The sequence below is a fragment of the Eublepharis macularius genome, chromosome 9, assembly GCF_028583425.1.
Source record: "Eublepharis macularius isolate TG4126 chromosome 9, MPM_Emac_v1.0, whole genome shotgun sequence".
Classification (NCBI taxonomy): domain Eukaryota; kingdom Metazoa; phylum Chordata; class Lepidosauria; order Squamata; family Eublepharidae; genus Eublepharis; species Eublepharis macularius.
In genome coordinates, this window is record NC_072798.1 from 29,243,344 (window position 1) to 29,359,266 (window position 115,923).

The 115,923-nt window shown below is 44.6% G+C and overlaps 3 protein-coding genes and 1 pseudogene across 5 annotated transcripts; 2 read left to right on the plus strand and 2 right to left on the minus strand.

Moving 5' to 3' along the window:
- Positions 1-884: 884 nt before the first annotated feature.
- Positions 885-27,066, plus strand: CHPT1 (choline phosphotransferase 1). 2 transcript variants are annotated; one of them, XM_054988200.1, is made up of 9 exons: positions 885-1,316; positions 9,133-9,280; positions 11,834-11,975; positions 14,429-14,513; positions 17,918-18,049; positions 18,315-18,473; positions 20,153-20,278; positions 21,652-21,795; positions 25,408-27,066. In XM_054988200.1, exons 1-8 carry the CDS (start codon positions 1,074-1,076, stop codon positions 21,781-21,783), a joined length of 1,167 nt encoding a protein of 388 aa, XP_054844175.1. In that variant the 5' UTR covers positions 885-1,073; the 3' UTR covers positions 21,784-21,795; positions 25,408-27,066. The 2 variants fall into 2 exon arrangements, with proteins under 2 accessions (XP_054844175.1, XP_054844174.1); XM_054988199.1 differs by having other exon boundaries at positions 21,652-21,762.
- SYCP3 (synaptonemal complex protein 3) lies at positions 25,207-35,078 on the minus strand. Its single transcript, XM_054988201.1, has 8 exons — positions 34,946-35,078; positions 33,983-34,061; positions 32,391-32,425; positions 30,142-30,259; positions 28,461-28,560; positions 26,872-26,970; positions 25,642-25,746; positions 25,207-25,487 (listed from the first exon to the last, which is right to left on the minus strand). Exons 1-8 carry the CDS (start codon positions 35,076-35,078, stop codon positions 25,434-25,436), a joined length of 723 nt encoding a protein of 240 aa, XP_054844176.1. The 3' UTR covers positions 25,207-25,433.
- Positions 35,079-39,972: 4,894 nt separating this feature from the next.
- On the minus strand, positions 39,973-107,619 carry GNPTAB (N-acetylglucosamine-1-phosphate transferase subunits alpha and beta). Of its 2 annotated transcripts, XM_054988348.1 has the most exons (21): positions 107,390-107,619; positions 100,704-100,789; positions 91,015-91,134; positions 88,710-88,751; positions 87,076-87,281; positions 85,639-85,703; positions 85,119-85,253; positions 80,139-80,300; positions 65,537-65,716; positions 58,238-58,408; positions 56,501-56,624; positions 53,711-53,914; positions 51,745-52,874; positions 50,463-50,662; positions 49,330-49,549; positions 47,339-47,452; positions 45,923-46,008; positions 44,308-44,406; positions 42,941-43,108; positions 42,237-42,327; positions 39,973-41,661 (listed from the first exon to the last, which is right to left on the minus strand). In XM_054988348.1, exons 1-21 carry the CDS (start codon positions 107,504-107,506, stop codon positions 41,584-41,586), a joined length of 3,798 nt encoding a protein of 1,265 aa, XP_054844323.1. In that variant the 5' UTR covers positions 107,507-107,619; the 3' UTR covers positions 39,973-41,583. The 2 variants fall into 2 exon arrangements, with proteins under 2 accessions (XP_054844323.1, XP_054844324.1); XM_054988349.1 differs by lacking the exon at positions 91,015-91,134.
- On the plus strand, positions 101,103-101,218 carry LOC129336383 (U2 spliceosomal RNA; annotated as a pseudogene).
- Positions 107,620-115,923: the final 8,304 nt, after the last annotated feature.

Consider the following 115,923-nt stretch of genomic DNA (forward strand, 5'->3'; position numbering starts at 1 on the left):
GCCCAGCTCTAACATGCCCTCATTCCAGTTTTTCTCCAGGAGCTCAGGAGCAGGGGAAGGGCATGTTAGAGCAGCAGCAGATATTTCCGCTGTAGCTGTGGCTGGAGCTTCACTGACACGGTGGCTTTCTCCAGAGCAGCTTCCTGGAAGCAAGACGCCCAGGGAGAAAGTAGCAGCTGCCTGCCCCCAAACAGAGAGCCCTCTTATCCAGCAGGCTTGTGACTGGAGGAACGGTTTGCAAAAGTTGCTGCTGCTGCCAGCTTTCTCTGGCTCTTCAGGCAGCAATTCTAACAGAGAGGGGAAGGACACTCGGACTTCAATTCCCAGGAAAACTTGTGAAAACAATCAAGTGTTGTCCCTGAAAAAAGTCACTTGTAGTTTGGCTCTAAAGTCAGGTACAGGGCCACAGGCTGCCTCTTCTTGCTGAGACCTAATGGCAGAAGACTAGACTGGTTCACACAGCCACGTTCCTCATCTGCCATCACGCCGGCTTCCACAAAGGCGAGCCCTTGTAATTCAGAAGAGCTTTGGCTTGGAGTCCAGTGGCGCCTCACAGACCCACGAGACTTTCAGGGTTCCCCACTACAGCCTGAAAAGCCTGTGGGTCTCTAAGGTGCCAGTGGACTCGAATCCTGCTGTTCTACTGCAGACCAACCCGGCTGCCCACCCAAAACTACTCACATACATGTTGAAAAACATCCAGTAGTGGCCACCATTCTTTTCAAGCCGGCTTTTCCTTTGGAAGCGGCTTCGGAGCACCGCGGGAGGGAGGGAGGGAAGGGGGCGGCCCTGGGCTCTCAGCCTGTCACAGGCGGCCAGAGGAGACTGCTTAAAAAGCCGGGGCCGCGCACGCCGCTCCCCGTGCCTGGGCTGGGCTGGGCTGGACAGGACAGGACAGCCCGCCACCGCCTCCTCACGGCCGCCAACTTCCTGCTCGCCTCCCCCTGGAACAGCTGCCCCTGCGGTGGCCCGCAAGCCCGTCCCTCTTCGCCTGCCCCGCCGCGCTCGGCCTCTCCCGCCGCCGCGCTTGCGGACTGCAGAGCAGGCGAGGCGGCGCCGGCCGGAGGGGCGTCATGATGTGGCGGTGGGTGCTGCCCGAGCCCCTGAGCGCGGCGCAGCTGAGGCGCCTGGAGCAGCACCGCTATAGCGCGTCCGGGCGCTCGCTGCTGGAGCCGCCGCTGCAGCTGTACTGGGCCTGGCTGGTGGAGCGCGTCCCCACTTGGCTGGCCCCCAACGCCATCACCCTTGGCGGCTTCGTCGCCAACGTCCTCCCGCTCCTCCTGCTCATCTTCTACTGCCCCAGCGCCACCGAGGAGGTAGGCAGGCACCCGCGGGCCCGCTGGGGTGGTGGGGAAGGGAGCGCCGCGCCCTTGAAGAGGGAGCCGGCCCCGACCTCCGCCCGGTGGGAAGGCGGGGGTCCTGGCTGGACCGGGGCGGGGCAGCGCGGCTTTTGGCAGGACTGCTTGAGAGGAGAAAGTCCTTTTTAAAACAAACACATCTGGGCAGGCCGGTTCGACGCAGGGCTGGAGTTGGGCCGTAGGGCAGAAGAGCTGACGAGCAAACAGGTTGGTCAGGCTGTGCGTAAAAATTAGACGGCTGCAGTCCTGCACCTGGAAAATCGGTTTGCCCGGGGTGACAGTGCGGGGCGTGTACACCAGGATTAGAGAACCTGTGATAAACCAGCTCTCGCCAAATTTACCAGAAGCAAGTCGTGCTGAGGCCAGGAGGACTCACTCCCTAGAAAATGTGCTTAGAGTTGCAGGCAAGGAGGCCTGCAGTGGAGCTGAAGCCGTATGGACAGCTTAAAAAGAAAGAAAAGGCTGTTGTGTTTCCTGTTCAGGGAGGTTTTCTCTCACAGTCAGTGCCGGGAGGTGTTGCAAAGAAGCGCGTTTTCCGAGTACCCCCCTCTGTGGTTGGGGAGAAGAGGCAATTTTTGCGCTTAAACAGCGGAAGGCTGACATTTGCATTGGAAACTTTGTCTTTGGGACGCCCCAGACTCCAGTTTCGCTTTGTTGCTCTGACGATGTGTTGGAATGTAGTTACACCAGTGTCGCAAAGGGATCTGTCGGAGAGTGCCTGCTGCGGTGAGGAGAGGAGACAACGTGCTTTGCCAGAGCTCTCCTAGAGTTTCGTAGTGCTTTTAAGCTCTAGTAGAGCTTTTGGCTGATAATCCGGTTCAATACTTGCCTGCGTTGACCTACTTTGAGACTGAAGTGCCTGTGATATAAGAAAAGGCAAGTGACGCCTCCTCTCTCGTGCTTGCGCTGTTGGGAAGGAGGAAAGAATTTCTGCATGACAGCGTTTTGTAGTCCTTTCATTTTCTAAATATTGTGGGAGCCCTTCCCTGCTGCATTTCTTTCCCATCCCAAATGATCTTCTAGTGGCTGACTCTGATGTGGAAGGCTTACTCTGGGCTGCTTAATCTAGCTCACCTGGTGGATCAAAAATTACCTGACTATGGGGAGGGGTGAGGAAGACAAAAATTACTGTTAACAGTGCTGTGTGACTTTTAATGAATCTGTTTAGATTAAGCAGAACACAGTCATGGCTAAATTAAACAGAAGTCTAGTGGTACCATAAAGACTATTAAAATTTAAAGTTAAAATTTATCCTAGTATAGCCTTTTGTGAGCTGGAGCTCACTTCATCACATCCACCATCTTTCAAGACATACTGTTGCTGTTCTAAAGGGCATTTTGCTGTTATGGGGCGGGGCGGGGGGGGGGGGCGTTCCAAGAGGAAACACTTGTGTGAAATTAGGATTCATCATTCTCTCCCCCCCTGGCTTGGGTTTCCTCACTCACTACAGGTGGTAATAAGCTGAGTGTCACCCACGAGATGTTCATTAGCTCTGCTTATTATACCTCACATTGCACATTCCTTGATTAGATCTGGTTTTATGTTACTCGTACTCTTCCCATTTTAGGGAGTTTTCCTAACAGAGTGATCTTTGCCAGGAAAGTGACAGACAGAGTATCCCGTTTCGTTCTCCTGGACCTTTCTGTGGTGTTTAGTACCATCAACCACCGTGTCTTTCTGGAGAAGTTGGTTCAGTTGGGAGTGGGGGGAATGTACTTTGGTGGTTCCACTTGAAGCCAGCTAGGTGACCTTGGGTCAGTCACAGCTCTTCCAGAGCTCTCTCAGCCTCACCCACCTCACAGGGTGATTGTTGTGGGGATAATAATGACATACTTTGTAAACCGCTCTGAGTGGACATTAAGTTGTCCTGAAGGGCAGTATTTAAATCAAATGTTATTGTTGTTGACCAACTGGTTCCAGAAGGTTGTGCTCGAGGATTGCTGCTCAGCCCCACGTCATTTATCTTATGGAGTCCTGTGGGTATACCTTTTCTGAAATGCAAAGTTAACTAATGAATGCAATCATTCTAAAAGGTGCAGCCCTCCGCTAACCTCCGCTCCCACAAAGTGGCCCCCGAGCCAAAACAACTGCCCACCCCTGGTCTAGGTGAAACTGCTGGGAGAAGTCATCTGGGGATTTGGAGTGAGGTGCCACCAATATGTGGATGATACCCAGCAATACTTCTCCTTAACAGCTTAGTCAGGTGGGTCCACAGAAGTCCTGAACAGGTGCCTGGTGATGGCAGTGGGTTGGATGAGGGCTAATAAACTGGAAGTCTAGAAATGAATTACTTGCTGCTGCTCAGTGACAAAACTGCTCGAGGTTTCACTTCCCCTGAAGAAACAGGTTTGTAGTTTGGGGCTACTTCTGGATTCTGACCTACAGTTGGAGGCGCAGATCTCCTCTATCCCATGTTGCACCTTTTATCAGCCATTTCTCAAAGCATGATCTGGCCATGTTGATCCATACTCTTCTTGTAGCCAGATTAGATTAGATTATTGTAGTCTGCTTTTTGTGGGGCTACCTTTGAAAACGGTTCAGAAACTTCAGTGCATCCAAAATCAGTAGCTAGGCTATTTTCAGGGGCAGGGTACAGGGATCCACCTAGTGCTGAAAGATCTGCACTGGCTGCCCATTTGTTTTCAGGCATAATTCAGAGGTGTTGGATCTTGCCTTTAAAGCCCTGAATTGCTTGGGAACAGAGTTCTTGAAGGACTAACTCCTCCCATATCGTCCAGCCTGCTAGTTAAGATCTCCGTCACAAGCCCTGCTCTCTGTGCCCCTGCCTTCAGAAGTGAGCCAGGAAGCAACCGGAGACAGGGCTTTTTCAGTAGTGGCACCTCACTTACAGAATGCCCATCCCCTAGAGGCTTGCCTGGGGCCTGTGTTGCTTTCTTTTAGGTGCTGGGTCAAAATGTTTTTGTTTGCCCAGGCTTTTGATTAACCTTTTAATATTATTTTAGTCTGGAAACTGTTATTTTAAGCCATCAGTGGTCTGCATGTATGCTCTGTTTTTTATGTTGGGTTGGGTTTTTAATGCTGACATTTAATATCTTTGAATGTTTTGTTTTTATTATTTTTATTTCATAATCTGCCTCAGGCATGTTCCTGAGAGCTGGCAGAAACATTTCTAAATAAATTTCTAAATCCTTTCTAAATGGATTAGTTGATTATTGTATGCCTTTTTAAAAAACAGCAAGTCTCATTATGTTCCAAATGCCACAATGATCTGAGTTTAGAGAGATCACCAAAATGCTGGAGGTGGTGGTAGCCTTTGATGCTTGTTTTGATTAGTGCCTCTGACACATGCTGTGAAAACCAGCAGATTTTTACAACGCAAAAGTCCTGTAGGCCTTTGTTCTTCTACTCATGAAGCAGTTTTACTGGCAGGAAGCTTGTGGTGCACAGGAAGTACCCAAATGCATCCCAGAATACATGGTGCCTATAATTCATGTTACAGCTTAGTGAAGTGTTGGTAAAAGTACTAACATGCTAATACAAATTAAAATGGTTTTTCAAGATAGCCAGAGTTAAATATCTCCAAAGAGCAAAGGACTGTAGCATGAGGAATGTAATTCTACATCTGCGTACCCAGAAGCAAGCCCATTGCCTTCCAGAAAAGACTTCTGTGGTGTACTGAACTCCCTGAACTGGGATGTGCTTCTACATAAATACTCTTTAAGATTTTTTCCATTGACTTCAATGGAAGAGGACTGTGTGCCCTGTTCTTTCCCAGTGAAACAAGTGAGACTTAAAATGCTTCCCTTTGGCTGAATTGTCCCTTTGGCTGAATTACACCTTCCAATATTTAGCATGTGCTGCTGATGTAGTCTCATAATGGTTTCACTTCTTGTTTCCATTTGCTTTCACGTCCATGCTTTCCTGCATAGAACAAGTTCTAGACAATTCAGAGAAGCTTTCAGCAGTATTTGCATTCTGACTTCAGAGGCTTGCAACTGGGTTGGCCAAATCTTAACATGTTCCCTTTAAAAAACCTAAAGTCATGCCCCCCCCCTCCCAGATGCAGAAATGTTAAGTGATGCAAGCAAACCCTGTTCCGTGAATCTGCTATCTTAGCATGGTTTCACTTCACTATTTCTGTCTGTATCCCTGCTCTTCCTCTCCTCCCAAGTCTGCGGTGTGAAGTTCATCCCTCTTCTTCTAGTCCAAGTAAATTCTCTTCCAACTTCAGAGTTTAGTTGCAGTGTGAGTTTCTACACATGCGTCCATATTTCTTTTTACACATCACTTTGTAGTTGCTGTAAATAAGAAAGTGTGAGGCCTTGAAGCTCTTACCCCGTACATGTAAGTGTGTTAGTTTTGCACATACCAGTGGAGACTCTTGCAGCATTTGTTGCAACTTGCATATATTGGGCTAACTGCCAGTTGGCAGCCACCTCTGTTATTTGAAGAGGTACGACTCATTAGAGGAAGTGAATGTATCAGCTTTTCATGTTTATAAAAGGTGCGTATCGGTGGTGTGGCTTGAGGATATTAAAACTCATAGCAACTCTATCAAATCCAACCTAGTGGAAGCAAAAGATCTGAACAGACTTTCTCTTTCTCAATGGCCCTGTTTACTCTGCCAGAGCTCTTAAGTTATTTAATCAGTGTTTTCCTTGTATAGATATGGAAGTGGCTGTCAGAACATGTGTGCCCTGAATCAGTTTTGTTTTACTGGGAACTGGATCATTGATATTCAAGGTTTGGACTTTCCAAAATGTGGGTTCCAACTCTACAGGAATTGTTCCAAAGAGATGCCATGTCCCCGGCTGCATCTGCCCACTCTGGGCTTTCCTCAAACTGTCCCAAATGGTATTATTCAGGAGGACTTTCTTACACAGGTGCTGTAAGGAAATGGTCCAAGAAGCTAGGAACTATACTACTACTGTGCACTGTCTGTTACTGTCATTAATTATCTCAGATTGGCTGAAACAATGTTGAAAAAAACATAGGCAATTTATGTTTTCAAATTTCTGCAATCTGTACCCTATTGTATTGTTTATTGAATTCCCCAGTTGATTGTACTGAATGACACTGTGTAATCTGTGTTAAATCTTAGTGAGAAAGGTGGACTATAAATAACATAAATAAATCTTCAAGTAGAGCAGTGAGTGTCATCAGGGGATTATAATAGTTATACAATATAAGAAAGGAGGGTGCCATTTGAGAAACAGCATTAGAATACTTCTTCTCAGAGTACTTTGGAAAACACAAGCTCTTGGAATGTTTTCCTTGTTTGGACTGTCCATTGTTCTCAATTATACTTGGTAACCAACTAAGCGCCAAGTTACAGCGAAGAATATGTCGAAGATCCACATGTAATTAGCCAGATAGCTGGTAGTGATGACCTTTGGCCCTTCCTTTTAGTTGTGACTGAGGAAGTGATCTAGGTAGCAGATGCTTTTTATTTTGTTTCCAGTGTCCCATGTCATTCATGGGGCCACATATTACGAAGGTTTTGGTGCAGGCTATTTATATTGCTTTAGTTGGACCTAATAAAAAGTATTACATAGACTGTGCTTTATGTCCTCTTTGGTCAGTTAAACATAGAGAAGGGGGGACTGTTTCAGAATTGGATTACATCTGTGTAGGATTATATTTCTACCATGCCTTGAAGATTAAAGTACTGGAACTTAATGTGCATCTTCTTCAGAAGCTCCAGAAGGTGCTGTAGAATAGTGGTTAGGTTACAAATAAGCACTCTGCTGGTTTGAATTCCACTATTGCCATGAGCCCAGAAGGCGGCCTTGGGTAAGCCGCTTCTCTCAGCCCCAGCTGTATCGTGTGGGATAATAACAGCGACTTTGTTTACTGCTCTGAGTAGGGCACAAATCTGTCTAGAAGAGCACTATACAAGTGCAGTTATTGGTACTTCTCACATTGGGACTTTAAATTGTTTCAGAACCATTTCTGCTTCCCATGTTTGCACGACTGTCACACTTGAAAGGTAGTCATGGGATGCAGAATCGAACATTGTCCGCGGTATTCCTGATTTTCCCCCCCTGCACACATACCACGAGTTTATTTTGAAGCTGCAGGCAAGTCGCAACTGACGTGAACAATGTCAGTGTGAACGTTTATTCTCCCGTTCTGCTTCTCTTCTTCCCCCCTCTCCTTTACCCCGGGAGCTGATTAGTCCATGCAGAACTAACCACACCCACCCTCCACAGCTCCTGGGCTGCTTTTTCCACCGTTTGTTTTGGTTTTTGAAAGGACAGCAGCGTTGCCGCATTGCAATGTTAGAAGGTGATTTTAAATTATCCCATTTTCTAAGAAGACAGAAGTAAATGGTGGGACTCCAGCAGGTTTGTTTGCAGTCATTACTGAATCTTATTTTTTTTAAAATGTGCAGGGAGGAAGCAATGCTGAAGCGTTACTGTAGTGGGAGGAAAAGCTTTTGCGGAGGCTCCCCAATGTTTTCTCTTTTCCATGGGGAGTGCTTCCTACACATATGCTTACTGCTGGACGCTTCCTGTTTCCAGTGAAGGAATTATTGGCATTGGGGGGCAGGATCCTGTAAGGCAGACGAGGTAGAAACATCACACTGTTACAGTGCCTGCGCAAAGTTAAAAAAAAAAAAGATGACATGCACCTCGGGGAAGCTGTGCAGTACCTATTTATTGCACTGGCATCTTTCCCACCAAAGATTTACAGCCAATCTTCGCTGTTTCAATTTTGGTGGGATTCTTTCAGTCCAATGAAGGACTGATTGGCATGGGGGGGGGATCCTGTCGGGCAGACGAGGTAGCAATGTCACAACATTACAACGCATGCACAAAGTTTAAAAAAAAAAAGTGATGTGCACCTCGAAGCCCCCAAAAGCCGAAACTGAACCGAGGCTTCAAATCGTGTCTCATATGCAAAATCGAGGCTGATACAGACAAGTGTGAAATGAACAGGTGCAATGCCGAGGCTACTGCGATGGGGGCAAATCCTCATAAACATCAGTTTAAAACGTGAGAAAAGTACCGTTATTATATTATAGGCCGTCTTGGTTACCTGATTGGAATGTGGAGTGCTATAAGTAGCTCGCAACAGTTGAGAGTTTTCTTGCAAACAAGAGGACTTGTTAGCTAAAAAAGCCACTGTGATATAATGAGTCTTTCGTTAGAAAGAAATATCAATCTAACAGGAAGCTTTGTGTGAAAATGCACCTTGACTGATGGTTGAGTCATTCTGATTAGTGGCCTAAATCTTTTGGAGCTAGATAGGTTCATACCTCTGGGTTCTAATTGTGCTTCCATTGAATTATATAGTCTCACAACCCTCCCCTCCCTTGCAAGTTTCTTACCTTTTATATTATTAATAATGACCTGGAACTGGGTTTTGTGGACCACATTTGAATGGAAAGTGGGTGGGGTTGGATTCTGGGGTATGGTTTGAGAGCACTTAATATACAACTGGTTTTGATCCGGTCTGAATGGCAGACCTTCTAGGAATCCTATGTAAACTGCCTTGAATTCCATGATGGAAGACAGGATATCCCCAAGCACTATCCCCAAGCACTATCAAAATGACTTGCATTATGTTGCAGGTAGAAAAATCAATAGAGTTCAGAGCATACTGCCTTTCTGGATGGTGACTGTGATTATCATTATTGCTCAACTGAAAATTGCTGGCAACCTTGCAGGTTTGCTTAACCTGTGGCTCAACAAATTCTGTTGTGTGAGCTTTTTAAAAGGGCTGCATATACATCTAGCCAAACATAGTAAACATTTCAGCAATTGGCTTAATAGTGCCTGAATGGATTCTCTTTTTATATTTTTTTCAGGCTCCTTCTTGGGTATTTATTTTATGTGCATTAGGACTCTTTATCTACCAGTCACTGGATGCTATTGATGGGAAGCAAGCCAGAAGAACCAATAGCAGCTCTCCTTTGGGTGAACTCTTTGACCATGGCTGTGACTCTGTTTGCGCAGGTAACTTCTGAAGAGCTTTTTTTTCTATTAAAATAGAAGAATACAGAAAGTGCACATTTGCAAATACCACAAATGTCATGAAAATATTTTAGTATGTTTTTTCAGGATGTCAGTTAGCTCAATGTTCTGTGTGTGTGTGAGAGAGAGACACACACACACAGAGAGACAGACACACACGGGTGTAGAATAGATTCAGTTTAGTAAATTTAATCTTCAAGTATACTTCCGTACAGCTACTTATTCCCTTGTCTCCTTTTTCAGCAAAATGATACATTTGCTTCTTCCAAGTTAACCGTCAAATCACACACAGACCCTTGTTTTTCTCAGATTATCTGAAGTTGCTGTTTGTCACCTTTTGCTCTTGAGAGCCATTTCCGTGGCTGAGCAATGTACTGCCACCCCAGGGCTGCCAACCTCCAGGTGTTGCCTACAGATCCACTGTAATGTAATCTTGACAACATAGGTGGAGAAAATGGCTGCTTTGGAGGGTGGACTCTATTGCTTTATACCCTGCTGAGGTCCCTCCCCAAACCCTGCTCTCCTCGGGCTTTATTCCTAAATCTTCAGGAATCTCCCCATCTAGAGGTGGTGACCCTATGCCATCCCCATATGCCCTTGGGAATAGAGATGGAAAATTTTGGGATGTTTTGGGAGTTATTGAGTGAGGTTTAGGAAAAAATGAAATTGGGTAGGGCATTAAAATATATATAATATTTTCTTATTAAACCTAAACATTGCTTTAATTGCATGAAATGCACAACTTATAACTTAATGTATGAATTGAACATTTGGCATATTTATGGAAATGCTGTACTTGTTCTGTAAGCAAGACTGGTACTATACCTAATAGAGAGCTGTATCCTATACTACCTTGGTGTATTTCTTTGCTGAGAGGAAGCGAATAAAAGTTGAAAATAAAAAAGATGACAAAAACAGTATTATCTGGACAGAAACAGTCTCATGCTGTCATGGTAGGACTACCAGCTTAATATCATGTGAATCTTTAGAGCATTGAAAACATTGAATTCTTACATAAAAATCTTCATACCATAGATTTGGCTGAGTAAACTCTTGTTTTAAAAAATAATTCCAAATGAGAAAAAATGTCATACAAGTTTTTTCAGTGCTCCCCCAATTTCCAGGGTTTCCTATTTGAGAAAATTGGTGGGGGGAATTCCATAGAAAAATTTCCCTCGTGATTTCCCCCCACTCCCAGCCTTCCCGTTATGCCTAGGTAATTCATGTATCTTAAAGTGGGATATTAGCTTTTAGCTGACCTTGGCTGTGCTTAATGGTAGGAAGATAAGCTGATCTTTCTCACAAATGGGCATGGTGTAGAGACCATAGGAAAGTGGCAACAAGGAAAGGGGATGTTGACCTATGGGTGTATAGTACACTTGTTAGATGCACTGACTCTCAACTCACAGAGTAATTGCATATCAAAGCCCTTTCAGATGTTACAACCCCTGCATGGCATGTTTGCCAGACAAAAGCATTTCCAACAGATTCTTTATACTTCTGTATAGGGCTGTGCTATTCGGGTTTTGCTTTGGGTAAAGTTACCCGAAGCAGACCCGATTCAGCAAGCCTCGGCATTCCCGAAGTGGGAATGCTGAAGCTAAGCTTACTGAAGCGATTCAGGTTGCTTCGGTAAGCTTTGGGGCTTGTTTAAAGGGCACCACCGCTGCTTGCAAGCAGCGGCGGGGCCCTTTAAACATCAACCCCCCACCTCCCCCCCACCTACCTTGTGGTGGCTCCGGGCCAGCTCCTCTGCCGCCGCCACCCAAGCCTGCGGGGTGGTGGGGAAGGCTAGATCCGCTTCCTCCGGCCATTCCTAGAGCGCTGCGGCAATAATTTGAGGTGCAGGAAGGGACGGAGGAGGCAGAGAAAGCTCTTCCTGCCCCTCAAATGGCTGCCGTAGCACTGGTGCGCCATGGCCATTTGAGGGGCAGGAAGGGCCGGTGGAGGCAGCTCCAGCCTTCCCCACCACCCCACAGGCTCGGGCGGCGGTGTGTGGCGGCAGAGGAGCCAGCTGGCTCCAGGCTGTGTTGCCTTGTGTTGCCGCTGCCCAGCTGATAACCCTCCGCCAGGTAAGTGGGTGGGGGTTGGAGGGGTTTCCCCAGGGTTGAGTGGGGGGTGGAGGGGTCTCCCCAGGAGGGGTGAGGGGTAGAGGGGTTGCCCCAGTGAGAGTGATGGGTGGTGGTGGGGAGTCCCCCCCCCTCGCTTCAGTATGCTCTGAATCTTCACGGAGCATACCGAAGTGTTTCCCGAAACCCGAATCCGAAGCAGGAATACTGAATCTCCCCATCCATGCATAGCCCTACTGCTGTATAATGTATAGGTTCAATTTGGTAATTCAACAGGAGTGGTTAAAGAATTCATTAAGTGTGGGCTGGGTTCTTCTGGCAAGAGGGTTGCATGATTACCTTGCCATGAGAGTAGCTTTCATTTCAGTCCATTTATTGCATCATCATAAATTAGTCTTTGTTTACATGCACTGTAAAAGTTTGGATATTTAGATATAACTAACTAAAACCACTTGGATTTTTTCAGTTTTCATTGGTATTGGAACCTGCTTAGCAGTTCGGCTAGGAACAAGTCCAGACTGGCTGTTTTTCTGTACCTTTATTGCAAGTTTCCTGTTTTATTGTGCTCACTGGCAAACCTATGTATCGGGCATGCTAAAGTTTGGGAAGTAAGTGGATCTTTGCATGATTGGTTTGTGGCTGAAGCCTGAAAGTGATTTGGCCCTGATCCTTAAGTACTGGATTTAATACTGATCCAATCAGACACAAGGGAATATATATATTTGTCAACTAAAACCCAAAGTAGGCATGGTACTTGAAACTGAGAGAGAGATTGCTAGGCAGTATTAGTAGAGAAAAAGGATAAGTTGCCACAATAGCTTTTGAACATCTAAGATGGACTAAACCAGGGATCCCCAAATTTTAAATGTGTGTGTGAGTGTGATGTTTAAACAAATAATAATAATAAACTACATAAAAAACAAAAAAATGTGTAACATGGTTGAGTAAGAACCAGGCTTTTTAACAGCTTTTATAGAATGTTAAGTTTGAAACTTTGGTTCTGGCTTCTGTTGCTGCAGACTTTTCACTTGGCCTGTTTGGTGGAAAGTCCCTACTAGCCTTGTTAATTGGATGCACCTGTGGGTTACTTTGTTCCTGTGAGAAAGTGTCCTTGAGCAAGCTGGAGCCTGGTGTTGAGCTTGGCTCCTAATCAGCGCTCCCCATATCTTTGCGTGCTGTAATGCCAATTAAGTAGCTGAGCCTGATTGGTTCTCCAGCTGGTGGGCCATCCCCAGATCATTACCTCTAAGCAAAATCCCAGCCTTTGCCTTTTAGCCCCCCTTGCTAACCATCTGGAATGTGAGAGAGTGCTTCTCCGTTCCATGCCACTCTACTAGGATGCCTAGAGTTGGCTGGCATGGATGGACTCTTTGCTAAGCCTTTGGTAAGATTAACCTGCCTTGGAACTAAGTCAGAGAACGCAGGCTAACTTAGACAGTTAGCCTGCATCTTGAGTTGTTTTTAAAACACTAGTCCATTCACATGCCACATGGTGTATTACTTTTGAAATGGAAGGAAGTTTATAAAGCAATTTGTAATATGGTATGGGGGTCACTGATTTAGAAGGAAAAAATCACATTCTAAGAAGCTAGTGCAATCCCTTTGGATTTCAATTATATAATTATATTTTTCTATGCCATACCTCATGGCACTAGCATTAAATATAGTTTAAATATAGTGTACTAGATAACTAGCAGCCATCCCTACAGAAGATTAATGTTTCATAAATTTTGGCAAGATTAAATCTATCCACAATAGAGGAATTAATAATGTCCGGGGTCTACAGCCCAGCCCCCGGACTTACCTGGAGGAAAGGATGGGAGACCCCCGGGAGACAGCAGCCCAGGTGCCTCAGCAGGCAGCCAGGCCCAGTACCAGCCAGCCACAGGGGGAAGGGAAGCGACACCCAAGCCCCAGCCGGCCACAGGGGGAAGGGAAGAGACACCTAGGCCCCAGCCAGCCACAGGGGGAAGGGATGAGACACCCAAGCCTCAGAGGGTTAGAAGAGGCAGGTGGAGACCAGCCAGCCCCACCCTCCAGTGGGAGTCCAGGGAGCCAGCAGGGGGCCAAGCTGAAGCCTTACCAGCCAGGGAGGAGAAGCTGCCTCAGCAGCTCAGAGCCACGCCCCAGCCTGCAGCCCTGCTGGAAAGCATTAACCTAGCACAGGGGATGCTAAGAGCTAAGCAGCTTCAGGTAGAGCTGCCTGAGGCATTCTGTGGGAAGAGATGGACAGCCGGCCAGGGAGGCTCAGCTGTGCCTGCCTTCAGCCATCAGATCAGCCAGGGAGGCTGGACAGCTAGCCAACGAGGCACAGGTGGACCGTCTCAGTGCTTCCAGCCAAACGAGCCCAGGTGCAGCTGCCTAGGCCAGCTAGGGCCCTGGGTGGAAGGCAGCAGGAGGGCGTGGTTAGCAGGCAGAGCCTGGCTAGGGTGAAGGGATAAAAGGGAAGCACGCCTACAGGGTGGGGTGGGTTTTGAGTAGGAGTAATGGAGTGGAGTTGGAGCAGAGCCAAGCAAGAGCAAAGGCAAGGAGGAGAGTGGATGAAGGAGGAGGAGATGGCAGAGACCAAGGGGAGTGAGTGGCACAGGTTGAGCAGGCCAGCGAGTGGAGTGAGAGGGAGTCTGGGTGATGTATACCGCCCCTCCATCCACAGAGCAGGGTCCCGCAGAATCCCTGGCCCCCCCTTTGACATCAGGAGCAGACCGCCCAGCACCCCGCCCAGTGGCGGCCGTGGCAAGCCCTGACAAATAACTTGCTTTGGAGGGGGGGGGCATTGCTGATTTCTTCCTTTTTGATATCTCAGCTAATAGTCATCCTGTTCTTTTAAATAAAGTCTTTAAAATGCCGTTTTCAGAAACCTTTTCAGAAAATGTATACTGATATTTAATTACTACAGAATTTCCCAGAAACCTGATTTATATCCAAGGCAGCATAACTCTTGTTGCCTGATGTTTTTTTATGCTTGTTTTGAGTATGCTTTTGATGTATCTAATGAACCCCTATACAAACAGGGCACTTACAATTATTGATGTGGACCAATTTTATCTCTTTTTCACTCTAGATTTGATGTATCTGAAGTACAGATAGCAGTAATTATACTCTTTTTGTTATCTGCGTTTGGTGGAACAACAATGTGGGACAACCAGGTAACTCAATAGCAATCAGGCTTTAAATATTGTACCTCATTACCTCCTATGCAGAAATATTGCTGTTTAGTAGTTCCTTCCAATCACTTGTATTTAGCACATGTTTTCCATGTAGCAAGTCCGGCACCTGCATTTATTGTAGGATGCCTTTCCCTGTGTAGTTCTAGTCCTCTTTCCTCAGTGTTCTGATCTGATGTGCTATCCTGTGCATGAGTTTAGAACTCCACAAAGGAAAAAGACCCCATCTGCCTCAAGCTGTCTTTGTCTTGAATCGCTCAGATCTTAACATACCACAATGCTATGCCACAGATACTTTAATTTCATAATATTCTAAATTCTGTACTTGAATATTTTATCACACAAATGTTGCCTCAACTGCAATAAAGTTGTATTCTGTAGTCATATTGTAGCCTTAAAAGTTGTGTTTTTCATCAGCCCACAAAATACCTGGCTCTTAATTTAACAAAATCTCAATTTATTTATACAGCCTGTGCCTTTGAGGCCTCACTGCTTTATCCTTGTCCTGTAGACCGGAGTTGCACTGTAGCAGTTGCAGTGGGTGGCTGCCTGTTGGCTCAGACGATGTGATTTAGTGTTGCCTCTCCTCTGCAGCTGATAAGATATCCAGAAAACTGGAGGGATGAGACTCTTAAATTGGAGGCTACAATCCACTTCTCATCTGTTTATTGGCAACTTATTTGTATATCTTTATTGCACTTACAGTGTTGTTCACAGTTGCCTACAGTCATCCTTTGAGTTAAATTGAAACAAGCAGTGGGCTTATAAGAACTTGCAGGGGGCATCTCATTTACCCCTCCCTCACTATTTCCTCCTTTCCTTCCCTGAAAGGCACCATAGCCTCTCCCCTTTTCTGGCCTCCTTTTCTCCTTCCCTTCCACCCACCAGCATATCTTTATCTTCTCCTGCCCCGCCCAATCTTCAGTTTTCCCTCCTTCCCTACCCCTGGTAGCGTCTCCATGGGAAAAGTCTGTCCAGGTTGCATAGCGCTGGCACTTAAGTCAGCCTCGGTTGTGTGGTAGGGAACCCACAAGGACTTGTGGGGGGCACCTCATTTCCCCCAGCTCCCCTTCTCCAAGGTATTTCCTCTTTCCCTCTCATAGTAGCCCCCATATCTTCACATTTCTCTGCTCTTTCTCAGTAGGATTGCCAGGTACCCCCGTGCACATGGCCTGGAGTTGGCGTGATGATGTCACTTCCAGAAGTGATGTCACCATGCCAGCTGTGCAAGCGCTCCTGTGCTCTGCACAGGGCTGATTCGGCTCATTTGGGGCTCAAATCAGCCCCCAAATGAAGCACGGAAGTGCTCTCGTGGCCGGCACGATGACGTCACTTCCAGAAGTGACAACACTGCACCAGTTGGGAGTATGTGCGTGGCACACACTTCTGAGGTGCCTGCCGGTGTCAGGCAATCTCCAAGAGTGTCCCCTCCCGCCGATCGCTGGGTGATCGGCAGACGAGGGGGCAAATCACTGGGAGTTTGCCTGCCACTGGCAGGCACCTGGGAAGCCTACTTCTCACCCATCAACAAACTTACATATTATCTTTCCCCATCTTCTACTATATTTATTATTTACTTTATGTATTCCCTACCTTCGTCATTCTTCTCCATTCCATTTTATCCTTACAACAACCCTGTGAGGTAACAGGCTGAGAATTGTGTGACTTTCCCAAGGTCTCTCAATGAACATCATGGCATAATGGGGTTCAGACATAGGTATCCCACAGCCTAATCTGAAACTCTAACCACTACACCACCATGGCTTTCATTGGGTGGCTGTTGAACAGTAGCAAGCAGGCCTGAGTAAGTCATGCAAGTTGCATTGTGTCAAGTTTTCCAGTGGTTGCTGCCAGGCATGGCACTGATAAGTCCTCCCTCATAGGCCAAAACAGCCCTGGAAAGGGCCCTTCTCCTCCCCCACCTTTTACTGACAGAAACCAAGACTGGCAATACTGTTGCATAGCAACAGCCAATGAGGGCATGTATGTATCCCTCCCCCCCCCCATATATAGAGCTTTCAGATTTTTTTCTGCAAACCTGGGGCTTTTATGTCTCACCTAGTCATGGCTCCAATCTCCAGATTTAAGTACCCACAGATTTGTCTACATTGAGAGTTAGATACATTGATATTCTGGCATGCTAGTATTGTATACTTGACATTAAAATACACTGAAATTATTCCAGAAGATATCACTTAAAGGATAAAAGGAAGAGAGTTTTTGGATGTGCAGGTGTCCTCTGTTAACAGTGTGCACTTTGTATGAACAAGATGTGTGCAACTGTCTTGCATGCTTAGGAGTCATGGCTAGTATCAGAATTGCTTATTTGGATTTCCTTATTTGGATTTATGCAGCCTGATCTGACCACTCACTTCAGCTGCACTGAAGCAAGCAGAAGCTTGAAATGTTGTAGTTATATTGGTGTGCTCTGGCAAAGCTTCTCTGCTTCTTTTGTATTAATGCCCCATCACCAGGTCCCTTAAGCAGACTGTGGCCTATTCACCACCTTATCCCACCTCCAGCTTCTTATATGGTACCACTGTACCAGACAGGAACACTCTTGGAACACTCAAGCACTAATGCCTATTATCCAACCATATGAGACACTTATAGTATTAAGCAAGAGGACAAAGTGTCCCCTTTTTGCTGTCTTTGGGCCTTGAGACCTATCGATCAGAAACTCTGTAGAAGGAAAGTATCTCTTGAATTATAAGCTATTCTTGCAGTGTTTGTGTCCCGTTTTGGAACTACTGTAGTCAGGTGAAAACTCTGCATTCTAAAAACCCATCGACCTTCCAAAGCTGTATTATGTTGTGCAATTAACTTCTGGGTTGTTTGAAACAGTAGTTTCAGTAAACAGATTTTGGGCAACTCTTGTTTTCTAAAACATAACCTGATGGGTTACAGCCAATTCATGTTTTTACTCTTCTTTTTAATCCTCTGCTGCCTCTTGGAAGTTTCCTTGAAACTGCAATTGAGTTATAAAGGTAAATACTTTTGCTGAAGGTCCATTAGCTGGATGATATGAATAATGCCGTTTCATAGCATGATGTAATCTAAATCAAGCAGGCAGATGGTGTTTGCATTTCCTGTCGTGCTACTGATGTGTTGACCAGTGAATGTGGAGGAACTATCCATTTTTAAGAGTTACAACTGATTGAAAATAAATCTGAAATTAAAATTGTTTAGAGATACTTGACACAGAATTTTAAATACAGTAAGCTTTTGTGCTCTATCAGAATTAAATTATAATTGCAATGGCATGACTGTAAGCTGTATTTTATCCAAGTCTAGTAAAAAAAATGGATAGTTCAAATAAATTTAAAAATCTTTCAGTAATGTATATTAATGAGTATCAATAACTTTAAATGTTTCCCATCCCAAAGATTCCTGTGCTGGACGTAAGATTGAAGATGATTCCTGTGGCTGGGATAGTGTTTGGAGCAATAAATTCCAGTTACAATTATTTCAGAGTAATCTTTGGAGGAGGAGTTGGGAAGAATGGATCCACAATAGCAGTAAGCTATAGATCCCTTATCTTATATGTTTAGCTATGACATTGGTTTAAATAAGTATTTTGCTTATACGCCAGATGTTTTCAGCATATTCCATCTTTTTGTTATGCTTAAACCTGAGTTGTAATAATACCTTTAAGAAACTGCTGTTTCAAAGTTTCAAGGATCAGATGTTAAATTAAATAGCACAGTTATGTAGAAATTGCTAAGGGCATTCAAACATATAGTATATTAAAGTTTTGCTGAATATTTTCTGTATGCCTTTCAGGGAACAAGTGTTTTGTCACCTGGCCTCCATATAGGATTAATTATTACTTTGGCAATAATGATCTACAAGAAGTCCACAACACAACTTTTTGAAAAACATCCTTGCCTCTATGCCTTAACATTTGGATTTGTGAGTGCCAAGATCACACAAAAACTGGTGGTAAGGAGCTCTCAGCATTTAATATGTACTGAATAAATTATTGTTGTATCAAGATATAATGTACATTAAACATTCCAAGAGTCATACAATTGCTAAGTTATTTGGTACTTGATAAAGATCTTCGTGGGTGCTGAGCTAAGGGCTGCTTCCACACACGTTGGATAATCCACTTTCAATACTCTTTAGTGAACATTTGAAACTGATTTTCCATGTGTGGAACAAAAAATCCACTTCTAAAGGATTGTGAAAGTGCATTGAAAGTGCATTATTCAACGTGTGTGGAAATGGCCAAGGTGTCTTCTCTTTTTATGCAAGAGTCCAGCAGCACCCACAAGACCGACAGCTCTTTTCTGCTGCTGCAGACAGACTGGCACAGCTGCCCATCTTGATCTTATTTTTTTATGTGACTCAAGAGCTAGTGTTTACTTCAAGATTGGGTACTGACAAAGGTGAACACTGTGAACAGTTTCAGACTATACTTTTGCTGGTGCTATTTTCAGTACTAGCAAAAGGTGTACGTATGAAGCCTCAGACTAAAAACCTAATATGATGCCTCCCCTGTGTATTCACCTTTTGATTTCAGCACATTAATAACCAGGGCTCATTTGGACAGAACACCATTCCGGTAGTTCCCCCAACAGTCAGGTGGCCCCACCTGCCTGACTTTGAAAAATTTTGGGCTGTTTAGGCCTCGATTGGGGCTGAAACAGGCCAAAATGGCCGGGTTTGGCCATTTGGGGCTCGTTTTGGCGCGGATAGGGGCCCAAACCATCCGGATCATGTCGGTACTGGGAGGGGGAAGCCGTTCCCGCCTGGCACCGACCCAGTCCCAGCTGTTTAGGCCCTGATCCAGGCTGAAACGGGCCCCAAAATGGCCATTTTGGGCTGGTTTGGGCCAATTTCACCCTGGATTGGGCAAAACCGTCCTGATCGGGTCTGTGCCAGGCAGAGGAAGTCTGCCCCACCCGGCACCAACCCGTTTCCGGCCACTGCAGCCCCGATCCAGGCCCAAAATAGCCATTTTTGGCCATTTGACCCCCTTTTCCACTAGGACCGGGACCGGAACAGCTGGGATCAGGTCGGTGCCGGGTGAGGGAACCCTCCCCTGAGTGGCACTAACTTGGTCCTGGCTGTTTCAGCTCTGATCCAGGCGCAAATGGGCCCCAAATTGCCATTTTTGGCCATTTGGGGCCCATTTTGCCTGGGATCAGGGCCAAAACCACCAGGATTGGGTCGGTGCCATTTTGAGACCCTTTCAGCCTTGATTGGAGCCAAAATGGCCCTGATCAGGCCACTGCCAGGTGGGGGAACACTCCCCCCTCTGGCAGCAGCCAAATCCCAGCCATTTTGGCCTGGTAAGGGGGCGTGCCATATGCTAATGAGTTATGCTAATGAGTTCCTACAGCTTCTTCTACGAAATGACTCCTGTTAATAACCAACCATACGAGTGCTTCTGAAACCACACTACTTGTTAGTAAACTTAAAGTGGTTAATAATAAAATAGCTCTCATCCGTCCAGAACAGAAACTTCAAAGTGAGATTTCTTTGAATAAATATCTTGTCATGGACATAAATATTGACTATTATAGTGGTGATGGAACGCTAGATTCCATTTTAACTCTGTTACTTGTAATTTAAAACAATTTCTTTGATGCTTAATCTGATAATTTGTTTTACAGATAGCACATATGACAAAAAGTGAAATCTTCTTACAAGACACTGCATTTATTGGACCAGGCCTCCTATTTCTAGACCAGTATTTCAACAGTTTTATTGATGAATATATAATTCTGTGGATAGCAATGGTGAGCCATTTTCAGTTATATCTTTGTATTTTATATTGGCTATATCGAGTAAGGGGACTGTACTCTACTGAGACTTTTAAAATTTGAATCAGTCTCCTCTGCTTTATGCTCCCGTCTCTAGAGTAATGCCACAATTTTCAGCAGAGGACGAGCAGCATTTAACTCACTGGTTTGCTTTTGACATCATGGTAAAACCATGGTTTGACTGCTGAATGTGTTTCAGGCTTGCATTCTGTTTCCTGTTTTACTACTTATATAGTAACTGTAGTTTGCCATAATGTTGGAATCAGAAAAACTATGGTTACTGTGAATCAGAAAATGCAACAGGGAATTGAGAGGATAGAGGAAGGTATGTGAGGGGGCACATGTTCAGAACTATTAGATTGTGCCATCATGAATATACTGACATAACCTAGGTGCTAACATAACCTCAGTATTTACCCTGTGCCTCCTTGCACACCACAGAAGAGATCCAGGAGATGCTAGGTCATGTGTATTTTTAAAAAGATTCTAATGTGTTAATTGGTTTTTGAAATACATGTTGCCTTGAAATACATATTTTTACCCTGATTTCTACCAAGTGTCAAAACTGATGAGCTATGAATTTGTGAGTCTGGTTGAATGGAAAAGATACTGTTAAATTCAGGCAACTTTTATCTCTTTACATGTGAGCTCAGTGTGAGTTTCATTAGAGAGAAACCAGTGCACACCTGTCCAGAATCTGCATGTATCATGCCTGGGGAGATGTGTGGAACAGGCAGAAAGGCAAACAGCACCCCCCCACACACACACCCTTCTCTGCTAGTTAAAGAATGTGTGTCCTGAAAGGCTGATTCTCCCCCCCCCCCCCTGCTGTTTTAAAGCTAAGCTTCAGTTCACACATTAAAGACAAGCTGAGTTGAGGTATCCCCCAATCAAACTCTCGTTTAACACACATGTAAAGATCCCCTCAATGGGGAAGAAGCATAACTTTACTGCTGTTAGGGTTGCCAGAAAGCAAATCAGCTATTCTTCCTGTACTTAAATTCTCCACTGAAGTAGTTGTGCTTTCCCATCCATTTCCTATCCATCTCCCCTCAGCCTGCAATGAGTACACTTAGAATGCCACTCACAGTAGGAGTGACAAGTAGACAAAAGAAATGGGGGAAGGAGTGTAAGTTTTCACCTAATTCATCAGTTAATAAAAAGGTACAGGAGGGATCTCTGAGTTGAAATCAGGCAACCTATCTTCAGTATTGATTTTTAAAGGCTACAGTAAGGTTTTTTTATTGTAATTTTATCTAACCAAGTATAAGGTAGAATTTAAGCACATCAGAATATATTTGTACAATGCTGATCTTAATTTCTCAACTTTTTCCCCCCACTGTCTTTAGTTCATATCTTTGCTTGATTTGCTGAGATATTCCATTGGGGTATGCATACAGATTGCTGCACACCTTCGCATACAGGTCTTCAAAATCCCATCTCATCAAGCTCCTGAACAGGTTCAAAACCATAATGAGTGACTTGTAGCTGAGGTGAAGAGGAGGAGCAGTTAGGGAGAAATGTTGAATTGTGGAAAGTACTTTTATTCAGGAATACAGATGTGAAAATTAAGTGCATGAGAGAGGTTGTTAAATTTGCTTCCTCAGACAAAGAGATTTCATATCTGCACAATGCAACTGTCCTGTGGGGACTCAAAATAATTGTTACTTTGAGAGGGAATTCTGGCACCAAGTAGCAATTAGCAGATTTCTTAGGTCACCTGAAGATTCAAGTGCTTAAGAATCTAATGTAGGCAGCTAATAGAAATTAAGACACAGGTCCTTAGACAACTGTGAGTTTCTTAGAGGGTAACTTGACGCCATTCATTATAGATGCAATAATTGCACAAAATACTGCTCTAACAATCCATTCCATAGCTTATTGTTCTTAGCAAAATATGGTTAGTGAAGCTTAATGTCTCATCCTTTTCTGGCACTTTAATTTTTTGGGCTTGTGTACTTTTCTATTCTTCTAAGAAAATAAAATGCAGAGTATTTTGTAATGGCTGTTGTACAGATTACACCTCATCTTTCTACAATGTTCCATTAACAAAATGTAGATGTTTGAATCTGTAGCAGAATACCAGTGTGGGAAAGGGCAGGGGGGATGACTTTACCCTTTCACTTATGGTAGCTTTAGCATTTTAAAAATGTCTGTCTCCTTCCCACCATAGAGGAAAAATATGTGTAGAAAACCACCAACAGGGAAAGAGATTATGAAATTCCTGCTGAGAGTCTTCTGCTGCAGCTAGCAGCCTTTATGGATGCATTTTTGTGTAAAAGTATCAAGGGAAATCTACATGCAGTTGTCATGTAATATGGCTCTTAAGTTTAAAAAACCAGTAATCATAAGAACACCCATTGAGATAGGTCTATCGGGGGATTTCCACAGACATAATTTGAGGAGATTGATCTTTGTTGAATTCTCTTTCCTACTGCAGAACACTGTCTCCCCCTTTTATGCTGTTCCTGGGTGTCCCCTCTATCCTCCCAGGAGCAGCAGTTCAGGGGCCTTTTGAGCTGCAGCAGGAAGAAGGAAGCAGGCAAATTGTGCTCTGTAGACAGAAATCCCTTCTGTCTCCTGAAGTCTTCCAGTGGGTTCCACCTATTATTCATGGGGCGGGGGGAACGCTTGCAAAGTTTTTTAACATACTAGAATGTGAAGTCACTTAAAATTTTTAAAAAATGAAGTAGAACTGAGTCTTTCACACATTTCAAGTAGTGGAAAATTCTCTGCTTTCATTTGCAAGAATGTATTTGTAATGTAGAGATTTTATTGCAGTTGTTTTTGTATGGTATTTTGAGATTGTGTCCAGAAAACAGTTTGTTTAACATGCAGCGTTTGCACAGTAATGGCCTTTGGCGAGGGATCAGTATTCTTCCTTCATTTCCACGCACTGCCCCCTTAGATCTTGCAGGATTTCATCAACCCAGAAAGACCCCCCCCCACACACACACACACACAATTCCTTACTACCAATTAATTTGCATCATTAGTTGATTTCACATTCTCCTTATGTTTAGGGAAGAATTTGTCAACCCTTATTGTAGTCCAACTGTAAATAGATTGGCTCGTGGTTTCATACGTGATCATGCTTAATGTTTACATTTAGGTTTTTTGTTTAAGCATGTTAAACGTAAATGGATAGATACAATGACTGAGCTGACTTCATTATACAAGAAATTAACTTTCAATATTTTTGAACAGATCAGAACAGTTTAAACCAAATTGAACTGCAGGGCCTGGTTGAACACTTCGGTCTTTATGTAATTAACTATTTGTAGGTACAACCATCTGATAAGCTGGGTTGCCTACTCTCAAAGTAATGAGAGATTGCATTGTGTCTTCTGAACACAAAATATTTTCCCTACGCAAGTAAACCTTTGTGGGCACCTCGTGAATGAAGGCAGCATCAGTTTCCCATGACAATGGCGGATGGGAAGAAAGTGCTGAAATGAACTTGAATTTGACAACTCTGTCTTAGCCCAGTTTATGCTTAATTATTTGTACATGTTGATTGGTGCCAAAGGCTGCCTTGGCTAAAACTGCTTTTGTCCATGAAATGTACCTGAAAAATGAACTTTATTTGTTTAAGGTTGATAGTCACCAAAGATTCATATGGTTTGACAACTTGGCATTCTGACATATAAGTCCAGTACTAACACAATGACTTTAACCCTAGCTCAGTATTGGCTATCTTTCCAGAAGTTCTGTGTCAGGAACATGCCAAGCTTTCTCCATTAAATAGGAGATCACTTAATATTTTAGTCATTTCCCTCTGATCTCAGTTTTTAGTAGGTGACCAAGAACTACTTTATTCATGTGTATTAGCCAGAAATGTTGTAACAATACAAAGCTAAAAATGATACCCTTCAGAATGCAATTCAGTCAGAAAAATGTGGACTTCTGCATCATGTAGTTGCATACTAAGATAAATGCTGATTAAAGGCAAAACCTATGCAGAGTATCTTCTTTAACCGTCTTTAGGATAGTTAATGGCTGCAAACTACACTGAATATAATTTTGCATCTCTCAAAAGCATTTCTAGAAAAACTAAAAGGAAAATAGCATTAATCTCTGGGTTTGGTTTGAGCAGTTAAAAATTATTTTTAAAGCACATAACTGAACTTTAAAAATCTTAAAGGGATGGATGCCAGGATTTAATGACCAAATGAATTTTTCTGTTGCCTTTCACAGTTAAATACTTCAGCAATCATAGGATGCTGTTACTGAGATGTGATGTTTCATAAACATGAAAATATTATTGCATTTGTAATGTTTGAATTTATTTGTATTAAATATATGAATACTTAAAGCATTTTTTTTAAATCTACCCAACCAAGGGATCGCCAATTGACCCTTTATTTTGGAAAAATAAAGTCTAATGTTCCGGTTACAGTTTTTGGAAATAGGTCCTTGCCTAGTATTCAATCATCGTAACAGATGGCATTTTAATTAAGGGCCTTTTAATTCAATTACACAACATGTGTCATGAAAGTTACATTTCCTTGGTAATATACTGTTTGTAACTTCCGATTTACTGGTATGCCGAGAATGCGGAACATACTTCTTAAGAAAAGACTCTTAAATTACAAATCTTTATAGTGGCTTGCAATAAAAGAAATATTATGCCAGCAAAATGTACACTGTAAAGTATGGCAGTAAGGAAATGCCCTCTCAGATGAAGACATATTCTCCTGTGGTAGGTACAAAAGCGAGAGTGTTTCTACTTAATAGCTAAAAATCTGAAACTTATAAAAGTGCTATTGAAGATAAGCATTTTGGTGTGTTCTGCAATCGCAGTTCTTACAGCAGAATATTGTAAGTTACTGAGTCAGTACACTAGCTCATATTAATCTGCGCTTAAATGGTCACCATTGTGAAGGAATGTTTCTGAGCCCCAGAATACAGATGCTTAATTTTAAGAAGTGAGGGAGGATAGGTACAGATGTGCTAATGCTAAAATCTGATAATTAACTAGTTGTAGTTGCTTTGGAGCAATGGCTCCAAAGCAATGTTACTGAGTATTCAAACAATGCATGTAACTTTTAATATGGAGTTTTAAACACTGGCTCTTTTTCTCATGGCTAATGTATCTATCATAGGTTCAAGTTGTTTCTCCATTGAGCCATCAGAATAACATGGACTGAAGAGACTTGCGAACAGTTGCCATCTCTTGCTGTTGCTGTCATAAGAAAAGGAAAAATAGTGATTAAGTGTAATATTCTGTAACATAGTTTTAATTCACTGAACAAAATGATGAATATTTAATTTTCTATTTAAATGCTCTATTTTAAAATGTGTAATTGAATTCTTCATAAATCAGTGTTAACACTTACAGTGTCCATCATAATTTTCTTTTGCAACATAGCCATTTCTTTGCGAAGTTCATTTTGTGCACCTGTTAAAAGGTTTTCATGAGTCTTCTCCATGTCTTCCATACTCTAAAAGCAGATATCAACTTCAATTTATCATTTGTTTATACTGAGAAATTCACTTGTCTTTAAGTCAAGTGGGACACCTAAATCAGCATAGCAACAACCAAGAATTTCTATGTTAGCAAGTAATAGTCTTAACATGTGCCAGAACTTCAGATGTATCTTTCTGTGGCCTATTACACTGATAGTATGACATTCTAATAGAACTGGTAAGTTACTTCAGGATGTGACAGCCAGAAGAATGACAGTCTACAGCAGTAGAGCATTCAACAGACAGAAAACAGTGGACGTTATGCCAACATTTTATAATTACAAGTCAAAAAATACAGTAGTAGCTTGTAACTGAAAGGGAAGATGTGCCAGACTAGATGCTACTGGATATGGCAGTACATGCCATGCATATCTTCAGCATCAGGTTGTTTGACCTTACTGCTGTCCTTCCAGGGCTGAACTCTTTATCAGAAGATGTACACATTAAACTGACAATAATAGTGTGTTCTTAAGGATGGACATAATCAGGGCTCATTTGGAGGGGGAACACCCCGGAACGGCATTCCAGAAAAGAGATCATGTGGGTTTTGGCCCCGTCCACATGATTCCTTTTCCTCCCCACTGCCCATGTCTTTAGCAGCAGGCAGCACCACCACCACTACCACTCCGCATCACCGCCTCCTGGATTCTCTGGTAGGAACCCGGGGCAGGGCGGGGCGGTGTCCGCGCAGCCCGTCCTCCAGGCCTGCAAGCGGTGAGGGCTTTCCAAAGCAGGATAAGCTGCTTTCAGTTCATTCTGCTTTATTTTCATTTGTGACTTGTGAGTGCAAGCTGGGCTGCAGGGGCTGACCCTCCGGAGGAGGGAAAGCTGCTTTGATTTCATTCTGCTTTATTTTCAGGAAATACCTGGAGATTTTTGGGGAAAGGGGCCTGAGGGGTGGGTGTTGCCTTCTGACACACTTCCGGTGACATATGCAAATCAGTTATGCCAATGACACACTTCTGGTGATGACAAGGGGCGTGACATATGCTAATGAGTTCCTGCAGTTCTTTTTTTACGAAATGATCCCTGGACATAATGAAGCTGATTGTGTTACAGTACCATTTGGTGTTAAAACAAAATGCATATATTTTATTGACCTTTAAGAATTGTTCATACAGCTGTTTAATAGTCTTCAGTCTTTGACTCTGAACTATTCTTGCTTGTTGGAATACCTTTTGTTGTTGCCGAAACACATTCTAAAGCAAAAAAAAAAACCCATTGTGTAATATAGTCACTTATACTGTTGACAACTGTAAACCTTGTCTAATTAAAGATCAAAACTACTTTTAGAACTTGTAAACTACATGTAATTTGTATATTCAGATAAATGTCTAACTTTGCCTTGGTAACGATGTGGGCTCCAATGCAGCCTTTTAAAATGAAGCTCAGTCTTTCCTGGGTAGAACAAGAAGCCGGGATACTCTCAGACCTCAAACTACTATAAACGGGAAAGATTTGAGGATTTAGATGTCCTTTAAATGTTGACGGATACTTTATACATTGAACTAAAATGTAACTCTAATTTTAGACAGCATTATGATCTTGCTGTAAGCTTTTCAAAGCCAACTGGAAGCGACCCCTTAAGAATTACTGTTTAATCCTTGGAACAACTCTGGTCAAGGTACAGGACTAATTTAAAATGTCTGTGTTGAAATGCATCACTGCCTCTAAACCTAGCCTTTGAGAAAAGGCTTTCACAGATGTGGCATGACTAAGCAAAGCCGGGCAATTGTAAGAAAATGGTGGGTGCTTCTCATAAGACAAAGGTTCACTTGCTGAAATGTTTCAATACTTCTACAAAACCTGTTGCAGTATAAAATTTCCTAAAATTATTAGTACTGTAAATTTGTCTAGGTCTGATGATTTTGAGAAGCTGAAACATCACAGCTGTATTTATTGCTATATCTCATGATCTAAGAAGTTAATGGAACTTAATTTTTGAACAGAATGTCTCTGCTGACTTTTATAATAAATAATACTTGTTTTATATACCACCCTTCAGGAAAACTTAACACCCACTTAGAGCAGTTTATAAAGTATGTTGTTATTATCCCCACAACTATCAGCCTATGAGGTGGGTGGGGGTGAGAGAGCTCTGGAGACCTGTGACCAGGGATTTTTTTCTGGGAAAAGAGGTGGAGGAACTCTCAAGAGGGAAATGAGGGAGAAACACACGGGATTCTTTGAAATATTGTTTTCACGTGCTATTGCTGAGTATTTTTAAAAGGTGCCGGAACTCCGTTCCACCACGTTCCCGCTGAAAAAAAGCCCTGCCTGTAACTGACCCAAGGTCACCCAGCTGGCTACAAGTGTAGGAGTGGGGAATTAAACCCAGCTCTAGAGATTAGAGTTCTGCTGCACTTAACCACTACACCAAACTGGCTCTCCAGTTCACCTGGAGTTCTAGTCTTTCACCCACAGATTGATTTGTATTATTTTGAACTTTAAAAGAAGACATTGGAGCATTATTGCTGAGGCAAATTTTGAAGTAAATCTGAATATAAAGCACAATCAAGCTAAGGCAAGGACAGAATTGTACACGAGTGAACATAATTTTCTCACCTCTTGGGTTTGCCAATGATCAATAGTTTATCGCACTCCAAAAGGAGAATTGTATGGGAAGATAGTGTTAATATCAGCCCCAAGTTCTTAATCGGATTGAAAAATGAATGCAAGAGAAACAAACCGCTAGTTTTTCTTCCTGTTCTTCTGCTTTTTGTAGGTCAGCATCCCACTGTTGAAATGCATGTAGGAATTGTTGGGAGTACTCATGGTTGATCTTCTGCCTAAGAAGGAAAAAGTTCATATCCTAATATAGAAAGCATTTGTGAATGTAACAGAAAATGCTTTATAAAGTATCAGTAATTTAGGACCTAGAAGGAGATGAAAGGTGGTCACCTGTAGTTTTTAGACAACCCTGAAAAATAACATGTAAAAGTGTATCATGGGAGTATCAGAATTGTGACAGTTGTTCTGAAGATACACATTTTATTAATTTTATTTAACCATTGTTTAAATATGGCACTTTTCTTACCAAGAAAGCTTTTAAGGATAGACTAATTTTTGATGTATTGTCGAAGGCTTTCATGGCCTGAGAATGATGGTTGTTGTGGGTTTTCCGGGCTGTATTGCCGTGGTCTTGGCATTGTAGTTCCTGACGTTTCGCCAGCAGCTGTGGTTGGCATCTTCAGAGGTGTAGCACCAAAAGACAAAGATCTCTCAGTGTCACAGTGTGGAAAAGATGTAGGTTATTTGTATCTACTCAGGAGGGGTGGGGTTGAGCTGAGTCATCCTGTAAGAGTTTCCCAGGGTGTGGAATGCTAATGGCGGGAGGCTTCACTGTATGCAAAAGAACCTCCTCAGGATACAGTGAAGCCTCCCGCCATTAGCATTCCACACCCTGGGAAACTCTTACAGGATGACTCAGCTCAACCCCACCCCTCCTGAGTAGATATAAATGACCTGCCAACATCTTTTCCACACTGTGACACTGAGAGATCTTTGTCTTTTGGTGCTACACCTCTGAAGATGGCAACCACAGCTGCTGGCGAAACGTCAGGAACTACAGTGCCAAGACCACGGCAATACAGCCCAGAAAACCCACAACAACTATCAGACTAATTTTTGATGAGTTGTATTTTAATTATTTGGAAAATGTACAGTTCAGAGAAACTGTCTGAGCTAGCTTACAATTACAATTCAGTTGAAACAACCAACTTAAATAAGCCACTCAGCAAAAGCCTCTTGACTCTGCAGCCATAAAATCAATAGTACAGGTACAACATTGAGTAGTTTAAAAACAGGCAAAAGCCTGCAAAAACAAAGTAGAATATAAGCCATAAGAATCATAGAAGATACTAAAAACAACCAATTATGGTGCAAATAGGAGTTATTTGGCCTACTAGTTAACAAATCAGGAACCGGGTGAATGAGGAGGAACACATTCCAAAGACAGTGCTGCCACTGAGAAAGCGCTAGCCTTCTCTGCCTCATCTCTGTGGGTACAGAGAGCGGAGCTGTAGATTTTAGCTGATGAGCAGGAAAGTACAAGAGGAGACTCTCCTTCAGCTGTGTAGGACTTTAAAGGTAAGCAGAGCACAAAGCCTGTGTTGTGTAGTGATTAGTGTCAGACTAGGATCTGAGAGACCCAGGTTGGAATCCCTAGTCTATCAGGAAGCTTGCTGGGTGACCTTGGGCTTGCACACTGTCTAACCTACCTCATAGGGTTATTGTGAGGATAAAATGGAGGAGTGGAGAATGATGTAAGTTGCTTTGGATCCCCATTGGGAAGAAATGCAGAATATAAACATTGTAACTTTAAAAAGCCTGCGCTGATTTCCTTGGGAAATGCAAAATACAAGTCTTACCTTTGTTCTTGTTGTGTTTTCCAAACAAATTCTATTTTCTGGTTACTTGTTTTGAGAGAGGCTTTTGTGTACAATTCTAATCTTTTCCTCTTAGCTAGAAGTGCTTTGTTAATATCCGCTATATGAAGACAAGACCAGGCATTGTTATATATTTCAACAGACATAACTTTTATTTTAAAATAATGCAGAGTTTTCTTTTCAAGGGAAGTTCACATAATAGCTCATATAAGATTTTTTAGGTTTACTATCTTACATGTTTGGAAAGATGTGTTAATCTTACATTGGAATATTCAAAGAATGTATTCAACTATACCTTTTCAACTATGTTTTAATACCACAAACTTCAGGTTACAACTTCAGATACAGGCATGCCAATATATATTTGATATTATATATTATTTGATATAATGCTATCAAATGAAAACCTCAAATCATTGTATTCCTGTAAAAGCCTAATTGTTGATTATCAGTCAGGTAAAAGCCACTTGTAGCTCTTCTGAGCATCAGTCCCTAGTTTGGTACCCACTTTGTTTCAGAAAACTGTGTAAGACCCTTGCTTAGTGGAGTTATAGTTGGCAGCTGGTTTGTACCTTGAAACAGGTACTGCTGGAAGCTATAAGTCTTACTGAGGTGCAGCCCTCACATTAGGGATGGAAGTAAATGTGTATCTTTTGGTTGATAGTAAGCGTGATTGTGACTCTCCCCACACCCCCAGTGAGAACCCTTGGCCTAAACAATAAACTCCTACTTGAATAAAAACTATTCGTACATTAACTAAAAAACACCTCTAAACACAGGTGGGTTTCTTTTTTGAAGAAATTCCACAGTTGTGGGGACCGTACCTTTTTTAAATATTCTTTTAAAAATTCTGTATTAATGTTTTCATGGGAGCAAATGAGTCCACGCCTGTAAGGTGTTCTAATGGGCTGCTAAGGACTATTCCATAACTTCCACCAACAAGTTGTTAAACTTACTGTAAAATGAATACAACTCAGGTGGGAGGGCTGCTTTAAGACTTGAATCAATTTGTCTTGTAGGGATTTGAGTTTCTTTTGGTATGCAGGTCATTTTCAAGAGCATGTTTGAGACACATTATTTCATAAATATGCAAAATTTAATATCCTTAACCAAAACTTTTATTAAATTACCATTATTTATTATAGATAATCGCTTGACAGAAATTTAGTTACTGGGTTATATCTCTGAGATGGTATGACCAGTCCCTTCTATCATATTTCTGAGTACTTAAAGTTGACTAGGTACTGGGTGGTGGTGGTGGGGAGAACTGTTCTTGGTAATAAACAAGGAAGACTGTTGCCTTTCTAAAATAAGTAATGTCAAGCTGCTCAATATGTTGTTAATTGCAAAGACATTTCAGAGGAACTCCCATCTTATGTCCTTGCAGATTTTACTTCATAAGTAAGTGGAACCCTAAGCTTTCTGCTTTTTTTATAGATGACTGGCATGCTGATCTTAATGCTTACAGTGGCAATGCCCTTGCAAAGTTACTACACCATAACATAACATATATAACATTCGATTTATATACCGCCCTTCAGGACAACTTAATGCCCACTCAGAGCGGTTTACAAAGTATGTCATTAATTATCCCCACAACAAAACACCCTGTGAGGTGGATGGGGCTGAGAGAGCTCCAGAGAACTGTGACTAGCCCAAGGTCACCCAGCTGGCTTCAAGTGGAGGAGTGGGGAATCAAACCCAGCTCTCCAGATTAGAGTCCCGCGCTCTTAACCACTACACCAAACTGGCTCTCAACACACCTACAGTATCATATTTTATAAAACACAACACCACAATCCCATGGTGAAGCCATTCTTAACACTCAACTGTAAATAGAAAAAATGTTCCTATGAATCTAAATAGAAATGTCATTTACCTCCAAAACACTGGCTAGTTATGCTATATAGCCACTGTGTTGTCTATGTAGTGTTGCTGTGTAGCATAGTATAGGTCACTGTATAATAGTATAATCTACTATACTAGAAATCGTAGAAATATGAAAAACGAAACATTTAATTGACGTCTACATATATTTTCACATAAAAAGTGATATTTCTGTGCAGTTGTTGGTTGAGAAATCTGATCAAGATTCTTTTCCTTCCACACTTGCTAGATTATTTCTCAGTAATTCTGACATTTACAATTTAGGTTAAGTTTATGTATTGCATTTCATACTTGTGTTACAAGAGTTTTTAACTGACAGTACATGGACATTTTTAAATACATACCTCCAAATCGTTCCAACATATTCTGTACTTCTCCCCTATATTTTAAGACAATTTTATATTATTTGTAAATGATAACAAGCATCAATATACAAAGCAGATATAAAATAATACCAGTATGAATTGGTTGATACAAACAAACAGAAAAATGCAGGAAAAAAACTGGATACATTAATGAATGTCATGATTTGGGTCCAGTAGCACTTTAAAGTTCAACTAGATTTCCAGGGTATGAGCTTTCAAGAGTCAATGATCCCTTTGTTGTATCTGATGAAGGGAGCTCTGACTCTGAAAAGCCATACCTTGGAAATCTAGTTGGTCTTTATGGTGCCACTAGACCCAATCTTGCACTTCTACTGCAGACCAACACAGCTACCCACCAGAATTTAATTACAGAATATTTTGTCCATTGTGCAGAACAATATACTATATTCAAGATAATATCTTGTATTCAGAAGAATATTGAAATAAATGTAACACAGAATAAAAAGATACTTAAAATAATCCAAGGCATAGCCTGTCAAATATATATCTGTTGGGATTATATTCAAGATATATGTGCTGAATTCGTTTCACTAGTTTCAGTGGAGTTTCAGAGAAAATTTGAGAAAATAATTGTAATACAGAATGTTGACAAATATGATGCAGTTAGGGCAGGGATTGAACCTGGGAGCTCTTGTATGTGAAACTAGTACTTACACTAAGCTACAGTACTGTATAGTAACTGTATACATCTGATATAATCCCATGCATGGCATTGGCGCAACATGTGTTTGTGCTTCCCTTGCCAAAGACCTCAAAAGTCCAGTCATGTTATTGTGTGGGTGGGAGATGTGGTATCTATTCAGATTAAAGGTAAAGGTAGTCCCCTGTGCAAGCACCGAGTCATTACTGACTCATGAGGGGATGTTGCATCACGAAGTTTTCTTGGCAGACTTTTTGTTATGGTGTGGTTTGCCATTGTCTTCCGCAGTCATCTACAGGGTACTCATTTTACCGACCTAGGAAGGATGGAAGGCTGATTCAACCTTGGGCTGGCTACCTGAACCTGGCTTCCTCCAGGATCGAACTGAGGTTGTGAGCAGAGCTTGGACTGCAGTGCTTCATCTTACCACTCTGCGCCATGGGGCTCTTTTTTATCTATTCAGATGACATCACTCTTTTCCCCATCAAAATATTGTTGCCATCCAGATTCCAAAGACATTTGCAGAGACTGGATTATTGTCTCCCATGGTGGGGTTCAACTTGCTCTAGTTCTCAGTCCCTTTGTAGAATTGTCTTACACTGTCCTGATGACCCATTGAGTGGTGTAATGTAGATTAATGTGAGGACCATGCTTTTCAGTCAAGAACTGGACTTAGTTGATTTAATCTTCCTTATATCCCTGTGATTGCTTCAGCAAAGCTGGGCAATAAGTGATCTACCATTAATTTCAGTATCTGCAAATAATCGTCTTATTTATGTTCCTATCTAGAACAAACAAACAAAAATACTTTCAAGTCTTTAAAATCGCACAGCAAATGAACTGATAGATCATCAATAATTCAATAAGATGTATATCAGACTTTTAAAAATATAAACATTAAGCAATTTACCCAACATCATCTTCAATTACAGCATGAGGAGTTGATGATGATCTTTTTTTCCCATGTTTATCAATGACTGGTGTTTCATCTTCGTTATTTGGGGGGAAAACACAAAGCAGAGATGACAAACTATTTGGTTATTTATAACACTTTCATTCTACACTTCTTCCAAGGAGTTCACAGCAGTGAATTACATGAGTGGTATCTTTAGCTTCTGAGACTTTGGAAATAATCCAGCCTTTGCCCACAAGACAAGCATAAATCTGCATGGAAGAGAGCGCTAACAGATCATAGATGGACATCTATGGGAAAGGGGAGAACTTGTTGGAAGGTCATGGAAAGGGGAGGCTAGACTGGCACACAATATTGCAGAAACAACTTCACAATATTCCTAATGTTGTCATAATGACTATGCTAGCCTCCTCGGTTACTGATGGGGCCCGACGGTATCCCACCACACACACAGATCTGTTCAGATAAGTATATATAAACATATGTTTATATGATCCATCTAGCCCAGTACTTTCTAATTTTTAATCTGACTGGCAGCAGCTCTTCAAGGTCTCAAGCAGTCTTTCCCTGCTCTTCTGCCCCCCAAAATGTTTTTTTAAATGGAGATGCTGAAGCTGCCTCTCAGTCTTGTTATATATTAAGGAATGGAAGGGAAGAACAGGAAGAGGAAGAGTAGCTACTGTTCACTGACATCCCATTAGGTCCAGCCGGAGGAATAGAACAGGCAGATGGGAGCATGAGCAAACTGATTATAATTACTCTTAATTTGCCTTAACACTGCTGTCATATGGTAGGCTCAATGTGAAGGAGAGCTTGCAATGCTAGCAGCAAGGAAGACTGGTAATTGACACAACTCGGCAGCAATATTGTGGTAGTTGCTTTATGTTTACCCTGACACCAGGCCTTGTCTTACTCAAAGAGAAGCACCAGGGAAAATAGTCAGGTATCAACTGACTGCACCTTCTCTAATATCCTCTTCTGAGCCACTCAGATGTTTCTTCTGATTTTCTTCAAAGTTGTAAGCATGTACAACCGGATCCTCCTGTGATGGTTTGGCTGTTTTCCCGGCAAGTTTTCTTCCTGATGGTGCCATAGTTGGAGTTCTTCTAAGTGGTAAAAAAAATAATATAGTAATAAATATTTTATATAATTTGCCATGCAAACGTGTAGGTATTGTCCACTCTTGTATATGTTTTTGTGAACGGAGTGTTTATAGCATATACCTCTCGCCTGCAGAATTACTACAAGGCTTCCTATCATTTAGTTACAAAGCCATGTAGTCTGTAGTTATGTGTGTGGCATGTATTCTTAATTAAAGTCACTTATTACACAACATGACTGTTAAGTTTGAAGAGGCAAAAATTAATAGCCAACTGAACTTGAATTTATTCTCCTGTTCCGAGGCCTTGACTAGTGTATAATGTCTCCTGAGTTCTGCTGGGATAGACTGCAAAAAGTATATTGTTTCAGCACTGCCTTCTTATTGTACAATTAAATATGCATGTTAGACTTATACAATTCTAAAGAGATTGGGGCTGCACCATGATCTCCATCTGTGTTGCATCATAATCTTTGATCAAACAAGATATTATCCATATTCTGTGATCAGACAAATTGCATTTAGGATGAAATGCATGGTTTCTAGAATTTTGGGGGGGTTATTACCTATCATGCAGTTATGGGAATTCTACCCTTTAGAAACTTGCAGAAGCCTGAAAAGTTGTCTTCACTGGATATGGAAGATGGTTGGCTGGTAGATACTTGTTTAATACACTGCAAGCTTTTGACAGCTGGTGACTACCAGCAAGTAACTGCTTGCTTAGAAAGTTTGCTAATCTGACTTGTTGCTGTCAGGGAAGCACCTTTGGGCAAAAGCCTATTGTTTAAACGAGCAGCATTTAGGTGTTTGCCTGGTCTGCAGTTCTCAAGATGTATATTTATATAGTCAAACTTGTGTTTGCAGTACACTTTTATTCAGAAAAGGACTGACAGTGTGAAAAGCTGCCCCTGAAACTTCCTAGTGCTTGGGAAAGCGGGGAGAGTAAAACCATTTTTATTTGTGATTAAGTAAAATTTCATTTCACTTTTTTAAAAAAAACTGCAAGACTCCTTGAGACATAGGGTATAAACATTTAAATAAATATTGTAAAACCTTTGTATTCGAGCTGGATTTGTAATGGAATTACGGTAATTTTAAATTGAACATTTTAAAAAAAACGTTTGCCTACACTGGGATGATCTTATCATTCAAAAGTAAAAATACCAAAGTAATTAATGCAGTTATTACACGGTATGTACACGTTTATTTTGTCACTAAAAAATCTCTCTCACACACGCACACACAGTAGTACCCTAAAAAGAATTTCTACACAACTGGAGGCGTGGGCTTTTGCCTCAGAGTTTCCCTGTCTTGCGAGCCCAGTCGCCTTTCCTTTCTCTCAAATTTGTCACAGCCGCCCCAGTCAAGACCAGCCTTCTATCAGTTGTTCACGGTAACCTAGCGTAGTATTTATATATATTTATATAAAATATTTCCCTCAGGCCTAAATTACCTCAGACTGCAACCGGCAGCCTCCACCCTCCCACTTTTATTGTCAGCTTTCACCCCCCTCCACCCCACTGGTTCTTTTACTGGTTCCTCGCTCCAATTCCATCGTTAACTTCGGTGTCGTCGTCCCCCCCCCCACCCCCTTCCACAAAATCAGTTGCAGGGATCTGAATGATTTCGGGACTGAGCCTGAACCCGGGAGATCGAAACGCCCTCGCACCGCCTGCACTTTCTCCCTCAGCAGCTCCTTAAACTGAAACAGCTGTTTACGTCTGCGAGTGAAGCACTTCGATCACTTCCATTCATTTCCCGCCTAAATTTACCTCGGATTTTAAACTCGCAACCCCTTGGTTTGCGGGCTGCTCACGCTCCCTTCCAGTCTCCCCCCCCCCAGTCCTACACTCCACTCTAATTTCCCCCCTTTGATAGATTCCGTGCGAAAGATCCCAGCATCCCAGCAGATTAAGCTTCCCCGGCAGATTCCCGCCTAGACAGCAGGCACACATTCACGGCCAGCGCCTCATGCGCAGAGAGGGGGTGTCAGAGGACGGCAACGTCCCCTAAACAGCCCTGTACTTTAGGCTGCTAATCCTCAAACGATTATGAATATGAACCTCTTAGCATCCCCTTTGAAGGAAGTGTTACAGACAGTTTAACCCCATCCTGGGGCATAAAGGGTATTGGCCACTGTTGTAGACATCTCCAAGTGCAGATTGCCTCTGTGTATACTAAGTTAAAAGCCCAGTGACTCTCAAAGGACAAATAGTTATTTGATAGCAGGATTTGAATCCAGTAGCACCTTAGAGACCAACAAGTTTTCAGATTTTAAGCTTTTGAGAGTCAGAGCTCCCCTCTTCAAATAGGGTCAAAGACAGAGTAAGGATACAGGATGACCTTGACAGGCTGGGAAACAGTTAAAACAAAATGAATTTCAACAGAGATAAATGCAAAGTTCTGCATTTAGGAAGGAAAAATCAAAAGCATAATTATAGGATGGGGGAGACTTGTCTTGGCAGATCCTTTGTGTGAAAAGGATCTAGGGGTCTTAGTAGACCATTACATTGAACATGAGTCAGCAGTGTGATGTGGTAGCTAAAAAGGCAAATGCGGTTTTGAGCCAAATCAACAGAACCACAGTATCCAGATCCTTAGTCATGGTATCGCTCTACTCTGGTTAGACCTTACCTAGAGTATTGTGTTCAGTTTCAGACACCACAGATGGTGCAGAGTTGTTTTCCGCTGTCCCAGAAGCTTGGACCAGAACCAGCAGCTTGAAATTAAATCAAAAGAGCTTTCAGCTAAACATTAGGAAGAACTTCCTAACAGTTAGACCCGTCCCTCAGTGGAAGAGGCTTCCTCAGTAGGTGGTGGGCTCTCCTTCTTTAGAGGTTTTTAAGCAGAGGCTAGATGGCCATGACAGCAATACTGATTCTGTAAACCTGGGCAGATCATAAGGAGAAGAACAGAAGGGGTTGCATCAGTGCTTGGTTTTCATGGCCCTTCTTACATGCTCAGGGTAATACTGATTGCCACCTTGGGGTTCAGTAGCAATTTTCCACAGGCCAGTTTGGCTAAGGATCCTGAAGAAGTTTTGCCATCTTCTGGGCATGGAGTAGGGGTCACTGGGGCAGTTGTGGGGGGGGGGTAGTTGTGACGTTACTTCATTGTGCAGGGGGTTGGAACTAGATGACCCTGGATGTCCCTTCCAACCCTATGATTCTGATTTTTCAGATACAAACTTTTGTGAGTTCAGCTTACCTTCAGATATTTGGGTGTTTCACATCCTGTAACTGTAGTGCTATAGAATCACTAAAGCCCTTCATTGCGAACTACGTAATGGTGAATGGGGTGTGCTTTTTAGATAGAAAGGGGGAGTGAATTTCATAATGCTGTCTTCCCTCCACTACTCACCAGAGAGATAATCACTAGCTCAGATAGTAGCCATTAGTCCACAGTAGAAGAGCAAGATGTAGGTCCAACCACCTTAAAGACAAACTAGATTCCCAGGGTATGACCTTTCAAGAGTCAAAGCCCCTTGTTTATATTTTCACCACTTCCTTATTCAAAGCCATGTCTAATACAGGGTGCTTGGAGGCAGGCCACATTCGAGGCCTTAGGTCCAGAACCAGAGACTGGATCAGCACCAGCACATGTCCTCTTGTAGGGGACAGTCTCAGGAGTTCAGGGGTGTGTGATTTGGAGTGATCCAAAGATTGTTTTGGGTTTCAGAGGACTTATAGTTCCCCAGTTCCTTATTCACAGCAATGCCCAATGCAAGTTTTTTCCAGGCAGGCCACATAGGAGGCCTTAGGTCCAGAACCAGACTGGATCAGCACCAGCATGTCCTCTTGTAGGGGACAATCTCTGGAGTTCAGATCTGTGTGATTTGGGGTGATCCAAAGTTTTTTTCTGCTGCAGCTGCCGCCCCTTTCTTATTGTTCTGGGGGCATCCTATTTTGAAGCTGTTTACTCAAGATCTGGGTTTTGTAGGATGACCCAGTATAGATCCACTTAGAGTGCTGAGTCTTCCGAATATGGAGGTGTATAATATGTGCCCCTGCAAACTTCATTTTGGAGTTTAGAGCTTTTCAGTTTTCCCACAATATTTTTCTTTGGCTTTGCGAATAACGAATAAGGAATAAGGAACTGCAAATAAGGAACTGGGAACCAACTTCAGCTTCGTATGAAGCATAGTTTTATCCAGCCAGAAAATGGGAGGGATATTTAAAGTAACAATGTAGTACTATAATTAGCTAGATAGGGTTGGGTTGTGAAAAGCAGAAAACCAACATTTGTAGTGAGAGAAGAATCCAGTGTCCCTATTAAGCCCCAGGAAGCAGATGTCAATTATTCTGCATCTGCAAATAAACTCCAACAATCTCACCTTGCAGTTTTTCTTTGGAATGTCTCTGCTTGAGAACTTCAGCTCTTAGGTCAGTAATGGATCATCCTGGAAGGTTAAAATGTTTTCCTACTGGTTTTTGAATACTGTGATTTTTGATACCAGATGTATTTCCATTTATTCTTTTGTGGTAGCTCAATCCACTTGCTGATATTTTGGGTTTCTTCTTGCAGCAAACTATTTAAATGTAATGGAGCATTTGAATTTGTGTTCCTTCCCCCTACTGGTAGTGGCACAATTGCTCTCATTCAGACAAGGCAGGCTTTAGTATCAATGGTTGGCTTCATTCAGAGGAGGGAGGGGGAGAGAGAGAAGTCGAAAACTAGCCAGGGAAAATTGAGGAGTCAGTAAAAGTGCATATTCCTGATGACCAAGTTATAGTATGGCAACCATACTTGATAGCTTCCCCTTGTAGCATATTTATTAATGCATGTAAGTTTTAAAAAATAAGACAGGATTTCATGTTCCACTGAACTGACACAGAATATAACTAGTTGCTTTATGAAAATTTGTTTTTAAAATAGGCAAAAACAAATGGTGTTTTAAAACAAGTTTAACTAAATTTATTTAATTTAGAAGTAGATGGATGCGCTGAATAATAAAGAATAAGGTGCCATTTGCTTCCTATTTAAAAATATTTAGCTTCTCAGAGCGTTCAACTACAGCTGACCATTTTTCTTTCGCACAGACAAAATAAGCCGCAATTTTAAAATCATGGACATTATTAAACAAAAATGTACAGTTTACAGCACATACACACTGAAAATCTCATGTCTTCTTTATAAAATAATTGATGATATCTTTAGAAGACTGTTAATATGATTGAAAGCAAAAAAAATCTGCTTGCAGTTCTCGTTTATATTTATTTTGACAAATATTGGGCAGAACACCAGAATGCATCTAAATTTTAGAATATTAATGCTTGACATGAGAAATTACTGCATATCATGCTAATCTATCAGTACCATTAAAACAATACAATGTATTGACAAGTGGATATGGTGAGGCACTTTTGCTGCTCAATATACCATGTTTGTAAAAACCATAGTTGCATCCCAATCTCTTTACTTGATTATAAACCTGTCTTTTAATTAGGCAGTCAAGTAGGAAACTGCAATTTTCTGTCCAAGACCACTGGGTCATTGGAATGAGATCAAATTTCTCTAAATATCATTTTTCATTATTAAGGAGCGGAACAATAGGGCATTAAGATTCCAGTTCTTCAGAAGACTCTCCGCCGTAACAATCCTTTCTATGTTTAAATTATATATTTAATTTTATGTAGGTAGTACTCATGTGGACGAAAAAAACATAATTAGAATCACGTCCGTTGTGCTCAAAGAATAGGGTACACAGCTGCTCTCATAGAGATACCTTAGGACTATCTGCTGCCCAGTTAAATTGTTGCTGTTATGTCAGATGTGCCTCAATGTGCAACAGCAGATTTTCCAGTGCTTACCTAGAAGCTGATTCCCCTTTAGATCTTTCATGCATGATTTTCTTATTCCTGGCTACAATCTGTAGGCCAGGGATCCAAGGAAAAATGAGCTGCCAGCAGGCAAGCTGGGAAAAATCTCTTGGTAAGATGACTAGACTGGCTGCCATGGGAAGCACATGATACAGCAATGATGCCTTCTGAACAGCAGTGACATGATAGGAGGGGAAAATTACAATGGACCTTCATAACCATTCTGAACTCTGCTCTCATAGACGTGTTATTGTTCTTCTAACACTGGGAGGAGGCAAGATATTGATTTGAATAGGCAATAACTTACAGAATGTCTTGGGATGCAATATCAGGGACAGACCTACCAGAGGATCCAAAGTTATACTGAGTTTGCAATGTGTACTGCAATAAATGCAGCTACGTTTCTTTCAGTAACCCTTTTTATAAAAAGGATAATGCACTCAGGAGATAATGTTTGAGAATTACAGCCATTTGAGAGCTGGCAACACACCCTATTCCACATTTTCCTCACATTCTCTGTAAGTTCAGTAGCATGGGTGTCATACACAATGTTACAAAGGCTATAAAGACATGGGCAGTTTTGTTCATGCCCAGGACACTACTATGAAGACATTTCTGAAACAAAACATTTCACATGCTCATCACATGTTGAGGTAGACTGATTCATGACTGAAATTCTTCTACACCTTCATTCGTTCATGACAAACTTCTTTTTGAATCCTCCTCCTTGGAAAAATTTTTCGTTTGAGGGCTATAAGCTGAAAAATTTAAAGAAAAAGTAAATCAGATTTCCAACTATTCCTTATCCAACCTTGTTTGTGCCAAACTCTGGTGTAAACTGGACTGGAGCAAGATAGTGCAAGAATGCCATCTTAATAATGTTTACTGTATGCCTTTCTTCATGTGACTAAAGTCTCAGTGCCCCCCATGTCATCATCACAGCCATTACTTTATCACTTTTGCTGAGTTGATTTCAGTGATTTCTTCATATTCCAGCAGTCATGCATCCACTTGATGAAACAATCTTAGCTTTATATTGAGCTATGGCTGGGATCCAGCACAACATTTCTGTTGTTGCAAGGACTCCTGTCTGTAAAGTGAGATTTCTTGGTTGATCTCCACTATGTCCCATGGCGGTTTGAAAAGCCCCCTGAATCCTGTTCCTCCAGGAACAGAACTGGGGAGGGGGGAGCATTTGGGGTTACCATGTGGCGGGGGGGGGGAGAGCTATGGAAGTCCTTGTGCCTGCAAAAATGCTGCACTGGATCCAACACATTATTTTAGTAACTGATATCCAACAAAAGTTTTACATTTAGAAAGTCAGAGATTTTACCTGCTCTGCAAAAAACGAGGTGACTGTGAATACAATCAGTGTCACTAGAACACAATGTGTCCAAAATTTCAGCTTGTCTCTGTAAGCCCTCCTAAATACAGCAGGACAGAAACACATAAAATGAATTTTGTGGAATATCTATTTATATTTACAAACTGCAGAAGCACTCATAATCCAGAAATGAATGCGAGTGCATACACTGTTAAGCCTTGCAACGAAATGGATTTTTTCATGTTAGTAAAAACCAAGAACTTAAGGTACACAGAATGTATTTATAATTAATCCAAAAGGTAGTCATATTATTTTGAATTTTTGAATCATTTCTTTTTTCTTTTAAATATGTTTATTTTTAAACAATGAGTGGTTGTTGTGGATTTTCCGGGCTGTATAGCCGTGGTCTTGGTTATACAGGCTATACACGACTATACAGCCCGGAAAATCCACAACGACCATCGTTCTCCGGCCGTGAAAGCCTTCAACAATGAGTGAAATACTTAAAAAACGAACAGCGTACATATAAAATACAATTTTAAAATAATTTTCCACAACAATTCCATCCAGTTTTTAGTTTTGGTGCATTCACTGCACACTTTTAAAACTAAATCCTGATAGCGGAAGGGAAACTGGTGTTCTGCTCAGAAATCTTTACTCCAGATGCTGATACAAGCCAACATTCCAAGCCAAACCTCAAAGGAATCACTTACCATTCCTGAAGTTCATGCACATGAAGAAAGCGGTTCCGATACTCTCTTGGAAGCTCAAACTGGGACGGGATGGGAAACATTGATTCATAAAAATCCCTAAGTACTGCTTTTACTGTCTGAGCATCTTTATGATTGTGATCAATGTTGTCATTTAGACAAACAAATTTCCTGGAAGAAAATGAATAAAATACACTCACTGCTTGTGTTAAGAAGCAAATTTTTTAAAAAAAATTAGTGCTACATACTCCTGTAAATGATACACTCAACTATCTCATTGTTAATTTTTTCTTCTTCAGTCAGCAGTTTGGCTTTCTCATTCAGAGAACGTGGAATAAGAAAATTTCAGTATGTTTATTAATGAAAATAATGGGTTACAAATACTATTATTTCTGCATACAGCCAAATGTAAGAGGTCCACATCCTTTGCTGGCTTTTATTTCCAGAAAAGCAACACCCTAATTTTTCTACACAATGGGTAGATCCAGGCAGCTTTTCCACTAGTGAAAAAAAAAGAGACCACTAAAAAAATTATGCTGGGGAAATCATAGGACCTGCACAGGAAAAAAAAAAATCATGTGGGTCAGGAGTCATAGAAAGGAGAGGAGTCGAATCTGGTTTGATCCCATCCTGTGTAGTTACATTTCACGGGCATTTAAGAATGCATGTTTTATTTCCCTGATGGGCAATGCTGTAACACAGTAGTCTAATGCAATCTTAATTTAATGTGCTCCAGTATTCATAACTACACCTGTAAGCCCCAATTTGTGATACAATTTCATCAGGTTTATAGTTTTTAAATCAACTCTTACTCCTGTTTTGATAACCTTGAGGTCAAATGAGGTACGGTACAGCATGACGGCTACTCTATGTAATTTCCTGGAAGTTTCAGCAATGCAGAACATTTTCTTGCTTAGCACAAACATATGCCACAAAATATAGTGCTTCACACAAATATACTGCATACACAACATAAAGGTTTAAATCTCTACCAATGTAAGAGACAAAATGAGATTCACAAAGAAAAGGTTGCACATTGCTATATACTCTTACATACTTATTACCCTATCACAGCTCCTTAAAAAGCCATTTCTGAGAACCATACCACCTGAAATGTCTTGCGATCCATTATGCACTAAGAATTAATGGAAACTGCCCTCATTTTAGCAAGCAGAAGTGCTATTCCACTCACAGAAAGGTATGTGTATCCAATCCAACGACTAAAAGCATCCTTTAAAAATCTAATTGTGTTTATCTTGCATTCATACAGAATTCTCTTGCACAGCATTCTATAACGTAAACTAGTACTTCAATTTATCGATCAGAACTTCAAATATTCTCAAAATCAAATACACATCAGAGGTTCATACCTGGGATTTTTTCTTATGTCATCAAGCTGGCCAACTACATGAGAAACATTCGTGCGGATCATTTTGAAAGCAACTTCTTCCTCTCCCATGATTTCAAATCTTAGTATGATAAAAGTATAAAGTAGCAACATAACATGAATAAAGAATTTAGTGACACCACAAGCATTCAATTGAATTTCTGCCACTATCTTGCTAGCCTGTTTCTATACCTGTTTCTCTTACAACTATTCTGTGAAATCTCTCTTCTGCTATTTAAAAAAATGTCAATATTCTTTCTATTTACAGCTTGGAAACAGCTTGAAAAACTATTTGAGAATGATCAGGGGAAGAGACTATTCCATCCAGAGCTGAATTCTTCTGCTTGGCTCAGCCTCACACCCTGGCTGCTGCTGCTCCTCTTTTATTGTTGGGTTGTGATTTTATATTGCAGTTCAATTTTTTCTGTTTTGTTAGCTGCATTAAATCCTGCTTTGCAGAAAAAAGTAGGAGAAAAATATTTAAATAAATAAATCCTTCCTAGTGCAAGTGCATTATTCGCTGTGACCAATAGGACTCAATGAAATCTTGCTCTCTACCTCCCCCCCCCCATCCCACTACACAACGTAGATAGCCTACTAGGGCATGCAGAGGAACATCTAGGACTCTGGTTCTTTATTGTGCAAATCCACTATAGTTCAAGAGCTCAAATATCTTGTATCATGCAGAGTCAGAGGAGCTGAACAGGTACATGGGAAGGATTCACAGACCTCCTGTTCCCTCCATAGCCCTGTATATTATTAAGCCAGTGTGATGTACTGGTTAGACTGTCAGAATAATATCTGGGAGACCCAAGTTTGAATATCCACCCTGCTGTGGAAACTGCTGGGTGGCCTTGGGCCAGTCACATGCTCTCAGTCTAACCCTCCTCACATGGTTGTTGTGAGGATAAAATAGAGATGAGGTAAATGATATAAGCAGCTCTGGATCCCTATTCAGGAGAAAAGAGAGGTATGACTGAAGTAAACAAAAAATGAGATGGAGGTGGGGAGAGAACAGTGTAAACTGCTTATCCGCGCTGAGGAAAAAGGTGGGCTATAAATGAAGAAAATAAATAAAAATATTGTCCGTATGTGCACTAAAAGTGTGTGCTGAAATGGCTCTCTTGAGTATTAAGGGGGATCAATCCTCACATGGGTACTGCACCAACATTTAGAGCGACTGTTCTCTTTGTGCCATGATAGGCAGGGACGCAAAGCTCAAAGACAGTTGTCAAGGCATGGCCTCTTGCACCTTTTCTGCTGCTGGAAACTGCATCTCAGCTTTTTGTTTTACCCTAACATTATGTGACCCAGCTCAATCTGAGTATCTTCCATTTGCCACGAGGGGTGTACAGTGGCTGGCATGAAGATATTCAGCATGCCTCACAATACCGAAGAAAGACGAAGAATAATTTATTAACGAATAATATTTTAAGCAGAATTTTTTACCTTCATTTCTATCATGACTCTCTCATTGCCAAAAAGTGTTTAATATTTCATTTTAAAAAATATACAGAGCTTATTCTTTGGGTGCTTCTGATCTTGTCTACTCTTTTTGTTTCTCAGTTTTGCCACACCAATAAAAAACAATGGATTACCTGTACTTGTTTTTGTCCTTGTATGCTTTACGAATTCTATCAGTCACAAGCTTACAGTTGGTTAGCAGGTTTTTAGTCACTGGAGGCTGAAAATGGAGCAAACATTAACTGAAGAGACTGGTGGTTAATTTGCATGCCCCTCTTTCATAGCATTTTTGTAGAACACTAATTCCTAGCAATCTTAATGCTCCTGCAAAGAAACTAATTACTAGTTGACCAGAAAAAAATGCACATACACATTGATGCATATTATTCAAACTGGAGAGCCAGTTTGGTGCAGTGGTTAAGAGTGGCAAGACTCTAATCCAGAGAACCCAGTTTGATTCCCCACTCCTCCACTTGAAGCAGTTGGATGACCTTGGGTCAGTCATAGCTTCTCGGAGCTCTCTCAGGGTCACCCACCTAACAGGGTGATTGCTGTGAGGATAATAATAACACACTTTGTTAACCACTCTGAGAGCGTCAAATTGTCCTGAAGGGCGGTATATAAATCGAATGTTGTTGTTGTTGTTGTTGTTATTTACTATTCTGCAACACAGCAGGAAAATGTTTTGGCAAAGGCAATCAATACCAACCACAAAAACAAGCAAGATTTAAACATGTGACAATTCCTAAACTAGCATAAGGCCTATGGCAAAACAACAAGCAAGTCTGAGTAACAATGTCTGCATACTTAAGAGAAGTCTTTTATAGATTTAGCCGAGTTACTAGAAATTCAGCAATTGAAACACCTCCAAAATAAATTCTATTCTGATAACAGCTACAAAAGATAGGATGGTTTGATTTTTGAGCTGACTTTTTTAAAGCTGCCTCTCTCTCTTTTTTTTTTAATAAGAAAAGCATTTCAAAGATACTAAGAGATCAAAGGATGGCACAAGAATCTAATTGGTCTGTGGTAATCCAATAACAAAGCACATTCTGCCACAAATAGCTTCCTAAAGAGACGCTGTAACCACGTCTTAGTTCTTCATGTTAAATTACAGTTTGGGGCCAAGAACCAAGGAAATGGCCAAGGAGGTTTGGGGCTTGTAATTCCTGAATACAATTATTCATACCAAATGACTAACTACTTTGGAAACCAGCAGGACATTCAGACTGTAGCTGTGATATAGTATTTCGAGAGTGGGGACTGCTTTGCAATTGCTAAAAAGAAAGAAAATTTCACCGGATATGTCTAAAGTAGCTAAGTGACTAGAAGTTTATAAATGAAATTACTGTAGCTTCCTTCACTTTTCTCCCCAGTAGAGATAACATCTAGAGTTTAGTGAATCCAGGAGTTTTACAATTATTTCTGTTTAACAAGCTGCATTGTTAAATATATAACACGCAACATATTTTTGTAACTTTTTTTTTAATGTCTGTATGTAAAACTAGAAGGGAAAAGGGGGGCAAAAGCCATTGTTAACAAGTCCTTACCAGATTAGGATCATAATATGCTTCCTGTGTTGGTGGCATGATATTAATATGAGTGATGTTGACTGGAAGGGATTTAGAACAATTTATTAACATTTGCTCCAGACCTGTCAAATCCTAGCAAGTAAATAGAAAACAGAAAAAAGATAATGTATTTTCTTAATCTGTACTTGCAAACTTTATATAGTCTAAAATGAATTAAATGGGCTCCCCCATAAAAGCACATTCTTTCTATAAGCCAGATGGAAACTCTAGTTATCATCAAAATGAGAAAGTTATATCTAAGCTGTCACACTTGGGACTGTGGGAGGGGACTTGTATGATGGAATGAATTACAGACTAATAAAGGTCCTAAGTGGGTGGAAACGTGGGATAAAAACGTTTTAAACAAAAAAATAAATTAATAATTGTAATGGTTTGCAATGTAAACATTGCTTGCCAAGTTCACATGGCAAACATTGTAAACATTTATTTCTGCTAATTAATGTGGAGGTTTGAATGCATGTTTGCTATGGTTTAAAATGCAGGCCTCAAATGGAAGAAAGAGGAGAGTCAGATGGGTAACTTGTGTGTGTCACGATTGGACGACTGCTGGATCCTAGATGCTGAGTGAGAGTCCATTCTGCAGGAGAGACAAGAAATCGTGAAGTGCTGTAGTTTGAGAGAAGCCTGTACTCTTTTTTGTTGGGATAGTATTAGCCTAAGTGACAAATAAGGGAAATAAGTCTTTGTGACTCGGGTTTTTTAGAAAAATACAAAAGAAACCTGTCCTTATCTTGCAACCAGGAAGCTAGAAGTCTTATTGAAACCATTATACTTTTGAACCACCCTGATACCATTATGCATATTTACTTCTAAATAAATTTTAGTTCTGTTTAAGTAAAATGTCTGTTTCATCTAGTATAAATGATCCCCTTTTAGCTGACAGCCACCTCTACCCGTCATTCCCTGAAGGCCCTTCAAGGCAGGATTTAAACTTCACATCCAACCTCTGATGCAGAGTATGCCATCAAATAGCAAACCTGCCCAGTTGCCCTGTGTACTTCTTCTCTCTTTCACACAGACACAAATACCATTACAACCTACAGGATGTGGATTACAGTCCCATTCTGATCATATTTATTTGAAAGTAAATCAGATCAATAAGGTGTATCCCTAGCTAAGTATGAAAAAGATTGTAGCAATATGGTTAATTGTTCTATACAAACACAATTCATCCAAGTTTTTATAGATCTGGAGAATCTACTTGCTTTCTTTTCTGTTAGACAACAACACAGTTCATCAGAATAGAAAGCTACACTTTATTATGCCTAATAATTTCTTTATATCTCTTAAGCCAGACATCACAGAGGTGTGTTTATGATGTCTCAATTAAGACTTGAATCCAGTTTGCTGCCACATTCTCACCCTGCCTTTCTAGCATCACCTCTCGCACATAAGGTATAAAGGAAGACTCCTAGTTTTGGAAGTGTCTGATCTTTCCCCAATTTCTTGTGATTTGTGAATGTAAGCATCTGGACAAAGTGCAGTTTGTTTACTCATCACAAACCAGGATTCTGAATGAGAATTAAACCACGGTTTGGAATCCTGGTTTGTGGAGATGGAACAAGCTCGAACAAGCTCTAATTTGTCCAAGTGCCTGCATTTGGACATCACAACAAACTCAATTTTGACAGGAAATTTCCAAAGCCCCAAAGTCTTCATTGTGATCAGAGCATAAGGGGAGGAGATACTCTGTGTGTGTGTGTGTGTGTGTGTGAGAGAGAGAGAGAGAGAGAGAGAGAGAGAGAGAGAGAGAGAGTACACGAACACAGCAAGCTAGGTTCACTCCCATCACAAAACAAAATCTGTTTCTCCTTAACATCAGAACTCAGTTATAGCATTAATCATAGTATTAACAGCACTGTTGAACATCTTTAATGTTTATTTTTCATTCTTTTTTTCCTCTGTTGCTGTAATGATTATATGGAGTTTTCTGGATGCATTAAAAATACCTGCAAGCTTAAGGGTAATTCATGAATTCTCGTGGCCAATGTCCGTATCTCCCTGTCTGATAAAATGCCAGACATATCTGTATCGACTTCATCAAAAACCTGGGAAACATTCAATGGCTGGACTGCACTCATGAGATAATAGAAATATGAAAAGGCAAACTGCATATCTTCAGAGTGGCGTACTTTGTGAAATGAAGTCTTGTCAAATTCCTCAGGAAATCTGTCCAGAAAGAAGGATGGTAAACTCAACCTGTTTCACAGTCTGGATAAGCTGTTGAAATAACCTAACCTAAACTATGGCTCAACAGAGGTTTAAGTCTTCCTAGTTAATGTGTCTGAAAAACTGATTGTCTTTTTTAAAAGATAATTTGCCCAAGATTTGTCAAACAATTTAAGAAAAGAGTTTTTATTACAACTAGATCTTTATCTTAAGAGATGTCTGCCTACAGATACATGTACCAATTCCCCACACTTTTTAATAACACTTCAGTCCAAAATGTGGCTTTAATATACATTAAAGATCTCCAATACAACTAAAGTTTCACAGACGGAAGACTGCAACTCCTCTCTGTAGATTCAGTTAGCATTGTTAGTGGAAGCAACACCAGAAGGAGTAGAGGGGAGCTAAGAAAGGGCAGGTTGCAATACCTCACATTGGGGACCCAGAGGATAGAGTTTTGGGCACGTTTGACAAATATCATCTACCCTTAGGATGTCCAGTAGTGATGGCAGACAAGAGAGTTTAAAACTCTTTTTTAAAAAGAGAATACCTATTACAAGGCAAAAGTCTAACTCTTACAAACAACAGATAAGGAAATAAATCTGTTTTTTGGACTGTAGCACTTGATGCTACAGGCAGGGATGCTCATGATTAAATGGGCCTCCTACCTCAAAAAATCCACAGCACACAGAAAACTAGAAGCCAGAAAGAAGGTTTAGCACACTCTTCTCCCTGACATGCTCATTTTTCTGGCGCAGGGATTTCAGAGTCTGGGGTTATAGAATCAAGTCAAACTTTCATCCCAGTTCAAATGACACATCTGACAAGCATAATTTTAATGGATCGAACAAGATACTACATCTGTACTTGAAGTAAAGGGATACTTGTTCCTTCAGTAAAAGTTAAGACTCACAAATCTTGTAATTCTTGCATCACTTTTCGGTCAATCATGTGAGGCATGTGAGCAGGGACTTTCCGCGATGTGAATCCAAATTTGCTGTTCAGCAGTTTATTTACGTATCTGAGAGAATCGGCAAATGTGTCTTTCAGCTGCCTCCCAATCGTTTTACTATCGGTCAAGTAAGACAGCTCCTTCTTTAATGCCTCTTCTTCCTGGAGGGAGGGAGGGAGAAAGTGTACAATATGCAGATCATACTGACATTACTCTCTCATATACATGCTTTAAGAAAGCCAGCTGTTTTCAAAGCTACCAGTTGTACAAGGCTATTTTAAACAGGCCTAGTTCAAATAACTATTTAAAGATTTTGGAGCCCTAAAATTGTACTTGGATGGAATATGGCATAGGGACTCTAATGTAATTTGCTATATATTACAAGAATGGCCACTAAACTCCAATCAATACTGACCACTAATTGTATTTGCAGTGAGATGTGACAAATGCTACTGCCATAAGAGGCCATACATGTTACAGTAGTTACATAATTTTTTAAAAAAATTGACAAAGGAATGCAGAATCTTTATGTTTAGACGCATTAGTCCCACTCCCAATGTATCTAAGGCTTGGAAAGTTTAAACCCTTGTTATCTTGTGACTTTTCATTTAACACGATTTAAGTAGGAGCCAACTGAAAGTTGAGTTTTGAATTTTAATTGGCCTTTTCATGTAATTCCAGCAGTGATTTACAATAGCCTCTTCCAAATGCCTTCTAATTTTCAAGATTTCTGAATGAGAGCCAAATTACTTTACACTTGTGATCTAGAAGGTCTTCAATTCCTAGCAGTAGTATCCTAAGCAAACAAAAAAAAGCAATGGGCTTGGTAGAGTGTAACACTGCTTAGGATGGACCCCTAGGTGCCCTTAATACCCAGCACTAGTTTTGGTCTGCAACTCGTGATTCAGTTATTAAACTGTGTCCCTGATCCAGTAATATGTGAATGTAACAACTACTCACTAGGCAGGTGTGGTTACCAAGACATGAAAAATCTCATCCACCTGTAAGATTGGTCAGTATTATTCCATCCCAATATTGATGGGGAAGTGAAGCCAAGGACTATCTATTACTTTATGCGTTAGTTGCTTGTCTATTTAATATAGCTAACCTCCTGAACTAGGAAGCTCATGGCATAAAGTGAAATTTGAACTAAGGACTTCCTGTTAACTACAATGCTGTATTAGCTCTTTAAAATCGTATATATTCTTCCCCCAACACTATTCCAGTCATCTGGGACACTCACATCAAGCAGATCCTGGAAATATTTATGCTTCTCCCAGGGCAAAAAGCCTGGATAATTTCCACCATAATACTGTAATTTCCTTCCTGGTAAGATGTGACTTCCTGCTATATCTTCCTTGGCATGTGCTGGGTCGACATCGGTGTCTCCTTTCTTTTCTTCTGCAATTTTCTCTTTCTTCATTTCTTTTGGCTTTTGAGTTTCCTTCTGTTGGAGAGCATTTAGCATTTTATCCTGAGATTCATGTTTTTCACTCACTTTCTGGATTACAGGCATGGGTTCTGACTTTAATACAAAGCTGTGTCTTAGAGGGAAATAGCTGTTTACCTTCATTGCCACTAGAGTGCTATTAATATGCCCCAGTGGAAACATTTCATGTCTTTTTCTTTCAGTGATTGCATTGCCACTTCTGTTGCTTTTGTAAGACTTCTGCCCACTTGTGACGTTCCTCCAACCTCCTAAGACACCACGCATTTCCTTCCTCCTTGTGCTTTGGAAATTGTTTCCTGCAGTTGTGAGCAACAACTGGAAGGGCTTCAGAAGAGCAGCCTTTGACAAGTTGTACCCTTTCTGGGTGATGTCACCAATTTGCAGCTCCAAATCTAAGTTCTGCAGAGCTAGCCTTATATCTTCAGGAAGGACGGACATGTCAACTTGTGGAATGACTATGCCTCCATCCAAACTCTCCGTTGTGCCATTTGGACGTTTTTTAATTCTTGGAAAACGTTTGTCCTCAGGGATATCCTCAAATATAATTTCTGCTTCTGGCACTGCAGTTGTGGCTTTAACCTCATCTTCAGGTTTCCGGGTGGAAGTGATGTTCATTTTTGGTCCCTCTCTTGTATCAACATCTAACGTTATCTGCATCTTAAACTCTTCGTCATCTTTACTTTGAAATGTAAGGTTAAAATGGATTACAGTTGCATTCATTCCGCTGTGCATTATCAGGTGGATAGTCTTCCATTTGTTAGCAATGGAAGCATGACGGATTATTGGGTTGTCGCTATAAGAACCTTCAATGCCTTTCTTGGCTATTTCAACAAAGCTGAAATAAGGTAGGTTTTCACCTTTTGGAATGATATAATGAGTCACATTCTTCTGAAGGGTCACTTTGTACAATTCATTAAAGTGATCTGGAAGAACACAGAAATACTTCATATGATCTGCCTGTTCTCCGAAAATCCAATCTTTTATTTATATTATTCATACGACAATGATTAGATAAGGGTACGGAAATGGAAAATACTAACTTAAAAGGATTGTCTGTTTTCTCCACAAGACTCATACCCCACTCTACCCTCGTGGTTTAAAGTGGGTTATACAAAATTTTACACAAGCACGTATGTGACAGACCAATGCTTTCCGAACCACTCATTTAAATCTCAAATATCAATGATGCAACATCTGGAAAACAAATGTGCATATTTCAGGCAAATAAAATAAAAAGCAGCAGCAAGGCTCAATTTTCACCTTCCAGATCACATTTCTTTGCCCTATTACACTCCTCAAGTTTGTTTCGATCACAACCAAATGGGGAAATGGAAACACATAGTAAAAATGCAGAAATCCTAGCAAAGTCTCCCTAATACTTTATTCCTCTTATTGCCATTCTTTAACAACTTTCCCAGACAACTGCTACCAGATCAACCAGTTCTATGTGTGGCAGAGAACAGATGGGCAGCAGAGAACAGTTTAGAGGTACTAGTCTATTAGAATGACAGTGGGCTTTTCTGACCATTCATCCCCCCTTTTCTCGAAAGATATATGCTTAATGTGTCATTTACTGGACTAATTTGTACATTAAGCCACAAGCATAAGCTTCAATGGGTTCTATTTGCAAATAAATGTGATCATCATAGTAGATGCACTGAATTACAGTGCCTGCATACACCAAGACCGAATGAATGTATGAAATATACATTAAACACTAATGAAGAAATTCTTTCCAAAAGGCATGTATTGATATTACCTTGCCCACAGTCACCAGCGTCGAACCCACAGGAAAGGACATTGCAAGCCTGATCACAGAATTTATCAGCCAGCCAGGAGTTTGCACAACCCTGGTTACAGTAAGAAACGCCACTTATTCCTCCACCAAACTGCCAGGGTGGAACGTTCCCTGCACCAGCACCACCAGCACCACCAGCACCATACCGGCTGCCCACATGGTTACCTAAAACAGGAAAACAGCTCCTTTAAAAGCCTGGAGTGGACAAATCAGAGAAAAGGGGGGGGGGATTCTGATATCTGATCCTGACGTAGACTCTGATCCTCTATTGTACACAGAGCACTGCTCCTCACTTAAGTGAACTTTCTCGCCCACCCATCCCTTCCTGCCCTAAAAGTTATGCTTCTGTGGGTACCAGATTCCTGGGGACAAAGAGTTAATTTAATTTAATTATTTGATTTATACCCCACCCTCCCCACGAATGGGCTCAGGGTGGCTTACAACATTCATAAAATACAATAAATTAATCATAAAACGATAAAATCAGTAATAATCTTTGTACAGAAAGATGCAATTGCTGAAAATAGCTCCCCCTTCTGCCAGTAGAAGCATCTCCCACAGCAGAACATGTGATTAGGATCCATCCCTTAGTTTTTTGTCTACTGCTACTACTTTTAAAAAATTTAAAATGAAAGGATAGCTTAAAACTGGAAGAAAAAAAACCCCCAAACATTCCTTAGGTTGTAGGAACATTTCACCATATGTGGTAGTGTCAGGAGAAATAACTGAACTAAAAACAACAACAGGAATAGAAATAGAAATATGTCTCTTAGGCCCACCCTCAAGAAGAGGCAGAGTAGGCTTATCCAACAACCTGTTAAGAAGAACATCACTACCAGAACAAACTTAGTATATACAAAAAAAAGAAAAGGAAAAGGAAAACTAGGCCAAACGTATGACAATCACCTAGCAGTCATCACCAAAACAACTATCAAACAGCTACAACCTTCACAAAAATGACAGGAGGGGTAGATTCAAACAAGAGAAGCTGAGCATTTGTTTTCAAAGTGTTTTTGCAGTAAAACACCCACGTGCACATGGCGATGGCACATGCTTTTCCCATTCTTATCAGGTTATTGTTCCGTACAAGTTTTCTGTGGTGTGAGACTTGCCTTGCACAGTTCCACATGGCTCAGTGTTTCCCCCCATGCTATTCAATATGCTGATGGCACACAGCCCTATACGGCTTTATCCAAATTGTCTAGTGCCGCAGTAGAGGCTCTGGACCAATGTCTGACTGCTGTAGTTAAATGGCTGAGCGTGAACAAGCTGAAACTGAATCCTAACAATACAGAGGTAACATTGTCTGGGAAGGCCAAGGTCCCGAAGGACACAGTGCTCCATACTTTTGATGGGGTCCAGCTCATTCTTGCTGACTTGCTTAAGAGCCTAGGGATGAGAGCTGCTGTAGCACAGTGGTTAAGTGGCTCGGCTGCAAATCAGCACTCTACTGGTTTTAATCCCACTACTGCCATAAGCTCAGTAGACCTTGGGTAAGCCACTCCTCTCAGCCCCAGCTCCCCAACTGTATCGTGGGGAAAATAATAACACTGACTTATTCACCGCTCTGGGTGAGGCACTAATCTGTCTAGAAGAGCAGTATATAAGCGCTGTTGTTGTTGTTATTATTATTGATCCAGCTTTAGGTTAGCTGGAGAAGCAAACTGATGCAACTGCAAAAGAAGGCTTCTACCACCTTAGTTTGGGGAAATGTCCCCCTACCTAGACTCTGCTGACACGGCCATGAGGATTCATGCTATGGTTACCCCTCGGCTCAACAACTGTAATGCACTCTACACACGTCTGCCTTAAAGGAAAGGCAAATTCCAGCTGGAACAGAATGGTGCAGCCTGACTACCATCCAGGCATTAAGTGGGGTCTGCATATCACTTGCTTTAGGGTTACTGATCAGTTTATCAGGTTCAAATACGAAGTTCTAGCTACCATCTACAAAGTCCTTAAAGGCACTGGGCCCACAGACCTGCAGGGCCACGTCTCCTGCTACGTTCCGCTGCAATGGCTCCACTCCACTGAGCAAAGCCTTCTGAGGATGCCACCCTTCTAGCAGGCAAGATGGGCAACTGCCCACTGACAAGCATTCTCTGGAGGTTCCTACAATGCAGAACAGTCTGCCCAAGGCTATTAGGAAGGCAGGCCCCTACACTTCTATTGATTCACAAAATGTGCGAAACACAATTGTGCAGGAGGGCACTCTTATCGAGAGAGGAAAGCTGTGGTGCAATGGATCAAATAATGAGGCGAATTATTAGGGATAATGTTTTTCCTACCCTGACTGACTTTTTGCATTAAACGGATATGCTTGCATGAGATTTTTTTTTTAACCTGGTTCTACAATCCCAGCCTAAAAGCGTTATTTTGTCCTACTAGGAATCTTTGCCGTGGCATTTAATCTAATATTTTGTTATTCGTGTACTGAAAAGTTTCTTAGCAATACTGAGTCCCAGAAAGAAAGCCAAACAACAGCAACAGAAGGAGGAGGAGGAGAAGTCGTAGTATCTGTCCAGGGGAAAGTGTCATCAGATGCAAAGTAAGTCCCAAGGGTGCAGAGTGTCTTCTGAATGCAACTGACCCCTGAAGAATCTGGTGAATCTGGATTTTCTGCCTACAAAAGAGTTTTGTGAGAATGCATCCTAGAAAAGAAAACAGGTTTTTAATGTCTACAGATAATGTCTACAGTTCACAGACTACTGATATTTAACAGGACAGTTTTCAAAGCTTCTCTTTTCTTACCAATGCAATCGCCTCCATCCCAATCACAAGCAGAATTGTTACAGGCTTTATCGCAGTAGCCGTCCTTAATCCACGAACCGGGACATCCCTCAGCACAATTTGGCACTGGCCAAGTCAAATACACCTGATAATGGGAGACAAAAACACTTTTGTTCATACACGAGCATCTTTAGACCAGTAAATTGGGTTTTAATACTCAAAAAATGATGTTTACTCTGATCCACACCTGGGCAAGTCATTTCTCCAGAGCACAAAGAAAAACCGTGGGAAAACACGAGCTTCCCAGCATTAGAACTCCTAGCAGAAATTAGTACATTTCAATCAAGCTGAAGTCCCTGCAGATCAGAATGGTGACTTTTCCTTGGCTTGGTTATTTTACATTCTGCCTCAATTGCCTCCCAGAGATTCCAGTTACCAGGTGAGTGAACTCAAGTCGTTCACTCTAAACTGACTGTTGTTATTTGACCATCTGCACTTCCAAGGATTTTAACCAACTATGACTCTTAACAAATCCTTTTCTTTTTTTATAAACAAACGTACTCAGTTTATGTAATGCTAATGCAGGAGCAGCGTCTGCAACATTCCTTTATTCAAACAAGCATTTATTTCTTTTTTAGTCATGCTGCATGGGTGGCATTAAACTGTGAATGTACAGAAAGGCAGAAAGGGACACTAAACCACTTTCTGTTCTTGTTTGCTGAACTAATTCTATGGATTAGTTCTACGTAATTTTAATGTTCTAATTTGATGAGATGGTACAAGTAATTTTCACACAGCCATGCTTTCTTCTCAAGCTTGAAACACCAGAGGATGTGTCAATATATTCATGACAGGGTTCAAGAATCACAAAAAGCCACATCTTACAATACATGAACTCTGGTTCTGCCTTTACCTAAAAAGGTAAAGGCAGTCCCCTGTGCAAACACCGAGTCATTACTGACCCAGGGGGGGGACGTCACATCACAATGTTTTCTTTTTCTTTTTACGGGGTGGTTTGCCATTGCCTTCCACCTACACTTTACCCCCAGGAAACTGGGGACTCATTTTCCCGACCTCGGAAGAATGGAAGGCTGAGCCAACCTTGAGCCAGCTCCCTGAACCCAGCTTCCGCAGGGATCGAACTCAGGTTGGGAGCAGAGCTTGGACTGCAGTACTGCAGCTTACCACTCTGCGCCACAGGGCTCTCTCTGGTTCCTACAGCCAAGTACAAAATACATCACATCGATTATACCCAAGGATATATGCAAGTGTAATGAAGAACATAAGAAAAGCCCTGCTGGATCAGGCCAGTGGTCCACTGGGCCTAGCATTCTCTTTCACACAGCAGCCAACCAGATGCCCTGTGAGCATGGCTTTAATGTTCAAATTCTCACTCGTGACCAAATGGGACTGTTACTTAGGAATATGTATGTCTTTTATACTTGAATTCCAGGATGCAAGTGGAAAATCTGAAGAACTGGTCCTTAATTGCTAATTTTAAGACGTGCCCTTAAAGCCCAAAGGCTCTCTACAACCTGAACCTGCTGTTCTAAATGTTCTGGCTTCTAGGGATCATTTGCCCTTGGAACGTGAATGAATACAGCAGATCATGCAGCTCTGTTCTCACACTTCCCACACCTCTGTCATGGTCAAACAAAACGGGAAGTGACTTCTATGCTACACTCAGGAGGCAGAACAACTGGAGGACTCCTAAAGGGTTTGATCTAATTGCTACAAAATTATTTAGCGGTGACTTACCTTTTGACCTTTGGAGTGACTAAAGAAGTCATCAGGCCATACGTCCTTCCCAAACATAACATCATCATTTAGATAGATGAACTTCTGAGACAGGCCCGAGATATGGTGAATGTGGCTTTCAATGGCAGGTGAACTGAAGGTAGGTAAGTGGCTCACATTCTGAAATATTTCCTATAATAATGATGACATTAAGAAAAGAGTCAAGCTTAATGAAAACCTTCAAATAACTTCATTTAAAGGCAATCCCTTAATCCTCCATATACTGTAAAAAAACCAACAAATTTTGTTTGAATAAGTGAATAAACACTCAGATAAACACACACAAGAAGGGTTCTTTTTAATGCCCAACACTGCATGGGCAGGCAGGAAATACTGAATTAATTAATTAATTGTCTGTCTTTCTTACTGACAGTCAAGGCTGACTACAGTATAAGTCAACACAAACAGCGGGTGGGAGATTCCATAAACAACACAATAGGGTATGGATTGCAGAAATTTTAAAACAAGTATTAATCCTAATACAGAGCTGAAAGAATTTTGAAACCAAACAGAAGCAATTTGACCTGACATATTAAACAAGACAGGGTTAACATACCTGTAACTTATGTTCATCGAGTTCTTCTGTGCCAACACACATGGGTACTGTGCACGCGCAGGCCAGCCGCCGGAAGATTTTTTACCGCTTACCTAGCTCCGAAGGGGCCGTCTGCCGCGCGCCTCAGCGACCGTTTCCCGCCCAAACGGTCACATGCTCCTCCAGCGGCCAACGGACCCTTCCCTCAGTTCTCCCTTGCCGCCGCTCATCCAATACACAGAGCCATAACTTCAACTAAGCAACTCGAGCTATAGCCCATAAGTACAACAATCTGCATTGGAGTTCACAGTGGGGCAGGAGGGAGGGTTGTGTGTCGGCACAGAAGAACTCGATGAACATAAGTTACAGGTATGTTGACCCTGTCTTCATCTTCGTTCTTCTGTGCCTCCACACATGGGAGAGTACCAAGCTTCACACAATAAGGAAGGTGGGGTGAAATCCAACTCGGAGCATATCAATCAGCATACTCCTAGGGAAACAAGGAGTGGAGGACGGCCCTAGCAACAGCCACATCCTCATTGGCATTTACATCAACAGTGTAATGTCGTACAAAGGTATCAGCGGACGACCAAGTTGCAGCCCTGCAAATATTAGCTAAAGGTATACCCTTGAGCAGTGCTGAAGATGCCGCCTGGGACCGTGTGGAGTGAGCCCTGATACCCAAAGGGCAGTCCACCTTAGCCGTGGCGTAGGCCCTTACAATGGCTGTCACAATCCAACGGGACACCGTCTGTGCAGACGCCCTGCGGCCCTTGTCCTTCGCCCCGAAACACACAAAAAGGTAGGGACTGTACCTGAACACCCTTGTCCTTTCCAAATAAAAAGCCAGTGCCCTCCGCAGATCCAAACTGTGGAGGGCCTTTTCCCCCTTAGTAGAAGCTTCAGGGAAAAATACAGGCAGAGAAATCTCTTGTGAGAGGTGGAAGGTTGACACCACCTTGGGCAGGAACGAAAGACACGGTCGCAAGACCACCTTATTCGCATGAAAGCGAAGGAACGGGGGGTCCGCCCTAAGAGCAGCCAGTTCGCTGACCCGTCTGGCAGAAGTGATAGCCACGAGGAATGCCACCTTGTAGGAGAGCAAGTCCAGAGGGCACGTAGCCAAAGGCTCAAAGGGGGGCAACATCAACCTAGCCAGGACCAGGGAGAGAGACCACTGGGGCACAGGGGGCGACACAGGCGGGTAAAGATTAAGCATCCCCTTCAAAAACTGGCGGGACCTATGGTGAGAGAAAACCGTGCAGCCATCCACCCGATCATGGAACGCAGAGATGGCCGCAAGGTGCACCTTCAGAGACGCCACACTAAGGCCCCGATCCTTCAGCTCACACAGATAATCCAGGACCATCCCCAAGGGGCTGCTCAGAGGCGCCACCTTCCTAGAGGCGGCCCAAGCCTCAAACCTACTCCACTTCGCCTCGTAGGCACGCCGTGTGGAGGGCTTCCTAGCATTCAGTAGGACCCTCTCGACTGGCTCAGAGAAGCCTAGGGACGGGGCCGAATCCGCCAAGCGGTCAGGTGTAGTTTCCTGGGCTCGTGGTGGAAGAGCTTCCCGTGTAGGAGGAGATCCCTCCGGGACGGAAGGGCCACGCAAGCTCGGCCAGACATCTCCAGCAGCTTCAGGAACCAGAGCTGCCGTGGCCAGAACGGAGCCACTAAGATGCAGTCCATGTTGTCCCTCTCCACCTTGCACAATACCCTGGGTATTAGAGGGAAAGGTGGAAACATGTAATGTAGTCCCCGGGCCCAAGTAAATTGGAAGGCATCCCCAATAGAGAGGGGATCACCCCCTGCCCGAGAACAAAAGATCTCGGCCTTGGTGTTCGCCAATGTCGCAAACACGTCTATGCTCGGGCGACCCCATTTCCGAAAGATCGGCCCAACGTACTTTGCGTTGAGCCCCCACTCGTGATTCAGCATGTGCACCCTGCTGAGGGTGTCCGCCTGCACATTGTCCGACCCAGCCACATGAATGGCGCGAAGCGTCACCCCATTCCTGATCGCCCATTCCCAAATGAGCGTGGCCTCCCTGCAGAGGATCATGGACACCGTGCCGCCCTGTTGATTCAGGTAATACATGGCGGTAGTGTTGTCCGTCTGCACCAGCACCTGATGGTTCTGCAAGATTGCTGTGAATGACATAAGTGCAAAACGAACAGCCCTCAGTTCAAGCACATTAATATGGAGACCCCTTTCTCTCTCAGACCACACATCCTGAACACATAGCTCCCCACAGAAAGCCCCCCACCCTTACAGAGAGGCGTCTGTGGTCACGGAGAACTCGGGATGATGGAAACCAAATGGGGTCCCTTTAAACAAATTAATATCCGACAAGCACCAGTCAAAAGAGGATATAACGGCTCTAGGGACAGAGAATTTAACAGTCGGAGGATGCTGTAAGGCATTGTATCTTCTTACAAACCAATTCTGGAGCGGGCGCATTCGCAGCCTCGCAAAAGGGACCACCGGGGTGGCAGCAGCCATATGCCCTAGCAAGCATTGAATCATGCGCACTGGCTGAAAACGATTTCGTTTAAACAAGGACACCAGGCCCTTCAAGGAACATGCCCGCTCTGGAGGCAATAAAGCCTTGGCCTCCAATGAGTCGAACACTGCCCCAATATAAGGCATAACACGGCTAGGTATCAGCTTAGATTTTTCAAAGTTCACCAGGAGGCCTAAGCGTTCGCAAGTGTCTAGCACCAATGCCACATCTTGCAGCAGCTTAACCTCCGAGCTCGCTGTTATAAGCCAATCATCGAGATAGGGGTAGATGGTACAGCCCTGCTCTCGAAGAAAGGAAACCACAGGGGCCATGCACTTGGTAAACACACGTGGGGCTGTGGAAAGGCCGAAGGGGAGAACCTTGTAACGGAATACCCGCTGCTTGTAAACGAAGCACAGAAATCTCCTGTGCTCCTCCAAGATCCCCACGTGGAAATACGCGTCCTTTAAATCCAGGACAGCGAACCAATCCCCCCTCTTCAAAAGGGCAATTACAGCAGGCAGTGTGATCATCTTAAACTTGGTCACCCTTAAAAAGGCATTTAGGCCCCTAAGATCCAAAATGGGACGTAGACCCCCATCCTTCTTAGGGACCAGGAAGAACCGGGAGAAGAAGCCCTGCTCAGACTCCACAAAGGCCACCTCTTCCACAGCACCCTTAGCCAAGAGGGACCTAATTTCATCCTCCAGCTCAACTAAGGTATTATTCACCGCACTCAGTGGTGAAGTACACATCGGCAGTTCAGTGAATTCCAGCCCGTACTCCTTATCAACAATTGTTAAGACCCATGAGTCAGATGTTATTGACTCCCATTCAGACAAGAAAGGTCTGAGTCTGTCCGAAAAGTTCAGGGCTGCCGCAGGGCCGGGCCTTCAGAACTGCCTTCCAGTCCCTTGCGGGTCTTTCTGCTGGGACGGAGGTTGAGACGAGCGGGGCTTGAATGGCCTACGCCGCCTGCCCTGGTGTTGCGCTGGAGTGTACTGGCACTGCGAGGAAGGGTACTGTTGATAATATGGGCGGGGTTGATATCTGCTGCGGTACTGGTAGGGATTATACCTCGAAGAGTACCGAAGCTTGAACGCGGACCTGTCCGCCGGAGTGACCCCCAGGGAGCGTGCCGTCTGCCGGTCCTCTTTCTTCTTTTTAAGCGTCTCGTCGGTGGTGGTAGAGAAGAGGGAGTCACCCTCGAAGGGCAGACGTTCAATCTTGTCCTTCACCTCCTGCGGGAGTGCAGTCGACCGCAACCACGAGTGCCTCCTCAGAAGCACCGCTGACGCCATACCCTGAGCAGCCATGTCAGCCTAGTCGCCTCTCGGATCCGACGACGCGGAGCCGGGCTCGATTCCGGTGTTGGCGAACGCCGCCCGCTCGACAGGACCACATAGGCCCCCGGATCCGGCACCTCTTCCTCAAGGAGGGGACGGTCAGGGGAGTCCAGGTGAGGTGATGTTGTAGGCGGGGACACCAGGACCACTTCCTCTGCAGAACGGCGCTGAGGGGACCGAGAGCGATGCTTGGTCTTCTTGGCCTTCTTCTTCTTCGGAACCGGCTCGGAGGAAGCTCTTGGAACCGATGCCCTCTTGGTCGACGCCTTCCGCGCAGCCTCCGGTCCCGGGGCTGCCGCAGGCCCCTCGATCGACGCCGGGGCTGACCTTATCGGATCCGATCCACTCGGTTCCAGTCTCGGAGCCGACCTCCCCGGTTCCGACCTCACCGATGCCGACTTATGTGGCGACTTCGACGACCTCGCCACCGAGCTTGCCCTTGACGCCGACTTGCTTGCCGGGCGGGATGTAGCCAGTGACTTGGAAGAGGCCACAGAGCCCGCTCGAGACCGCCCCCCGGCATGGGTAGGGGCTCAGCCAGCCTTCTCCGCGGCCCCCGGCTTCTCCGCCTCGGAGGGCCCAGGGGCGTCCAAGACCCGCTGCCACAGCGAAGCCTTGAGGCGGGCGGACCGCTCCTGCCTGGCCTTGTGTGTGAACCCCTGGCAGATCTTGCAAGTGGGGAATACATGTTCCTCCCCCAGGCAAAGCAGGCAAAGGCTATGCCCATCCGTTTGGGCCATTTTAGCATGGCACTGGGCGCAGCGTTTAAACAGGGCCGTAGAAGCCATTCCGAGGGGCAAGCCAAAACGCGAAGTCAAATACAGTCCGGATCGATACACTACCAAATCAGTCAGTCCAAATCACGAAGCAGAAGAAAGGTCAAGTCCAGAATCCAAGTCAAGCACGAAAAAAGGCAATCCAAAGTCACAAGAAGCACGGAGCTACTAACGGAACGTTCTCCTCAAGCGGCGGCAAGAAGAGAACTGAGGGAAGGGGCCGTTGGCCGCTGGAGGAGCATGTGACCGTTTGGGCGGGAAACGGTCGCTGAGGCGCGCGGCAGACGGCCCCTTCGGAGCTAGGTAAGCGGTAAAAAATCTTCCGGCGGCTGGCCTGCGCGTGCGCAGTACCCATGTGTGGAGGCACAGAAGAACGAAGATGAATGTGGAAACTACCCAGCAAAATCATACTTGCGGCAAAAGACGGCACACAGTAGTATAGTAGTATCTTTGTAAAAAAGCTCTGAATAATTCAGTTTTGCATAATTTGTGGAAAACAAGGATAGTAGGTACCTGCAGGGTGGTACCATCTGAAGGCCCTGTTCAGAAGAGCAGATTTGCTGTGGCACAGAGATCAGCTGTGTCAAGGTAGGAGGCCATCTTCTGGGTTAAACTGAGCTTGAAGGTAGCATTTTTTGCAGCTGTATTAACATGCTTCTCTTAACACCAGAGCTAGATCCAGTACAGCCCCTAAGCTCTTAATTAAGTCTGTGAGGATCAACTGAACACCATAGTAAGTGGGGAGCACAATGGTCCTTACATGATTTTAGCAGCTAAGATGGTCAAGGGCTAGTGCACAAGTAGTGGCCTTCACAGTTGCCAGGTTCCTGTCAATATCCATCATTGCAATGGGGTCAAAATGGTTGCTCAGCAGATCAGATGGTGTATTAAGCATTTCTTCATCTTGATTAGATACTATTTGTGCTATTTTGTCATCAAAAAATTTTGCAAAGGTGTCACAGTTAATTGTCTGTTTCTGAGCCAGTAAAGGTTCAGATTTAGAAGCTAGAAGATGTCAAGACCTAAAACAAACTGGGATGGTTGTGAATCAGCTAATGCAATAGAAATGACCTTTCTTTGCCACCATCACCGCCACTTCATACGTTCTTCCAACAGGTCTGTGGCATGCTCCATCAGATTCAACGTGAGTTTTCTGCTAGCATCTTTTCAGACATCTTCCAAACCTTTTCAGGTAAACTACGGGACTGGCTTTTGCACCAAGGGTGGAAGAGGTTGCAACAATATAATTTAGTATGACAGATCTCAGAGGCAGACCTTACTTAAAAAGCACATGAGGCATTTTGTAAAATCCTTCCCCAGCTCAGTTTTGGTTCTCTCTATTGGACTGAGAGGCAGAGTGCTAATCTAGCCCACAGCAAATTATGTCTCCTCATGTCACATGTATGCATACACATACCCTGAAGTATATTAACATAGTGTGACAGGGATCAATATCCTGACCTTTACTTTTCATTAGGTCTTTCTTCCTTGGGGTCCTTTCCAGAAACCTTTATGACCCTGTTGTCTTCCCTTTTCTTTGCAGTGGTATTTTTTTGTTGCATTTTTGCAACCCATTACACCGAAACGGAACAGCTCTGGCTCCCCCATTTATGTGTTTTGCATATGTGTTCTTTCTGATGCCACTGTTTTCACATATTAAAGACAAAACAAAGCACTGAATGATCCCCAGAAATAGTTTCTTCTCAGTGTTTTTAGAAAAGATATTTTAAACCATCTCCTACAGTTTTACAGGAAGCTATCAATTATTATTTGCAATGGATAATTAGATTTAATTTCAAAGGCCTTGAAAAATTCAATATAATCTAACATGCAAAAAGTGTTCAGTCAATATTTTATTGCATTTATTAAAAATCCTACTACTGATGAAATCAGGTTAGGCGACACCTGTGACAGTTTAGTATCAAAAACAGGGGAAAGGGCTGGAATCCATTTGAAAGAAGTAAGATTTTACCAATAGAAAAAAGTAAATCAGTTGCAAATACTGAATATAAAATACCCCCCCCCCCAAGCCAAAGCAGGTATACATATTTGTTTATCTTGTCCAATGACACAGCAGATGTTTCAGAAAGTTTTTACCTGATGCGTTACTATAGTTATCCGAGGGTTATCCAAATTAAGCCAGGAAGGAATTTGCCCATTAGTAACTATGAAAATGTGCCGCACCCATGGTGCATGCCTCTCTATGGAACGCAGTGAATATCGTAGTTCTTCGTTGTCTTCAAAACGACTGGCAGAAATATCTTCATCCTGCTTAGACTATAAAAAAGAGCAACACACACTGCACTTACAAACAGCAAAATAATGCAAACTTGTTTAAAAATAACTATTATTATCACTTAAAATATTTCTATGCCTCCTTTCCATCCAACTCAGGGTCCCCAAAGTGTGAACATTAAAACATTGTTTAAAATATATACATATATATATAACATTTAAAACATATAAATATAAACACACATAAACACACAAACAGGGATGAGGGCTAATAAGAGTTAGCGAGGGAGCACCACACAAAACAAAGATGTCTTCACCCACTGGCCGAAAGTAACAATAGAGGTAGACAAAAGAATCTCCCTGAGCAAGAAGTTTTGGTGCCATGACTAAGAAGGCCCTTTATCAGGTTGCTATTCATCTAGCTGCAGAAGGTGGCGGTACCCAAAGCAGGGCCTCTGAAGATTACTGGAGTGGTCAGGTAGGATCATATTGTACTGGAAGGTCCTTAAAGTATGATGCTCCCAAACCAGCTAGGACTTGAAAAGTCAATACCAACACCATGAATCGGGCATGGAAGTAAATTCCATATTATTTCAGTTATTAACACTGACAGAAGCTATTTTGGGATGGGGAGGGGCATCTTAAAAACACATGCCAAAATTAAAGTTATAAAAAAATAAGTTTTCAAAGAAAGAGTGCTTACAAGTCCCCCCCCCGCCTTCCCCTTCCCCCTGAAGCTCCCCCTCACCAACCAAGCTGATGCTAGAGGATGCAGGCCAGTGTATGCAAAGCCATGCATCATTCACTATTCCTTTTTTGTCAGTTGTGCATGTATTGGTGCAAGAATGAGTTGAGGGTGATTTCATCTGCCACGCCACAAGTAAACATGTTCTACAATAAACTCATACTGTCCCCTACTGACAGGAATACACTATGTGATTTTTCCTCAGAGGGACATGATTACTGCAGTAGTAATTCCCATGCCACAGTATTATCTTTTTAAGATACATACTACAGAAACTACAGAATATCCATTGAGCTATTGTATCAAATGACAGGTATGTTCCCTTGTTGATGAACCATAAGGCAAAACCTGGCAAAAAATCTGTGTGTGAAAGATGAAACTAGTACTGCTAATCCAGAAGCACAGCTGGCAATTCTGAGAGATCCCAGCTCTCCTCTTCTGGAATAAGGGTAAATTAGGAGCACTTATGAACCAACTCTTTCCTCCCCTCTTTCCTCCCCCCACCATTCTGAAAAGAACCACACACACACACACCCAGGATTAAAAGAATTACTCTTAAGGTTCAATGCTACCCCTATCCATTCATGATATTCCACTGAACTGGTACTGTTGCACAGGAACATTTTCAGAGACAGAAGTTCTCTAAAAGCAGAAAGCCACTCAGAGGAATAACAAATTTTCCAGTTCCTACATAAGATTTTTTTTCTGGGAATTCTTTCCTATGAACCACCAACCAATATTTCCTTGATGAAAATGCTATTTTGTGAGAATGGACCCTTAAAAATCTTTTAGAAAACCAAGCCCTGAGAGAGAGGGAGAGAGGGGGAGTGTGTAAGTGTGTGTACACACATGCATATGCACACTGCAGCCCTCAAGTAAAAAACAGGGGCAAACTGCTTCTTAATTCTTCTGAAACCAGATCCTGAATTCCAAATTTTAGAAGTTCAGTTGGTAGTGATAATGAAATGGGTGTTCATGCATGTATATTCTGTGTTTGTGGGATCCATTTGATAGTCTCCTCATGTTACACAATACTGATGACAGTTTTCAAACTACTATTATTTATGTCATTTTTATTTATGTCATTTATAGTCCACCTTTCTCAGTGAGACTCAAGGTGGATTACATAGTGTGTGATTAGTACAGTAAATATCAAGGACATTTTAGTAAAAAATGCCATAGGGAGTATAAATGAAAATTTACAAAGATACAACATCAGCAAAAATCCAATACAGAATTGAAGAAATGCTGAAAGAGCGCAAGTAATTCTAAGACTGGTATTAAACAACACAGAACTACTCAGTGGGATTATATATAAAGCAACAGATAGTACATTGTAGCACATACTTGAATATAGTACACAGTGGTGAAGTCTATGATCCCTGTTGCTTTAGTGAAGCATCTCCTTTAGACCACCTCTCTACAGTACAGCTCTCCTATAGGGATGTGCGTTTCGGCATTCAGAATGCCGAAAGAATGCCGAAACAAAAGTGTTTCGGCATTCTTCAAGAATCCCGAAACGTTTCGGGGAATGCCGAAACGTTTCGGGATTGCCGAAAGAAAAACCCGAAACGTTTCGGGATTCTTTCGGCATTCTTTCGGCATTCGAGAATCGCCATTTTGATTTTGCTAGCCGTTTGCCTTAGCAAGCGGCTAGCAAAATCCTGCTGGAAGCAAAGGCTTCCTGCAGGCTCTTAGAAGAGGGGAGGGGGGGGAGAAGGAGTGAATCACTCACTCCTTCTGTCACCCCCCACCCCTCTTGCAAAGGAGGATAGGGAATCCTGCTTTGCCTTGCAAATGCAAGGTGCAAGCATTGCATTGCACTTTGCATTTGCAAAGCAGCAGAGATTCCCGCCAAAACTAACAGGTAGGGGAGGGGGAGCAGGAGGAGGGTGGCTCTTGGAGTGTGGGTGGGGAAAGGCAGGGGACTGGGGACTTTAGGAGTCACCAATCCCACTGCTGCATTCTCATGCCAGCCAATAGATTTAAATCTTTGGCTGAGGCTGCAGCAGGGGATTTAAATTTGGAGCAAGACTGTCTGGAACACTTCTGTTGCTGCTGCTGCTGAGCTGTGACCGAGAGAGGAGAAGAAGAGAGACTGCACCTGGAGCCTGGAGGACATCTGCCTGGAGGATCAACTGTGCTGGACATCCTGAGAGGACACCTGGTAGGCCTTTTTAAAATTTTTGTAAATTTTTTTGATGCTGGGCAATGTGCTGCTGTGGCCTGCCTCTGCAAAAAGGTGTTGCAGTTTATTCTTGGCATGGCCTGGGGGACAGGTTGGGCAGACAATGTTTGATGGTGGGGTGGGGGTTTCAGCATTGGTTGTTGTGCTTGCCTTCTTTAAGCTTGATCCACTGTTTTAAGATTAAAACAAGAGTGTGCCAGCTTTGGGCCTACACAGGCCAGAAGCCTTTCTTCTGGCTGGCTCTCACAGTTGTGCTCCACAATCTGGAATGGTGTGGCTTGCTTTTCTGTGTCTGGTCCCCTGCTTGCAAGCATTCCCAACAGGCTCCGTCCTGATCAACTGTGTCAGCCTGTGGGCCACACACAGGTATGGCCTGGGGGACAGGTTGGGCAGACAATGTTTGATGGTGGGGGGGGGGGGGTTCAGCATTGGTTGTTGTGCTTGCCTTCTTTAAGCTTGATCCACTGTTTTAAGATTAAAACCAGAGTGTGCCAGCTTTGGGCCTACACAGGCCAGAAGCCTTTCTTCTGGCTGGCTCTCACAGTTGTGCTTCACAATCTGGAATGGTGTGGCTTGCTTTTCTGTGTCTGGTCCCCTGCTTGCAAGGATTCCCAACAGGCTCCGTCCTGATCAACTGTGCCAGCCTGTGGGCCACACACAGGTATGGCCTGGGGGACAGGTTGGGCAGACAATGTTTGATGGTGGGGGGGGGGGTTCAGCATTGGTTGTTGTGCTTGCCTTCTTTAAGCTTGATCCACTGTTTTAAGATTAAAACCAGAGTGTGCCAGCTTTGGGCCTACACAGGCCAGAAGCCTTTCTTCTGGCTGGCTCTCACAGTTGTGCTTCACAATCTGGAATGGTGTGGCTCGCTTTTCTGTGTCTGGTCCCCTGCTTGCAAGGATTCCCAACAGGCTCCGTCCTGATCAACTGTGCCAGCCTGTGGGCCACACACAGGTATGGCCTGGGGGACAGGTTGGGCAGACAATGTTTGATGGTGGGGGGGGGGGGTTCAGCATTGGTTGTTGTGCTTGCCTTCTTTAAGCTTGATCCACTGTTTTAAGATTAAAACCAGAGTGTGCCAGCTTTGGGCCTACACAGGCCAGAAGCCTTTCTTCTGGCTGGCTCTCACAGTTGTGCTTCACAATCTGGAATGGTGTGGCTCGCTTTTCTGTGTCTGGTCCCCTGCTTGCAAGGATTCCCAACAGGCTCCGTCCTGATCAACTGTGCCAGCCTGTGGGCCACACACAGGTATGGCCTGGGGGACAGGTTGGGCAGACAATGTTTGATGGTGGGGGGGGGGGTTCAGCATTGGTTGTTGTGCTTGCCTTCTTTAAGCTTGATCCACTGTTTTAAGATTAAAACCAGAGTGTGCCAGCTTTGGGCCTACACAGGCCAGAAGCCTTTCTTCTGGCTGGCTCTCACAGTTGTGCTTCACAATCTGGAATGGTGTGGCTCGCTTTTCTGTGTCTGGTCCCCTGCTTGCAAGGATTCCCAACAGGCTCCGTCCTGATCAACTGTGCCAGCCTGTGGGCCACACACAGGTATGGCCTGGGGGACAGGTTGGGCAGACAATGTTTGATGGTGGGGTGGGGGTTTCAGCATTGGTTGTTGTGCTTGCCTTCTTTAAGCTTGATCCACTGTTTTAAGATTAAAACCAGAGTGTGCCAGCTTTGGGCCTACACAGGCCAGAAGCCTTTCTTCTGGCTGGCTCTCACAGTTGTGCTTCACAATCTGGAATGGTGTGGCTTGCTTTTCTGTGTCTGGTCCCCTGCTTGCAAGGATTCCCAACAGGAACCGTCCTGATCAACTGTGCCAGCCTGTGGGCCACACACAGGTATGCTGCTTTGGCCAAGGTAACCCTTTTTGGTTGCTGGCCTGGCACTCACAGTTGTGCTCCACAATCTGGAATGGTGTGGCTTGCGTTTCTGTGTCTGGTCCCCTGCTTGCAAGGATTCCCAACAGGCTCCGTCCTGATCAACTGTGCCAGCCTTCGGCCCACACACAGGCCTGCTGCTCCGGCTTTGGTAACCCTTCCCGTTTGCTGGCCTGGCACTCACTGTTTTGCTTCACATTCAGGTTGTTTATCGTTGGTGGACCTCTTCTGGACTGGACTGCACTTGGTGGACATCGGCCTGCAGATCTCTGCGTGGAGGATCAACATTGCTGGACATCTGCACTGGTGGACTGGTAGGGTTGTTGTTAAATTTGGTTTTTGAGCTTATGTCTGCTGCTGTGCCTACCTGCGAGCATATGCTTTGGCTCTGTCTTTATGGCTTGGGCCGGGGGGGGGGCATTTTCTGGTTGGGCAAGAGGATATTGTTTGGGGGTTAGGGGGGCCAGCATTGATCGCAGTGCCTGCTTTCTTTCATGTTTCATTTTTCAAGTTTGAGTGTGGGGTGGGCATGAACTGCTGTTTCACAGGACTAAAAAATGAGTGTGCCAGCTTTTGGCCTGCACAGGCCAGAAGCTCTGCTGGGTGGATGTGTTTTGTTTTGCTGCTGGTTGGCCCTAGCCTTTAAGGGGGGGGGCTGACTTGGCTTGTGCAACGGGGCCTTGAATTTTGGGGTTGCGTGTGCGGCGTGTGGTGTTGACTCTGCTAACATTTCCAATTTTCTTGACAGCATCGTGGAGGAGAGGAGGACCAGCTGCAAGACCGCCTGAACATCGCTGGACTGCAGGACTGGTGTTACTGTGAGCGAGTCCGGGTTCACATTTGGGTGGCCTTGGGGGTGGGTTCTTGCTAGCTTGGGAGGGGGGAGGCTCATCTTCAAAACACCACATCCACACCCCACACCGACATACCACAGATACATCGGTCCCGCTAAATAGTGTCTCTTAGGTAGGTAGGCCAGTTGGTAGGTGATCAGTGGATAATTGCCCTCAACATAATTATTAGGGAAACCGAGCCTAGTTTTTTTTAAAAAACTAAATAGGGACTCAGCAGGGAAAGCATTAGTGAGTGAGTGTTAGGTTTGAATTCTATATATATATATATATATATATATATATATATAAAAATTTGTAATAGCTGTCAATAGGCTTCCCATTAGTGCCCCCATAACTAGGGTTCCACTGCCCATCTCTGGCACCCGTGGTGGTGCCAGGCCGGCCCGGGCATACTAGTGTGTGAGTGTTTAAGGCTTTGTCACCTGTTATTGGGGTTTAGGGCCAGCTCAATTCCAGAGGAATTCAGCTGATTGGCAGGCTCAGGTTCCCTGACATAAATAGGGTTGCTTAAAAAGGCACTTGATTGTTCATCTCCAAGTCACAGAGCCACTAGAAGCACAGATTTAGAGCAGGTTAGTTAGGTCTTGAAAACAAAGTTGACCTTTGTTTTCTAAATCTTTTCTGATTAGTTAGGGTTGAATTTGGGAGGGGAAAGTATGTCGGAGAGGAAAGCAGAGAGGGGCCCCGGGGGAAAGGCTAGGGAGAAATCTAGAGGGGAGGAGGGGAGGGGGAGGGGGACTGCTGCGGCAGCCCCTCCATCTGAGCGGAGGAGGCCCTCCCCTGCGCTGCTGCCGTTCACCAGCCTGGCTTCTGGTGACAGGAAGAGGGTTCGCAAGACTCTCTTTCCTGAGGCAGCTGCTGGAGGGCCACCCCCAACCCGGGTGCGTGAGGCAGGGGCTGGCACTGGGCAGGGGCCTGCTGCTGAGGCTCCTCCTCCTCCAGTGGTTGCGAGCCAGCTGCTGGAGGAGGGGCAGCATGTGGTGTCTCCTGGGATGGGCGCGGAGCACATGACTTTCCCTGCGCTCCCGCTCACCCCAGGAACCCGGAGGATGTTGGAGGAACTGCCCGTGAGACCCCCCCTGGGGCGGTCCACCCCAGTTTCCTCTGAGGCCAGCAGCAGGCCTCTCGCGGCTGTGCAGGAGGAGAGGACGCGGGAGGAAGAGGCAGAGACTGTGGTGGAAGAGCCCACATCTCTGCCCCTTCAGCCTCGTCCATCCCCACCTGCCCGGCCGAGAGTGGGACACGGTGTGTCCGGCCAGAGCACCTCACAGGAGGTGCCGCAGGGTGGTCCCGAACGCGCTTCTCCTGGGAAGCGTGGGATGCCCTTTTCCTCCGAAATCTGGAAGCACTTCCAGACAACGGAGGATCCCCGAGCAGCCCTGTGCCTGCATTGTAGGCAGCGCGTCAGCCGTGGCAAAGATGTGTGGCATCTCTCCACGTCTGGGATGAGGTACCATATGAAGAGGCACCACCAGGCGGTGCTTCTTCGGGAGGAGGGTTCGAGTGGCGCCGCACGGCCGCCAGCTAGCCAGAAGGAGGCAGGCTCCTCTGGTGCTCTCCCCCCAAGGGTACCTGCAGGAAAGGGACGCCAAGCCTCTCTCCCGGAGATGCTTGGTATGCAGGGCGCTAGTGTGCCCAGAGAGGGGATCCGGAGGGCGAGCAGGCGCATCACGCGCCACATCGTCAACATGATAGCAGTGGATGGGCAACCGTATTCCGTAGTTGAAGACTTCGGCTTCTCAGGGCTGCTCCAAGATTGCTTTCCCTGGTACGCCGTCCCTGCTCGCACGTCGTTGAGCAGATCGGTGGTGCCCTCGTTTTACAGGGCTGCCAGGGATCATGTGAAGGCACAGCTGTCCCGGGTTGCCGGGAGAACTGTGCACTTCACATCGGACATCTGGACCTGCCCAAGTGTGCAGCAAGCGTACCTCTCGCTTACTGCTCACTGGTGGGAACCCGAGTCGGTTCTGGGTGGGGGCCGGGGGGAGGTGCCTAGCACAGCTAGACAGGGAAGGATGCGAGACCGCCAGGCCGGCTACTGCAAGGCCTTGCTTCACGCCGAGGTGCTCGACGTGTCCCACACGGCGGAGAACATCGCTGCCACCTTAAGGAGACAGTTGGACGAGTGGATAGGCCAGGGACCCGCCACCGTGGGATGCATGGTGACGGACGGTGGCAAGAACATGAGGGAAGCGGCGCATCTAGTGAGCCGAGAGAGCGTCTACTGTGCCGCTCACAAGCTTCACCTAGTGGTGAGAGATGCGCTGGGGTTGGGCTCCTCGAAGGAACCCGTGGATACCCGGACCCGTGAACTCCAGTTACTTGTCCAGAAATGTCGGAGGCTCACGGGTCACTTCTCGCGCAGCGTGAAGGCCACGCACGAACTGCGCCAGACACAGGTCAGGACAGGTGTGCCAGAGCACGCTCTGATCACTGACGTCAGCACTCGCTGGAACTCCACCTGCGCCATGCTTGAGCGCTTGGTGGAGCAGCAGGCCGCACTCCACGCGTGGCTCTCCGAGCACCGCGGTGCGAGTCAGGTGGGTGAGTTCAACCGGGAGGATTGGCTCACCATCACCCAGACAGTGGAGGTCCTGAAGCCCTTCAAGGACTTCACTGTGGCGGTCTCGTCAGACACGGCGACCCTCGGTCTGGTCATTCCCCTGGTGCACACGCTCCAGAGGAATCTGGCCACCCTTGCAGACCGGGTCGCGCCCCGTGCTGACCTTGTTCCAGCGGTGCGCGCATTAGTGAGAAGGCTGCAGCAGGGCATAGCTGCCAGGCTAACTCCTCTCACTAAGGAAGAGTCATACATGTTGGCGACCATGTGTGACCCGCGCATAAAGGGCACTTTCGCCGAGCGGGACGGGAACCTCACCCAAGCCAGAGACGGGCTCTGCTCTTGGGTGAGGCGCAGGCAGGCCAAGAGGGGACGCCTGTCGACAGGGGGGACGCAAGAGGGGCCCTGCCGTGCGGGTCCCTCTGATGCCCCCTCTGCGCAGGCCCCCCCCCGAGGCCACCACCGGAGTGCCGATGGAGATGGAGATGCTCCGGTGGGCCCTCGTCCCCTCTGGGGTCGTGAGGACCGTGAGAGAGGATCCGGCGGAGGCGATGGTCAGGGACTACCTCGCGGAGCCCTGCGAGTCGCTCTCCACCGATCCGCTCAGCTACTGGGCCAGGAAGGAGTCGGTCTGGCCGGACCTCTCCCTCGAGGCGCAGCGGCTGCTCTCATGCCCTCCGACGAGCGTGGAGAGCGAGCGCGTCTTTTCACATGCGGGCGACATTGTCGGCCCACATCGCACTCGCCTTCTCCCATGGAGAGTCGAGCAGTTGACCTTCCTGAAGGTCAACTCTCGCCTCTTCGATTTCTCAGGACTGGACTTCCAGAGTGACTGAGGTGAGCCCAACTTGTGGCCTGCATCCTCTATGAGTCCAATCCTTTGGAATCGCGCTCTCCCCTGTATAAAACCCTGTATATACAGTTAAAACCGGCCAGTAGAGGGAGGGTGGTTAGGAACCAGTGGCAAAGGGAAAACACCCAGCAATTTGAAAGCCCCCCCCCCAGGGTATTCAAAACATCTCCCATCACTGAGACATACCCTGTGGGACCAAATTTATTATGAAAAATAATGCCCCAGAAACATGGATTGCTACTGGAGGGAGAAACAGGTTAGATAGGGATTGCTTAGGTGTTTTTATCAGATGAAATCCTTGTAAAAAAAAATTGTAGAAGAATTGTTGTACTGTTTTTTGAAAGTTGATGTTCCGTTCATGTAAAAAAAAGGAAAAAAAACCAAAAAAAAATGTTGTGATTATGTTTTTTAAAAGTTGATTGAATGTTCATGAAAAAAAAAAAACCCCAAAAAATGTTGTGATTATGTTTTTTAAAAGTTGATGTTCTGTTCATGTAAAAAAAAGGAAAAAAAACCAAAAAAAAATGTTGTGATTATGTTTTTTGAAAGTTGATTGAATGTTCATGTTTAAAAAAAAAAAATTTGATGTTAATGTTGGGTTTGCATGGTTGGGGGATGCGGGTAGAGTGGTGGATGGGCACCGGCCAATGATGATCTCTCACAGATGTTCCCAGGTAAATTCTGAGGCTGGTGTGGGGGTGGGGGGAGACCTCTGCAGAACTGCTCCAGAAATACCATTGTCCAGTGCCTTGGAAGTGCCCAGTTCAGCTTTGTGTGTCTGAACTGAAAGCACAGCCACAGGAAATGACATAGGTTCTGCTGGACCCTGTTGCAGTGGTTCCCCCCCCCCCATTTAGTCATGTTATGGAGGGAGAGTTGTATTAGGCTGGTAGTTATGATCATCTTCTGTTTCCATGCCCTGTTGTGCCCGCTCACTATGTAACCTGCTGTAATGTTCAAAACTTTACTGTTTGTCCATTTCAAAAGAAAAATTGTGTTTAAGATTCTCTGATGTGTAGTTAATTGTGTTGTGTTGTGCTATGAGGGACAATAAGTGTAATATGTTGTGATTTGTTGACCACTTGTAATTTGAAAATGAGAAAATAAAGGTTTTTTAAACTTAATGATTGTGTGTCTGTGTTCCCTTCTTTGATGGGAGGTTGGTTCCCAGCATAGGGAACAATGGGGCAGGCTGGCCAGCCTGTTCCTGGGGTACTGGGTGTGGGGCAGCTGAGGGTGGTTTTGGTTCTGAGAGGGGCTGAGTGGAGGATTTGGGTCTGTGTGTGGCAGCTGGGGTGGGGGAACTGGGTTTGTGTGGGGCTGTAAGGAGTGGACTATGGGGGATGAGAGCACTGGTTGTCCCTTGTGCCCAAGTAGGCCCCTGCTACTGTCCTGGTGTGGGCTTCCATGCCTCTATCAGTTGCTGGCCCTCCTTTGCCATCTTTTTCTGAAATTTTCCTAGGGCTGCCAAACTCCTGGTTGGGCTTGAGTTCAGGTTAGAGAGAGTAGTTCCCTACAGAGAAACTGGCTGCTTCCAAGGGCAATCTCTTTAGAGGGCAAATGCGGACCATGGATTCTGGGGGAGATCCCTACTCAGATTTTCCTTTCCACAAGTCCCACCCCCAAATTGCCAGTAACTTCCAAGGCCAGAGTTTGCCACCCCAGAGAGATCCTGTTCCCACCCTCTTAGCCTTGGCATGAAAGTTGTAGCCCCCATGGAACGCTTCCAGGTTCCTGATTCCAAGCCCAATGACACCAATGTAAGACAATCCAGACCTCCATCAAAAATGGATTTTAAGTAGCAGTGGGATTGGGCTGCATTTCAGTCATTCACATATCTGGTTGTGTTCCCAAACATTTAGCTTATGTTTTTTTAAATCAGCGTATGGCACTTAAGGACACTTTTAAATGGTTCTAAAAACATATTTTTATTATGAAGTATTTAATGTGGCATTGATCAAGGGCAGGCCTTTTGGCCAAATGAGCAGTATCAGTACAGTAAAATTTAGACAAAGCTCATAGGAGGAAAAAGCATTCACACTGTGAAGTGGGAAGAAAGTTTCAATTTACATGTACCATGGACTCCGAAAAAGACATGTAAGTGGCATCCAGACCAAATCAGGCCTGCTTTCTCCCTTGAAGATATCAATTGATGATAGTGCTTATGTCACATCATGAGAAGACAAGGTTCACTAGAAAAGACAATAATGCTAAGAAAAATTGAAGGCAGTAGGGAAAAGAAGAATACCCTAGATGTGGTAGATTGACTTCGGTTTGCAATACATGGACAAGGTTTTTGGGATACTGTGGAGCTCAATATAATTCTAAAGTACACCACAAGTGATTTGAATGCATAAAACATACAGACACATACACATAAAATGTATATACCCCCTCCCCACCAAATTAAAGGTTTATCTTATGCCCCGGTTTTCTCCCCCATGGGAACCTAGAGTGGTTTACACATTGCTGTTCTCCCTTGATTTGTTTCACCCTCATCACAACCAGGCTAACAATAGACAGCTGCTCCATGCCTCACATTGGAGTGACTCCACCGATGGCCTTCTTAGTTGTTGGAGGGGGTGGAGGGGGGGGAGGAAGGAAACAACGCACTCCTGCCCACTCTATCTGGGGCCTAGGTGACCAAATTGCTTGGCCTTGGCAAGGAGCCAGTGGTGGGGCGGCACTGGTTCTGGGGCCCCGTCCAGAACATTTGTCCAGGGCCCCAAAATCACCTAGACTGCCTCTGGAAAACACAACACAATTGTTTACTTAGGCTGAGCCAAGAACATCCATCAAGCCTACAAGGCACAGAATCAGAGTCTGCCAGATTCTAGACCAACTCTCTAGCCATTGCACTACAGTGGATATCTAAAAATTGTTCATACCCCCACCAGCAACTTGAACATTTTTCTCCAAAAGGCACAACTTGGCTGGGTCTCAAAAAGGACTATGATGCATGGGCCTGTCAATGCATACTGGTACTAAGGCTCTGGCCGGGGGGAGGGGGGCATTGTGCCAATGCCACCCTGGCTTTGGAAGGGGACAGTAAAATAGAAGAAATAATCTAGTTTCAGTGCCTCCCCCCCTTCTCTGTCTCTCTCTCTCTCTATAATGTGAGTGAAAACATTACTATACCATCACTGAAGCCTACAGGATACTTAGGGTCTGTTCACACACGCATGATCATTTAATGGCAATGCTCTGGCATGATGATGTCTGTTCTAGGAGGTGATGTGATCATCACACAAGGCTGGGGAGCACGCACAATTCACAGCAGGCAGATTTGGGCCACAAGGGATCCTGCTTTGGCCTGTAGGGCCCAAATCAGCCCACTGCAAAGCACAGGCATACTCTCAGGGCAGCCAGATGACATCAGTGACATCACGGCAGCAGCCCCTGGAGCGTACCTTGAAGGCTCATTCACTGACTTTCCCCCTTCGGGGTGATAGGTGAGAGTGGGGGATCCCCCACAAAGGGGAAACGGATCCCTAATTGTGTCTGAGGTTGTGGAAATCAAATGGGTCATTACCTCCATATTGCTTCTGTCTTTGAGGGACTTACATGCACATTATATTTAACTCCAGATTTCTTGATTGTCAAGGAATGCATGTGGTGGGGGGTGGGGGGAAGGGTGGGAGAAGGGCACCTGAGGGTGAGGGTGGCATTTGGCATGCAAAATGCCACCCCTGGCAAGACAAGCCTCTCCCAGCTGTCAGTGGTAGAGATGAGAGCAGAGCACCCACTTGGGGAGGCCATGAAATGGCCCCCCCAAGTGGGAGCAGGCTGAGCCTTGGTGGGGGGATGGGAGGAAGGGTGGGAGAAGGGCCCCAGAGGGTTGGGGGGGATTTTGTTGCAGTGGTTCCCCCCCATTAAGTCATGTTATGGAGGGAGAGTTGTATTAGGCTGGTAGTTATTATGATCATCTTCTGTTTCCATGCCCTGTTGTGCCCGCTCACTATGTGACCTGTTGTAATGTTCAAAACTTTACTGTTTGTCCATTTCAAAAAAAAAATTGTGTTTAAGATTCTCTGATGTGTAGTTAATTGTGTTGTGTTGTGCTATGAGGGACAATAAGTGTAATATGTTGTGATTTGTTGACCACTTGTAATTTGAAAATGAGAAAATAAAGGTTTTTTAAACTTAATGATTGTGTGTCTGTGTTCCCTTCTTTGATGGGAGGTTGGTTCCCAGCATAGGGAACAATGGGGCAGGCTGGCCAGCCTTCTCTGCGGGTGGTGGGGGGGTCAGGGGGGTGGTTGTCTGTGTGCCAGGGCAGGTGCTCTTTCCCAGGGACGATTTGGCACTGCCACCATTGTGGCACCCCTTGTCTGTGCAGAACTGCCCTGGGAAAGAGAGTTTAGGGGTTCCCAAAAGGGGAGGGCAGGCCAGCCTGTTCCTGGGGTTATGGTGGGTGTGGGGCAGGTGGGGGTGGATTTGGGTCTGTGAGGGGCTACTGGGGGGATTTGGGTCTGTGTGTGGCAGCTGGGGTGGGGGAACTGGGTTTGTGTGGGGCTGTGAGGGGTGGACTTTAGGGGCTGAGAGCACCTACTTGGGGAGGCCATGAAATGCCCCCCCCAAGTGGGAGCAGGCTGAGCCTTGGTGGGGGGTGGGAGGAGGGGTGGGAGAAGGGCCCCAGAGGGTTGGGGGGCATTTTGCATGCAAAATGCCACCCCTGGCAACACAAGCCTCCCCCAGCTGTCAGTGGTAGAGATTAGAGCACCTACTTGGGGAGGCCATGAAATGGCCCCCCCAAGTGGGAGCAGGCTGAGCCTTGGTGGGGGGTGGGAGGAGGGGTGGGAGAAGGGCCCCTGAGGGCTGGGGGGCATTTTGCATGCAAAATGCCACCCCTGGCAAAGGAAGCCTGCCTCTTCATTTTTTCCCCATAGGAAATAATGAAGAAAGATCAGCAGCAGCATGCTAACAATATGCTGCTCCTTTGCTTTCTTATGGGGAGGATGGGGGGACCTGCTTTGGGGGGCCATAACATGGCCCCCCAAAGTCCAATCTGTCTGAAACTTGGGTAGTTGTTAGAGAAGGGTTAGAGGAAGGTCCCCACCAATTTTGGGCTTATTTGGTGGGAAAATGCCTCCTCCAGGCGTCCTGAAAGACGGAGGCATTTTCCCAACAAAAAAACCCGAAAGAATCCCGAAAGAATGCCGAAATAATGCCGAATCCCGAATCCCGAAAGAGATTCTTGTTTCGGCTTTCGGCTAATGACGGTAGAGAATCTTGTTTCGGGTAATCCCGAAACAAGAAAGCCGAAAGTTTTTTCCTTGCACACCCCTACTCTCCTATGTACATTTTGCCATAAAAATTATTCTTCATCATCAGTTATTAAATTAAGTTTTATACCAATGGCTTTCCCATATATTAGAGAATGTTGCCTACCTGGCTGATGGCACTGAGGTCCCATAATAAATACGCAGGATTAAGTGTGAGTTCTTTTCCTTCTATGGTCATGTTCTTCTTTGCTTGTTTGTTCAGCTCCTGGAAATCCTTAGCATTATTGAGTTGCAAGAGAGCCACACTGGCTTCCGAATAAAGCTGCAACTAAACAAAGAGATAAAAACTTTCAATCCCTGGCACAGAACTGAAAATGAACCTTTCCTCCCGTGCTTGACTCATCAGCTTTGCAAGATACTCAGCACAGCAATTAGAAAGGGGGAAGGCTGCTCAGCAGAAATCAGTACTAAAAGTATTGTCTCAAACTGAAGCGTGAACGTTCTTATTAAAAGGTAAACTAAACCTGATAGACTGGAGGGAGGTTTTTCAAAAAAACATGTACATAATATGATTTGTATAGCGTAATCCAAAGGATTCCAGCTGAGTACTGGTGGTGGGATTTGAGTCTGTTATGGCCTCATTCATATTGTTATTACCACCACAACCCTTCCTCCAGTAGCTTTGAATGGCACTCTTGAAGCACTGCCTCTTCCCACACGAATCCCCTTGTGCCTGCTGAAAACTGCTTCAGTTCCTGGGTCTCCCATCTTCAGAGATGAAACTCATGGGGACTAAGGAGAAGGGTTTTTTAGCAGTTTTTTAGCAGTTTTATCCAAACTGTATACACTTCTGCCGAAAAGATCTGTCTATCAGTTTTTTAAAAAATTATTATAAACATAGAAATTTACTAAATTCTAATACACAAAAGCCCACATTCAACACCTTACATTTGTCTATTTTTTATAACACTCCATTTAATAAATCATTTGTTTCCATATATTGGTATCTTGCAGTCCTTCACCATGGCTCTTCACAAACCAGACAAATAGATTTGTAAACTGCAGTTACCGCTAAGCTAAAACTTAAAGGAGTTGACAGAAGGGCACCACCAGGAGTAGAACCTGTGGCTTAATTTGACCAAGCACCAACATATTGTGTCAAACATGGGGCCTTTTGATTAATCTATGTATTTAAATGAGCAAGTTTTCACCAGCTGTTTTTTAAATAAACCAATTTCTGCAGTTTTAGCACATATGTTTCTGCATTAGAGGTGGGCACAAACCATGAAAAAACCGAACCGTGTGGTTCATGGTTCGTGCGTTTTCACGAACCACGAACTTCCACGAATTGGTGAAAGAAGATGACAGCTTCCTACTTACTGCAGGGAGAGAAAGTTACCTACTTGCCTCAGCATTCCTACACTTCTGGTAGGCACAATTTGCCTTTGTTAAATCAATTTCAACTCTCACTGTTTAAATACGGACAGAAAGAAATCCCTGGAAAGTCTTTATAAGGTAATTCAAAGACCGAGAATATGGAACAGATTTTGGGTTTTTTTTAAAAAACACTTTAAGTTCCTGTTTCTTTTTTGTTTATTGACTGCATTTATACCTTACCTTTCTCCCCAACGTAGCTTACATTGTTCTTCTTGCCTCCATTTTATCCTGACAACAATATGTGAAGTAGGTTAGGGTGAGAGTGTGTAACTGGCCCAAGGTCACCCAGAGAACTTCCATGGCAGAGTGGAGATTCACATCTGGGTCTCCCAGATCCTACCACACACCACACTAGCTCTCCTCAACTACTGTAGCTGCAATAGATTCCATTTTAAGATATGAAATTAATAAACAGTTGCTAGTTTAGCTGTGCATCCGCCACCAACACACAATTTTAGGCTGGTTTAAAAGATCAATCAGACATTGAGAAATCTGAGACACAAAAAGCCTCCACAACAAATCCATTTGTGGCTCTTCTCTAAGTCCTCAGCCAAGATTGCCAATCCACTGCTAAGGTCATTTGTTACTGCGGAACTGTTTGATCTGCTTGCTATTTTTATCGCCTGTCACCAGTTATTCTACATATTGGTTTTCATAATGGACAAGATGAAAAGTTTACCCTAAACATGAATTCTAACAGCAAAGTGTAAGAAACAGATATTTTTCCATTCTATTTCAGACAGATTTATTGTGACAAGTGAGGGATTTTTTTAAGTAAAAAGTTGTATATAATGGCTTCTTGTTTTATTCATCATTTTAATTGTAAGCCACCCTGAGCAGGACTCTGGAGAGGCGACACAGAAATCTCCTAAATGAATAAATAATAAATGGCACTGATCTCTGCAAGGAACCATTAAAGTCTGGAGCATTAATAAAAGCCTCGTAGTTTGCTCGCTTCAGGGAAGTAACCATCAATCTCCAAGCTGAGCATCTGAGCAGCAACTTTCACTAGCCCTTGTCAAGCGCTTGCATTTTCCAAACGGAAAAGGAAGAAACTGGATTATGTATTCACTAGATTCAGCCTAGAAAAAAATACATAATGGGCTTGGCCGCCCCATGACCGTTGGCAGCTGAAACTATAAGATGCAGAAGCTGAACTTTGCTCAATGGCATGAGATAAGTGCAGGGAAAATAGGGAACTGAGCTACAGCAGCAATGGTGGGCAGAACAGAGGGGTGGGTAACAGCTCCCTATATGGACATTTGCAAAGCTAGGTGACCATTTGCTCACACTAAAAACCTGAGTAAATGTTAAACAGCTATTTGATTACTTTAATGTACCAAGACTAGCACTACTCTGAACAATAAAAATGATTCCACGTGAATATCAATATTGAACTGTTGACGGATCCCCCCCCCCGAACCCCACCCAAGCATACTTGTTTGCAGCAGTTCACAACCTTGGCACCATTTTTTACAAGTGTTGTTTTCCCTTCCTGCATGATTACAGACAACCAGGGAATCACACAAATAAGCACGAAAATGTAACACCACCACTTAACCGATCAGGTCTTCCATGTTGAAACATCACGGAGGGCAAATGAAGCCTTCAGGGACTTACACAAAGTGCCTTCCTTTCCTTTGATTCATCTCTGATTAAAACCATTTAAGGCAGCCAAACTGCATACTGATGGATCAAAACCCAAATTGTTTATCCAATCACATTTCCAAGGCAAAAGCTATTACTTTTAAGACTGACCTTTCCCCTCTACTTTCTGACAACTCTTGTCCGGCTTACCCTCAGCAAACAGATGCTCAGCTGTCACACTGCTGACATTTTAAAAGCTGCTGACGATGGTGTTATCCGATATCCCTAAATCTGACTCACGGGTTTGTCATCAGAAAAATCTGATAAATCTCAGTCCTTCCTGAGCATCATCTGAACAAACGGAAGGAAGTGTGGCCTTGGTGGCTGTTATGGCTGAAGCAGCGTTACGGAGGGCAGCAAGCAATTTCCAAAAATAATGCTGCGGAAATGCTAGAGATGGCAAAGCTGCCATTGGCAATCTATATATGCCATGACTCCCGTCTGGCAAAGACAATGAAAAACTGGACATACGCAAACCTAATCAATGTCCCTGACATACTTAAAGGAGGGTGCCCTTATTTAGTTCTAGTCAGTTCTCTTAAACTGAAGAAAATGTAAAACCATCAAATTCTCTTATAATGCCAGTCACTACACAAGGCTGATCTGAATACGCTTCTAATCCAAGTTCAGTCTGTACACAGTAGGGATCATGTCATCATCCACCCACACGCTAGATTTTTGCATAGCATCTGTACCTGGGCTTGAAAAACACTGCTCTTCCTGGATTTTACATGGATTAAAGGCTGCAAGGTTTGAGACCATGTACATACACCAACATGTGGACATCCTTTGAGCCAGGAGGTGGAAGAGGTAGGGATAGCTATGCCCTTTTCCTTGGATCCCTTAAGGAGCTCAGCACAGCAAAAGAAAGAGTTCTGTCTTTACAAGCCCACAAATAAGAACTCTGCAAAATCATTACAGATAAAAATACGGAGCTGGATCCTGCCAGATCTTCTGCTTACAAAAATGGGAGGAAGGCCCATTAACACAGACCTGATAAGAGCACAGCCACATCTAGAGGCCAAGAGTCCATTTTCATGCAAAGTTATAGTGGACTATAGTGTGAAACAGATGTTTAAGCATTGAGGAGAAGGCCAGAGCAGCAGAAGGCACAGCAAAAGTAAAGCGAGGCATCTTAGCCAGGAAAAAAGCAAAGATCCATGGGACTGCAGCACAATACATTGCTGTTTAAATGAGACTTTTTGCAATATGAAACTGCTCTTGTAAGTGTTTTTTAAAAACTCACTGAGCCTACCCAAGAACAGCACCGAGCCTAAAGAGACCCTTTGGATCCCTGTTCAGGTTTTTAAATGGCAACTTGCCGTATTTTGTATTTATTTATTTATTTATATTCCCCCCAAACAGGGTCTCCAAGGCAGTAAACAACATATATTAAAACATTAAAATAACACTTAAAATGTATATGAAAATACAATAAAAACACACAAAACATATAAACAAATACATATACACAAGGCGGAGGGCCTGGAAGAGTTAACTAGACTACACCAAACAAAACAAAACAGAAAGGTCCTCACCAGGTGGAGGAAGACAATGACTGAGGGAGACAGGCGAATCTTCCTGGGGAGGGAATTCCAAAGTTTTGACCCCATGACTGAGAAGGCCCTTTCTCAAGTTGCCACCCATCTAGCCTCTCTGATGGTGAGGACACTCAAAGCATACCTGTCTACTTTTGAGAGTATTTACCTGCAGCAAATAATCACATGGAAGAAACTCTGTATAATATCAATTTGATGAGGAAGATGGAAAAAAAGCAATAGTGGGTTGGATACCACAGATCCATTCTGCTACTGGTGATGATTTCTTCCTGCACAAGGAGCCTCCCACTGAAGCAAAAGGCTTTGCTGCCAATGGAAGAAGACTTTGCATCAGCAAAAAGCTTCTTGCACCAGAGGAGGACACAGCGAACAGTGAAACAGATGCACACACATACAGATGCACACACAGTGATATGTGGATCCCAGAATTCATGATTCTCTGCTACGATTTTGCTGCTCAGTTCAGCTGCATATCCTTTTGTTTCACCCCTTGACAATCTTACCAGCTTTATTTTGGAAGAAAGGTTTTCTGGTAGTTTAGCTCTTAGTTGACTTGTTTGTTTGAAGGTAGGTGGAAATCCTTTGAGGAAAGCCAAGTCCTGCATTAACACTAAACCAGGAACTTCTTTGTCTGTAGTCTGCAAAAAGAGAAACAGAGGGGGCGAGAAAATCCTGTAACTTTTTCTTTTTTTAAAAAATACTAAGATTTATCAGCCACTTCCCAGAAGGAAAATCTATCACATTCCTAGTGCTATATATAAGCTCTTACAGTACAGCATCGACACAAATTTTCAATTAACGTTTCTATGATTTTTATTGTATTTGTTTTTACTCTGCAAACCATCTCAACTAGGCCTGGGGATAGGCAGCATATAAAGTTTCTAATTAAATAAATTATAAACATCAAAGGAATTCAGAAAATATTCCAGCTTTCATTATAGGCTTTTTAAAAACAGGAATTCTGAAAAGCTGACATCCTCGGTCTCTTGTAAAATAGCCTGACAACTGTAAAAAGGAACATACCAAGTAGCCTCTCCATGTGGCTTGTTTGCTGCTCTCCTTTAACATTCCAGAATGAGCATCCTCAGCTGGAGAGGAAGAAATTCAGGTCACTTTAATACACTGAAGAGTTTTTTTAAAAACTCTCAGTATTTCACATATAATTGATATATACATATAACACATTAGGATATTTTCCCCAATAAAAAAATTCCAAAGCACAGCAACAACATAGGTAATTGAACCATCCCCAGCTGTAAGAGCAGGTTAGCACCAATGTTTACATTAAAATGCACAATCATATAGATAGTAGAACAGAAAGCCCTGATAGAAGATAACTTGAAGAGAAGAGAATGGCTTCACTGTACTGCCTCATCACCTGTCACCAACACAATAAGGGATATTACACTCAATATTTAGTATTAATAACTAGTGGAAAAATTATTTATTTGCCATAGTGGTATCCCTACTTGGGGTTCTCACTGTATCCTCACAACCACCTAATGAGATATACTCAATTGAAAGACGGCCATAAAATATGTAGTCAGCTTCATAATCAAGTGAAGAGTTTCCCATTTCCCACCAGAATGTTGTAGCCAATGCCACCACTGTATTGGTTCTCAATTCAATTTGCTGTTAATATGTAACATTCATGTCTACATAAAAGGAGATTGAATGATCTCTGTCTATATGTATTGCTCGTACTGTATTTCCACTACTAAGTTATATGAATATATTTATAACCTTTATATTTATAACCTTTATAATTTATATTTATTTATAATTTATATTTATAACCTTAAAAATGGAACTGGATTTATCAAAAGATTTAGTGCTCAATAAATACAACCTGTTACTCTTGAGTGTAGGGAAAGAGAGAGAGAAAGCTATGCCTTTGCATCTGTACATGCCAGCGCCCACATCCCTGGATACATGTCAATAGCAATCATTTTGACTTGAATTATGGGAGAAAGAATGCACTGAACACTTCCCACCTACATGAAAAGAGGTATGTGTAATTAGGAACAGGAGAATATTTCCCATGTTGCCCATTTTCAAAAATATATATTCTTTCTGCTGAATTAAAGCAACTGTAACCAACTGGCCTTCAAATAATAAAATAATAGATGAATTATCTCTGCGTAATTAGACATTTTTATTAGGCAATATGTTTGCATATGTCGCTAACAAGATACATAACAGAAACAATAAACACTGCAGCTAATTAAAATAAGCACCATATGTATATATTCCTTTCACATTCCTTGGACATTTAAGGAAGGCTCAGTGTTACACATTCGCCTAAGTCTACTGAGTTTCTCCAATGATATCACTTAGTAGCTGCAACAAATGAGAAAAATCCCCCACTGATGAACCGAAAAAAGAAAAATAATGTTCTTATACTACTCTACAAGCTTTGTGTTTTCATCTCACTGAGAGAAGCCTAAAGCAGATTCTTACCTTCTTTAGGGCTATCAAAAACAACTACTGTAACATTGGTAGAAGGATTTTTTGGCTTTGCAACAGAGAAGAGATTATTGGCAGATTTTAAGATTGGATAGACAGATGATAGGTCCTTCAGAGTGATGTTGCTTGGCAGAGCAGGGTCCAAGACAAGCATTGGCACTTTGATGCAGTGTGTCAGTAAACACTCCAGTTGCTTCTCGCTAGAACAAGATATCAAAGGCAAGTTTATTCTCAAGTTCAAAGGGCATGTATCTACCTTAGCTTATTTAAAAACTTTTCTACCACCCCAGCCACAGCTGCTCAGGCACCCAATGCCACTAACAAGATACATAACAGAAACAATAAACACTGCAGCCAATTAAAATAGCCCAACCCACAAAGAAGGTACAAACATCAGAAAGGCATTAAACAAGCAGCATGATCAAAACAGTGCCATTCCAACAGCCCTCAGTTTTTTATTGCATCCCAGAAACGATGAAAGTAACCAAAGGAAATTCAAAAGTCTGGAAGCTGCTACTGTAAGAGGCTTCTCCCTAACAGGTACCTACTTCACCTGGAATACGTAGGGAATGCAAAGGGGGACCTTTGCAGGTGTTGGAAGAGGTGGTTCCTCAAACATCCTGATCCTAAGCCAGGTGGTGCTTTCATGGTCACCACAAGCAGTTTGAATTGCAAATCTAATGCAGGTGGTGTTGAACTTACATGTTCTCCATGCCATAAGAGCCAACTAAGATGCCCGCCATTGCGTGTCTGTGTCTAGGACAATATGCTAATCAGCTACAGAAGCTGGAACTAAATGATCTAGAAAGCTATTCATGTATTCCATACACTGCCGGTGCCAGGGTTTCTGGCACCTGTGGCAACCCCCCCCCCCCGCGCGCGCGCTGCCACAAACTGCACGATGACGTCATCGCACAGCGCAAGCCGGGGGCATTCGCCAGCGGATGGCAGCAGCTCGTGACTGCTGCGCCCGGCTGGGTCGTGTGGTGGCGGCGGTGGCGGCAGCGGCGGCAGCATGGGGCTGGCTGGCTGCAGCAGCTGCGGGCCAGCCATGCCAGCTCCGCGGCGCACGCCTCTGCCCCCGACACCCCCTCCAGCGCCTCTCCAGTGCCCTCGCGCCTGAGGCCACCGCCTACCTGGCCTCTATGGGTGTGCCGGCCCTGATTCCATACAGTGCTTTGTTCAGCTGCTTCTGACTGAGTTTTCCTTTGGTTTGGGCTGGATGCTTGCAAATCGACACCCATTAACTCATGCTCTGTTTCAAGATGGCTGCCATTGGACAGCTCCTCTTTGGATTTACTTGGCTCTTGTGGGCCATTCTGTTTATCTTCATTTAACATTTAGAGCTTTTTAAAAAATCATGACAACATTTTCCCATTTCTACACACCGTTTATCACTTTTACGGCTTTAGACATTTACTGACCTTAGGAGATAATTTAGAGTGATCAGACATGCATTTTAGTACTTTAAAACACTTATGTTTGGATAAAAAAGAAATTATACCAATGTTGTTTTCCTTGGTTGGCTAATTTTAAATATAGGCATTTGACTCATTAAAAATTACACATACTTATAAGGCATAAGACCAAGCAAGTTTAATGTATTATTTTTCAAGAAACCATCTTACCTTTTCTTAGTTGGTTCAGTTGTATTCTTTCCAAGAATTTCTCTAAAGAAAGGGCAAGCATAAAGTTATTAACCAACCCCAATTTGATAAAATCAGTTTAAAAATAGTCAGCTCCACAGTCTTCAGTTGAAACTGTATAACGCCACAAAAGATAAAAGTGAATTACAAATGAAACATGTTTCCTGCATCTCTTACTCTTGAAATTAAATATTGCACAATTTTGTATTCATTAATTAAAATTAACCAGTGCTTCACTGCTGGGTAACAACCATCAAAACCAAGAAAATTAGGCAAACTGACTTAAGCAAAGCTATGAACACTAAATAAAACTGATTTTAGTTATGGGCTAAATTCTAGTACTTTTTAAATGAACGGTGCTTTCGTTTTAGACTGCTTGTGTTCCTAACCTGTTGTTAGTTGCTCTGGGCCTTGGAAGGACAGGACAGAAATACCTCCAAATAAATATTCTCTCCAAGTCAAAGAAAAGGAAAAAAAATCTTTACTATTAATTCCCCCTGAACAATTGCACTGTTTCCTTACTGTTTACTGCCACACGTTGATCAGGTTCTAAATGAGTAAAAAATGCTTTGGGGCTATCAAAAACAAGGCCACACAAGTTCCAAACATTTCTTTGGCATCCACAGTGTGCAAAGGAATGGCCAAAATACAAAAGAGAAATGCTTTGTAAAGCCCAGAAGTACTACAGGCATCCAGAGGAAAGACAGGCAACACTTGCTCCTGAGAGCCCCTCTGCCGCCGCCCCCCCCACCCCCGAGCACAGGAAGCCCAACATGCCGACTTTCACACACCCCCTCTTGACCATGTGAGTAATGGTGGCTGAACAAACAGAGAAAGAGAGCATGTCTACAATTGTAGTGATCAGGGGCACTGAAATGGTATTCCCAGTTTCCAAGAATATTTCTGATTGTTGCCAGCCTGCCAGGGAGCAGGAAGCAAGCATAATACAATATTCCCCCCACCTCACAGTGAATTAAAGAGCTCACAAACACACATCAAAAGACAATCTGCAGAACACAGTTATGGTTATTGTCACAGAAAAAAAAAACACATAAAAACAGCACCTGCCACTATTTCAACCGGAAGGGCTACCAGACGAGACTGCCTTATACACCTTTCCTAGAGGCTGGCAGGGCAGAGACACTCCTAAACTCTAATGGGAAGCCATGGAACTTTTATTGAAAAAGATAATGAAAGAGCTGAGACTTTTCTGGCTCCCTTAGAGATGAGATGACAAGGTGTTGTAGAGAACATAATAAGTGGGGCATGGCTTCATATCAGCAGAGACAGAGCCACAGGTTTATATGCCCAAGGCTGTATCAGGCTTTAAAAGTAAGAACTAGCACATTGAGTGGGGTCCCAAAACAGTTAGAACTCTATGGAATGTTGTAAAATCAGTTTAATATGCTCAAAACAACTTTCTCTAGCCCAAAAGGCAAACTGATGGCAACATTCTGAAGTTTCTGAGTGTCTTTCAAGGACAGACCCAGGCAGAGTGCATTGCAGCAGTCAAGCCTACATAGATTATACAATATAGAGCAATGTAGCTAGAAATTAGGGATGGGCTACCCTTTCTTTAATGAGAGATACATCTGAATAATGAAAAATATCCCATGATTCCCCACCACCATCACTAGTTTCTGTCCCAGAAACTGAATGTGATCTAGCTAAGCCGCAAAGAGAAAAAGCTTATTTTTAAAATAAACTGCTTAGAGCAGATCTCACAATTTTTGCCTGAGTCTTCCAAGGGATGCATGAGATATTGTGCAGCAGCTGCTGAGCTGCCTGTTTGAAACCCTTGGGCTTGATCCTCCAAGTGTAGAAAGAAAGACAACCTCCATGCGAATGCCAAATGCAGTACGTATAAAACAGCTCCAACCAGTTTCTCCTCCAGCAATTCAAACGAAGCACTTCTAATCGTTTGCTCTTCTGGCATAACTTTCGGAAAGGGACTTGGGCCAGCGTTGCACAAGAGCTGGGTGCAGAATTGGCTTGCACATGCCAGTCCTCTTTTCAAAGTTATGCCAACAACATGATGACTTAATCCCTCTTCCTGCCTCTCCCACAAACAGGTCAATGCAAAAGCCTCCTAAAAGAAAACTTCCCAGACAGTCCCTTATAACTGTATTAAGGGAACGATGCAAAGCTCAGGCTCACATATCCCTCAGCAAATCTCCATGCCTTCATTGGCAGGGACCCACCTCCTCCTCTGAAAACCAGGGGCTTTGGTTTTCCGCCCCAAACAGGACAACTTGCCTTATTGTCCCCCCCCCCAAACAACTCTTACCTCATTATTCTCTGTTCTTCCTCCATTTGCTTCCTCACCTGCTGCAGTTCCTTCATCAGCTCAACATCTGTGCCGTTCACCCAGGTGTACACAACATCAATAGGCATGGGCAAACAAAGCCTATATAAATCAGAGAGCCGGGGGGGGGTGAGAATTTACCCAGCTTGCCCTACATTAAAGATAAGATCCATTTAACAGTTTGGGCTGAATGCTTCTGCAAACAGTTAGTTGAATCTCATGGATTATGAACAAAAAAGTTATGTTTGGCATATTTATTTAGTTAATTACTTTCTCGTCTTTGTCCATTGCTGTTGTAATACCAGAGTTGGAATTCTCTTCTGCTTAGTATTCAACATATTCCCTTTTTACTTCCACACAGAAAGCTTCTTAAAAGTCAAATCTCTCATTTTCCCCATAACTCAGCATTTCTCAAAACATTCTGAGGCTGGGACCCCTTCTAACCATCTGGTCCAAGTCCCATGCTGGCCCCTTAATGAATTCTTCTCTCCAGCTTTATTCTTCTCCTCCATCCCACACCCAGAAATAAAATTCGTTTTACCATCACTCGCCACTCCCAGAATATTTTAGAGACAGACTACTGGAAACTGGACTTTCAGTTTTTGTCTCTTAAAATACTCTTCCTTCTGGGCCACCTACTCCAATCCCCCAGGATCTGAGGAAAGAACTAGGAGTGGGAACCTCACTTGTGAGAATAATTCACTTTCTCTTTGAATCTTGGCAAACTTGGAGCCAATTAGGCTCTTATGTGGGTACACAGACCATAACACCAATATAAGAAAAGGACAATAAAAATTAACTTTACTTGCATTTGCTACCATTAGTTATAAAAAGGAAAAAGCATATAGCTGAGCAACAGAAAAGTAAAATGAGCAACAAATACATTTCTCTTTCACTAGGTCTTAGCTTTATCTCTCTAGGACGGAAAGTTCAGAGCAAGCCTCCCTCCCTATGTTCCTCCACGGCAGCTTCAAACATCTGAACAGGGTCTCCTGCAGGTGCCAGGCTGCACACAGGTGAAGTCAGCAGCAGCCTGTACACGGGCTTTCTCTGTGGTGGCCCCTATCCTGTGGAATGACCTGCCTGAGGAAGTCAGAAGAGCCCCTACTCTCCTGGCTTTCTGCAAATGATGCAAAACCGAACAATTCAAAAAGGCTTTTTACTCAAATGGGAGGGCCGTATTGTAAGGATGCGGCCACAGATGCTTTTCTAATGAGTTGGGGATAATAGACTTCATCACCATTTTTGCCTTATATATTATCTGCTGCTTTAAATATGTACTCCTATGTACAACCAGCGCTCCATATTGTCTAATGTGAGTCCTAGAACTGATTATGTTTTGCTTCAGTATTTTCTACTATGTCTTGGATCCTTGCTAATACTATGTCTTTAAACTTGTGTCTGCTGCTCCCCCTACATACGCACAAGGAGTTCCCCCTTTAAACATCCTTAGACAGGTAATTCCCTTCTTGCCTACCTGAGGGGAAAATGACTAGCGAGATTTCTATGAGATCATAAACCCTGAGGTCACAGGAACAACCTTTTTTGTTCCACACATGAAAGGCCATCCTCCACACCCAGTCTGACTAGACAGAAAAACTTGATCTGCAACCCTCTGCCTACCTGTGAAAAAGGTTTTATGTTAACCTCTTAATGCTAACAGAGTGTAAATTAATTAACCTTCTAAAGTTGAAATTTTTAGAAAGACAATTGTAGGGGAACGTGTCACACGTCCCCAAACATTTTATGCAAACCATATGCATGTAGACAACGTGCCTTTCATCTGTACAGTCAGTAACCCTGTACAGACAGTAACAACCTGCCCGTGCACTGACTGACTGTGTGGGGAAGGAGGGATGGCATGGGTGTGCTGGCCCCCCTTTCATGTGATTGCTGAGTCGTCTGCATGGAGCAAGCACTTCCTTTAAACAGTCGCTCTTTGTGCAAAACTCACGTGAAGGCAGGGCCACCATACTCAAGCTGGCTCTCCTTCCCCGTCAACACATGGATTAGTCGCCTGATCCCCCTCCTGGTTTTTAGCTCATTGCTGTATATTAGCCTCTGCAGACCCAGTGATCTTGCAGGACTGTGAAATCCGCTGTCTGTTGAAAATTTGCTGCCAGTTTTAAATTGCTTTTAGCCATATGTCATTTATTGAATATTGTATTGTATTTTAATCAGGTTGTGATCCGCTCTGAGCCTGCATTGCGGGGAGAGCGGACTATAAATCTAATACATACATACATACATACATACATACATACATACATACATACATACAGAACTACTGCACAGATATTATTTCATTAGGTGGATAACATTTGAGTCCTAAATGCTTGGGGACAGGGTTCTTGATGGACTGCCTCTTCCCATATTGTCCTGCCTGCCAGTTAAGATCTGCCTCACAAGCCCTGCTCTCTGTGTCCTCAACTGCAGAGGTGAAGCAGGTGGCAATCAGAGACAGGGCTTTTTCAGAAGTGGCACCTCGCCTGTGGAATGCTCTTCCCCCTCGAAGCTTGTCTGGCACCTATTTCCATATTCCTAGGGTCAACTTGGGCTGCAAAAGGAGTGCCGACCTTGCAGACCAGAAAATCCCCAAGGGACATCAGAAACCCCTCAGGATCCATCAACTTCCTGGGGCGGACCATCCTAATTGTCTCCCCACAGGTTCTGAGTGTTCTTGAGTCTAAATTTCACCAGATCATGGCCAGTCTGTGACAAGGGCAGAATGGAAAATTCTCCATTACCAAACCATGTACCTTATCCACACAGAAAACCAAATCAAGCATAGTGACTTGCTATATGCCTAGATTGCAGCCATGCAGTCCTGAATTGCTCCTGTTAGGGCAGCTGTGGCTACTGCTAAAGGATCAAAAGTGTGAAAATCTATCCAGGAGACCTGGCTGTGTCAACCACCAGATCAACACATTCACTCCTGGGCACAGTCTGTTCTCAGTCCTCTAGGCTTCTCCTTGTACAATACTTCTGTCTTTTAGATGTTAAGCCAAAACATTTCTGTTCACCCAGGCTTTTAAGGGGTTGACCTTTTTAAAACATTATTTTACCTTGGAAACTTGTTTTAAATTGTCTGTGGTTTGTTTATATGATCTATGTTTTTATACTGGGCTGAAGCTTTTTTTAATGTGGAATTTTAATTAATATAGTCTGTTTGTTTTTATTACTTTTAATGTTTTTATTACTTTTATTTTCTAGCCGCCTCCAGTAGGTTCCTATAGAGATGACATAAATAAATAAAAAACAGTGGGCCAAACTAAGATGTGAACTGTACATAGGTGGTCTCTGTTCATACTGAATAGTCTATAGCAGGTGAAGTTCATTTCTAAGCTTACTATATGTAAAATCATTCCCCATTCCTCCCATATGAAATTGACAGAATTAGGCTGGTTAATAGAGATTTAAAACATCTAGAAATTTTGAAGCGGGTGGGAGGGAATAACTACACTTGAGAGGCCCGCTCTCTGAGCTGACCTAAAAAGACTTATGAATATAAAATCTGAGTTCTTTGATCCTACAAGGATATACACTATTTAGTTTTTCTTAACGCTCCACTACAACGTTCTTACACCCCAGAATAGCTATGCCCTTTAATTATAAGGAACAGATTTTGTTTAGCAGTCAAAACATCCATTTCAACAGCTGGTTAAACCAGGGGGTTTACTTCAGTCAAACAACAATGGATTTTTCAGTTGCTGGCCTGGATTGACAAGGGGTTCCAGTTAAATTTGGCTTCCCTAGAAAATTCAATTTTAGTTAAGGAAATTAAACATTTATTGTATATATCCAGTCCTTGAAATGTTGGCAAGCCATCTTAGATTGCTTATGATCCAAAATAATTGTATTTTGTTTACTTTAATCACCTGGCCTATGCAAAGAGACTGGCAGACACTCAAGACATGCTACTTGAGTGATGCAAAAACAAATGCAAATTCCCTTCAATCTGTCAACAACTTTAAATATTGCTGGTGCTCATGAGGCAGTGTTGGCAGAGAGATGAAAATGGATGGCTCTTAAGTAGATCCATTCAACAGTATGCATGATACTTGTACATGCAACAGGTAGGGGTTGGGGGAGGGGGGCAATTCTGTGGAAAGAAAGCCATGCCAGGGTGAAGTGATTAGGCAGCTGTTATTTGCCCCTTTAAATAAATATATATAATTGGTCAGATGACAGCCAGTTTGGTGTAGTGGTTAAGAGCGGCAGGACTCTAATCTGGAGAACTGGGTTTGATTTCCCCATTCCTCCGCTTGAAGCCAGCTGGGTGACCTCGGGTCAGTCACAGCTTCTAGGAGCTCTCTCAGCCCCACCCACCTCACAGGGTGATTGTCATGAGGATAATAACAACACACTTTGTAAACCGCTCTGAGTGGGCATTAAGTTGTCCTGAAGGGCGATATATAAATCAAATGTTGTTGTTGTTAGTCCAGCACAGGAGAGGGGAAGAGCACAGCCTCCCAAGTTAGGGAAAGGAGCAATAGGCTAGCACTAGACTAGTTACAGGAGAGAGGAATCACGTGGCTCTGCCACTGGTTCATAGCTATCAAGCAAGCCCAAGGAGATGATCTCTGTGGCTGCTGCAAAAGTTCCATTCCTCAGCCCTGCCAAATACTCTCCTGTGAACATGTTATACATTCCAGAGGTCAACATAACTAAAAGAGGAGGCTCTGCACTGCCATTTTTAATGTGTGACGCTAAAGTGTCTTACAAGGCAATCTTATGTGGTCTAAGCCTGCTGACTTCAATTAGTAAAGACTGGAGTAACTCTGTACAAGATTGTACTTTGAGGGGGGTTATATAAAGAATTTTAAGAAAAGCGAGTATAATAAACTAAGTGCATAATAAAAAGATTATACATATTCTGGATTAGACATTAAAATTGAAATTTACACAGTCTTATACAAACAGTAAGTTTGTAAGCAATACATCTTAATAGTTTTGGGAGTCAAACAAACAATACACTTAAGCTTCTTTGATTTAATAAAGAAGAACATTGCATACTTGACTTCCCTTAGCCAGAATACGTAACATTTCTCCTTCCCTCTCCGTCCCTCCCTTCCTCTGAGCTTCTGTATCAATTAATTATACCTAAATATTCAAAAAGATTCTTCCATTTTTCCCAGAACTCATTTAACAGTCTATTATGTAAATAGGTAGTCAATTTAGCCATTGAAGCGTATTCATGAATCTTATCTCTCCACTCTGGAAGACCTGGACAGGCATCAGTTTTCCATTTTGCGGCAAATAGAACTCTTGCTGCCATCAGCATATAACGGAAGAGATCTCCTTGTTCTTTTCTTACATTAATTGGTAAAATATTTAATAGCATACTTTTCAGATTTAGTTTAAATCTGACTTCGAGCATCTTTTGCATATTTTCGTGTATCTTTATCCAAAATTTTCAGGATTCCTTTTAAGTAAACTGCATATGGTAAAATGTTGCATCCATATTCTGACATTTCCAACAATGTCCACTGTAGCCTTTACTGATTCTCGCAATGTCTTTGGGAGTAATGTACCATCTAAAGAACATTTTATACCAATTTTCTTTCAGTAACTGACAGTCTGTAAATTTTATGTCCTTAGTCCATAAATTTTCCCATAAGTCCATCAGAATAGTTTCACCAAAATTTTGCATCCATTTTATCATACAAGTCTTGACTTTCTGTATGGTATTGCAGTAGCATTTTATAAATCTTCCGCAAAAGATGCGACGAGTCTCCAGATATTAATAATTTAAATTGTGTTTTTCCTCTTAGCCTGCCGCCGCCTTTGAGAATTTGATCCTTCTATCTTGATACTATTTGGTGATAAGTCAGCCATGGAACATTTTTGCCTTGAGTCTGGATTTCTTGCCAGGTTTTCATGTTTCCTTCTTTGTCTATCATTGATTCATAACTGAGTTGATCAATTCTGTTTCTCACTCCTGCATCATAGTAGGCGTTAATTGGTGACATCAGTGGAGAAATTGGTGGGCTCAATCTATTTCTGCACTGGAACCATATTTTAAGCAATTTTATCCCTTATAATATGGGTCCCATCTTGTTTATGGATGGATTTGCATGATTCTTTGTCCATAAATAATTGTGAATACCTTCCTTAGCATCTGCTGTCTCCAATTTGATATGCCTCCTGCTTGAATTCGTGATCCAACCAAGATTGTACTGTTAGTGGTTATGCAAACAGAAAAAGTACACAGCTGCGGTCTACTGAAACATAGCTATATCGTTACATCAACCACATCCTCATTCAGTGGGGGCTGAAACAGAATTCTCCTATTCATTATTCTTCAAAAATTAAAGAGAAATCTTTCATCTGATGAACAGGATCCTCAGATCCACTGAGAATCCAGTAGACCTAGGAAATATATTTAGCACTGACTCTTATTTTTGTTAGGAAAGCGTGTTCCTATAATTCTCATGGAATCAGCAGAAAACTGTCACTAATGTCTCATGGCAAAATGGCTGCAAAATCCACATCTTGTTTTTAAGAAAGCTTGATTTTTCAGTTTCCCCGCTTTCCTGTTTCAAAAGGAATGTATGGCAATCACACCAAGTGGGGCTAGTACACAGTAAAGAACTAGAGAACAAGAATGACAGAAATATTCTGATAAAAGTGGTCTGCCAGCAGCAAACAAACTCATTTCAAGGAAGCCTGTGCTGTGAGAGACAATGCATATTCACTGCTCAAGTAGCTCCTTCCATCTCACAATCATTAAAAATCACTTACTTTTAGAGATTCATGGGGGGGTGTACTATTGAGTTTCTGGGAACCTGAATTCAAGTCAGAAGACAATTACAGTGAATAATCTACATGACTCAAGCTTTCTTCTGCCGTGACAGGATTTTTCCCTCCAAACACAATTTACTGAGCTATAATACTCCTTGTTCCTCCCTTTCCCTTCTTCATTACATATTTTTCTTATCAAAAAGAAATCCACATGACCTTGAAAAAATATCTAGCATACGGACAACCACCAAGAGGCAACTGTTTGTGTGTCATACACACACTCAATTATACCCATTCACCAAGACTGATCAATCTTGTAACATCAAGGTACCCGTAACAGTTGTGTAAATGAGGGAATGGTGTGGCAGGTGTAGCTTTTGCAACCCCTGTGACCCTGTGACACAGTTGGCAGCATAACCAACTCTTTCACCTAACTACTTTACTTCAGACAAACCCAGTGTCAAGGTCAGATGCCAGCATATAGATCTCCCCCCCCAAGACTCCATGTTTTTAAGAGAACTCAGAGGAGATCTCACATATTAAATTTTGGATCAGGATTCAGCACAACACAAAAGACATTTCCTGCACATAACAGATGTCAGGAAATATGAACAGCGACCACATGTAACAGTCAAGCCAAGCGAACTGCTGTGGACCTTTGACAGAAGGTGCAGAATACCTAATGTTAAAAAGCTGGCCATCTCTGACACAGAGAACAACATGATCTACATATATACATAGTTTAATGTAAATTATTAACAGAGTATCCAGCTGGTTCATGATCACACAGAAATAGTTCATCGCCACTTCCCAGGCAGTCCCGTTGCAAAGCTATACTGTTCTTTCTGCATTTCTCCACTATCGGAAATGTATTTCAGACAGATAGGGGAGAGAGAGAGAAACACAGCAGCAAAAACCGTGAGTTTTTTTGCAGCATCCCAAGCTGCTTCAGAGCCATTCGCTTTAAGATTCAGTTCAAGATACAGCATATCACATAAAAATTCCTACATGTCCTTGGACCTGGATCTGCAGGACTGTCACTCTTTCTATGCACCACCAGGACAGACTCATTCATCTGATCAGGGCCTTCTGTGGGTGCACACTGCAAATGGCCAAGATCAACAACCACTCATACACATGAATTCTCTGTTTTGGCTCCCACTTTGTGGAAGAACCTGCCTGAGGAGGTCAGGAAAGCTCCCACTTTCCTGGTTTTCCTCAAACTACGCAAAACAGAATTGTTTGGGAGGGCATTTCTAACAAAAGTAATAGTGCTGTACTATAACTGATTGGTTCAAAAAGGCACTTATAAAGAGAAAGGTGCTGGAGGCGGTATCACTGTGTATAGGGTATACTATCTATTGGCTGTGTGAACTATCCTTCTGTTACTGCGTTACCTTCTACCAATGTTACACCATTTTTGGACATTGTATCTAATGATGTAACACCATTTTTTCTGCATTGTATCTGCATTTTGGATCACGCCTTAGACTCAAGGAGGATTACATTGTAAACTGATGTGATCAAGATGATGAGGCATTTAATAAACAATGTACTAGGAGTAGGATTTACAAAATATAGATACAGGATTTACAAAATATGTATTATTTCATTTAGGTAGCCATGTTGGTCTGCAGGAGAAGATCAAGATTCAAGTTCAGTAGCATTTCAAAGATCAACAAGATTTGCAGAATATAATAATAACAGTAATAATAAAAGAGTGCTTATATACTGCCCTTCTGGACAGCTTAGTGCCCACCCAGAGCAGTGAGCAAAGTCAGTGTTATTATTATCCCCATAATACAGCTGAGGAGCTCAGGCTGAGAGGTGTGGCTTACCCAAGGCCAACTGCAGAACTCATGGCAGTATAAGCTTTCAAGAGTCAAGCTCCCTTCAACAGATACCTTATCTGCTATTCTATGTTCATTTAAGATATCTGTAAGTCTTAGTCCTAGTACATTGCTTATTAGATGTCTCATCTTATTAGATACCTCCGGACGGCAGAAACCAGTTCTCCTGGAGAAAACAGCAGCTTTAGACTCTGTGGCATTATATGCCGCTGAGGTTCCTCCCCTCCCCAACCCCGCCTTCCCCAGGATTCACCCTCGAAACTCCACAAGCTGGCAACACTATTAAATCCCACTGTAATCAATGGGGACTGCTCGCAAGTCAGTCTGCTTAGAATGAGCAGTTTTGATCTCTGTAGGGAGCAGGCCGTTGTAACTGAACCCACAGGTTGTCGTGTTCATAAATACACCACGTACACAGGTGTGCTTTCTCTTCATCCCTCTCCCCTCAAGTTTTTGAATATATGGAAGCAGGAACATTGTTGCATGCGTATCCCCTTTAACGTGCTAGTTGCTTTGCTATCACATGCTTCACTAATGAGTAAGGGATCACAGACTTCACCACTGTGTTGCCTTACATACTATCTGTTGCTTTAAGCATGTGTTCCTTTGTGCTACCTGTGCTTCAAGTATGATCCTACTGGGTAGTTATATGTTGTCTAACATCAGCCCTAGAATTGCTTGTGCTTTGTTTCAGCATTTCTTCAACACTGTATTGGATTCTTGTTAATGCTATGTCTTTGTAAACTTGTATTTATTTACCCTATGGCATTGTTTACAATAATGGCCTTGATATCGATTGTACTAATCTAACACTATGCAATCCACCTTGAGTCTAAGTGAGAAAGGTAGACTATAAATGACATAAAAATGACATAAAATCCTACTGATCACATGAATTCACACTGTGTAATCTACCATGAGCCCCAATGAGAAAAGTGGACTATAAAGGCTGTTAAACAAATAAATAAAACTGCTGAAGACAGGAAAAGATGTGTTTGTACAAATATTAATCCCTCCTTCCCCAAACCGTGATTTCAAGAACTTCTCCAAATCACGATTCCAAGAACGAAGTCTTACCTGTTCTGAAATGATTTCCCAGCAACGTTGTCTCTGTAAGAATCAAACAAAACATGATACTGGTCCCGACTCCACTCTAGAACGACCTATGAAGAAATATTTAAGATTGTATATTGAAAATCATGGGGCAGTAAACTAGCATTTAAAATCTACCACTGTCCCTCCATAGCAGCAACTTAACCAGTTTCAATTGGCTGAACCACCATTATTCACGTACTGTTCCAGATGAGAACACTCAAGGTAGGGCTACCTCTGAAGCGTATTTGGAAATTGAAACTGGTTCATAATACAACTGCAAGATTGTTAGAAAGGCCAAGCTGCTTGGGTCAAATTAATCCCATTTTGCTTAATTGACACGGGATGCAAGGTAGCTTCCAATTCAAGTGCTAGTTGTAACCTTTTGTTTCTCGGCCTTTTGGCTAAGATCAAGTGTAGTTTCTGTTCTTATCAGTTCAATAGGCACGTCCACCATTGGCAGATGTGCAGGTCTCACCTAAGATCTTGTTGTATCCACTGCTATTATGCTGAGAAGAGGCAATACATTCTCTACAAAGTTATCTGTTCTTATCAGTTTAATATCTGCTACGTCCTTCATTTAAGAGCTAAATTTTCTTTGGAGTCAGGAAGGAATTTTCCTCCAAGCCAGACTGGCCAGGGATCCTGCAGTTTTTTTGCCTTCCTCAGGGCATACAGCAGGGTCACTGAGGGAGGTGGGGGTAGCTGTGAATTTCCTGTGTTGTGCAGAGGACACTGAACTAGATGAGCCTTGGGATCCCTTCCAGCTCTATGTTTCTAAACCCTGAGCACTCTGGAACTAAATATCTCAAACAATACGTGAAATCTTCACTGGAGATCCTTCTCCGTGTACCCGCCCACACACCCACCCAAAGTATCGGGTAGGCTACAAGGACAACATCTCTCTCAGAGACAGTGCTGTAGCTTTAAAAGCCTGCCTCTGTTCACTTCATCACATATTCATTGGTTTTCTGCCCAAGGCACAAGACGGAACTTTTTTACCATGACTCTTTCAGATTATGTGGCTGCAAAATTGGTTGGGGCTAGTTCCAAATGTTTTGATGCTGGTTTTACCTGTTGCTGGCAAAATTGACAGTGTCAGTGTCTTTTAATTAGTTTTTAATTTGGTATATTACTATAATGATACTGTGTGTGTTTTTAATGCACTGTAATGCATCCAGGGAGCCCCATTTAGGAACCACCAAATCAAACAAATCAGCAGCTATGATTCTCTGATGGAAGTGCATGAAAAAGAGTAGAGCCACCCATTGTTTAACAAAGAAAAGGTTAACACCTGGACAGCCAGCATGGTATAATGGACAGAATATTGGATTAGGATCTGGGAGATCCAGGTTCGAATCCCCACTAAGCCACAGAATCTTGCTGGATAAATTTGGGTCCTGACCGAGAAGAAAAGCAGGGGATAAATAAATACATACTAACTTAAGAAATCCAGTATTTTAGACTAGAAAAATCAATGATTTGAGAGCTGTTCTTAAAACTGAAAGGAAATTTCCAACACATGAACATTAAAAGGATCAGATTTATTCAGACCTGTCCAAGCCCAACACATTTATTCCAAACTGATAAAGATATCTTAAACTCCCAAAGGAATCCCCCCCATACATTTTTTCTCCATTTTCTTTCCAGTCAGATATTTACAAAGTAAATTAAGTGGTCATTCTCAAGGATATAATGAAGAATCTTATATTTAAACAACCAGGATACAGCATCCATGCATAAAATCCCTTATCTCGTTGAACTTGGCACCAGCAAAACATAACAGACAACCCCAGAAGTTACTTCAACACAGAATTAATACTGTACTCGTTCTTCAAGGACTTTACTGGAAACGATGACTCAAAGGATCATTACTAGAGTCTAAAGTAGGCTATGGAACTTGTTCAGCATCCAAGGTGACCCTAGGAATGTACAGTGAGCCAAAACTGAGCACACGGCATTTTGATTTGAAGAAGGAACTCACCCTACTAGCAAAGTGCATTATTTTTTATTAATACAGGACTCACTAGATCAAAGCTGGAAAATATATGAGCAGCTCCTCTGCAACTGCCTTCTTACTTATTTTGGTGTTATCTGTTGACACAATTTGGAGCTGATCAGTTAACCGTGATATCAACTGACTGCATCCAAGAGCACAGGAGAGAGAAGCCAGCACATTATTTCTGCAGCAGTCCACGTAAGACCTTTTATTAGGACTAGCTACAGAGACACAAAACAGTATGCAAGCGTTCATGTTCACGAGACTTCATCCTCAGGCTGGATGTTTCTAAGTAAAATTAAGTGGCCTCGTCCCCTGTGCAAGCACTGAGTCATTACTGACCCATGGGGGGACGTCGCATCACAATGTTTTCTTGGCAGACTTTTGTTATGGGGTGGTTTGCCATGGCCTTCCCCAGTCATCTACCCTTTACCCCCAGGAAACTGGGTACTCATTTTACCAACCTCGGAAGGATGGAAGGCTGAGTCAACCTTGAGCTGGCTAGCTGAACCCAGCTTCCACCAGGATCGAACTCAGGTTGTGAGCAGAGCTTGGGCTGCAGTACTGCAGCTTATCACTCTGCACCACGGGGCTCTGAGTTGGCCTCTTCTTACCGGCATCTACTTCTGTGCTTTCCCCCCCCCCCATGGGCTCCAACTCCCGGAAGTTGGAGTACCTATTTATTTTTTTATTTTTTTTTATTTTTCATAACTACAAAACACTACACAGCACTACACAAGACTATCACAAGGAAAGGGGAGAGGGAAGGGACAAAGGGGGATGGAAAAAGAAAAAGGGGGGGGATGAACTACAAACACTAAACACTACACTTCAATGTTTTCCCTTCATACTGTCATAATACAAAAATAGCTCCATAGGATAATGATGGAGTGGTTAATCATACAGAGAATAAACATTTCAAATTCTGATTAAACTTTCCTCCCCCTTCTAGGTCCCGGACGCAATTCTCTCTGTGCAACCGCTGTTGCGGTGCTCTCCTCCTCCTCCCCCCCCTCCGGCTTCTCCTTTTCTTCGTTCTCGGTGCAGCAGAGTTCCGGGTTTTTATTCTCAAAATCCTTTAGTTGATCTTCTGATAGTATCTTATAGGCCTGATCTTTATATCTAAACCATATTCCTTCCGGGAATAACCATTTGTACTTTATTCCATGGTCCCTCAGAAGAGCTGCAAACGTTTTATACTTAAAACGCCTTTTCCGGACTAGAAATGGAACGTCCTTCAAAATCTTGACTTTCAAACCCAAAAAGTCCAAATCCGCATTGTATGAGTTATATAGGATGGTGTCCCGAATCTTTTTAAATGAAAAGTCAATAATGATCTCACGAGGCAACTGTCGCTTTGTTGCATATTTTGAAGAAGCCCGACGGACCTCCAAAATGGCGCTTTTAACCTCTTCTTTAGTCGTCCTCGCGGGTATCGCCAATAGTTCCGAGACCACCTCCCACAGATCCTCATTTTCCTCCTCTTTCACGTTTTGGAGACGCAAAATTGTCTGCGTTCGTTCCATCTGTAGCCCGATCAGCTGGTTCTCAACCAACTTCAGCTCCTTTTTTGTAGCCTTCACAAGTGACGCACTTTCCAGAGCAGACTTCTCTGCCCCCCCCCGCTGCTTCCTTAATGGTTTTCACTTCGCTTTCAATTAAGCCCACCCTTTGATCAGTTTCGTTCAACTTGTCAACAAAGGGTTTTATGGCTTCCACCACCGCCCTGCGCACCAACTCTTCGAGCGACTCTCCCTTCAAAGTAGCCGAGATTGACTTACCGAGAGCGGGACTTTGCTTCTTTGCTGCCATTTGGGGGGGGGGGGGGCGCCAACAAAATTCTGGAACTCAGCGAAGGGGAAGAACGAGTCTTCTTCAGATCAACCTCTCCTTCACGAACGCTTGTAGAACAGAAGGGATTCGCTTGTTTACGGGCTTCCGCCTGTTTCTTTTATTTGCCGTTTCTCGTTGCCCAGCGGCACTCGAGGCGCCGCGCACGTCTGCCGGCCTCCATAGGGACAAACGGGCAATTCCCCCCCCCGCATTGATTTCGGGGAGTTCTTCCCGCAGCGTCCCGGACCCTGGCTCCCTCCCTGGGAGTCCTGGGGGCTAATCCTTGCGGATCAGCCGCCCAGTCAGGGTGCCCGGTCGTTTCCTCCCGGACCAGCCGAGAGGAGCGTCCGGCATGGCTGAGAAAACGAAAACGAATCCTACTTCTGTGCTGAATGTCAGTAGGCCTTTGATTTTAAGTTGCACACTAGTTGCTCTGAACAGGAAAAAAACAATAAATGGTGTTTCTCCACTGAAATTACAAAGGTCAGCATACTACAGACATGCTTCTTGACTCCCTCCATCTTTCTATTTCCTGTCTTTTTGTTCCAAGCTATTTTCTTCCAAGCAGCCTCAAAGCAAGGCTCCTGGTGACCCCAAGTAATAATGACGAGATTTAAGAATGATATGGCACTTTAGAACATTCAAAGTGCTTCTCATACATTATCTTGTGATCCTCACATCAACCCTGTATGGTCAATCAAAAGTATTGCCACAGTGGGGCAGAAAGGTTTGCTTATGGCTGTTAACTCCCACGGGGGTATTCATCAGTGTGTTTCCTAGTATTCATTGTATCTCCCCCAAAATACCTCTTTCCCAAAGAGGAGAACAATCTTGGCTTTCTTTACCTCATTGGAACAGCAGGATTTGAGTCCAGGGGCACCTTAGAGACCAACAAGATATTTAGTGTATAACCTTTCAAGAGTCAAAGCTCCCTTCTTCAGATACTGAAAAATCTGAAGATTGGACGTTTGACTCTCAAAGCTTAAACACTAAAAATATTGTTGGTCTCTAAAGTGACATTGGACTTAAATCTTACTGTTGTAGTGCAGACCAACTCAGCTACCTGCCTGAAACTATCTTCACTGGAACAGGAAGTGCTTCAGAAGACCCCACAAAAGTCTGCAGAGGACAGCAATGTTTGGAAGCTTGTAACCTTCCACTATGGTGATGGAATTTATTTAGCGGCTGAGATGTTTCTCTCTTCCTGCCTCTATTTTTACTGTACTCCGAGGTTCTAACTTTTGTTATAAGATCCACTGGGGACTCATATTGGATGGGAAACATTAAATAAAACATTTCTCATCTACCAGTCCTAGATCTGTATCATCCCATAAGCTGAAGGCCACTTCGTATGTATTTTATTTTTAGCATACACCCACATTCCACATGCCCAAAAATGTAACATTTGATACGGGCACACATCATCCTTTGAGATCTCTGCCCAAGGCTTCCTGCAGCTTGTAACTATTTAGGTAAACATGCCTTCTCTCCTCATAACATATGAAACTAGTCTCCAAAGAGGAGAACTACGAACATATGAGTGTGCTGCTGAACCAAAACAGGACAATGGGGAAAGTGGAGGCCTAAAAGCATGATGAAAACAACATCCTTTTCACTTGGAGATTTGGAGATGGAAAAAGGAGAAAAATTAGGATTAGCATCTGGCCCTGCCAAAAGATTCTAATACAAGATGAGTGGACAATACAAAATAATCAATGGAACTTCCTGCAGAATTCAGCGCCACGAGAATGTAGCAAAGATTTTCTTCATCTGCCCTTTCTCCTGCAGGCAGAAGGAAACTATGTAGAACTACAGAAAGAATTACTATTTGAACTGGGAAAACTAAACTAGAACACAGAAGACAGATGGGAACAGAACTAGATACATGAGAAGATAGAGAACATTTATTTGTTTTATATCGTTTTCCTCCTACAGCAGCTTATGCCACCATTCTCCTGGGCTCCATTTTGGCCTCACCACAACCACCACTTTGTGAGGTAGGTTAGGCTGAGAAAACGAGTCTAGCCTAAGAACACCCAGAAAGCCTCCATGGCAGAGCAGGGATTCAAAAACTCAGTCTCCCATATCCTTTTCTGAAGCTCTAAGCACAAACTAGGAAACTTCAACATGCAAGAAACAGGCGTGCAGAAGAACGAAGGAGAGAATAGGGGTGGGTGCTGGGAGAAGACAAGAACTAGGTGCAATATAGGGAAGACAAATGGCAAATGTGTGTGTGGGAGGGTGATCTTTTAAGGCGCACGTGTCTGGAAAGAAACACAAGCAGGGGAGGACAGGAGCTTTAAGCAGTAGAATAAAGTTGGCAATATTCCAGCACGGTTCTAATAACAGGGCACAAATCCAACAGGAACAGCTCTCCCATGCAGGGACTGAGAAAACTATTTGACCTCCTACTGAGGGATTAAAGGCATACGAGTTCTGCCAAAATAAAGAATATTGGGATGGGAAGGAGACGAGAAAACGTAAAACAGAAGACTAACAGCTAGGATTGCCAGCCTCCAGTAGTTCCTGGAGCTCTCCCGGAATTACAGCTGATTTCTAAGCCACAGAGATCAGTTCCCCCTGGGGAAAATGGCAGCTTTGGAGGGTGGACTGTATGGCATTATACCCCGCTGAAGCCCCTTCCCTGGATCCTCCCCCAAATCTCCAGGGATTTCCCAGCCCAGCGTTGACAACCCTCCAAACAAGCGGCAATTAAGGCTGAAGGGAGCACACGTGGAGGAAAAGGGGCCCGGGAAATGCGAGAGGGCGCTACAGGGCGGGCCTTTATCCCCACCGTGGCACCGGCGGCCGGGAGAATAACCGGAGCAGCGCCGCTCACCTCTCCGAACTGCAGGGCGGAGACGATCAGCAGGACGACGCCCCCGAGGCAGAGGCAAGGCCCATACCTGTGCGACAGGCAGGTATAGGTCTGTCTCTGCAGGAGCTTCAGCAGCATGGCCCGCCGGCCACCATCCCCCTGCAGCCAGCCGGTGCCGCCTTCCACGCCAGCCGCCGCTAGCTGCCGCCGCCGCCCCAGCCCACTGCCGGTCTCATCCTCGCAGAGGCCGCAGCGGCCGAGGCTGCTTCCGGAAGTGAGGCTCGACGGCGCCACCTACTGCCGGGCCACCAGCGCCACAGTCGAGGCCGCGGCAGCCGAAGGGCGCCGGCTGAGAGGGAGGGAGGGTTGTTCCTCTTCTCCGGGCTCACAAGGCTGTCTGACGGTCACGCGTCCCTCAGCCCCCTCGGTCTCATGACTGGCTGCGGAAAGGGCTTCCTCGGCCTCGGATCGGAAGCGTGTGAAGTTCAAGGGAAAACCGCTTGGTGAGGCTTTTTTCAGACGACTGAAACTTGCAGAGCAAGAAAGCTGGTTATTGTTCTGGCTCAGCCTACCATGGAACAATAGATGGAAATCAAATCTTTCACGTTTGCGATATGCGCGCAAACGTATAGGAGTTAATGGGAAGCCTCTGTGTAGATTATTGAAACGGTTCAAGATTTTCCATTCCTGGGCTCGATGGGCAACCAAAAGAGAGACTGCAACCAGGAAATCAGAAGAAGGTTAAGACTTGGAAGGGCAGTCGTGAAGAAATTAGAAAATATCCTCAAGGGTTGTTGTTGTTCCATTCTCACTGAGATCCAAGGGAGATTACCAAATACAAGTGAAAATACACCTCGCAGGGTGTTTTGTTGTGGGGATAATAATGACATACTTTGTAAACCGCTCTGAGTGGGTGTTAAGTCATCTGAAGGGCAGCATATAAATCTAATATTATTATGTTAATATAATCAACAGCTAGGACATTGACTAAGCAAAATTCAATAAGGAATGGTTAAGACATTCAGGGAAGGATTGTTTTAGATTGGCAGCCCTATTGGTCTTCAGTAGAACAGCAAGGTTTGGGTCCAGTGGCACCTCAAGAGACTGGTTTTTTAGAGTCTCAGCTTTCAAGAGTCCTTTCTTCAGATACAGGATAAGGATAAAGAATATGTCACTTGGGACCAAGATCAAGATAATTCATACTATAATATTCCCCATGACTATGTACAAATGTGAAAGTTGAACAGTGAAGAAAGCTGACTTAAAAAAAAAACAGCCCAAAAGGGGAACACCATGTCACAAAAACATGGTTCCAAGGTGCATGGATCCAATTCAAGTACTAGGTCCTTCGGAATCCTTACAATTTTTATAGAGACTTCATTGAAATTCACTGAAAAATCACACATCAGAACAATATCCATGGACCAAACTAGAAAAAAACAGGGATCCAGCAATTTGTGGCACTGTCATGTCACAAAAACATGGATCGAAGGTACCATGGACACTGTATTTTGTGGATGTGTGGTCCAGTCCATAGTTACTGTTGTGGGGTGTGATTTTATGGTGAATTTTGGCTGAATCCATGTAAAAATCATAAGGATCCATGAAGATTCATGTTTTTAAATACATTTTTGCACCATGGCAATAACAGAGTACTGCATCCTCCTTGCTAGGTCTTCTGGGAACAGAGAACAGAGAAGGAACAATACAAATATTTACACATGCACTCCACTCAGTCACAGCTTGTCTGTAGACCATCTTCTGGCTCAATAATCAGCGATATTGTATCTCAGGATTAGGTCATATAAGTAGTAAAATAAACAGGGAACCAGAATAATGCCAAGTGAAAGATCTAAATGTTCACTAAAGATCTTAATGTTCACTAAAATAAGTCATAACCTTGATGTTTGAGGCAATGGGCAGGAGCAGTGGAGTTTGTTAGACAAGCACTGAAAGCAGACAACTGGAAAAAGCAGAAGTCTGGCACAGGGAATAAGCAAGGACTGGACTGACGAACGAAAACCTGAGAACTATATAAAGGTTTGGAGAAGACCTGCCATGGGCTTAAACTGGAGAAAACCTACACACAGTTGCACTGCAAGTGGCTTCTGGATGCCTGTGTAATTTTGCAAAAGGATCTATTCTACCTGCTGTATTAGTTTATTTCACAATTTCCCACTTGCATAGAGTTAAAAAGCCAATGAAGTTATTGATATTTTGGGGTAGAGTTGCCAACTAGCCTGAAGAAAAATGTCTTGTCCCTTTGATAGAAACTTATTATTGGTAATGGGCAGGTGAAGTTTTGGATGGTTTGGAGGAAAATGATATCACATGGTAAATAACATTGCATTAAGCCTCTGTTAGAGGGACAGAACATTTTTATTCAGGTCAGTTTATTTATTATTTATTTATGTCATTTATAATCCACCTTTCTCACTGAGACTCAAGGCAGATTACACAGTATGAGCTTAGTATAATCAGTATCAAGTATATTTCCATACAGTTTGTGAGGCCCCGCCCCGCCCCCAACCGCGCCCTCCTCGTGCTCCGCCGTCCCTTCCTTTGCCTCCAGGGGGAGGGGTGAGTTCCCTCTGCCTCAGACTGGGCTGGGACCGTGGCTGCTCCAGCAGCCTCTGTCTCCAGCTAGCTGTCTCCGAGAACTTCTCCTTCCCTCTCTCTGTGCCACCTCTCAGTCAGCTACTCCTCCTCGGCGTCATCGGGACCTCCCCCTTTATAGCGGCTCTCCTCCCCGCCTCTGGACCCGTCACCAATCCCTGTGCGTGCCACCTCCACCCTCTGCTCTCCCTCGGTTTCCCCCCCCTTCCCTTTGGTCACCGTGCCCGTCCATCATCCTCCCTCCTCACTTCTTCCTTGTCCCGCCAGCTGTCTCCTCTTCCCCGTTGATGGCTCGCCGGTGCTGGCCCTGCGCCAATCCCTGCCCGTGGCTCACACCGGCGAGCCCTCCCAGGAGCCGTCCAGCCAGTCAGGGGATGGCGTGGCTGGCTCTCCGTCCCGCCCCCTCGCCCCGCTGCCGGCCAGGCCCACTCCTGCGCCTCCGACCCGGATGGTGCGGGCGGCCGCCTCGGCGTTTCCTGGGCCGCAGCCCTTCCCCTCGTCGGAGCGGCTTCCCTCGGCGCGGCGGCCGTCCATGCCGGCCCGTGCGGCTCTGCTGACAGGGGCGGCGGCGCGGGTGAGCGCTTCCTTGTTTCGGCCCGGCTCGCCGTGCGCCCCGTCCATGCTCCCCGCAGGTAGGGGGTCCCCGAGGGGTGTGGGGGGTGTGGGGGGGGTGCGCGGGATTGGGGAGGGGAGTTCCGTGGGTGGGGAGGGGAGCTTCGCAGGTGGGGGGGGAGCTCCGCGGGCGGCAGGGAGGCCGGCGTGCGCGCCCAGTCCGGGGCAGGAGGAGCCTGCTCCGGACACACCCCCTCCCTGGGGTTGGGCGCCTCCTGGTCCGCTGTCTCCTCGTGGACCCGCGACATGTAATCCGCATTCAGATGGAGACGCCCTGGCCGGTGCCGTAGTTGGAAGCTGAAAGGGAGCAGAGAGAGATACCATCTGAGGATCCGTGGGTTATGGTCCTTCATGCGGGCCATCCAGAGCAGGGGGGCGTGGTCCGTGACCAGGGTGAAGGGGTTGTTGGAGAGGTAGAATTGGAGGGCCCCCACGGCCCACTTCACCGCCAGGGCCTCCTTCTCCACCGTGGCGTATTTGACCTCGGCTGGTTGCAGCTTCCTACTGATGAACAACACTGGATGTTCTTGGCCCTCTACTTCTTGGGACAGGACCGCTCCAAGCCCCACGTCCGATGCGTCCGTTTGGACGAGGAAGGGTCGGTTGAAGTCGGGGTTCCTGAGGACGGGGGCCGCGGACAAGGCTTTGCGCAGAGCCTCGAAGGCTTGTACTCGTTCGGGTCGCCATTGGATTGTGGAGGGCTGGTCCTTCCGCAGGCAGTCGGAAAGGGGGCTGGCTTGGCTGGCAAAATGGGGGATGAATTTGCTGTAGTAGCCAACCAGCCCCAGGAAGCGCCTCATCTGGCGCTTGGTCCGGGGTCGCGGGCTTTGTTCTAGCGTGGTCACCTTGTCGGGCACTGGGCGGAGCACCCCATGCCCCACTTGGTACCCGAGGTAGGTGAGCTCCCGGAACCCGATCCGGCTCTTGCTCGGGTTGGCTCGCAAGCCTGCTGCCGCCAACGCCTTCAACACCGTGTCCAGGTGCCGGAGGTGGGACGACCAATCGGGGCTGAATATGATGATGTCGTCAATATAGGCACGGGCGAATCCCTGGCAATGGGCCAACACGTGGTCGACGAGCCGCTGGAAGGTCGCCGCGGCCCCATGGAGACCGAATGGCATGACTCGGAACTGGAATAACCCCTGTGGGGTGGCGAAGGCTGTCTTCTCCCGGTCTTCTGGAACCATGGGGATCTGCCAGTACCCCTTTGTGAGGTCCAGGGCAGATAGGTACTGGGCGGTTCCCAGCTGATCTACCAGCACGTCGGCCCGCGGCATAGGGTAGGCGTCAAAACTTGCGATCGCATTGACCTGGCGGTAGTCCACGCAGAAGCGGACAGAGCCATCTGGCTTGCCCACTAGCACAATAGGACTCCGCCAGGCGCTGCGGGACGGCTCTATCACCCCGAGGCGGAGCATGTCATCTACCTCCCGGGCCACGATTTCCCAGCGCTTCAGAGGTAGTGGCCTCCAGGGCACACGGGCCACCTGCCCTGGCGGGGTGGAGATGGAATGGGTGATCACCGTGGTCTGCCCCGGCTGCCGAGAGAAAAGGCCCGGGTTCTCCTGGAGCACCTGCCGCACTTGGGCCCGCTGGTCCCCCGTGAGCGCGGGGTCAAGGACCGGTTCCTCATCCGGGGGTCCGGCTGGGGTCCAAGGCAGCTCCCCGGCTGGGAGCTCGAGAGGTTCGGGGGACAGGTTGCACTGAAGGGGCTCTGCCTCGTGCCAGGCCTTCAAGTCATTAACATGGAGGCGTTTCCGCTGCCGGGGCGTCGCGCCGCACTGGACCTCGTAGGACCAAGGCCCCCGAACCTTGGTAATGCGATAGGGACCTCGCCAGGGGTCCCCCGGGCCCGGCCCCATGACTCGGTGGTGGACCAAGACCTTTTCTCCGACCTGGAACCTTCGGGCCGCTGTTCCCCGGTCGTAATAAGCCTTCTGGGATTGTTGGGCTGCCTGGAGCCTCTGCCGGGCCTCGGCCCGACAGGCCTCGAGGCGCGCTCGAAGCTCCTGCACGTATGTGGGGACCGGGCGGGCCTCCGAGGCGGTCGGGGGGGCCCATTGTTCCTCCACCAGCCCCAGTATCCCGCGGGGGCGCCGGCCATACAGGAGCTCAAAGGGGGCGAATCCCGTGGAGGCCTGGGGTGTCTCGCGTACTGCGAACAGTAGGGGGTCAACATACAGGTCCCACTGCTTGGGCCGGTCGTGGGCCATCTTATGGAGCATGGTCTTCAGGGTCTGGTTGAACCTCTCCACCAGGCCGTCGGTCTGGGGGTGGTAGATGCTAGTGAAGATCTGTCGGACGTGCAGCGTTCGGCATAGGTGTCGGGTGATCTGGGCCGTGAAGGGTTTCCCACAATCCGACAGCAGTTCCCTGGGTAGCCCCACCTGTGCAAAGAACCTTACCAGCGCCCGGGCTACCCCTGGGGCCTTCATGTCGCGGAGAGGGACGGCCTCCGGGTACCGTGTGGCATAGTCCATCAGGACCAGGAGGTAGCGTGCCCCGCGGGGGGTGCGGGGTAAAGGTCCTACGAAGTCCATGGCCACCCGGGAGAAGGGTTCCTCGATGACCGGCAGGGGAGCCAAGGGGGCCCTGGCGGGACGGCGGCCGACCAGCCGCTGGCACAGGGGGCAGGCTTGGCAATAGCGCTTGGCCTCCTTAACTAAGCCTGGCCAGAAGAAGTGGGCCTCGATCCGGGCGGTCGTGCCCCGGGCTCCCTGGTGCCCGGCCCACGGGTGGTCGTGGGCGGCCTTCAAGACCTCCGGTCGGAAGGCGGTGGGGACTAGGAGTTGACGGATCTCTCTGCCTCTCTCCTTCACCAGGCGATACCAACGGCCCCCCTCCTGGATGACCCGCGGCCACCGGTTGGCTCGGCGGGGATCTAAGACTCGCCCGTTACTTACTGCGGTCGCCCGTCGCAAGCTCTCCAACGAGGGGTCTTCCGTCTGGGCAGTGGCAAACCGTGGCTCCCTATTCCATCCCTGGAGTAGCTGCATCGAGGCCCCTTCTGCCCCCTCTCCCTCGTCTGGTTCCGATGGGTCGCTCACCGACGCTCCGGCCAGTGTCTCATCGCCGTCCACCGGCTCCGGGGGAAGGGCGGTCCGCATGGCTAGCCGGAAGTGGGGGGCGTCCCTCCCCAAGAGGACGGGGTAGGGCAGGGCGTTCACTCGAGCCAAGTGCGTCTCAAGGGTTTGGCCACGGTAGGTCACGGGCACCTGGACCACTGGGCACTCCTCGACGTGGTGATGCACGCAGGCAATGGTGGCTTGGCGGACTACGGGCAGGTCGGGCGGCAGGAGATGGGTCCTGACCATAGACACCGAACTCCCGCTATCAAGCAAGGCGGTCAATCGCCTCCCGGCCAGTGACACCAAGATCAGCATGGGTGGCGGCCTAGAGGACCGGGCGGTGGTTGGCAGGGCGGTGTCCCAACCCAAGTCGCACTCCATAAGGGGGCACTCCCTCTTCCAGTGTCCGCGCTGCCCACAGGTGAAGCAGGGCCCCTTGTCGCTGGGGTCCCGGCTCGCTCCGGCCGGCTTGGTAGGTGGGGTGGTGGGCGGAGGGAAGGTCCACCGAGGTCCCTGGGGAGGCCCGGCGGCTGGCCGACCGGCGTTGAGCGGGGTGGGTGGGCGAGGCCCGGACCGGGCCCGGCCACCCCTCCCGCCGGGACCTTGGCCCCCTTCGCCACCCAGACGAGCTTCTGCCTTCGGGGGGTCTCGAGCCTCCACGGCCATCACGTTTTCCCAGAGGGTGGTGGCCTCCTTCAGGGTGCCGGGCTTATTGTAGGCCACCCAGTTTCTGGCTCGGGCGGGAATCACCTGCAGCAGCTGCTCGAGGACCACCTGGTCCACAATCCTCCGCCCCTCGTCTGTGGTGGGCCTTAGCCATCGGTACGCCGTATCTTGGAGGGCGGTTACCAGCGTGCGGGGGCGGTCTGACTTTTGGAAGGTGATGGCCCGAAACCTCTGGCGGTAGGTTTCCGGCGTTATCTCATAGCGGTCGAGGACCGCCTCTTTGAGTTTGACGTAGTCGGCACTCTCGGCCTTGGGGAGGGCCTTCAGGGCGGCTTGGGCCTCTCCGGTCAAGTAAGGGCCAATGATGAAGGCCCACTGGGCCTGCGGCCAGCCTGCCGCCTCCGCCGTGCGTTCAAAGGCCTCCAAAAAGGCATCTACGTCGTCTTCTGGCCCTAACTTGGCCAGGTGAAAGGGCGGGCGGGGGTTGGCGCCTCCCCCGCCCCCGCCGGCACCGGCCCCTGCCTGGGCCAGGGTCTGTTGGAGTCCCCGGATCAGGGCCGCCTGAGCGTCTTGCTGCTGGCGGGCGAGAGCGGCCTGGGCATCCAGCTGCTGCTGGGCCACCTCCTTCAGCAGCTGGCTCTGATGCTCCGTGAGCCACTGCCCGAACTGGGTGAGATCCATGGCAGGGCTGGCCGGGGGTGTCTCTCCGCTCGGCTTCTGCAGCACTGCCGGGCGTATAAGGGTACGGGAGCTGCTCCAGCCTGCGGGGGTGGGTAGGTGCGGAAGCGGGTGCCTCACGGGTCCGCCGGTGCCTGCTTTCTCCACCAGTTTGTGAGGCCCCGCCCCGCCCCCAACCGCGCCCTCCTCGTGCTCCGCCGTCCCTTCCTTTGCCTCCAGGGGGAGGGGTGAGTTCCCTCTGCCTCAGACTGGGCTGGGACCGTGGCTGCTCCAGCAGCCTCTGTCTCCAGCTAGCTGTCTCCGAGAACTTCTCCTTCCCTCTCTCTGTGCCACCTCTCAGTCAGCTACTCCTCCTCGGCGTCATCGGGACCTCCCCCTTTATAGCGGCTCTCCTCCCCGCCTCTGGACCCGTCACCAATCCCTGTGCGTGCCACCTCCACCCTCTGCTCTCCCTCGGTTTCCCCCCCCTTCCCTTTGGTCACCGTGCCCGTCCATCATCCTCCCTCCTCACTTCTTCCTTGTCCCGCCAGCTGTCTCCTCTTCCCCGTTGATGGCTCGCCGGTGCTGGCCCTGCGCCAATCCCTGCCCGTGGCTCACACCGGCGAGCCCTCCCAGGAGCCGTCCAGCCAGTCAGGGGATGGCGTGGCTGGCTCTCCGTCCCGCCCCCTCGCCCCGCTGCCGGCCAGGCCCACTCCTGCGCCTCCGACCCGGATGGTGCGGGCGGCCGCCTCGGCGTTTCCTGGGCCGCAGCCCTTCCCCTCGTCGGAGCGGCTTCCCTCGGCGCGGCGGCCGTCCATGCCGGCCCGTGCGGCTCTGCTGACAGGGGCGGCGGCGCGGGTGAGCGCTTCCTTGTTTCGGCCCGGCTCGCCGTGCGCCCCGTCCATGCTCCCCGCAGGTAGGGGGTCCCCGAGGGGT

What these genes read in the sequence shown, in the direction of transcription:
- CHPT1 (XM_054988199.1), top strand. Translation starts at nt 1,074, where the DNA reads ATGATGTGGCGGTGGGTGCTGCCCGAGCCCCTGAGCGCGGCGCAGCTG. An exon ending in AGATCACACAAAAACTGGTG is followed by an intron (nt 18,474 to 20,152) that starts GTAAGGAGCTCT and finishes TTTGTTTTACAG; the next exon opens with ATAGCACATATGACAAAAAG. An exon ending in CTCATCAAGCTCCTGAACAG is followed by an intron (nt 21,763 to 25,407) that starts GTTCAAAACCAT and finishes TATCTATCATAG; the next exon opens with GTTCAAGTTGTTTCTCCATT.
- SYCP3 (XM_054988201.1), bottom strand. Translation starts at nt 35,078, where the DNA reads ATGGCACCATCAGGAAGAAAACTTGCCGGGAAAACAGCCAAACCATCA. An exon ending in AACAGGAAGAAAAACTAGCG is followed by an intron (nt 26,971 to 28,460) that starts GTTTGTTTCTCT and finishes TTTTTGCTTTAG; the next exon opens with AATGTGTTTCGGCAACAACA. An exon ending in TGTATGAACAATTCTTAAAG is followed by an intron (nt 25,747 to 26,871) that starts GTCAATAAAATA and finishes ATCTGCTTTTAG; the next exon opens with AGTATGGAAGACATGGAGAA.
- GNPTAB (XM_054988348.1), bottom strand. Translation starts at nt 107,506, where the DNA reads ATGCTGCTGAAGCTCCTGCAGAGACAGACCTATACCTGCCTGTCGCAC. An exon ending in GGGAAATCATTTCAGAACAG is followed by an intron (nt 91,135 to 100,703) that starts GTAAGACTTCGT and finishes TGATTTATATAG; the next exon opens with GCTTTGTTTGCCCATGCCTA. An exon ending in GGATGGAGGCGATTGCATTG is followed by an intron (nt 53,915 to 56,500) that starts GTAAGAAAAGAG and finishes TTCCTGTTTTAG; the next exon opens with GTAACCATGTGGGCAGCCGG.